This window comes from Osmerus eperlanus, chromosome 19 (assembly GCF_963692335.1).
Source record: "Osmerus eperlanus chromosome 19, fOsmEpe2.1, whole genome shotgun sequence".
NCBI lineage: Eukaryota > Metazoa > Chordata > Actinopteri > Osmeriformes > Osmeridae > Osmerus > Osmerus eperlanus.
Window position 1 is genome coordinate 5,683,707 of NC_085036.1, and position 140,755 is coordinate 5,824,461.

General features: G+C 45.0%; 10 protein-coding genes and 7 non-coding genes across 20 annotated transcripts in view; 15 read left to right on the top strand and 2 right to left on the bottom strand.

Annotated features, from left to right (window-relative positions):
* LOC134039188 (uncharacterized) overlaps positions 1-423 on the top strand; it is a 3,687-nt gene extending 3,264 nt beyond the window's left edge. Inside the window, exon 5 of the mRNA XM_062484896.1 lies at positions 1-423. This exon is cut by the window's left edge and continues 1,108 nt beyond it. The gene's annotated coding sequence lies outside the window, so the exon portion shown is untranslated.
* Positions 424-17,280: 16,857 nt separating this feature from the next.
* Positions 17,281-19,636, top strand: LOC134039183 (uncharacterized). Its single transcript, XM_062484890.1, has one exon. It carries the CDS (start codon positions 17,714-17,716, stop codon positions 18,851-18,853), a length of 1,140 nt encoding a protein of 379 aa, XP_062340874.1. The 5' UTR covers positions 17,281-17,713; the 3' UTR covers positions 18,854-19,636.
* Positions 19,637-20,833: 1,197 nt separating this feature from the next.
* On the top strand, positions 20,834-30,530 carry LOC134039251 (glutamine--fructose-6-phosphate aminotransferase [isomerizing] 2-like). The gene is made up of 19 exons (XM_062484966.1): positions 20,834-20,977; positions 21,492-21,599; positions 21,832-21,927; positions 22,081-22,206; positions 22,757-22,815; positions 23,247-23,381; positions 24,096-24,157; positions 25,438-25,517; positions 26,002-26,113; positions 26,495-26,658; positions 26,834-26,929; positions 27,080-27,177; positions 27,569-27,689; positions 27,806-27,963; positions 28,055-28,169; positions 28,759-28,886; positions 29,552-29,719; positions 30,098-30,259; positions 30,464-30,530. The coding sequence occupies exons 1-19, from the start codon at positions 20,971-20,973 to the stop codon at positions 30,506-30,508; spliced, it is 2,040 nt and encodes a 679-aa protein (XP_062340950.1). The 5' UTR covers positions 20,834-20,970; the 3' UTR covers positions 30,509-30,530.
* A 1,837-nt stretch (positions 30,531-32,367) lies between these two features.
* LOC134039252 (rho GTPase-activating protein 24-like) lies at positions 32,368-38,083 on the bottom strand. Of its 2 annotated transcripts, none has more exons than XM_062484968.1 (7): positions 36,927-38,083; positions 36,434-36,641; positions 36,077-36,206; positions 35,858-35,931; positions 35,550-35,671; positions 34,012-35,062; positions 32,368-33,663 (listed from the first exon to the last, which is right to left on the bottom strand). In XM_062484968.1, exons 1-7 carry the CDS (start codon positions 37,018-37,020, stop codon positions 33,426-33,428), a joined length of 1,917 nt encoding a protein of 638 aa, XP_062340952.1. In that variant the 5' UTR covers positions 37,021-38,083; the 3' UTR covers positions 32,368-33,425. The 2 variants fall into 2 exon arrangements, with proteins under 2 accessions (XP_062340952.1, XP_062340951.1); XM_062484967.1 differs by having other exon boundaries at positions 36,077-36,209.
* Positions 38,084-47,989: 9,906 nt separating this feature from the next.
* Positions 47,990-55,226, top strand: clk4b (CDC-like kinase 4b). Of its 3 annotated transcripts, none has more exons than XM_062485258.1 (13): positions 47,990-48,146; positions 48,961-49,121; positions 50,466-50,727; positions 51,442-51,532; positions 51,929-51,995; positions 52,144-52,260; positions 52,790-52,989; positions 53,433-53,527; positions 53,630-53,759; positions 53,958-54,040; positions 54,153-54,232; positions 54,497-54,587; positions 54,822-55,226. In XM_062485258.1, exons 2-13 carry the CDS (start codon positions 48,961-48,963, stop codon positions 54,969-54,971), a joined length of 1,527 nt encoding a protein of 508 aa, XP_062341242.1. In that variant the 5' UTR covers positions 47,990-48,146; the 3' UTR covers positions 54,972-55,226. The 3 variants fall into 3 exon arrangements, with proteins under 3 accessions (XP_062341242.1, XP_062341243.1, XP_062341244.1); XM_062485259.1 differs by having other exon boundaries at positions 47,991-48,146; positions 52,823-52,989; XM_062485260.1 differs by lacking the exons at positions 47,990-48,146; positions 48,961-49,121; positions 51,442-51,532 and having other exon boundaries at positions 50,709-50,727.
* Positions 55,227-55,537: 311 nt separating this feature from the next.
* LOC134039559 (collagen alpha-1(XXV) chain-like) lies at positions 55,538-80,787 on the top strand. Its single transcript, XM_062485485.1, has 4 exons — positions 55,538-56,237; positions 56,511-56,580; positions 77,460-77,504; positions 80,683-80,787. Exons 1-4 carry the CDS (start codon positions 55,953-55,955, stop codon positions 80,718-80,720), a joined length of 438 nt encoding a protein of 145 aa, XP_062341469.1. The 5' UTR covers positions 55,538-55,952; the 3' UTR covers positions 80,721-80,787.
* A 6-nt stretch (positions 80,788-80,793) lies between these two features.
* On the top strand, positions 80,794-97,573 carry LOC134040010 (collagen alpha-1(XXIII) chain-like). Its single transcript, XM_062486230.1, has 25 exons — positions 80,794-80,802; positions 80,971-80,997; positions 81,684-81,710; positions 81,881-81,907; positions 82,039-82,065; positions 82,158-82,184; positions 82,704-82,763; positions 83,295-83,411; positions 84,245-84,280; positions 84,381-84,572; positions 84,672-84,716; positions 84,911-84,976; positions 85,077-85,121; positions 85,335-85,370; positions 85,468-85,557; positions 86,495-86,548; positions 86,647-86,703; positions 86,821-86,847; positions 86,983-87,051; positions 87,241-87,294; positions 87,561-87,587; positions 87,685-87,738; positions 87,935-88,021; positions 89,686-89,724; positions 97,415-97,573. Exons 1-25 carry the CDS (start codon positions 80,794-80,796, stop codon positions 97,415-97,417), a joined length of 1,302 nt encoding a protein of 433 aa, XP_062342214.1. The 3' UTR covers positions 97,418-97,573.
* Positions 88,915-88,987, top strand: trnav-cac (transfer RNA valine (anticodon CAC)). The gene has a single exon. It is a non-coding gene; the product is annotated as a tRNA-Val (tRNA).
* On the top strand, positions 89,831-89,903 carry trnav-aac (transfer RNA valine (anticodon AAC)). The gene has a single exon. It is a non-coding gene; the product is annotated as a tRNA-Val (tRNA).
* On the top strand, positions 90,689-90,761 carry trnav-cac (transfer RNA valine (anticodon CAC)). Its single transcript has one exon. It is a non-coding gene; the product is annotated as a tRNA-Val (tRNA).
* Positions 96,028-96,100, top strand: trnav-aac (transfer RNA valine (anticodon AAC)). Its single transcript has one exon. It is a non-coding gene; the product is annotated as a tRNA-Val (tRNA).
* trnav-aac (transfer RNA valine (anticodon AAC)) lies at positions 96,791-96,863 on the top strand. Its single transcript has one exon. It is a non-coding gene; the product is annotated as a tRNA-Val (tRNA).
* On the top strand, positions 97,009-97,081 carry trnav-cac (transfer RNA valine (anticodon CAC)). The gene has a single exon. It is a non-coding gene; the product is annotated as a tRNA-Val (tRNA).
* A 1,329-nt stretch (positions 97,574-98,902) lies between the features above and the next one.
* trnav-aac (transfer RNA valine (anticodon AAC)) lies at positions 98,903-98,975 on the top strand. Its single transcript has one exon. It is a non-coding gene; the product is annotated as a tRNA-Val (tRNA).
* A 74-nt stretch (positions 98,976-99,049) lies between these two features.
* Positions 99,050-101,045, bottom strand: LOC134040011 (protein MIS12 homolog; the record flags this gene model as incomplete). The annotated part of the gene is made up of 2 exons (XM_062486231.1): positions 99,050-100,307; positions 100,850-101,045. Coding segments are annotated over 2 exons (825 nt in total), but the record flags the coding sequence as incomplete, so codon positions are not given.
* Positions 101,046-101,503: 458 nt separating this feature from the next.
* On the top strand, positions 101,504-106,275 carry derl2 (derlin 2). Its single transcript, XM_062485584.1, has 7 exons — positions 101,504-101,660; positions 102,314-102,379; positions 103,227-103,300; positions 103,531-103,624; positions 103,973-104,168; positions 104,296-104,386; positions 104,615-106,275. The coding sequence occupies exons 1-7, from the start codon at positions 101,568-101,570 to the stop codon at positions 104,718-104,720; spliced, it is 720 nt and encodes a 239-aa protein (XP_062341568.1). The 5' UTR covers positions 101,504-101,567; the 3' UTR covers positions 104,721-106,275.
* A 21,921-nt stretch (positions 106,276-128,196) lies between these two features.
* Positions 128,197-140,755, top strand: part of rabep1 (rabaptin, RAB GTPase binding effector protein 1) — a 13,354-nt gene continuing 795 nt past the window's right edge. The window contains exons 1-18 of the mRNA XM_062484949.1: positions 128,197-128,341; positions 130,015-130,143; positions 130,557-130,760; positions 131,152-131,312; positions 131,543-131,662; positions 131,842-131,977; positions 132,378-132,556; positions 132,889-132,996; positions 134,447-134,917; positions 135,276-135,380; positions 135,753-135,869; positions 136,060-136,158; positions 137,192-137,332; positions 137,651-137,840; positions 139,134-139,189; positions 139,512-139,610; positions 139,802-139,918; positions 140,565-140,755. The exon at positions 140,565-140,755 is cut by the window's right edge and continues 795 nt beyond it. Of these exons, the coding sequence (XP_062340933.1) occupies positions 128,296-128,341; positions 130,015-130,143; positions 130,557-130,760; positions 131,152-131,312; positions 131,543-131,662; positions 131,842-131,977; positions 132,378-132,556; positions 132,889-132,996; positions 134,447-134,917; positions 135,276-135,380; positions 135,753-135,869; positions 136,060-136,158; positions 137,192-137,332; positions 137,651-137,840; positions 139,134-139,189; positions 139,512-139,610; positions 139,802-139,918; positions 140,565-140,666 (2,580 nt within the window). The 5' untranslated portion in view covers positions 128,197-128,295 and the 3' untranslated portion in view covers positions 140,667-140,755. The remainder of the gene's footprint in view (positions 128,342-130,014; positions 130,144-130,556; positions 130,761-131,151; positions 131,313-131,542; positions 131,663-131,841; positions 131,978-132,377; positions 132,557-132,888; positions 132,997-134,446; positions 134,918-135,275; positions 135,381-135,752; positions 135,870-136,059; positions 136,159-137,191; positions 137,333-137,650; positions 137,841-139,133; positions 139,190-139,511; positions 139,611-139,801; positions 139,919-140,564) is intronic.

Here is a 140,755-nt window from a genome sequence, read left to right on the forward strand (position 1 = left end):
CCACACACATACACACAACACACACGGACAACACCCACACACATACACACAAGGACAACACCCACACACAACACAGACATGGACAACACACACATACACACACATACGGACAACACACACACTGACAACACCCACACGGACAACACACACAACAGAGACACGGACAACACACACAACACAGACACGGAAAACAGCCACACGGACACAGACAACACCCACACACACACACAACACAGACACGGACAACACACAAACACATACAACACCCACACACATAATTGTTTTTTAATTTATTTGAAATTACCTTTTTCAGATGAATCATTTCAGGGTGGATGTGTTAATGTTGACCTGATGTTAAGTTTGTCATAAGAAGATTGGCTGTGTTTGGCCATTTTTCTAAAAAATAAAATGCATTGGAGCATTTAGAGGTGTTTTTTGTTTTCATCCAATTAATTGAAACAATGTTTTATAACATACTTAAAAACAAATCAAAAGCTAATTAAATTAGAGGAAAATACAATAATTGTGTTAAATGATGAGTAGCAATAACAAGTCATAATAGCTAGTTTTATCTAATGATTTTGAATACACACTACTAATAAATATAAATACTAAACTTAAGGTTCCACGTTAATACAGCTCAACATGTTTAGTTTCAGCTTGTGTAAAAGCTTAAGGTTCCATGCTAATACAACGCAACATGTTTAGTTTCAGCTTGTGTAAAAGCTTAAGGTTCCATGCTAATACAACGCAACATGTTTAGTTTCAGCTTGTGTAAAAGCTTAAGGTTCCATGCTAATACAACGCAACATGTTTAGTTTCAGCTTGTGTAAAAACTTAAGGTTCCATGCTAATACAACGCAACATGTTTAGTATCAGCTTGTGTAAAAACTTAAGGTTCCATGCTAATACAACGCAACATGTTTAGTATCAGCTTCTGTAAAAACTAAAGTGGGATAGGGCAACGGGTTTCCACGCGATTTGCGAGTAAAGTCAACTAATTCGGGTTTACAGTGTAGGAGCAGATACTGTATAATTTTTTGGGGGGATTGCCTGGAAGCCTAACAATATTGCCTGCATAATAACTGTTACAATGCTATTATAATAACACAGGTTTAAACTAGGGCTGTGAAAGTTGACACAAATTAGCTTTGAAAGCACACCCGTTGCAAAAATAAACTTGACATTTCGAACAAAGTTGTGTTGACCTAATACTTTAACTAAGATGGCAACTAGCAAGCAATGGATAAGGAAAAGGGTATTGGGAATGGAAAGTTCAGATACAAAGCCCTGCCAGATGGATCGGTTGACAAGAACAGTTATAGTTGCAGTTACTGTCAATGTAAAGTGACTTACCACCTTAGTCCTACATCTAGTCTTAAGCTCCATTTGCTGGCCAAGAACACAGCTTATACAGCCAGACCCATTAGCCCCAAAACATGGTTCATAGTGTGTGAGGGAAATCCATTTGCAAACCTACCATTTGTAAGCTTTCAACGGCAACAGCTAGATGGGTAGCTACAGCTGGCAGGCCAATTAACATTGTGGAGGATGCAGGCCTGGTGAAATAATTTGATTTGTATCCAACAACTGCACTTACAAATGACCTTCTAGAATGCTTAAGTGCGATCGATCTTTGATCTATACTGGTCTAATGTAGCTGACCATTTTACCTGTTGTACTACAAGCTTGTTTGTTTGTGATGCATCCTTTTTTGGGCTTGAGTTCCCCATGAAAAGTCATTTGAGCTCAATGCTTCACCTGTGTGGGTCCCTGGATTGTTTCAGTCCATTGGTTTGTGTTCATTCTTAAAGGTTGGACACACTACATCGTGTGATGTATAAAAAATATGAAATATGTCCCTGTACGTAAAAATTAAAAAAACGAATTTAAGATTAACTATGGACAATATTGCAATAAAAAACTAGAGAGGGTACAATTTCTGGGGAAATTGTAGGGTGTGCTTGCTTGCTTCGGTTGCAGAGGGGTCCGTTTTTTATTATTATTTATAAAGATTACCATCCATCCATCATCTTCCGCTTGTTTTTTTTCTGGCTGCGCCTAGAAATTCTGTCCATATAAGTTATGAACAGAATCGATGACAAAGGGCAGCCCTGGCGGAGTCCAACCCTCACCGGGAACAAGCCGGTAGTAAGTCGAACTATAAAGATTACATAGATTTAAAAGCATATTTTTTTCTGCTCATTTACAACTCAAAATACTAAGAGTGAAGAGTAGAATGAAATAATTGTCTTCTCATTTCCCCTGCAAGAGGGAATGGTGATCAGCAGCCTCATAGTTGAATCAAAACGAATACATTTGGCAGCCCGGTGTAAAAATGGACCTAATCTCTATGACTTAAACGTAATTTTAAGTTTTTCCCTTCTCGTGATATTTTCAGGCATTTAGCCTACTCATATTGCATTCATTCATTAATAAAGAACCCTTATTGAAGCTTATTCTAACAACGACGTTACCCGGCAGTAGCTATCTCAGATGGAATCTCGATTCAAATAGTGCCATCTGCTAACTGAAAATATGCCCCCTAAAACGTAAATAAGCTTGACATTCATTTAGGGGAAAATCCCTAATTCATAAAAATATCAGTGGTAGCAATCATTGTTAGTAACAAGGCAAAATGCGATATAGTAGTGTGGAGAAGCTGCCCCGGTAAATTGTACTACTAGAGTACAGTACTAGACTGTGTTCGTCTTGGTAGCGATTGCGTTGGTTGAATTCGATTTAACTTTCCGTTGTACGGTTTAGGCTGAAATGAATCATTTTCGTGAACAGATTGACAAAGTTTAGGCTGTGGTAATGGAGTTCAGGTTAGTAGTCACTAGTCAGATAGTTTCACCTATTGAAAGACTTTTGATTTAAGTAAGGGTAGTGCCAAACATGTGCCGCCGTTTGACTTCATACTGTAAACAGCTGTGGAGATGTTTTGGTCGCTACTAGACTAGGCTACAGCGTTGCAGTGAGCTACAGTAGCCTACACTGGTTTGACACCACAGATAATGATAATTTAATCCACAAATCATTTACTTGTAATCTAATGTCATAATAAATCGTACAACGAAAATGTATTTGTGAGGAAAGTTTATTTTAACGATTGAAAACAGATGCATCATAGACCGCTGTAGTATGTGTTGCCCGGGCAATAGAGGCTAATGTCATGATGCTAATGCTTCAGTGAAATAGTAGACTACTGTTTCCGAAAGTAGATGTACTTCCTTAATAATATCAGCTTATATTGTACATTACACATCACAATTGTGTGTCATATCACAGTAAAACAGTTAGCCTAGCTATCTCCCAGAAGTTAACGAGCTGCTAAACTAATATTCTGCTAGAGATAGTGACGCCTGGGACACACTGCCTGCGATCGGCTGCGACGCGCCTGGAAGCGCCTCCTTTTTTCTTTCGGCGCCCATGTTATCAAATGGGACCGACCACATTGGCTGCGAAGCGCCGCGATTGCCTGCGATCGCCTGCGATCTGCAGCGATCGTTTCGGCAGCTGGTCGAATTTTTTCGCGAGACGCTTGCGAAATCGGCTGTAGGATGATGAAATACACCATATTAGTTGATATATTTGAATAAAAAACATGTTATTAAGATTTTACTCCATTAATTGTAGACTACGGTGAACATTTGTAAAGTTGTAGACTTTATAATTACACAATGTTGGTAACGAACGTCCTTTACATGTGGTTACCCTGATGAAAACGAATGAAAATAAACGGATTGATCCGTTGAGCTAGCATGCCAGTTGTTTTGTTTGTTTGAGAGAAACGAGTTGTCATGCGTTGCACACAACACACACGCAGACATAGCCTACCGAGAGAGAACCCCCAAGTCGATTTCTAAAATCAGCATCAAATGAATTCTCGAAGTTGAAAAGCACAGGGAGTTGTTGTATGTCAGCAACAATTTTACAAGGACAACATAGATAAGGATCAATGATGGGATATAGCCAATGCCATGTTTATGTACCATGTCAGCGTAAAGGAAAGCTCAGAGTAGCTGAAAGGCTTGGTGACCGGCGCGGAGAAATGCGCGTCTGGTGTGAACAGCTTTTGCTCAGTCGTAGCCGATCGTAGCCGATCGTGGCGCTGCGCGGCGCGTCCAGGCGCTTTGCAGCCAGTGTGTCCCAGGCATCACGCAAGTTTTTGTGATTTTAGTAGCGTCAGTGACTGTGGCTAGCAAGTTAGCCACCGTTAGCTTCACTTTTCACCACAAAAACTTAATTTCTACTTAAACCGTGCAACGGAACGTAAATACAAATACAAGCAACTCAATCGCTACCAAGACGCAACTTTTGACACCTAGGTTGTCTATGTAGTCCACATATTGACTGAGGCTAGGGGGGCAAAAATAAACTAGAAACGGCTGTTCCTGCGAAACAACAGTGAGAATGCTAAAAACCTGAATGGGGATAGCTGACCATGCTAAAAAGGCAGAAAATTGTGAAAATGTATTGACAGCGCAAAGGGGCTAGAGCTGGACGAAGGTATAAAACTACAGAAAAGAGAAGAAAAATACAAAAAGATAAATAATTCTGAAGAATTTGAAAATTTTGCAGAAAATTATTTGCTGGAGTTTCAAAAGGCCTGAAATGTATGTTATAAAGGACTAGAAAGCAAGATGAAGGCAGCAAAGTACAGAAAAGAGAAGAAAAATGCAAAAGTACTGGCAGTTGGAAGGTACTGCTGTGAAAGGTATTTTTGAAAGGACCTGGAGCAAGATGAAGGCAGAAAACAGAAGAAAAGAAGAAGAAAAATGAAAAACAATAAGGGCAAAAATTCAGAAAGATGAGCTGCAGGAAAATGTGAAAATTTAGCAGTTGCTGAAGTCTGGGTTGAACGAATTTGAAGGTAAAAGGACAACACTGGAATGACTTGAACTTGCTGGAAAAACGTAGCAACCGTTGGTCATTGGCAACAGACTGGCAACATTTCTAACCTAGAATCTAGGTTTCAGGTTCAAGACGGAGGAGAAACTAATCATGTGTGCCTGCACACCCAGTCCTGTTCAGACACTTATGTCTGAACAACACTTATGAATTATGACATCAACATAATAATTCATAGTGCAGGGTTGCCAATGTTGTCGTTGTCCCTGGTGAGTTTTTTATACTTAAATAATAAGATCATGCTGCATCTAACCAGCGGATCATTCTTGCAAGTGTGTCAAAGTGGTATTTTTACAGACTGTATTAACACCGTAGGCTTGAATAATAACCGAAGGGGTGAAGCTAGAGATAGGATGCAATGGAAAATTTCCTACATAAGCTAGATCTACTGCTTCAAATTGAAAACGGAGACCATCTTTTGATTAAAGACAAGTTCCTTAACCTATGTTGTCAATATCGCCAATAAAAAGTAAATACTCTTCAGTTACGAAGCATTTGTTTGTAGCTAGGTACCGAAAACATAGATATCATTTATGTGTCTGTGCGGTCAGAAATACAACTCCTTTGGCAGTTTCAAAAACGTTCATGGTGCGTGTCTGTTTGGTTGTCACGGTGATGGCGCAGCTGTGATAGCTAACAAGCTAGGCAGAGAGAAAAACGAACATTTACCTACTAGCATCCACACCTCAAACAAGTTGACCTAGACGCAAAACTACACGTCCAATCAATAAAATGAGGATATTTTCCGAGACCCAAGACTCGAAACTAGAGATGTCCTTTATATGTCTGTGCGGTCAGAAATATGTCTCTACCGGCAGTTTCGAAATCGTCTTCCTTCTTGCTTTCTCTGACGGATTTTACACACCTCTCCATTGAAGTTAGTGAGAGAATTTGAAAGGCTGCTCTCGCTTCAAGGCTCATAGCTGAACATCTGTAAATGTGAGCTCTCACATTGGCTGAAAGAGGACAATTTTTCCTACATTTTAAGGTATAACTTGTTTCTGTAAGTAAATAATATATTGTGCTTATTAAAGTTATGCATTGTGCTTATTAAAGTTATGAACTTAGAAGTGTGCTCAGGCTTAAACATTGGGTCTCACACTGAGTGTGGGAAGCAGGCTGTTCTTTGTGTCTCTATCTCTTCATTTTCAGAAACAACCTTGAAACTGGGTGGAGATGGCACCCGCGCAGGTGGGACGCGTAGGCAAGAACAACTCCCTGACGCACGAGAGAACAAGCTGAACCCTTTTTTTAAACTTGTTTCAATTGCACTGTATAAATATATGCTGGGGAGGGACAGATAGCCAGTTGGACTTCGTGAACCAGCCCAAACTCTGTTGCGGGTAGGGAAACATAGACAACCCCAGAGCTCTGTACTTGTTGATTTCCAACTGCTGCATTAAAGCTGATATTATCGGACCTCTGCGACTCCAGACCACTCTTTCTAGAACACAGATTTGTGTCATTGAATACCATCATTACATATTGGAATAGACACATAGATTTTCAATCCCTCAACTGGTGACCCCGACGCTGAAAAGAGGGATTCCAGAGGGTTCCGGCCCGACCGACGGATCGGGGGAGAGACCCATACACCGGTACGAGGAGGCAGACGTAATCGTCAGAGGCCTCAACATAAAGAAAAGGTAAGCAGACACCTGTTAATTCAAAGTACTGCTATTCGGAACTGAGAACCAAATTTAGACGATTACTATGTTTCATCGTACCTAATCAAACCAACAGTGGTGGGAAATCAACCGTGTTTAAGTTTTGTCTTTGTCAAGAGGGAGGTTAGAGTCCTCTCCAAGGTTGGTTATGGGGCAGTTCTATGGGTGTATGTGAAGCCCTCTGTGACATGCTTGCGTGTAAAAAGGGCTATACAAATAAATTTGATTTGATTTGATCCAAGGGTTAGAGTCCCTGAACACGTTGTCTTTGTCAAGAGGGAGGTTAGAGTCCTCTCCAAGGGTTAGAGTCCCTGAACACGTTGTCTTTGTCAAGAGGGAGGTTAGAGTCCTCTCCAAGGGTTAGAGTTCCTGAACATGTCAAGAGGGAGGTTAGAGTCCTCTCCAAGGGTTAGAGTCCCTGAACACGTCAAGAGGGAGGTTAGAGACCTCTCCAAGGGTTAGAGTCCCTGAACACGTTGTCTTTGTCAAGAGGGAGGTTAGAGTCCTCTCCAAGGGTTAGAGTCCCTGAACACGTTGTCTTTGTCAAGATGGAGGTTAGAGTCCTCTCCAAGGGTTAGAGTCCCTGAACACGTTGTCTTTGTCAAGAGGGAGGTTAGAGTCCTCTCCAAGGGTTAGAGTCCCTGAACACTGTCTATTTGTGTGGAGTCAGATTGAGTTGAATAAAAATAGAGAGGAGTGTGGTGTGGGTTTTTTCTTTGACCAAGAAGTTACAGAAATCCCGAGGAGAGATGGAGAAAGGTGGGGGCTAAAAGAGTCCCGTTACTTGAGATCTTACAAAGGTGATCCCAGAGGGTATAGTTCTGCATAATTATGTGAGTATTAATGCTGATAGATGTGTTCGTTTAGATGAATCCCAAGTTTGGTGGTTAACAAATGCGTGATCAACATTTGTTATAATTCCTAGCCAAACAGGGAGTTTTTTTGAAGCCTTTCCGACCAGAACTTGGATTTATAGGCGGAAAATCTGTGATGTGTGATGGTATTCAGTAAACATGCAGAAATTGAACCCCTGGTTTATAAATTGGTTCTAATACAACTTTAAGAGATATACTAGAGCAAACCAGCTGTGTTGGTCAAAGAATGGTTTGAGGAAATGTATGTGAAAAATTATGAGGAAGCAATTGGAAAGTTACATAAAGGATTGGTTTAGAGAGGATCATGGAAGGTTATGAAATGAAACAAGAGAACGTTTTGTGGATGTGAAGAGATGATTGGTTTAAAAACTGATGTTTTGAAGAGGAAACTATGAATATACTTTGAGGGTATATGGGATAACATTTTAAGTCAAAATAGTAAAATCTATGGTTTTTAAGAGTTTTGATAAAGGTATTAGATGTAATTTGGCTAAAAATGAGCGAGAGAAAAAACTAAATGTATTTTTATTTGGAGTTTAATTGTAATTTGGTTTTAAGTTTTATTTGAGAGTTTTATCAGAGCCTGGCATACTGTTTGGGATAAACAGTTAGGCTGTGATAATGTTGTATTAATAAATGGTATTAGTGCATGAAGAGGGTTATTATAACATTCAGTTCTGTATTAATTTGGGAAGACTCATCAAGTCTGATAAATTGTGGTTATGATGGTTTGAGCTAATTGGCTCGTTTTGAACTGCAGCAAAACGAGTTATGAAGTTCTACCTATCTGACCTTTATAGAAAATATAGTTGGGAAAAATGTTTGGTTAATAGCTACATTAAGAACATTATTTGGTTTATATTTCATTTAAGAAGCATACGGATTCTGGTTTGGCATAATGAAAATTGCTTTTATCATATCTTTGATAAAAAGAAGTGTGATTTGGTAAAATAGAGAATCTAAAACAATATTGGTCTTAAACTTAACTGTTTTAAAAGACAGAAAAGGTTTTTTGGAGTGAAAGAAATTAGACTAACAGTTGATTTTCTAAAGAAGGGAACAAAGAAACAGATTGTCATTTCTAGGCATGACTAATAGGAGTTGAATATCAAATGATGATGTATTGTCTTATTATATGCTGTTACATGTGTTTGCTCAACAATAAGAAAACTGAAGGGTCAATACTGCCTGGTAATTATAGATATTTTTACAGTGGATTGAAATCTTTCCCAGTCCTGTACCAGATGCATTAACAACATTTGAATTGAATTATAGAAGATCATAATTACACAACTTAAACCAAATGCTCACAAGAAAAGAGATGTCTTCTGCTAAATTCTGTTCCAGGTGAAGCAGTAAACCAAAGAGTGGAGTCAAACGAGGAGATTGGGTATTGATTAAAGTTATCAATGAAAGGAGGGATCTTATGAAAACTTTAAAATATCCTGTCTAATTTCTGGTTTTTCTATTTGTTTCGAATTTATTTTATTTTATTACAATTCTAAAAGCTTGGCTAAAGTTGTATGTATGTGGTGAAGGGGGCCTGTGAGTATGTCCAGGTCTGCCGTGGATACATGGATGTTGAATGTCCACTCTGTGGAGTGACGGTGGGTTTTCCCCTATAACATCATTAGGGTTTTCCCACTGTGTCCAGTGTGTCCACACCACTTGGCCATAACGCTGTATAGTCTCATCATTATTGTTGATTTGTATGTCAACATTGTGTAATCGGTAATGGGATATTTTTTAAATTTGGGTTTGTTGTCACACCTTATAAGGGTGTGAAAGGAGGGATTTATTTGAAAATATCCACTTTAAATCCTCAAATGGGTTCTTGATTTCAATATCTGTGTTTAATCATTGGTGTTCGACTGTTCGCATCTCATTTGACTCAGTTACTGCTTGATCATGGGAGATAAGGTGATGCTGGGACTGTAACTCTTTTCTGCTTCAGGACGAGTCAGACCGGCGGGTCTGACTACCTAACCCCTGTTCTAAGGCCCCATTCCCCTGGAGACCATGTCCCCCCCCTTTCTCACTGGATGATCTACCCCTTCCCCTTGGAGACCCTGCCCCATCTGCCCCTATGCCTCATCAGACCTATGAGTGGTCTACCCCCCGCCCCTTCCCCTTGAAGACCCTGTCCCACCTGCCCCAATACATCATCAGATGTTCGGGGAAGCCTGTTGTACATTTATGGACAGGACCATTCAAGGTCATCGAGAGAACCTTGCACGCCCTAAGGCTGCTGGGGAAAGGAAGTACGTGGTACCACTGGAGCATGTGTTGTGCTGCTCCAGAATCCAGTCGTACGTTGCAGGAGTTGGTGGAGAAGGGCCAGTGAACCTTTTGCTATTGCTACGAATGTGAGAGTCCGGAAAAGAGGGTTACGACTAGGTCAAGAGTGATACTGCTTGACCACACTAGAATTGTACTGGACTAAGAAGGTTTCCGCTATTTTACTTAAGAGTGTGCTATATAAATATCAACATGATTGTTGCTGTATCCCATGTATCAGGTCCTTGTGTAACAGGATCATTGTCTTGGCTGTGGAGAACCCAAAGATGGGGTTCCAAATGCTGTTGCTGGGGCTGGCTGACCAGGACGAGGAGGCGGTGGTTGGTCCGGGCTATGTTGATTGATCTCTGGTGTTTTCAGAGATCAAAAGAGGGATTAAAGAATATATTGTGCTTATTAAAGTTATGTATTGTGCTTATTAAAGTTATGAACTTAGAAGTGTGCTCAGGCTTAAACATTGGGTCTCACACTGAGTGTGGGAAGCAAGCATCTCTTCATTTTCAGAAACAACCTTGAAACTGGGTGGAGATGGCACCCGAGCAGGTGGGACGCGCGTAGGCAAGAACAACTCCCTGACGCACGAGAGAACAAGCTGAACCCTTTTTTTAAACTTGTTTTTCAATTGCACTGTATAAATATATGCTGGGGAGGGACAGATAGCCAGTTGGACTTTGTGAACCAGCCCAAACTCTGTTGCAGATAGGGAAACGTAGACAACCCCAGAGCTCTGTACTTGTTGATTTCCAACTGCTGCATTAAAGCTGATATTATCGGACCTCTGCGACTCCAGACCACTCTTTCTAGAACACAGATTTGTGTCATTGAATACCATCATTACATATTGGAATAGACACAGATTTTCAATCCTTCATAAGTTAAACTATATGAAAGTTAGAGGAATTTGTTTGACAATTTGAATATCAGAAAAAGAACAGCCAGCTGCTCATTCATTAAAATCAAGAAGGAGCAAAAATGCTCATGTATTTGAAACTGTCATAATTCAAAATTGGCTGAATATTTGAAAAAGCTGAATCATTTGGGAATAGCTGAATGTCTTGTGAACATTTAAAAGGTTGAATGGTGTCTCTAGCTGAAAGTATGCTGAAGTAGTTAAGTTTGAAAGAGGAGGAAGCTTTTTTAATGATTTGAAAGGATTTACCATTACTTTTAAAGGGAGAATCATTCGCACAAAAACCTTAATATCTTAAAAAGTATAAAAGTGAGAAATACCAAAAGACATAGCACACATCTCCTGAAGGAGCTGAACGTTTTGATACAAAAATTGTAGGAATCGGTGAAAGTATGCAGGACTAGTTAAAGGACAAAAAACGGCGGAAGAACTAAGAAGTTGGAAAAACAATAGTGAGAATGCTGAACAGCATTCTCACAATAATATATATGTGAGATAACAAAGGTTGTGCCCTTGCCGAAGGCAAAGCACACCCAAATATATATGTGAGAGAACAAAGGTTGTGCCCTTGCCGAAGGCAAAGCACACCCAAATATATATATATCGCTTGCCTGCCCTAGTTTAAACATTATTATACATGTATTAACCAGTTGTGATGTTTTTGTGTGTGCAGTAAGGTGAAGCATCAGCTGCAGAAGAGGCCTCCCAAGAGGAGCACCATCCGCACCAAGCTAAGCTTTCTTCTAAGGAAGGGAGAGAGACAAGGAGAGAAGGCCCAGACAAAGAAAGGAGGACATCAGCAGAAGAAACAAGGTCAGAGAATCAAAGAAAAAGTAAAGATGGGTGATGGACAGAAAAAAGGAAAGATAGTGCCGAAAAATGGAGGAGCAGGGGGAAACCCAGTCGGCAAAAAGCTGAAAAACAGCTGGCGCCCTCTGCTGGAGTCAAGGAGAAGAGGTTTGTTTAAGAGCGTAGAACACTGAGATGCAGCAGTCTTGGGTTACTGCATCCCTAAAAATGAGACTTTTAATAAGACTAATATTTCGAAATTTGATTGTTTTCTGTTTTGTGTTTGATTGTTTTGTGTTTCTGTATTGTAAGGCTGTTCAAGCATCTTACAGACACTTTCTGTATTTCCTCACAGGAAAAAGGTGAAGAAAGCCACGGCAGAGAATGGACAAGCTGCTTGAGAGCATGGACCTAGCATTTTGCAGGTCGTGGGCAGCTGAGACGGACGGACTTGTATATGAGGACACTGTTGTTTCCTTTGCAACCAATGTTGAAGCCTTTTCAAATATACTTTGTGGACTTTTTATGAAGAACTCAATAAATCTTTGTAAATTGTTTAAGGTACATATTTTCATCTTTTTATTTGATGTAAAAATGCATCCTCTGGTTTTGTGGGTGATAACTACATGAAAAAAATATATAAAGTATATATAAAATATTTTAAAAAAAACAAGTATAATGTGAAATATGTCATATTTATATGTCAGGGTTTCTAAATATATATATGAAAGCTCTACATTGTAGGGTTTCATAACACAGAGTATTAGATTTAATTTTTGAATGATGCATTGAGACAAGCAGCTGTCCCTGGTCCCTGCTGACCCAGAAGGCCAAGGTGACCTAGCCTGGGCTTAACCAGACTCTTGTACATTTCATTTGTACAGAGTCTGGGATCGCTCCATTGACAAGCATTAACTTCCTTGAATGCAGGTACTTTAAAACTATTGGATCTGCCCAGAGCCACTCTGGATTTGCCATAACCAATCACTAGTGTTCAAGTTCAAGTCTTTTATTTTCAGATGCACAGAACAACACAGGATCAGACTGGGCACTGAAATTACAACACAAAGCAACCTGGCATAACATGCAAGTACACAGAACATAGATTACATCTATGATAAGCAAAAATATAGTAAACCTCCTAATATACAATATTCAATACAGTATACTAAACCTCTAAATACATATAATACACATAATAACTTATAGTTCATAGGTCCTATACTAACCTTATAAACCTATACTAACCTAAGACAAGTGAAGTACAATATTGCTGATAGTGCAACCAGTAGCTGAAATAACCTATACTAACCTTATAAACCTATGCTAACCTAAGACAAGTGAAGTACAGTGTGTAAAGTGACTAGTGAGAAGTGTATCAGTGTCCATATCAATGTTCATTGTTACCCCTTTTCCACCAACGCATTTTGGGGGCCGGTTCGGAGCCGGTGCTTAATCGCGAACCAGTTCTTTCTCTTTTGACAGACTGAGAACCGGAAAAGTGGTTCGTACGTGGTTCGCAAAAAGCACCACTTCGGAGCTGGGCTAGACTGGGGTTACCGTGACCAACAAACAGAATCCTTTGACCGCCATTGCTCTACGTTTTTACAATTCATATTTCAGCTAAACGGTACTTGTAAATCAGCATCTGAATTAAAATGCAACGAGAAGTGGGCAGTGTAGTTGCTGAAAATGTGCTTATTTTATTGATGAAACTGCTAATTTGTAAATTTGCTCCGACTTTTCGATAAGCTAGCATCGCAGTGCAGTGCAGACACTAGTTGCTGCGTTTTATCCTATCAAATGAGTGAAATGACAAACACAAATGTTATGAGCTATTGAGCCTATATTTAACACAAATGTAATACACAAGTACTATACAGCAAAAGTTTATAAAATGTTGCGCTGGCTGAATGCCAGTGTTGTCATAATTAGGGATGGGACGTATGGCAGTGACGCATCGATGCTTGTGTCGCAAAACCAATACGCACAGTTTCGAAAAAGTGTTTTGGAGCTTGTATCAAATTACGAAACCACGTGATAGATGACGTTCAATGCTTCCAACGTCACGAACTGGTTCGAAGTTTTGCCGCTCTTCTGAACCAGAGCCATAGAAGGAACGAAGCCACCGCTTCTTGTTAAAGACAAATCTCACATTGCCAGAGAAGCAGCACCAGGCATCGCTCGAGTTTCTTCCATCAGTCATTATTATTTAGCCAAATCCGTATTGTAATAATTATAAATCCGTGCACTTGAGTGTTGTTATTTTATTGAAATGAAACGTAACATGATAGGACTAGGTAGGTCTATACAGTGCCCAGAAAACAAATGTTGATGATTCGTCAACAGTAATAATAATTAGTAAAAATAAAGTCCCTCCAGTTCACAATAGGCCTACATATCACAAATGTTAAGAATAAGAAAACATCTGTGTAATCTAGTTTAATTGATATAAAAACCGTATCGTATAAAGTCCGTCCACCCACCCGCATAAACAGGTAACGGCTTTTTCGGTGGTGTAGCTGGTTAAAGCGTTGTACGACAACGTATTGACAATGCGAGTCTGGTTACCCGAGTTCGCGCCCCAGTGCAGGGAACCTCGGATGATATTCTTTAATTTTTACTGTGAGAAAATTATATAATTCTAACGGCCTTCAGATGTATCACAACATTTTAATGTGTGAGCACTAATATCAGATAAAAATGAACACATGTAGCCTTAATTAAAATATTAAATAACGTAGGGTAGTCTACCGTCGGAGACAACCACTATGCCTATATGACGCTGTTCATTTTCAATGCGCCGATAGTTCGGCTCTTTGGGCCGGCACAATCCGGAAGAAACCACCAAAGCTTCACAAGGCATCGTTCGCCCATCCCTAGTCATAATGCTGCGACTCCAGGGTATTGCGCAATAGCCAAGAAAACACATTCTTCGGATTAATAAACAGGCCACAGACGGGCTCTGTGGCCTGTTCCATAAAGCGAGTTTAGCGAATAAGCCAGACTTATGTCAGTTAGTCGGACTCATTTCTAGTTCATTCGGTTCCATAAAACTAGCTCAACGTAGTTCGAACTCGGTTACTATGGCAACTTAGGCTGCCAAACTAGTCTGGTCCGGGGCAGGCTAACTGTCAGGCTTAGCGTGACTTGGTGCTTAACCAGACCTTCCTGTAACACTGACCCAACGGGAAAACGATGATTTACCACGGATATTCTCATTTTCTTATTCTCATCAGTTCAATATGTTCAACATTGATAGAAAATCAACTTAAACTCGGCTACGGCTAGCCATAGGCTAGCCATAGCTGTGATTTCAAATGTTTCGGCATCAGGCATAGGCCTATCTCAATCTCAATTATCCGAGTATAATAGTTGTTAAGCTGAAATGCAACAAGTGTGAAAGTGAGGAACACTGCACAACCATGCATCCAGACACCACCCTATCACCAGCAGCGTTTCCTGTGGTAGAGCCATTCACAAAACAGCAACACAGCTTTCCATCAGAGGTGACTTCCAGGTGTACAGAGGTCTGCGGTGATGGTCTCCCAGCTCGATCCTGTGCAAAGATATGCCTGGTGCAGGTCTTCCCACGAGGCGAAAGAGAACGTGCTGTGAAGATGTACGCCATCATTGATGACCAGAGCAACCGCTCGCTGGCCAGGTCTGAGTTCTTCCAGCTCTTCGGCATCCGCAGTAACCCTGCACCTTACCTGCTGAGGACCTGCGCTGGCACCACTGAAATGGCTGGGAGGAAAGCCGTCGGTTTCCAAATAGAAGCAGCCGACGACCCAGTGTGTCTGGATTTGCCCCCACTCATTGAGTGCAATGAGATCATGAGCAACAGGTCAGAAATCCCCACAGCAGAGGTTGCTCTTTCCCACACTCACCTGAGGTCTGTGGCTCCTCATATCCCAAAGCTTGACCCTAAAGCACAGATTCTCATTTTATTAGGGAGAGACCTTATCCGGGTTCATAAAGTGAGACAACAGATTAATGGCCCTAACAATGCGCCTTTTGCCCAACGCTTGGACTTGGAGTGGGTCATAGTTGGGGAGGTTTGCATTGACAGTGCCCGCAAGCCCACTGTTGCTGTCTTCAAGACAAATGTCCTGCAGAATGGACGTCCATTGTACCTGACAGCGTGTCAAAATCACATACACGTCAAAGACAAGGCAAGCTACGGCGGGGAGCAAAGACATGACCTTTCTAGCCACTCTCTCGTCAACGTGCGCCCTGAGGACAAGCTTGGACTTGACGTGTTCATGAGAACAGCAAATGACAACAAACACGCTCTGTCTTTTGAAGATGAGACATTCTTGAATGTCATGCACACAGAATTCAAAAGAGATGAACAAAACAGCTGGATTGTTCCCCTGCCATTCAGGTCACCCAGGCCACGCCTCCCAAACAACCGTGCTCAGGCCCTCTCTCGTCTACACTCCTTGCGGCGCACACTGAACAAAAAACCTGAAATGAAAGAACAGTTTGTTAGTTTTATGGAAAAACTCTTTGCAAACAAACACGCAGAACAAGCAGCCCCCCTCCAGGTGAATGCAGAGTGTTGGTACTTACCCATTTTCGGGGTGTACCACCCCCAAAAGCCGGGTCAGATTAGAGTTGTGTTTGACTCGAGTGCACAAGAAGACGGCCTCTCTCTCAATAGTGTCCTGCTCTCTGGCCCTGATTTGAACAACTCCCTCCTCGGAGTACTGATCAGATTCAGAAAAGAACTCATTGCACTGACAGCTGACATCCAACAAATGTTCTATGGGTTCTTTGTGAGAGAAGATCACAGAGACTACTTAAGATTTCTCTGGCATAAGGATAACGACTTGACGAAGGAGGTGGTGGAGTACCGCATGCGAGTGCATGTGTTCGGCAACAGCCCGTCGCCCGCGGTGGCTATATATGGACTTTGAAAAGCGGCCCAGGAAGGCGAACAGAGGTATGGATCCGACTCACGCCACTTTGTGGAGAGACACTTTTATGTAGATGACGGGCTCGTCTCACTGCCGTCTGAGTCTGAGGCCATTGATCTACTCAGGCGCACTCAAGCATCGCTGGCAGAGTCAAACCTCAAACTGCATAAGATAGCCTCAAACAGTGTCACAGTAATGCAAGCCTTCCCACCCGAAGACCTGGCTGCAGGCCTGAAAGACTTGGGCCTTGAAGATGGATCTTTGCCAATGCAAAGAAGCCTGGGGTTGTGCTGGGACATTGACTCTGATACCTTTACATTCAAGGTCCCTGTCAGCGGCAAACCGTTTACCCGCCGTGGAGTCCTATCCACAGTCAACAGTCTTTTTGACCCGCTGGGTTTCGCCGCACCTGTGACCATCAAGGGACGTGCACTGCTGCGAGAACTCTCCACAGAGGTCCACGACTGGGACGCTAAACTTCCTGCAGACAAGCTGAACAAGTGGGAAACATGGAGAAAATCACTGCAAGATCTGAGCAGCCTCCATATCCCCCGCTCATACACACAGCAGTCCTTCTCTAACACCATACACACTGAACTGTGTCTTTTCTCAGATGCTTCTTGCTGGGCCATCGGCGCGGTGGCTTACCTGAGAGTCATCACAACAGATGGGCAGTGTAGCGTGGGCTTTGTGCTTGGAAAAGCAAAGCTGGCTCCTCAACCAGAACCAACCATCCCTCACCTTGAGCTGTGTGGCGCTGTGCTGGCAGTAGAAATGGCTGAACTGATCCTGGAGGAGCTCGACCACAAGCCAGATGCAGTGAAGTTTTTCTGTGACAGCAAGGTTGTTTTAGGATATATACACAACGAGTCTAAGCGGTTCTTTGTGTATGTACATAACCGCGTTCACCGCATCCGACAAACCACATCCCCTCAGCAGTGACACTATGTACCTACGGATCAAAATCCAGCTGATCTGGCAACTAGGTCAGTGCCTGCGTCACAACTCACCAACACCACGTGGTTTACAGGACCAGAGTTCCTATACAAGCCACACCAGCCTGAAACTCATGACCCCTTTCAGTTAGTAGATCCTGAAACAGACGCAGACTTGAGGCCTCAGCTGACAGCACTCGCCACTCACCTAAGTGAAGGTAAACTCTCCTCAGAGCGGTTCCAGCGCTTCTCCACTTGGGAGTCATTGCTGAGAGCTGTCTCTTGCTTAATCCATCAAGCCACATCATTCAGATCAGACTGTCTGAATGTTTGTAAAAGATGGCACCTGTGCAAAAAACCACGCACTCCAGAGGAGCTAGATGCGGCAAAACGAGTCATACTCATGTCTGTCCAAAGGGATGCTTATCCAGAAGAGTATGCAGCACTACAAGAAAAAAGAACAATTTCCAAGTCAAGCACAATCCTGAACCTCGATCCTGTCATGTGCGATGGCCTGTTGAGAATTGGCGGCCGTCTGAAACATGCGTCTGTTGAGTCTGAGGTGAGAAACCCCATCATTCTCCCAAAATGTCATGTGACAAAGTTAATGGTGAGCCACCACCACACAAAAGTGCAGCACCAAGGGCGACACTTCACAGAAGGTGCTGTGAGGGCTGCCGGCCTGTGGGTCGTTGCAGGCAAGAGACTGATAGGCTCAGTCATCCACCACTGCGTCACCTGCCGCAAGTTAAGAGGGAAGTTCGAGGTCCAGAAGATGGCTGACCTCCCCCCGGAACGTCTGAGCTCATCTCCGCCATTCACATACGTAGGGCTGGATGTGTTTGGCCCCTGGAATGTGGTCACCCGACGCACCAGAGGTGGTGCAGCTCACAGTAAGCGGTGGGCTATACTCTTCACATGTATGTGCACCAGGGCTGTGCATATAGAGCTCATTGAAAACATGGACTCACCCAGCTGCATCAATGCCTTGAGAAGGTTTTTTGCCCTGAGAGGGCCAGCAAAGCAGCTGAGATCAGATCGAGGTACGAACTTTATCGGGGCCAGTGCTGAACTGGGCATGAGACCGGACAACCCAAACCAGGTCAGCACTCTGAAACACCTTCACGAGAACGGCTGTGCGTGGGAGTTTAACCCGCCACATGCATCTCACATGGGGGGCGTGTGGGAGCGCATGATCGGCGTAGCCCGCAGGATACTTGACTCCATGCTCCTGGAAAGAAAGCAAAATGACCTGACTCACGAAGTGCTGTGCACCTTGATGGCAGAGGTGTGTGCCATAATGAACGCAAGGCCATTAGTTCCAGTCTCCTCTGACCCCTTGTCATCAGTGCTGCTGACTCCTGCTATGCCGTTGACTCAAAAGCCAGGGGTGTCTGCTCCAGCCGGCACTTTTACCGAAAAGGACTTGTTCAAGTGTCAGTGGAGACAGGTGCAGGCCCTGGCAAATGAGTTCTGGAAGCGATGGAGGAAAGAATACCTCCACACTCTTCAGCCAAGGCGCAAATGGCACACAGCAACATGAAATCTGCAGCCCGGGGACGTTGTGTTGCTGAAAGAGAGTCAGTCCCCCCGCAATGAGTGGCCTATGGGTCTGGTCACTGCCGTCTTTCCAAGCAGTGACAAAAAGGTCAGAAAAGTTGAAATAAAGACTGCATCTCAAGATAAAGTAAAGACATTCTTCAGGCCCATTACTGAGGTTGTCCTGCTTCTGCCTAAGGAAGGTCAAAGGTCAAGCGAGGACTGTTGAATCTTTAGTGGCATTAAATGCCAGACGGGGAGTGTTCTGCCCATAATATGTTTTTGTTCTGTCTATAATATGTTTTATGTATTGGGTTACTCTTAAAACTTTTGTATGTTCACGTGATTTAATGTGTTTGATATGAGTGTACAGGAAGCAAAGCATGTTTGGAATGTAAACAAACCAGGCATCGTTCACATAGCAACTATCAACTGTCACATAGCAAAATATCCATTTTATGTATTTTCAATCTGTTGTGTGAATCTTAAAGAAAGCAATGACTGTAAGTTTTACACGATCATAATATGTACATTACCTAAATACAATGTGTTATATTGTAACTTTGATGATGATTTTGGATGTTGTAAATAGTCAAACGCAATCGCTGCATATCAGTTATGTATGTATTTTAAAATTACTGTAAGCATTTTTCTACTTTCTCTTTTTATTTCGTAGTTTCACTCCGTTTCAATGTTGTCAGCTTGACTAATAGTCAATAAAGGAGCAAGAAGGCTCATTTTCCTGGCTCTTGAAAAAGGAGTTTGGCTCGCTGTTGAATCTACGTTGACGCTACTAGTAGGAAGCACAACACGTAGAGAGAACAGTACAGCCGGTCTTGGGCCTGAAACTCCCGGGCTGAAAAGTGGCCCCACTCCGGCCCTGATTGTGAGTACACGAACCCAAGTCTGCACGCTTGGTCATGACTACAACAGTGACCTTACGCCTGGGACACACTGCCTGCGATCGGCTGCGATCTGCTGCGACGCGCCTGGAAGCGCCTCCTTTTTCTTTCGGCGCCCATGTTATCAAATGGGACCGACCACACTGGCTGCGAAGCGCTGCGATCGCCTGTGATCGTTTCGGCAGCTGGTCGAATTTTTTCGCCAGACGCTTGCGATATCGGCTGCAGGATGATGAAATACACCATATTAGTTGATATATTTGAATAAAAAACATGTTATTAAGATTTTACTCCATTAATTGTAGACTACGGTGAACATTTGTAAAGTTGTAGACTTTATAATTACACAATGTTGGTAACGAACGTCCTTTACATGTGGTTACCCTGATGAAAACGAATGAAAATAAACGGATAGATCCGTTGAGCTAGCATGCCCATAGTTGTTTTGTTTGTTTGAGAGAAAGAGTTGTCACGCGTTGCACACAACACACAAGCAGACATAGCCTACCGAGAGAGAACCCCCAAGTCGATTTCTAAAATCAGCATCAAATGAATTCTCGAAGTGGAAAAGCACAGGGAGTTGTTGTATGTCAGCAACAATTTTACAAGGACAACGTAGATGAGGATCAATGCTGGGATATAGCCAGTGCTCAGAGTAGCTGAAAGGCTTGGTGACCCGGCGCGGAGAAATGCGCGTCTGGTGTGAACAGCTTTTGCTCAGTCGTAGCCGATCGTGGCGCTGCGCTGCGCGTCCATGCGCTTCGCAGCCAGTGTGTCCCAGGCGTTAGAGAACTACAACGCTGTATTAACTTTTCTAACACGCCCCGGAGCGTGGTGTACTGTCGGAAGGCAAGCAGTGCAGAGCGTTAAAAAACGCTGCAGTGTGAACGCACCGTTAGTCTACCTCGTTTTTATTAAGTGAGAAGCTCTACAAAACCTTTAAACTAACAAAAGGTCCCAGAGATAAAGCTGTGGAAAATGTGCCGGTGGAATACTCAACTCCCCGGCCCAAGTCAAGCCCTGTTGTGTTTGAGCAGAGCGAGGTGATGCGAGTGGGAGGTCCTACGGAAGAGCTAGTTGGCATGGGGACACGCAGTGGGAGGAGGAAATGATAGCGCCTCGTTTCTTTTCTCCAGACCGGAGGCTGATGACGGCTCATTTTCCATTTGGCTCTTAGCTGCGAGGAACTTTCTCCATTTTGAATACAAGAAAACTAGATATGTGTGGTAAGTTACACTGCGTCTGTATCTCCTTGTTATTGCTGAATGACTTGACTCGCTAACGAAGGCATTATTAGCATCTGTAGGTTAGCCAGACGAGCAGGCATGCCTTGCTGGCTTGAGAGACGTACTTGACCCTGTAGCCTACTGTCGACCATAACTGGTGCACTGCAGGCACAAGGATGTATTTTCTGTAAAACTGTTCTTTAGATTGCGTTTACGGTCACTGCAAAAGCTTGTAAAATGCAGCTGGGCCAGCTATATCACCACAAGCATTCCGCTATACACCACCTCCCCTACATCTGGTTGTGACTGCGCTCTCACACTGCTGAGCTGTCAAACTATCAAACCAGCTGCAATGTCACACAAACGTTGGGAAATTGTAGTATTCATCTTCTATTCTGGGACACTCAGTAGGCTAGGCTGCAATGAAAGTGTAACGTACGATTATGTCTCACTTTCTGCGTAGTCATCTCTGATATCCTTTCGATTCAATAAAACGTGTTTTTGTGTGTTGTAGGAATTTTTGCCTACTTGAACTACAGAGTCCCACGGACCAGAAAGGAGATTTTTGAGACTTTGGTCAAAGGACTTCAGAGACTGGAGTACAGGGGATATGACTCCGCAGGTAAATACTGTATATATAACCTTGTGTTAAACTGCTTTGTGTTGTGTCTGGCTTTTAAGTTAAATCAAAGGAAGTTTCTTAGAATATTAAACCAATCTTCGCCAGAACTCTAAAGATATGTTAATTGAACAATGTTAGTGTATTTGACACAGTAATGACAGTCTAGTAAATAGGAAACCAGACTTGTATGTTTTGTCAAGTCTCATGTCTGACTTGACATTGTCTCTGCCAGGCATTGGAGTTGATGGTCCCAGAAAAAACGACAATGGCAGCATCTGCCTGTTCAAGAAGAAAGGGAAGGTGAAAGCTCTGGATGAAGAACTACATAGTAAGTGTGACTACCTAAAGAGTATTTCTTGAGAGTAACAACTTGCATGTTATTCTAGTCTCTGGCTTAGCCCACAACAGCTCATCTCAATGAAATTCACACTTTTGACGCTCATTTCTATTGGTGTGTGTGTGTGTGTGTGTGTGTGAACAGAGAGCGATTCTATTGACCTGGACACAGAACTGGATACCCATTTTGGGATTGCCCACACTCGCTGGGCTACCCATGGGGAACCCAGCGCTCTCAACAGCCACCCACAACGCTCCGACAAGAACAATGGTAAGGACACACACAGACATGTTGCACTTGTGGTTACTAATGTACCGTGCATGTTCTTCCCTGCATTCATGGGTGTTTTATTACTTATAGTATCGTATCAGCCCATTTGTAATAACAGTAAAACAGTCTTATACCTTCACTAATAAAGACCGCAAGCTCAAACCTTTGTGTGTCCAGGTTTGGCAATGAAGTGTTTTTTCTAAGAGACACTTTAAACATCTGTTTTCGACCCCCCTCCCCCATCCAATCTCCCCCATAATGGGCCCCACTCTCCTGGAAGTGAACTGGAGGGGGTGTGGGTGGGGGCACAGTGAAGGCTAAAATGGCAACATGAAAGAGATAGGGTCGTAGGTCAACGGTGACAGGTAATGACAGGGTGTAAGTCTACATCTGTGCTGATGGAGAAGAACCACCTGGAGACCCACCAGAGACGCTGAGCTCCCCATCTGGACCTCAGGGGCTTACTCATCCCAAGAGTTCTCCTTCTGTTGTTCTTCTGACCTCAAACGTCAAAGATACCCTCTTCACCCTTCTGTCTGCTCTTCCCCAGAGTTCATCGTGATCCACAACGGCATCATCACAAACTACAAGGAGTTGAGGAAGTACCTGGTGAGTGAGAAGGTCTGAGAAGGTCTGCTCTGAGTTGCAGCGGAGGACCCGTCGAACGCGGTCACCCCCCAGGTGTAGCTGCGGGGTTGACACAGTGGGTCGAGGGCTCTCTTGTTTTCTGATTTACGACAAGGTCGCGACAAGGTCGTTACGCTGCGTTTCTGACCGCTAACTTCGGAAGGAAGGCCCTTGTACGAGAGAAAGGCATTCCAAGGCCCTCTAACAAACGCACCCATCTCCTGTCGCCGCTGTACCTCCGAGCGTTGTGGACGTTTAATTCAAGTGACTCAAGTCATTGGGCGGTGACTGACCAGTATAGTTAAACGTTTGGTTTTGTCTTAAGGGTGACTGTTGTACATTTTTCAGAAGAAAATCACTTTATTTGGCTTTTGCCCAGTCTGTGACTAAGCAGTGATGTTTCCTCCGGTCAGAACTCCAAGGGCTACGAGTTTGAATCGGAGACGGACACAGAGGTGATCCCCAAGCTCATCAAGTACGTCTACGACAACCGAGAGAACGACTATGTCTCCTTCTCCACCCTGGTGGAGCGAGTCATCCAGCAACTGGTGAGCCTGTGTGTGTGTGTCTGGGTGGGCAGGGGGTGATTCGGGGTTTGGAAGTCTGGTGTGGTTGTTTGTGCAAGGGTGAGGATCGGAGAGGGAGGATGTTGGTGTGTGTGTGTCATGGGTCTGAAATCGATTCCCTCCCTTCTCCTTTGACCACAGTTGACAGCCCCCACCCAGGCTTTGACGCATGAGATGACGTGGGGGCTTGTTTATGGTCCGGTTCGTTTTCCACCGCGGAGAGCGCCACTCCCCTCGTCTCTGACATCATCAAGTTTTTGACCGAGATATTGTTTTTGCCCTGTTACCCCGGTTACACAATAAAAAGCGGCGCTCTTAGTGTTGCAGCTAGCTAACCTTCTGGCCCCGTAACTTAGACATCAGGGAGTGTTGAGCAATAAAGGTTGTGTTTTTTGTTGTTGTTGTGTGGGGAGGGTCTGGCGCAGGTCCTAGGTGATGACATCATTTCCCATAACCCACCCCTCCCCTCTTCTCCACCCAAGAAAACCTCAGAGGAGGAAAGCCTAGACACTTGATTCAAACCAGACCTGATTTTCTTTTTTTTTGTTTAAATGGATTGTTCTTTTTTTTTTTTTTTATTGCGGCCGATGTGTGTGGTTTTTGACGGTGACCATACTAGAACGTATGGATCAGTTCTGTGCTTCAATTGGTGACGGTTACTTTTTTCACGCCTCCCCTGTCTGCTTTCTCTCCTAGGAAGGGTCTTTTGCTCTCGTTTTCAAAAGCAGCCATTTCCCAGGCGAAGGCATAGCCACCAGGTTTGTACAACATCTCTTTCTGTTTGCACGCGTGCGCAAACACACGTACACACGGTTCTGAAGCTCAAACCTCATTTATGGCCTCCACCTCACCCCTCACGATGACCTATAAAACTGTCAGAGGTCAGGCTTGTCGTAGTGTGGAAGGAAACCTGATCTAAGTTCTAAAGAAGCAGGTCATCATCTTAACAGAATAACAGCCAGCAACTGTGGCACACACACATTCACCACCATATCCCAGGTCTGAGAAGGTCTTCTAGAATCTGTATAGCGCTTAGATGGGTCCGTGTCTTGGACACAGGACAATGGGGGTTAGTCTTCATTTTATGAATATTCAGTCTGGAGTCCAAGTCCATGTTTTTATGCTTTTGAAACTCCCCCACAGTAGAATGGAAGTCCAGACATATACTTTTCATCCTAGTCCGGCTAGCTAGTAACATCTCGACCAGTGAGGGTAAGCGAGGCATGGTAAAGATTGTTCTAGATCATCTGAGGACAGCAGGGGTAGGTTGGGGTGTACGTGTGTGTGTGTGTGTGTGTGTGTGGGGGGGGGGGGGTATAATCATTGACACATGCTATCCACAAACACAAACACACACACACACACACAGAGACACTTAAGCATTATCCATGATGTAAGTTGCTTTCCAGGAAAGTGAGTGCTGGACAATGAAGTGGCTGGCTGCGGGGCCTGCTTGTGCATGTGTGCGTTTGTCTTCCTGGGTCATCCTGTTCTCCCCCCCCCCCCTCCCCCCATACAGAACAATGGTGTCCTTCATTGCTTCGGTGGTTGTGTGTGGGGGTCCTTCGCAGAGGCTAAGCAGGGCCAGAGAAAACAGTTCTCACCGCAAGCACGCACACGTACACATACACACGGTTTTTGCGCTGTCATGAAGAAAACAGGGGTTCTTGAGAAGGTGGCCTCACTCCAGACTGGTTATTTAGGTGAAAAGGCACCATTGTGATTCTGAGAAATGCCACATCCCAGGAAGTGTTGTGCTGTGCTGTGCTGTGCTGTGTGTGTGTGTGTGTGTGTGTGTGTGTGTGTGTGTGTGTGTGTGTGTGTGTGTGTGTGTGTGTGTGTGTGTGTGTGTGTGTGTGTGTGTGTGTGTGTGTGTGTGTGTGTGTGTGTGTGCGTGTGTGGACTCACAGCCTTTCTCAACAGTTCTCAGTTTCAATTCTTGTCTCACAGTCTCTCTATTTTATCTCCCCATCTCTCCATCCCCTGATCCCTCTTTTTCCCCCTCATCCCTCCTGTCCTCATCCTCTCCCCCTCGTAGGAGAGGCAGTCCTCTACTGATTGGTGTGAGGAGCATGTATGAGCTGTCAATGGAAGAAATCCCTATACAGTATAACACTGGTGAGTAGCCGGGAGACTCATGAACTCATTTACTTACTAAATGACTAGACAGGATACAAATTATCGCTTGAAATCCCTTCCTAGCACATTTTTACATTTTACATTTATGCATTTAGCAGATGCTTTTATCCAAAGCGACTTCCAAGAGAGAGCAGTTGTTGGTCAAAACAAACTGCTTTGTGGAGTTTGCTCACTTGATACTTGTGCAATGTGGGGTCAGGGTCACTCAGTAATAAACACACACACACACACCTCAATGTAATAACAAAGATATTCCGTTTCCCATAGACAAACAGCTCGGCCTCTCTGGAATGTCAACACTGTGTTGATAACGGGTTCTATGTCACTGTCACCTAACCCTGCTGTTTACACTGTCGCCACCACAAACCAGTTTATGATCATAGCATTGTCTCTGTAAGGGCTGCGTGTGTGTAATGCTTACTCGCTGATAAGCATTCACGTGATGTTTATGTATTGTGTCCAGGTCATCTGGGCGTTCAGCAGAGAAACTTCCGGAACAGGGTGGACAGTTGTACCGCCCTGCATTCTGTCAACGACAGAAAGGCAGTGGAGTTCTACTTTGCCTCGGACGCCAGGTAAGGGCGCCAGGATAGCCTTAATCCCCCAACTCTGTGGAAGTTAGAAACCGTCAGTTCCACTTCTTGGGGGTTTCAGACACATACATGGCGAGTGGACATAGAGTCGACCTGGCAACCAAGTATTCTAAATCCTAAATCTTAAAGGAGTGAATACACACATTTTGCATTGTGAAAACAAGACAAGTATCACATTTAGAAACGATATTCTCCCCTTCTCTCTGTGTCTCCCTCACTCTTTTTCCTTCTCCCTCTACCCCTCCACTCCCCCCCCTCCTTGTTTTTTTCTCCCTCCCACCCTATCCCTCCTCTCTTCTCCCACTTCCTCCCCCGCCCTCCCTTCTTCTCACCCCTCACCTCCCCCCCCCCCCCCCCCTCCAGTGCCATCATTGAGCACACCAAGAAGGTGGTGTACCTGGAGGACGATGACATTGCGGCGGTGGCCGAGGGGAAGCTGTCGCTGCACCGCGGGAGGGGCGTGGCCGGGGACTACCCCCCCAGGGCCATCCAGACGCTGCAGATGGAGCTGCAGGAGATCATGAAAGGTCAGGGGGAAGACCCTCTAGCCTCTCAGCTGAGCGTCATGCTTTAAACGGCAGATGCGATTGGGTGTCTCGTTTTCTAGGCAGGAAATAAGTGACCAATACCAATAATTATCTCTTGTGTTTATGTGTGTGTGTGTTTATGTGTGTGTGTGTTGTATGTGTGTGTGTTGCTCAGGGAACTTCAAGGCCTTCATGCAGAAGGAGATCTTTGAGCAGCCAGAGTCTGTTTTCAACACCATGAGAGGACGAATCTGTTTTGACACCAACACAGGTAATAGTCACAACCACCCATTGATAGGGGTCTGAAGTAGGTGGCTGGGTAGGTGTGTGTCTTTGTGTGTTTAGATCTCAGTTTTTGTTTGTGTGCATGGTGTTTAGGTGCAATAATAAATGTGTGTGTGTCTGTGCGCTTTCAACCCAGTGGTCCTAGGGGGGCTGAAGGACCACCTTAAGGAGATCCGCCGCTGCAGGCGCCTCATTGTGATTGGTTGCGGCACCAGTTTCCACGCCGGACTGGCGGTATGTTGCCTGGAGATGAAATGACTACTTCCCTTCTAGCTAAACCCCTCCCATCTCCTGGCTAACCCCTCCCGTGTCCTTATAAGGACGAATATGGGCGGAATGTATGTTGTGTTGGCTTGGTTGATTGGATGACCATCCTAAAAAGATGTATAAAATTCAATGTATCTATTTATTTTGTATTATATACGCTTTAAGAGTTTCTACCTCATCTTCTGCTATACCTTCACACTCCTTATCTTATAACTGTTACAAATAATATTGACTTTGATTTTATAGCCCTAAACTGATACTTGACATTGGAAATAAAATGTGAATGTGGAATTGAACATGTCTTTTGTGGGAGGAGCTAAAACGGCATAACTGAAATGTTGTCGCTTCGTGTTCCCAGACCAGGCAGATCCTGGAGGAGCTGACGGAACTTCCTGTCATGGTGGAGCTGGCCAGCGACTTCCTGGACCGCAACACGCCTGTCTTCAGAGACGACGTCTGCTTCTTCATCAGCCAATCAGGTAAGAGGGAGGGTTGACAGGCCCCGCCCAGGCACCCCTACCCCCACACCCCCATCAGAGTAGTTCCTGGTCGTGTGTGCGTGTGTTTTGAGTGAAATGTCCCTTTACGGCCGCAGGCGAGACGGCCGACACTCTGATGGCGTTGCGGTACTGCCGGGAGCGTGGCGCCCTGACTGTGGGCGTGACCAATACTGTGGGCAGCTCCATCTCCAGGGAGACGGACTGTGGCGTCCACATCAACGCCGGGCCGGAGATCGGCGTGGCCAGCACCAAGGTAGGCTGCACTAGTGTCAAGAAGTGTTTTGTGTGTGGTTGTGGCTGTGTCCGTTGTCATACTGTGTTTGTGTGTGTGTGTGTGTGTCCAGGCATACACCAGTCAGTTTGTGTCTCTCATCATGTTTGGTCTGATGATGAGTGAGGACAGACTGTCCCTGCAGAAAAGGAGGCTGGAGATCATCAACGGTCTCAGGACACTGCCAGGTCAGTCATACCTCCACCTCTCCTGTCCTGTCCCCTCCTCTCTTCTCCATTCCTCTCCCCTTCCCTCTTCACCTCTCCCCTCCTTTCCTTTCCTCGCTTCTCGTCCTTCCATTCCCTCCCCTCTTCTTCTTGCCTCTTTTCTCCTCTAGCTCCTCACCTCCCCCTCCCATCCCCTCTTTCCCCCCCTCTCCTCCTCTCCTCTCTAACCTCCCACCCCTCTCCTCCTCTCCTCTCTAACCTCCCACCCTCTCCTCCTCTCTAACCTCCCACCCTCTCCTCCTCTCCTCTCTAACCTCCCACCCTCTCCTCCTCTCCTCTCTAACCTCCCACCCTTTCCTCCTCTCCTCTCTAACCTCCCACCCCTCTCCTCTTCTCTAACCTCCCACCCTCTCCTCCTCTCCTCTCTAACCTCCCACCCTCTCCTCCTCTCTAACCTCCCACCCTCTCCTCTCCTCTCTAACCTCCCACCCTCTCCTCTCTAACCTCCCACCCCTCTCCTCCTCTCCTCTCTAACCTCCCACCCCTCTCCTCCTCTCCTGGGTGTGAGGTGCTCCCGTCCTCACACCCTGTTTTCTGCTTTCCTCTGCAGACCTGATCCAGGAGGTTCTGAGTGTGGATGAGCAAATCAGGTCCATAGCAGACGAGCTGTACCAGCAGAGGTCTCTGCTGGTCATGGGCCGAGGCTACAACTACGCCACCTGTCTGGAGGGGGCACTGGTGAGCTATAAGCGATATATGCACATGCATACACACACATTCAGCCACGGCCAAAAGTATTGGGAGCGACATACATTTTGTGTTTGCAAAGCTTGCTGGGCCTTGGCATAAAATAACATAATTTCAGTAAGTCATATCATCAGCACAGGGGAAAGTGTGAACAAGTTCTAGCCAGGTGAAACCACTCACATTCTGATTGGATTTTAAGAGCAGATTGACTGCTGTATAAGAGGGGACTGTTTGCATATATTGAAAATGTTCGCCGCAAAAAAGCTTTAAAAATATTAAATGTGCCTTATTGTGATTCCAGTATTCTATATAAACGTGAAAAATTTTTCCTCAAATATTGAACCAGCAAACTTTGCAAAACACAACATTTGTCATTGCCAAAACACACCCACACACATGGGATCTGATACGTGATTGGTGCTGTGTGTCTGATACATGATTGGTGCTGTGTGTCTGATACATGATTGGTGCTGTGTGTCTGATACATGATTGGTGCTGTGTGTCTGATACATGATTGGTGTGTGTCTGATACATGATTGGTGCTGTGTGTCTGATACATGATTGGTGCTGTGTGTCTGATACATGATTGGTGTGTGTCTGATACATGATTGGTGCTGTGTGTCTGATACATGATTGGTACTGTCTTCCTTCTGCAGAAGATCAAGGAGATCACCTACATGCACTCGGAGGGGATCCTGGCGGGGGAGCTGAAACACGGCCCTCTGGCCCTCATAGACAAACACATGCCCGTCATCATGATCATCATGAGGGACGCCTGCTACACCAAGTGTCACAACGCCCTGCAGCAGGTCACCGCCAGACAGGTGACACCTCACCGTCCCCCTCCCTCCCTCTGTCTCTCCCTCCCTCTGTCTCTCTCTCCCTCTCTCTGACTCACTCTCTCACTCTGTCTCTCCCTCCCTCTGTCTGTCTCTCTCCCTCCCTCTGTCTCCCTCTCTCACTCTGTCTCCCTATGTCTCCCTCCCTCTCTCACTCTGTCTCTCTGTCTCCCTCTGTCTCCCTCTCTCTCTCTCTCTCTCTCTCTCTCTCTCTCACTCTGTCTCTCTCTCTCTCTCTCTCTCTCTCTCTCTCAGTCTTCATCTCTCCCTCTGTGCTGTCCTCTCTCTTTGACTCGTCTATGTCTCTCATCCCTCGTTTTCACACCCATGTCCACCCCCCCACCCCAATTCCTCTCCTCCCAGGGGCGTCCCATCATCCTGTGTAGCCGTGGCGACCCGGAGGTGAGCAGGAAGGCGTACCAGACCATCCAGCTGCCCCAGACGGTGGACTGTCTCCAGGGCGTCCTCAGCGTCATACCCCTGCAGCTGCTCTCCTTCCACCTGGCCGTGCTTCGCGGCTACGACGTAAGGAGACCCGGGGGGGGGGGGGGGGGGGGGCTTCTTTGATGCATGTAAACACCTACACACAATGTATGTGTTTGCATGGCAATGTGTGTTTGTGTTTCCTCATCTGTGTGGCAGACAGACAGACAGACAGACAGACAGACAGACAGAGAGAGAGAGAGTTGGGAAAGTTGTTGATTGTTTTACTCTCGCTCCATACCCCAGGTGGACTGTCCTAGGAACCTGGCCAAATCTGTAACTGTGGAGTAACCACTGGATCGTCCGACGACAACAACAACTGTTCAATCAGTGTCATTTTGTGTGTGACTGTGCTTGTTTGTGTGTGTGTGTGTGCGCGCGCGCGCGCGTGTGTACAATGTCAAGACCCCTTCTGTTTACCAGCAGGTGCTGAGCCAAAGAGACTCGTAAGAGTCTTCTTATTTCACTTCTAACGTAGAACAGTGAACAGGTGTGCAATACATAGAGGAACCGAACCACGAGGGCTCCTTTGTGTCTGTGAACGATAGATCGTATCGCCTCGGTGATACCGGAACACACGAGAGCGCACGCCGAACGAGTCTCGATGAAGGTGCGGCCTAGTCCCACAGGTACTAGAACAGCCAACAGCGTCCCCTTAGACAACGGTTCACTCGTACGTCTCTGGTTGATGTGCCGGGATCTGTGTTCACTCCTCGTGTTTGAGCCAAATACTTAGAGGGGAGGAACAGTCTGTGACAGGCAGTGCAGTCGAGCTCTGATTTGTGGAGTTTTTAAAGAAAGACATCGGTTCCCTGCGTTACACTAGCTGTGCTCTACTTCTCTCAGTGCTGGGAAGGTCTGAACCGTGTTTTCTATGAAATAATTTTACGTTTGATAGACAAACTTTTTTCTAGAGATCTATTTTAGTTCAACCTATTTTCTATACCAAACATATGCATTCCAAATATATATATATATATATTCTAAATGTAGAGAAGTTCTTTGTCTTTTATATCAAATTATTTAAGATTTTCGTGTCATTTTCAAGGCCAGAGAGAATCTGTTCCTTAATGTTTGTAATGTGTCATGAAAATGTGATGAGTTGTTGAGTTGCCTGTTAAGTACAATGCTGTCTGCATGCAGGTAATGAAAATGTATTGGATTTTGATGTTGATGTGTCTGTCAATATACGTATAGTATATTAAGTGCGATAAAATAACTGTCTTTCAGTGTTCAAAGAAAGAAAAAGTCCCAACAATAGTTATTGTTCTGTAGATCTGTTCAGGTCTTATCTTTTTACCTCAGCTCTTGAGGTCGAAAAATTGTCGTCTGAACAAGGTGTGTATGGGTTCCCTGTAGTGGAGATTTCATTAAAAATCCCACAGCATCTGACTAAAGCCCCTAGGCTAACTCTGAAGGTGATGGGTGTTCATGAACAATTAATTCTTATGTCTTTTGACTGGATTACGAATCACGATTCACCTCAATGTGAGTGATTTGTTTGTTTTCCACCCCAGTGCTTGGCTTGCACTGCACTCACTATGCGGGTAAACAAATCACTCAAAGGATCCGTGAAGGATATGGAGATCTCAATCTTTCCCATTCAAAACAAGAAAACAGCTCCATGTTCTGACAAGCGAGTAAAAGAAAAATCATTCTAAGGACTCTAGGAAGATAAGACCATAGATCTTTAGTCTTTTGAACAATACTGTAGATAGAATGAATTGTTGCACTGCAAACCTGTGCAACAGGGAGTGGGTCATTTGGTTTTATTTTGGAGGTACTGATATCAAGGCAAATTTGTGTTATCTGATGATGTTCATCATTGAACATTTGTCGTTTAGAGCAGGGCAAGAGTGCCATAGTCACTCAAATGAACAAAAAGATCCGGAAAAATATTTGTTCATTTTATTGAACAAGATTCAAAGATCCTAGTCCTTAAAAATGTGTGGACTTCCCTCTCAAGGACAACATAAAAGGGATTGTTTAAAAGTGGCATTACTGTTTCTTTACTGGTGCACAAACCCAAATACTGTCATCAGGACAGCAAAAATTTCATTGAGAAATGCAGGCAGAATACGAATATAAATTGCTTAAATACTAGGGTGGTTAAGTCTTTGGTAGTTTTATTTTATACAAATGACTGTGTGTGTGTGTGTGTGTGTGTGTGTGTGTGTGTGTGTGTGTGTGTGTGTGTGTGTGTGAGAGAGAGAGAGAGAGAGAGAGAGAGAGAGAGAGAGAGAGAGAGAGAGAGGACAAAAGAGAGACTCATATCTCATGGAAAACTGGAATAATGTTGCTTGTGTGTAGTTAGCACACTGAACAATACTAATGCAGCATACACACGTTGGACTACACTCACTGGTACATCAGACTCAGTCTTTCTCTACAACGCACACGTCACCTTGCTCTTCAATGAGAAGGTGACCGGGTCTTTCAACCGTTCCAGAATTATCCATATCTATATTTCCATCGTCAGGAAAAGACTTGATGATTAAAGACCCCCTTTCTGTTACTAAACACTCCTAATAGAAAATGACCTCAACACTCAGGGGTAATGAATCCTATTTCTGACATGACAAGAGTATTAACCATGTCAACCTTTGGACGTCAACCTTTGTTTGTCACCAACATGCGGCTGGGTCATTGAGTCCACAATGCCAGGCCCACACTGTCCTTGCTGTGGTGCTCTCTCTATCTGGCATCTGATATTTTATTGCTATGGTCTGGATCCCCTTCCTGGTCCACTCTGTTTTTGTGTAGTCTGGTCTGAAGTGAGCTGAGAGCTATGGGTGAGACAAAACAAATCCTGGCTTCTCTGTTTCAACCAGAGGTTGCATCTATCTCAAAGTTGCCAGGAAGATTCCAGTTCTGTCAAGCAAGGCCGTCAAGATTTACCACCATCAGCCAACTCTTGGTAAAAGTATTTTTTCGTTTAGGTCCTCTCCTCGAATAATTGTCTTGTTTCTCTTCCTTGCAAGCTGGTGCATTAGTGAGAATGTTCTCACTAACCGTTAAGGTGTTGAGAAAGGGTCTGAATGATGACCCCTGAATCAGCGTTTTAAACCCTCCGTGTCTGTTTTGTAACCACGTCTTGGGGATACAAAAGGCTCCTTCACGATGCCGCACGGATAAAAGCCGTACATATCTCCGTCCATCTCTCTGTCAATCTCTCTGTCCATCTCTCTGTCCTCCCTAGCGCCGGTCTTCAGAAGCTCTGGACGATGCGTTCCGCCTTCCTGGCCTCGGCGCTCAGGTCCCCGAAGGTCTCGAAGAACTGCTCCATCTCGCGCTGCAGAGTGGCGTTGCGCCGGTCGGCGTCGGAGCGGGCGCGCTCCACGTTGCGAATCTTGATCTCGGCCACGCTGTGCCAGCGTCGCTGCTGCGTCAGGTTGGCCCGCAGTACCGCCATCTCCCCCTGGAGGGCTTCGTTGCGCTGCTCCAACCTGAGGCGAGGAGAGGGGGAGAGAAGAAGGGGGAGGGGAGGAACGCGAGGAGGGGGGTCAAGAGAGAGAGAGAGCGATGTTGAAAGAGAACGTGTTGTCCCTTCACGGTGGACTGCTTTGGTGTCATTGTTTATCCTGAACACTCCAACATGCCAATAAAACATATTGAATTGAATTGAAAGAGAACTTTCGGAGCTGCACGCACTGGTACACTGAAAGTGCATGGCGGGAAGTCGAATTTTGCTCAAGGTTTGTAATCGCATGCCTAAACCTCTTTGCTGAAAAACAGCAATGGAGAAATCAGCTGAGGATGGCATTGCAAAGTTAAGTTAGCAGACCTCCACCCACCTCTGGATCTTAGTCTCGTACTCGGCCCTTTGCCGGGCCATCTGCTGTCTCAGGCCAGCCAGCAGGCAGTGGATAGCCTGGACGTGAGGGGCCGGTTCCAGGGGCCCGGAGGGCAGGAACACCTCTGAGCTCCCCGTGCTCAGCGGGGGGTCGGTGGGGACGGAGGAGGAGGCGGGGGAATTGGGGTGGGGGTCCTCGTCATCTTCCGTGTTGGATCTGAAGGAGGTGAACCTGGCTAGGCGCTGTTCCGGACTGACTCCGCCTTCAGCGCCCACAGCGCCGCCGCCGTCCAATGGCAGGCCTTCACAGGACGACCAGGAACTGGTGGAGTCTGCTTCCGGTTCGGGCTCCGCCTCTTGCTTGGTGACAGCGAGGCCACCGGCATGGTCTTCCCCCCTCTCCCGCACCTCGCCCTTAAGCTCAACCGACCCAATATCCAGGTTGTCGTAGACCGAGAGAGTGCTGTCCTCCTGAGTCTCGCTGCTGCCGCTCGTGTTGCCAGCCAGGCCCCCCTCGCTGGCTCTCTCTGCCCCCCAGTGAGGGCCCTCCAGGCCTGGCCAGCCCCCGAGCCCGGTGCTCCTACTGGGGCCTGGTGCCGGCTCCAGGTCGGCCTGGAGAGTGACGGTAGAGGCTGAGGTGTGGATGGTGGAGGCTGGGTGGCCGGGCTGGAGGTGGTAGTCTGTGTGGGAGGGGGGGTATCTGTGGCACAGAGCTCCAGCAGGGCTGACAGGGGAGAGAGCCTCACAATGTGGCGGGTCTGCGTTGGAGGGGAGGGGGAAGGGGAACATGGGGCTCAGACCGGAGCCCCTTCTCTCGGCAATGAGAGGGAGGGAGAGCTGGCGTGAGCAGGGGGAGGACTGTGGGGCTCGCTGCTGGTGGGTGGCAGGACAGGGCTGGGGGGGCCAGGATTCCCCTGTACCCCTCCTCCGGCAGGGGTAGGAGTCTGGGCGCGAGGGGCCAGGCGGGGTCCCGGACGCACCCCCTTCCCTGGAGAAAAGACACTGGTGTTCCCTGATCAGCTCCAACATCAGCTGCTGCACTACAGCCGCACCTGATCGAAGACACACACGTGGTAAAACACACACTATTAGAGCAACAGTATCACGTTCCATAGAACACACACTGTTTAAAGACACACACACACCTGTGCGACAACAGCAGAAGGCACACACCTAGTTACAAAAGTCTGTTGACAGAAAACAAAATAATACAGTGGCAGACTATATCTGTCTATATCTGTGTCCGTCCTTGCAGTATCCTATGTTATATCTGGCCTGTTCTGTCTGGAAACTTCTCTAAATCGGTCTCTCTGACCAGGTGTTTGGCTCTGTCTTCTTTTCACCATCTGACTGACTGAATAACACACACACACACAGCAAGGTTTCAAACTCCTCTTTACTCACCCTCCTGTTTTAATGTTCAATACCTAAAGAAGACATCAACAAAGTCCTGAGCAACACAAAATTCAAACCTGAAGCTGACCTCTCAGAAACAGCCACTTGGTTTTCACAGAACTCGTGCTACGCACACACACACACCTCCTATGATACTCTCTGGGTCCTCAGCTTTAGGCCGGAGGATGTTTGGTCCAAATACGGTGGCCAGGTTCTGGGTGCTCATCTTGTTGCTGCAGGAGAAGGTCTGGACCTCGTTCAAGAACCTGTGGAGAACCAGAAGAACCTTCTAGATCACCCTGGGACAGTGGGGAACCAGCTTCCGTGGCTGTATTGCATAAAACACGATAAGGGCTGTTCCCACTGAATTACTATGTATTCCACACCAACAATGACAGAGGGATGTTTTTCGGTATGAGATGGAAGTTCCAGGTGACAAGTTGGTGACTTACTGGCAGATGTAGTGGAGCAGGTTGAAGTTGGCCACTGGAAGTTCATGAAGAAGACACCTGAGCTCGAACAACCCCTGGATGGCAGCGAGAAGAAGGGAGGGAACGTGGAGGATGAGAATGGTCAGGGAGGGAGGAAGGGATCAGCGGTTAATCACCTCATAAAATCACTTTTATCGCCATCCCTCCCATCATCCCGGATGGGATATGTATATTCCGTACCTGTGTCCTCTCGGAGGATAGCTTCTTGCCACACAGGAGGAAGTCCTGGTAGCGGGAGAAAGGCACCAGTGGCTCAGGTAGCTCTCTAAGGTAGAGCTTTAGGAGGGATGCTACGGTATGGACGTCTGTACTGCTAGGATGGAAAAAACACAATTACACACACAGCAGGAATACACACACATCCCCTGGAGTCTGACACTTGACATGACAATAGTTATTCTCCACTTAAAACGCTTTATCGTCCAAACGCTCTTCTGCAGGGAAGCCAGTCATCGACCAACACCCATTATACCTCGGTCTTCAGTGCATCTTAGTCTGGTAAACCACAGATTACAGCCAGTAGTGCAGGTGACCTACCTGTCGAAGGAGGGCTTCTCGCCCGCGTCAAAGGCTTCCTGCAGCTCCCTGACCAGCGTGGCCTGGCCCGGCTGCCGAAACAAGCCCACCTCCAGCAGCCCCCGCTGCCGGATGAAGTCGACACACTGCTCCACCACCAGGGGCGCCATGTGAACGCCGTAGCGCCGCTCGTACAGCACTGTCTCCTCCAGACGCTGGCCGAACACCCCTGGAGAGGAGAGGGGGAGTGGGGAGGGGTAGGGGAGTCAGTGAGGAGGAGGTGAAAAAGGCCAGGATGGAGAAGGGATAGAAGTATGACCCCTGCCTTGGAGATGTTTGAGTACACTCAAACATCTCCCACAATCCAGCCTGGTGTCCTTTTGCCCTTCCGGAGACTTGAGACGTTTGGAGAGAGATGGATGAATGGATGGGGGCCTCTCAAAATGGCCGACATCTAAATCCGACATGGGTTGCAGGTGTGCGGCGTGTGTAGTCTTCTCTGGGGGATACTCACTGTGTCTGAAGCTCAGCACCCTCTTGATCTTCCTGTAGGCAGAGTGGGACAGGTAGCTGCCCGTCCGACCGACGCTCGACTTAATCTCAGGCATCCTCTCCTGTCTTCCCCTCTCCTGTCCTCCCCCTTTCCTCTTCTCCCCTCTCCTGTCCTCCCCTTTCCTCCTGTCCTCCCCTCTCTTCTCCTGCTCGTACACCTCTCAGGAAAGGCTCAAGGTCCCCGTTTCTGGTCTTCTACTTGTTCCGTGCTTGTTTTGTTGACTCTTTTTGTTTTCTCTCTCTTTTCTTCTTGCGTGGTCTCTCACCCCACGGACCAGTCTGGTGGTGCTGAGGTCGTCGCCGAGTTCAAATGGTGTGTGTGACAGCTCAACGCTCCGGGCTGTCTTTTTTTTTTTGGAGCCCAGTCACAGGATTATGTGTGTGTGCGTGCATGCGTGTGTGTGCTCACTGTAGGTCTCTCCCCCCCCACCCCCCCACCCCTGTCTACCTCTGTTTAGGGAACTCTCTAGCGGTCTGAGACTCTGTGTTCTCCCTCCTCTTCTCTCGTCCTCTCGCCAGGTGAACAGATGAGTTGTCTTCTTGCTCCGATGACTGGAAATGAGGTGAGGCTGTCTCCCTCTCAATCACCCTCTCTCTCTCTCTCCCCCCCTCCCTTCCCTCTTTCTCTGGGCTGTCAATGTGACCTAATCTGATGAAGGAACATTCCTATGGGAGGGTTCATCCTACAAGAGGCAGCATAGTGGAATGCTCGAGCTATCACACATCCTCTCTCACAGTCAGGCATACCACGAAGCAATTATATCGGCGCAGACCATCATGGAAATGTGAGCTCTGCCGATAAAGTTACTCCAAAGGTTGAAATATCCACGTTGAAATTCTTTTGATGGTTCGGTCAAGGGAAGAAATGAACTGGTTCTTATTATAGCGATGCAAAAGATGTAGTCAGTCTATCTTATCCAAGATGAGCAGGGCAATGCCTGAGAAGGCTTGTCCTGTGTGATGCAGCTGATTTCTGATATGGGGTTTAGAGTGGGTGCTGTCTGCTCGGCTCCTTCGACTGTTTAAAAAAAGGCTTGCCGGGGACGCTTGTGTGTGCCTGCGCCTGCCAGCTGAACTCACGCCCAGGGGGGGAACGAACAAGTGAAACGTCCAGGGGGGGGGGGGCTCCGGGCTCCCTACTGCTCCTGTGGTTCTCCGGAAGGGTGGGACTCGTGTTTGAGGTGGTTATGGTGTTGATGAGGGCAGCTGAGATCCACAGGGAAAGTGTTTATCACTCTGTCTCTCCTTCTCTCTGTCTCTCTCTGTCTCCCTCGCCCTCTCTCTTTCTCGCTCTCTCTCTCTGAGGAGGAGGAGGAGGAGGTTGTTTACGTTCCCTTGCTGCCCTGTGATAATGGTCCGCTGTTGTCGTCAGTTGGGTGTCCCGAGGGGCGAGGGCTGTCCGTCTCTCTGCTACGTGTCGTCTCCAGCTCCCTCTCTCAGGGCCTCTTCACATCGCCTCGTCTCAGGAATGTGCCCATTGTTTTCCTCTGCCAGTGTCACATATCTCCCACACTCTCTCTCTCTCTCTCTCTCTCTCTCACACACACACACACGGCCTCCAGTCAAGTGTTCGCTTCTCGGCGCTCGCGGTTTGCCGCCTCCCTCCGTCCTCCCTCTCTTCCGCGCTTCCGTTCTTTTTTCCCAAACTTCGGTTTGTTATTCCTGACCGCCGGCTAACCTGCCGTGAAAGCAGCGGAGCGTGGTGTTCTGCACTCTTTCTCCCTCTCGCCCTTCGAGTCACACCCCCCCTCCCACTCTTTTTTCCCTTCTTTCCCTTCGGCCACTTCTCCCTTTCACCTCTTCTCAACAAACCTACCCCCCCACCTCGGATACCGCTCACTGGAGCATGTCCAAGTTGTTGCCACACTTTGCCACACTGCATGTGTGCTTGTGTGCTTTTGTGTGTGTGTGTGTGTTACACCCCCCCCTAACTCATGATACTCCTGATAATCATTACCATGCCAGAACAGTGTAACAGATTGACCAAAAATAAAATGTGTTGAGACTCCCGCTTGTGTCCTCACACACATTCCGACCCTGGCACCTGTCTGGACCCCATGACTGTAGCAGAGGTGGTTTGGAACCACACCTGCTCATGATTAGGACTTCCCCTTGTCTGATATCCATTCAGCCTTAATATCTCCCAATGACCACACGGATATCCTCTTGGTCTAGTGGCAGAAATGTTGTGTGTTGTGAGCAGGGCGACCCAGGTTCAACGCCAGTTCGTAACCCCACACTCCAGTTCCACAGCTTTACCCTCTAATCTGGCAATAAAATAACTCCATGACATGTTTCTGCCATGTTCTAGAAGAGTGCTAAGTGTGTGAGCGAGTGGAGAAAGGCGGGGAGAAACCCCTAAGGTGGGAACAGGAGTTACTGACTTGTTAACCGAACGAGGCGTTTTGGAGAATTCACTTGGAATGTTAATCTCACTGTGAAACGTTCGGCCCGGTATTCACCATGCTCACAAGTCAGATGCTTATCTCAGGGACCAGTGACTTAACGCAACAGTTGTGAGTCTTGTGTGTGTGTACCAGTGTGTGTTTGTGTCTGCCGATGTGAGTCTACATTCATACACCTTAAGACCAATAGAATGTGGACCCGTCTCAGTGTACAGACACCTACTTGTTGAACCTCTCAATCCAAACTTGTGGGCATTAATATGGAGTTAGTTCCCACTTTGTTTCTATAACTGCTTTCGTTTTTCTAGGATGGCTTTTACAGACGTTGGAACACTGATGGGGATTTGCTTCCATGACTGGGCAGAAAGTACCACAGACACACTCCATAACCCTATGGGCAGCCTTCCCAGAAGAGTGGCAGCTGTTAAAGTCACAAAAATGGGACCAACTCCATTTGAATGCCATTGGTTTTGGAATGGGATGTCCAATAAGCTCATATAGTTATGATGGTCAAGCATTCACATACTTCTAGCCATGTAATGTCTGTGGGACTGTTTGTATTGAAAACATAGGATGAGGCAACGTGCGTGTGTGCACGTCAGTGAAAACGTGTTTGTGTAGGTTTTGATGTGAGCGAACATTTGTGTGTCAGAGTGTACGTCTATGGGAGAGTGTCGTGGCTGGTGTTACCTGTGAAAGGTATCCAGACCCCCTTGTTGAGGGTCTTCAGCCACTCCTCCCCCTGGCCACAGCTGTTGGACAAGAAGAAGTAGGATCCAGGACTGACCAGAACATCCCTGTTTCCACCTAGGGAAGGGAGGGAGGGAGAGAAAGGGGAGAGTGGTCAGGGAGAGTTGGGGAAGGGGAGACAGAGCGGGAGAAAGGTGGAGGGAGGGAGGGAGGGAGGGAGAGAGGGAGGGAGGGAGGGAGGGAGGGAGGGAGGGAGGGAGAGAGAGAGAGAGAGAGAGAGAGAGAGAGAGAGAGAGAGAGAGAGAGAGAGAGAGAGAGAGAGAGAGAGAGAGAGAGAGAGAGAGAGAGAGAGATAGAGAGAGAGAGAGAGAGAGAGAGGGGAGTGAAAGAGAAAGGGAGGGAGAGAGAAAGGGAGGGAGAGAGAAAGGGAGGGAGAGAGGGAAAGGGGGGTTATGGAGGGTACGGGAAGAAGATGGAGAGAGGGGGAGGGAGAGCAGGAGAGTGAGAGAGAGTGAGAGAAGTATCCTCAGCAATAAGAGTAAATATACATATGGCTCTAGACTCTATGATAGAGAACCAAACAAGGTCTGCATGCATTGGTATGGTTCAAAGACTTGATTAGCCTGGAGATATATCTGTGCCTGTCATAGCAGCCAGGAGGTATTTGTGGTTCTGTGTGTGTGTGCGCACGCACGTGTGAGTTATCAGAAATTCAGAGGGAGTCCAGACTCCCTCTGCTGGGCAAAACAGCCCGATATGACTGACACACAAACGTACACACAAACGTACACACACACTTACATGGAATACACACACATGCATGCACATACACACAACCACACCCACAAACAATCACACGTGGACACAAACACACATCTCTCTGAACGTGCTCGCTCTCTCTCTTTCCTCCTCACAAACACACCCGGACACAAACACCTGTCAATCTTAAAGCCCAGGCCCGTTTACGGGGCCTCATGTAAGTCCGTGGAAACATCAAGGAACAGTGAGGAAGACAGGGAACTCCACAACTGATGTTAATCTAGTATAACTTCTCTGTCATGTGAGGGAGGCTGGTCACGGTCATGTCCTCCTACGTGTGTGTGTGTGTGTGCATGTGTGTGTGTGTCTGTAAAGCATCGGCTGGACACCAGCCCAGTGGGAATCTGAGCCCCATCTCATCTCCAAGCACTTTCAGGGTCCACCAAGGGGGAGACAACCTCATCGATTTTCATAATTTAATTAAAAAAGACACTCGCGTCTGAGCCTTTTTTCCCTCCATTTTTTTCTCCCCTGCGGGGTTATTAATCATGTTATGGCTCACTTCCTGCAGCAATTAAACTATGCTCTCCACTCTCTTCCTCACAGTCCCCACAAGAGGAAGAGAGAGAGAGAAAGGTCATTAATAATTTGAGTAGAGGCATTTTTGTCAGCACCTGCCAGAGTTGTAAAAACAGTCTAGATAATTAGCTTATCTGTAGCTACACTCTGTCAGTGTCCAGTCTGTACAATAGGGACAGTGCTGTAGGCCGCTTCTGTTGCTGTTCTCCACTGTGGTCTCGGGCCCGTACAGGAGAACAGCCTTCTTAACCGACAGAATCTGCTGCAGCCTGTCAACCCAACTGGATGAAACAGTGTCTGTCCGACTGGTTCTCCGACCACCTCATTCTCATTTTTTCCCTCTCCTGTCCTCTCCTCTGCTCTCTTTTTTTCTGTGTTCATTATTTTGAGTGCCCCCACCCCCACCCCCTGTCCGACATCCGTCAAGTTGCCGGTGTAAATCACATGATTCGTTAGCACAGCCTTTGATCTCCTCACCCTCTCTCCCTTTATCCCTCCCCTGCCCCCTTCCCTATCGCTCATTCCAATCCCCCCCTCACCCTACCTACAAACCCTGGTTGACCCGTCACATCGTAACAAGACGCTCGTCTCCATCCTGACCCGTTTCCCCCCCAAACGCATCCCCTACACCCCTCACACCCTCCTGTCACCCCTCTTATATAGTCATCATGCACTGATGTCATTCAAGGGCACCATGACGCATCCTAATCCATTACACTACGTCCTAATCCCCCGGGGACCCCTCAAATCATGTTCTGTACGTGTTGGGGAGGGAACGGGCGGTGCATGAATACATGTGTGTGTCTGTCTGCATGCACATGACAGGTCTGCTGATATATGTGTGTGTGTGTGTGTGTGTGTGTGTGTGAGAGAGAGAGAGAGAGAGAGAGAGAGAGAGAGAGAGAGAGAGAGAGAGAGAGAGAGAGAGAGAGAGAGAGAGGAGAGAGAGAGAGAGAGAGAGAGAGAGAGAGAGAGAGAGAGAGAGAGAGAGAGAGAGAGAGAGACATTTTCGCATGGCCCACTAATCCCGAGGGGATGTGATCTAACTCTTTTGTGTTGCCTTCTTTGTGTCCCACCAGCCCATACAGTCACAGGATCAGTCCAGCACAGTCCTCAATGTTCTGCATGCACAGTAAACTTCCCTTACACTCGTGTAGGGAACTCTGAACAGTATCTTCTATCCGGAGGTCCACGGGAAACACTAGTACACAATGCATCTGGTTCATCTCTCATGATTGAAATGAGGTTGGAGATGTTGGAGATGGTTCTAAAGTTTCAGTAGCCACTGCCACTAACTTGTTCTACAAGCGATTAATAAACGCTTATAGTCCCTTGGTGGACAATGAAATTGACGTTGACTGATGCTGGGGTTGCTGGAACATGTCCATGGTTGAGTCTGTCTAAAGATGCCGGTGGTATTGGAGAAGAGGAGGAGGATGATGATGATGATGATGATGATGATGATGATGATGATGAGAATCATCACTACGATCATGAAGATCATGATAACGAGGGAATTGCTGATGAGTCATTGCTGATGAGGCTGAGGATGAAGGTTCCGCCGCAGATGAGGAAGATGGCTGGTTGGTCAAGCTGGCCCCAGCACTCACCTTTCTGTGCTGCTCCGTCGTACTTCCAGGACTTGAAGCAGGTGAGTCCCATACTGCAGGTGTGTGGGTCCAGCTCCAGAGATCTCCCCTACCAACCCAGCCTAGCCTAGCCAACGCTCTCCTCCAGTAGCCACACTCAGATCGTCCATGGTAGCCATCCAAGTGGGAATTGGCGTGGATTCACACTCCTCTACTTCCTGTTGACGGACCTCCTCCCCCCTGCTCCTACCATCCCGTTGCCGTCGACTCCCTGGGTGAAGACGTCCTTGTGGAGCCAACGCCGGCTGTCCCGCTCATTCTCCTTCTCCACTCTTTCGCTCTCTCACTTTAACCGTTCCCCCCCCCCTCTCTTTCTCTCTCTTTCTCTCTCTCTCTTTCTCTGTCTCTCGCTCTCTGCCTCTCGCTCAGTTTTTGAATCTTGTCCCCCCCCTTTCCCATTCTCCTCACCTTCCTCACTCTGCCATCTCCCACTCCTTCTGTCTCCTTCCCTCATTCATGTCCGTCGCTCCCAACCCCCCTCCTCCCCCCGCCGCCTCATTAAAACCCCCCGTCCCGTTAGAGTTGTGTGTATGTGTGTGTATGTATGGGGGGGGGGGGGAGTTGGACACACAGTTGAGGGGGGGGGGATGTAGGGAAGGGGGGCTCTGCAGCAGACGAGATCCTGCTCGGCCGCACACATACGGAGCCAAAACGTGGCCTCAGCATCCCTTCCTCCTCCCCCCCTCGCCTCTCCTCATCCGTCTCTCTCCCTTCTCCTCCGCCAGCTGTGATTACTTCTGCACCGAGTCGCTGGGCAGAGGCAATTTCCCTAATGTACCTTCCCACCCCCCCCACCCCACTCCCCTCGACCTCCCCCAGACCCCCCCCACCCCCCCCCCCTCTCCACTCCTTGCATTTAGTATAATAGCCATCGACGTGAGTCTCCCTCACATACACACACATGCGCGTGCATGACTGAGGAGGCAGTAAAAAGGAGAACGGACGGCCAGCGCGTTCAACTTTTGAACCGTCGTCCATTATGTTATAAGGAGTCTCTCTCCCTTTCTCTCTCTCTCTCTCCCCCCCCCCCTTACCCCCTTTCCACCCTCCATCCCCACCCCCCGTCCCACCACACACACACTCCACCATCGCGGTAGATTTACAGTCCTTGCCTGGCAGATTCTCAGGGAATTATCGATCCTGAGAAGGGGAGAAGAGAGCTTGACTTGGATTTTGGTGACGGGCGTGGCGAGTGCTTCTGCCGAGTGGAGGCAGGCAGGCTCCTCCTCGTGCTCCTCTGCCTGTGGCTAGTCCTGGGCCAGAGGGAGGGACGTGGGCCCACACCAGACTGGGCATGTCATTAGATGAGGGTGGCACCAGGACTCCACCATTTTAGACGGTGATGACACCTGTGTTTGACTGGGTAGTAGGATTATTTTTTTTCTGGGTTCATGCAATATGACTGGACCGCACATGATCCCAGTTATCAGGCAGGATGTGTTCCTTCTCTGTAGGTCTAGGCCTGGTACAAACCTCTACTGAGGGAGAGCCTTTTGTCTCTCCCATGCTTCTGGGTGATCTAAGAGCGATTCCGGTTTCTGCTTTGGTTACAACATGGGACAATTCCAATTACCACTGAGAGCTTTCACCCCCTGCTGTGTCAATAAACCCAAGACAACCCGATACACTCTTCATTAAGGGGCTTTGTGTGTGCGTGTGTGTGTGTGAGGATGCTCTTCAGAAAATGAAACCAGTCAATCTACCCTGACCCCCTCACTCCCGCCCCACTCCAAAACCACCTACTCTTTCAGTGTCACACATACTCGCACAAGCACACACACACATTCTTCATTCTCTCTGTGTTTTGCCGCTCGACCTTTCACTATAATAAACTAGCAGCACCTACTGGTTTCATTTTCATTTTTCATCAGCCTGCATTAAGGTCTTAATCCCTAATCTCCCTGCGGTCCAGTTTAGTCCAGTCCATCTCACCACGCTTGGAGAGTTAGTGGTCAACTGGTGGATTTACTTTATGACAGATGCATTGATTGGATTTAGCTTACTGTCTGATGTACTTACCGTCAAATGTTAAAAACTCAATATATCCTCTGGATGAGTGTATCAGTTTTTCACCATCTCATATTTCTTGATCTTTGAGATTTGTCTGATTGCGACGTGGTCCATTTGTTTTCCCGCAATTTTACTCTAGAGGGCAGCATCACACTTTTCTGGCTGAACCTTGGTGTACTGTGTACTAGGCTGAAGTGGCTCATGCTGGTTGTGGTCGTTTTTATCCAGTTGGTATTTCTTTCTTTGGTCAGGATTAGGCTGATACTGGATGTGTGCTTTGTGGAATCAAATGACTGTCCATGTTGTGTTTTTGAAGCTCTGTTATCTGTTCTGTCTGGTATTCTACCTCCTGCTGACTGACAAGACAAGTCAGTTGATGGAAGTTTATGGTCCAATTCATCATTACTGACTCTGAAAAGTGAATACGTATGCTGAGTTTGGGAATCAGACAGGTCTCCCTCAATAAAGAAACAACAATTTGTCAATTAAAAACCTAATTTAATTTGTGATAGACTGGAAACATTAAGAGCAGTTTAAAGAGCACTGTAAAGTACAATTTGAACACCCCCAACACCACCTAGCCCCTACCTTACCACCACCCACTGTGGTTAGGTGGGGGTGGTTAGGTGGGGGCTAGGTGGGTGGTGGTTGTATGTTAACCCACGCAACAACACAATAAAAGCACTGCTTAAAGAGGCAGTCCTTACCACAAGGCTGTCGGAGAGAAATCTAACAAATCATTTAAACGTTCCTTGCCTTCGAATAATGACACCTTGTTTACGTTAAACCAGCTTTGTTGACAGACTTTGTATCTTTCTTCTCAAAGGCCACATTTAATGGCAAACTTATTTATAAAATAGAGGGCTAATGTTAGCTAACGCAGTGGTCATAAACATTGGAGTCTTGCATGTCAGAGAATTGACTATGCCTTCAGCAGGGTCGGGTCAGGGCAGGGCATTAGTTTGTGTCAACACCATCTGGAGAGTCTTAAACTCTTCACAACAACAACTAAAAAGTTAGATGATTTTTTTTGCAATTCTAATACCCATATGTCACCATGGGTCATGTGTATGGGTGAACAATATTCAATATTCTCCAGTTTCATACATGTACGTATGTTCATACGATATGCAAACGGAATTGTTCACATACTGCACTGCTCACTTAACATCTAAATAGACATTCAGAAAGCAATGTCCACTAGGAGTCAGGTCAGTGAGCAGGTGTTTACGGGTGGTTTAAAGGACGGGGGAAGGATGGGCGCAGGCGTGTGGATACCAGAATTTGGGGCATGCATTCTGGTGAGGCTGATTGATTGTGTAACAGCTTACACAGCAGAGATGGTGGACATTATCGTGAGGTTGAGGTGGGTGGAGGAGGAGGTGAGGCCCCTCTGGGGGGTGATGTGTCCAGAATCGGCTGCTGCCCTTAGTAGTACAAAGATGGGTAAGTCAGACAGAAGTGACCTGTTGGTGGAGTTGATGGTGGTGTTGTTGATTTTGGAGAGGGTAGAGGTGGTAGTGCAGTTTTGCTGGGTGCCTGTTCCCACAGGTGTGGTGGGGAAAGAAAGATGAGATGAGGCAGATGAGGTTTGCGAAGGAGGCCAGGACAAAAGAGAATGAGGATATGAAGGTACCATTGGTAGGGCATCGATAAATGTGGTGTGTTGGTAGCTGGAAAGAAAGGTTATTCCATCATCGAACAGGTGTGTTAGGAGTGTGTAATGGAGAGCAGGAGTGAGGATGTGGTGTGGAATAGGCTGAATTTTGGGAACACAGCGTTGAATGCAAATGTCATGGGAGAGGTCATGATGGCTTGTGATTGGTGGAGGACATTAGAACATGTATTGTTGCACTGCGAGCTGTTTGATTTAGACAAGGAGAGGTTGGTTGAGAGGGTCAGGGTGGTGGAAGAGGGACGGGGTGTGATTTGGGTGGTGGTTGGGGGTGGAGGGAGGAGCGAGGTGGGTAGATTTCTTAAAAACACTGAGTATACGAATATGGTGTACTGTACGGTGTTTGCCCTGACTGACCACACACTCCTGCATAGTATGTTGGTGGTGTATGTGTAACGGGGGTGTAACAGACATGGTCTTGCTCCGTCAGAAGGCTTCCTGGACCGATGTTCGGGCTCAAACACGCCACCTCTGACTGCCAAGCGCAACCACTACCAGCTACGCCAAAGAAAAGCTAGCTCTTCGTTGACGCGGGTGGCCTGTTACATACATGAGGAGTGAATTTCAACGATTCACAGCGGTTACATTATGCACCTTTAAGTTGGCTGTGATGCATCAATCAAAGAAGAAGAAAATGAATGCAAGATATGTGCGATGCTGATGTTCTTGTGGCTCAAATATATGAGGTCATACACACACACACACACTGTATGTACTATACTAAATAATCTGCATATGGTCTACTGTTATAGTCAAAGATTGACACTGAAATCCCACTGGCAGTAACTGGTATTTGAGTGGAACGGTGAAAATGGGCTTCAAGAACCTCCAACTTCACGAAGGTGCTTCAAGGTGATTAATTTCAATGGACTTTTGTTTAGATGTTACTGCTGATAAGACCCCCTATGTTCTGTCAAACACAGTAATTAACACACAAAAATTGAGATATAAGATCAGCAACGAGTCAAAGCAAGTATTACCCCCCCCCACCCCCCCCCCCCCCCCACACACACACACACACACAAACATACACTCAATTTTGACCTTTGGCCAGTGAGTGACTGCCCTTTGACTGGGAGGGGCAGAATGGTCTCAGATTCAGTGTTGGAAACCAAAAATTTATATTTATAAATATTTTTCTGTATCAATAAAACTAAATTGTGTTATATTCGTATTATTGTAATCTTTCACATTGGCTAAAAGACAACTTACTTATAAACTCAACTTTCCGTGCATCTGCCAACAGTGTCGTGAAGACACATTTTGCCTTTGTTCCTGAACGACAGTCGCCATTTTGCTCGTTGGCGTCGTAAACATAACGAGCTAGCAATCTAGCAGAGCAAGCTGACTTCAAATATCATCTATCTGGAGAGTACAGTGTGTCATTACAGAACCTGAAATAACCGGTTGTTAAGGTGGGGATATTTTTATATTTAAGAGAGAAATGTACCGCTCTACGTTACGTCAAACTCGCTCGCTGCCTTAACAACACACCGTACAGTAACATAGCCCAGCTAGCCTAGATTTGACGTCGCCATTGACATTGTATTGGCTACAGCTTCGCTACTGTATGTAGCTAGCCAGCCCTATGATGCTAGCTCAGAAGGCTAGACAGTACTTACTAGCAAGTCAGCTAACAATAACCAGCGACTCAAGTGTTTTGTCTATTTGCATTTTGCCACACTATAGCATTATCTACTCCAACCTCCCAATACCACGGAAGCGACAGCTTGGCTACTAGCTACACACTAGTAGCCAATGTGACTTCTTATCTTAACTAAATGTTTGCAACATCACGTAATTTAGCTAACTAGACTTGGGGCTAGATTGTTTTGTCAGTAGTTCAGGCAGGGACACACCTTAAGACAAGCTATTGATTTACTGGAGCGACCCGGCGGTGACTAGCTTTTCCAGGGGTCAACATTTATTGAGTATACGTTGCTAAAATGTACTCTATTAAATTCAATCACACGTAATCAAATAACCTTTTGGCTGTGTCCACAGCGGTGTTTACGCTCACATCTAAGAGGGTGTCAATCTATGATAGAAGAGCCATCTTCTCACTAAGGAAATAGGAACTCCTCTATCCGAGGCTTGGGGCACGGCCACCTTTCATTGCAGCTGGCTTCGTATCAACAGCGTAGCTATATCAATAGGAATGCTTGGGGATAAGCTTTCTGCATCGTAACATTTTATTGCATTCAATGTGTGGGACTCCTTGTTTGGCAGATGCGGCGGTCGAAGCGGCTACGCTCGCCCGATGGCTGGGTCCAGGAATACAGCTGGGAGGAGAAGGTGGAGGTTCGCAAACGTCTGCGGCGAAGCTCCCAAAGCGGTGACAGGGACAAGAAACCCCTCAGGCAGTATCACCACTTCAAAACTTACGAAAGGTAAAGTGTGTTTTGCTCAACAAGCCATTATCATGTTTTTGTGATGTTATTCTGTGTGGTGTACAGGCTGGTGAAGTGGACAGGAAAAAAATGTGTTCCTACGTTACATCAATGTTCAACTCAACATAGAATGTCTGGTGGACATTGTCAAAGTCTGTGAATGAATCGTGTCGTGAAGGAACATTGCGTTTATCATTTAGCAGATACTTTTGTCCCCAGTGAAGTATAAGTAGTTCCAGTAGAAAGTACTGCAATGTAACTGCATCTCAGCGACTAAATTATATAAGAAGTGATTGGTGCCTCTATGTTTATGTTTCAATCTTTCAAATGTTTGGCAAACGTTTATTTGAAGCTTCTTTCCAGCTGTGTGCACGAACGGGCCTTTGTAAGGTCCCAATATTGTGTGATCCCCAGGATTGTGTCATTTTCCAAGTCATCCACAAATGCAACAAGATACATTTAAAACGCACAGCAACCACATCATAATTCCTGCTATAATTGTTTGCTGCCTCAGGACATATGGAGCACGATGTCATCTCCACTGCTTTCCTGTGAAGGATTGAATCTTAACCCTCGTGCTGCCTTCGGGTCACATGACCCAAAGGTTCATAACGAACCATTGTTGTGTTTACCCAATTTTACCCAATACAAAAACAAATAAAAATTATTTTCTTTTAACCATTCCAATGTGGGGGGTCTGAGACAGCCCGACAGTTAAAAGAAAATGCTTCACTTTGTTTTTGTATGAGGTAAATTTGTCGCAATACGACGGTGGGTCACAATGACTGATGGGTCAGAATGACCCGAAGATAACACAAGGGTTAAGTGAGTGGCAAGAGTGCGCTGTGAGGTCGTGGGATATTCTGTGGATGGATTTACAACTAAAACATTGACAGGTGCAGGCATCCCAGTCAGGCATGTTGTGAGAGGAGAGGGTCGACCAGGCATAGCCTAGGCCCCAGCACGAAGGGAGACCCCTTCTGGAAGACACCCGATGCCCATGGTGCCTCAGAGGTGAACACACAAAGTGCCACCCGGCGTTCGTGCTGAAAGGGGCCGATGGGGAATTGAGTAACTTCTGCCACCAGCGTGTCACCACCCCCCGACCCCGTCTTGATCCTGCATCCTCTGGGTTCACCCTAGCGGCGCTCTCCTAGTCAGTACTGGCGCCTGCAGTGGGTGGCTGGGTCACAGCATGTCTGTTTGCAGGGTGATATGGTAGAGTTATGTAGAGCAGACTCTGATCCTTGTCTCGATTACCCGTGGTTATTTAAAAGCTGTGATATCGAGCCACGGTTCTGCGCGCGCGCGCGCTCACCAGCCCCTCCTCCCCCGTGTCCGCAGGTGTCGTGTGGACCCCGGGAGGCTGGAGGGCAGGGACCAGCGGGCCAGGGAGCCCAACGGGGCCCCCACAAGCCAGGGGGCCCACAGCGACCCCCAGGGGGAGCCGGCCAGGGCCGAACCGGCCAGGGACGAGAAGAACAGGGACGAGAAGAACAGGGAGTGGCATCATTACAGCAAGTCGTCAGCGCGCAGCGGCCGGAGCCACAGGAGCAGCCACACTCGCCACCGGTCCAGACGCCATAGCCGGACTCAGTCGGACTCGGTATGCCCCCACCCCCCCCACCCCCCTCCCTCCTCCTCCTGCTACCTCTCCAGCTGCACTGCCTGCTCCGTCCCTAGGTGCTAGGATGTAGGCCTGCTCTAGGCAGTAGGACAACTATTATCTTCGGTTGTTGGCGTATTCCGAACGGTTTCATTATTTAATTTGTAACCTTACAAAAGAACATATCATCTCATCTCAAATAGCTTTATAGTTTGACCCAAAGTAAGAATTGGGCTTTTCTTGATCAAATGGACAGGTTTTGGACCTGTGTCATTTAGCTGAGCCATCAGGACCCAGGATGATGTAACTGTCACTCTAATATAATGTCACTACTTCTTCTCTCGTAAAAAAAAAAAAAAAAAAAAACTTCCTGTATTGTTTCATGTCTGAAAATGTTGTCGCCATGTTTTTCTTCTGTAACACACACCATGTGGTGCCACCTGTGCGTTTCTCGGGATGCGTTTGAATTGTCTGCTGCTGCCGCCGCCGCTGTGGCCCTGCCCTTCCCTGGGGGGCGTCCCAACTGCACGCCGACGAAAACCCTCCTCCCCCTCTCCGCCGACGAACCCTCCCGGGCCGACGAACGCCTCCTCTTCCTGTCCCTGGTCCCGGCGGCTTGTTGATGACGATGACGGTGCCCGTTGCCACCCCCCCTCCTCCACGCCTGCCCCGTTCGGCGCCCCCCCCTTCTCGCTGCCACCCCCCCTACTTCAGAGGAACCAGAGAAGGAAAAAGTCCCGGAGTTTTGAGGATGACGAGGAGGGTCACCTGATCTATCACAATGGACTCGTACTGAAAGCAAGATGTACAGCACACCCACCTCTTTTCCTCTCTTGTCTCTGTATATAACCCTTCTCGTTTCATGTTTCACCAGAGTGTAGGCTAGCTTTGGGGCGTTTCGGGGGGAGAGGCAAAATTGGCCCTCCCCCCCTCTTTAGTGAACTGTATGTTGTCAAACGGTTGAGTTTTCAACACTCTTTGTTTGACTCCATCTGTTTCGTTTCTTAAACGAGGCCAGGTTAGAAAGATCAGCTAGTTTAGCTCGCAAGATCAGCTAGTTGTCTAGTTTCAGAATTGACTAAAACCAACGTTAACCTGTGTGTGTGTATCTTGCTACATCGAGGCGACAGCTAGTCTAGTCAGGTTGTATGTTCAGCAGCTCCATTCTGCCGTGCTGACTGTGTGCTCTCACCCTCCGCAGACGAGATTGTGTCCACGCTAGGAGAAGGAGCCTTTGGGAAGGTGGTGGAGTGCAAAGACATGATGAAGTAAGCGGCAACACCTGTGCCCGCACCTTTTATAATTCATATTATTTTTCACTGACCCTGAAAATGGGATTATTGTGATCATAAAATGCCTCCCTGTCCCTGTGTTGTCCCTGTCTCCTTGTTCGTTGACAACCACCCCCTCTTCCAGAGACGAGTACCGTGTGGCGCTGAAAATCATAAAGAACATTGACCGCTACCGTGAGGCGGCCATGTCGGAAGTGGAAGTCCTGGAGGAGATGAACTCCCTGGACAACGAAGGCAGATTGTGAGTCGACCGAGGCTTCACCAAACCGACACTTAATAATAATAAGTGACATTTTTATAGTGCCTTTCCCGAGCTCAAGGACACTTTTCAATGCTAATACAGTACAAAAACATGGACAAACACGAAATGTAAAAAGCATCAAGCAATCAAACACAGAAAACACTCGAGAGACGAGATCTAGGGACAGAGGAGTCCGAGCCCAGAGGACCTGAGAGAGCGAGTCTGGTTGTAGGGGAGAAGCCATTCACTGAGGTAGAAAGGTGACAAACCGCGTAGTGATTTAAATGTTGGGTCAGATGGCTGAGCGGTTAGGGAATCGGACCCTACTTGCCTCGGGGGGAATGTCCCTGTACTTACTGTAAGTCGCTCTGGATTAGAGCGTCTGCTAAATGACTAAATGTAATGTTTGCTAAATGTAAATGTTAGCCAGTGTAGTTCAGACATGATGGGAGTAATGTGAGCTGACATCCAGCGCTCACCTGAGAGCAACAAGCTCTGGTTCAATCCAGGAGAGGCTGGATTGAACCAGCCTCTCCTCTCTCTTCCTCTCCTCTTCCCCCAGTGCGTGCGTGCGTATGCTGGACTGGTTCGACTACCACGGTCACATCTGCATCGTGTTCGAGCTGCTCGGCTTGAGCACCTTCGACTTCATCAAGGAGAACGGATTCCTGCCCTTCTCCGTCCACCAGATCCGTCACATGGCCTACCAGATCATCCGAGCCGTCTGCTGTGAGCTCTGCCCCCTTTTCTTATCGCACATGCTGCCTTGTGGACAGACGATTAGATTTTATCTGTGTTATTTTTATATTTATCTTGCTCAGTCTACTTGCCGTTGTTCTTTTCTAACTTGTCTGTTTCTGTGCGAGTACCAAAGCCAAATTCCTTGAATGTGTGTATACTTTGCCAATAAAGCTGGTTCTGGTTCTGATGCTAACGTCACCACACAGAACTACAAAGCCCCAGATAAATACCTGATGTCTATCCAGGAAACAAGTGGCTGATTTTCTCGTAGAAACGTTCTCTCAAAATACTTCATATGGTTACATATCTATGTATGTTCTGTTGTCTCTTTAGCTATTTGGGGGAGTTGGAAGTCTAGGTTAGTTCTGGCAGCAAATGTAGTGTACTTGACAAGCTGAAAGTCACACTGCGTTTCATTGGGTGTGTTCCAGTCCTTCATAGGAACAAGCTGACCCACACTGACCTGAAGCCCGAGAATATCCTGTTTGTCAGGTCGGACTACGACATTAAATACAACTCCAAAATGGTAAGTTGTATTGCGACATGTACACCAAAGATTGTGCGCTATGTGGTGGTGTGTGTTCCTAACCTGTTACCCATGGCACGTGTGTGTGTGTGTGCGTTCCAGAAGCGCGACGAGAGGACGCTGAAGTGTTTGGACGTGAAGGTGGTGGACTTCGGCAACGCCACGTTCGACCACGAGCACCACACCTCGGTGGTCTCCACGAGGCACTACCGCGCGCCAGAGGTCATCCTGGGTGTGTAGACACACACACACACACACACACACTCTCAATCTCTCACACACACAAACTATTCTAAGGTGGGTCTAAAGGTATACAGTACCAGTCAAAAGTTCATGGGAAAATGTGGCCAAACCTTTGACTGGCACTGTATATATATTTTATTTTACACCTGTGTATATCTGTTGAAGTGTTTTGTGTTCCCCTGCTCAGAGCTGGGCTGGAACCAGGCGTGCGACGTGTGGAGTCTGGGCTGCATCCTGACAGAGTACTACCTGGGCCTCACCCTCTTCCAGGTAGCCAGGGGACGATAGAGAGACCACAGCCGACCTCTCACCTCACAATTGTACGCGTAGCAACACCCTTTCGGTCCAATGTGGACTGACCCTTCTCTCTGCTGTGTTTCAGACCCATGACAGCAAGGAGCACCTGGCCATGATGGAAAGGGTTCTGGGCCCCATACCAGCCCACCTGCTACAGAAAACCAAGTAGGTCCTCACTTCCTGGACCCGTGTATAAACGGTGGTCAATGATCATGCAGGGGGAGCGTTCGGGTTTATCTGTCTGAAATAGCCTCGTCATGCTTCCCACGTAATCTGTTCTGTTCCAAGACTGCTAAATGGAAACTTGGAGGTGTTGAATTCCCCCAATGAGAGTCATAGACTCGCCGGTAGTTGCTGTTTGGTTGGCGCTCTGCTTTCGAAGCCTTTGGGAGAGCCGGTTTGAATGACTTTTTAATTTGACCTCTCTAGAAAGCGCCGCTACGTGCATCACGAGCGTCTGGACTGGGACGAACACAGCTCCTCAGGACGATACGTCCGGAAGCACTGCAAACCCCTCAAGGTACAAACCATGTCTTTTTCTCTTTAGAGCGCTCCTCAGAAATGGGAATCCTGCCGTTTAAATCAAGTCAATTTGAAATGAGTCAAGTGGGAAATGGCCCTCTTCGCCGCATGCGAAAGCCAAACCAGGTTTAGCGAGCCAACCGGCTCAGCCTTTGTCTGCTGTGTAGACCCACAAAAATTGTACTGGTGTTAACCCCCGCTCCCGATTCCCCCCCCCCCCCCCCCTCCCCAGCAATACATGTTGTCTAAGAGCTGGGACGACGAGCAGCTGTTCGACCTCATCCACGGGATGATGGAGTACGACGTGTCCAGGCGTCTCACCCTGGAGGAGGCCATCTGGCACCCCTTCTTCGATCCTCTTAGGAAAGACCGTCGGAAATGACCCTGGCCTGCGCGCCCACGCTGTACAGAGGGGAACCAAGGCGTACACGCGTACGCAGACACTGCAATTTCTGCTCTCCAAAGGAGATTCGTACAGACTGCATCAGTCCTCCTACGAGATTACCTGTCTGTTGACTTGCGGCTGTATGTGTGACTGTTTTCTAAGCTTCTATTTATGTACTTATTTTCTTTTTGATGATCGCTGTTTTGATGATTTGTGATTGTTTAATAAACCTGTTCATGTTCTCAAACTTGATCCAAGAAGTGGCATGCTTTCTATTCATGACAAAACCCTATAACAACCATGAAGTCGGCATAAAAATAAATATCTGGTTGATACAAGCCAATTTGCTTGGGTAGCTTCATTTTATTAAGTTTGGTAAACAATTCATAATGTTTGAGGATGTAGATAAGTGATTGTAATGGTATTTTTCAGCCAGGTGATGGCAATATTGACCCAAACTGACTAGATTCAGACAAAGATTTCAGGGCATAGAGATTGACCTATCCATGTCTTAGTGATCGATTGGCGAATCATTGGCTTGACAGTGATAATGTGTTAATGTACTTCGTATGGAAGTATGCGAAGGCCAAAATTATTTTCTCTCCGTAAGTCCAACGCTTAGAATATCAGTCACGTTTACAAGAAGGGAAAGCGGTGCTTGATTTAACGTTAAGTATATTACTCTTGCACCGTAAATTAACTGGGGAGGATACTTTCTCTTTGGAAGTGTATATTATCTCCATCCTATGTGGGACTGGCTGGACGGTCCTGACTGCGCGTAACCAATCACCACAGTCGCGCAGCTGTTGCAAGCCAGCTTGTGGATGTATTTCGAAGATGCTCGGCTATGAAACGGTCATTCTACTGATGACTCGACTACTTTAACAAAGTCGGTATCTGACATCAGCACCTCTAACCGCGGGAAAGCAGCAACATAAATAATATTAAAAGTGTTTAAACCATTTTGCCGTCTTCAAAATGGGAAGTCCATCAAACTCAGAGGAAAAAACGACGAAGTCTAACACAGATAAATTTAAAACTAAACACTGTAAGGGCAGTTTGCCCACGGTGTTGTTTATTGTGTTGTGGTTATGTTCCGTGGTATTTTGTTTACTGGTTAACTTCAAAACGTCTCACCTGGAATACAGAGTGCGCAAGCTGGAAACTGAGAAAACGTATCCGCAGCATCCCGACTCAACTGTGCTGGATGAGAACGGGACTGTACCTCATCTTCAAGTTATGATTGAAAAGCTTGTGCAAGAGGTAATGTTTTTTTCATGTCTAAATGCTCTGGGCCACATGCATGTCTTCTTAATACAAGCACAGTGATATAAAGTATTGAGGAGCACGATTTTCACACCAATGTGGAACAGAAAGTGCTTCACGCAGATAAATAATTCGTTTGGAGATGGTTTGTGTTGCTCTTCTCTTGTCAGCTGATTCGTAATACATCTTTAATGATACAATTGATAACAACATACCATTTAATCATCTACATCGCACATTGAAGCCTTTCCCACCTTTATCCTCTGCCAGAGGCTGAATCTACTGCTTCCCAAACTTCGCCTGGCCAGGGAAGTTGTTCCAGAGTGCACCTGTCCCCCAGGTAAATCTCTCCTCTACTCCGGCTGATGGCTCCCACCACCGTCATGGATGCTGATAGAATGTTAAAGTGTTTATATAATATACAGAATAGAATGCACCAGATGAATAATGTGCGTCACTGGTGGAACCAAGGTGTGGAAGCTGCAAAAAAGCAATATTATAGTACATGTTATTCAATAATGTTAGTTGTATTATTATTAGCATTATTTAAACTACAATATGATTATAATTTATGGTGGCGCCGGGTCAGACTGTTCCTCCATGCCTTCATGCCACCCTACAACTGCCTCCTGCCACTCCAGGTGAAAATGTCTTGATCCGTCCCTGCTGTGCATGATAAGTGTTCGAGTAGCCCATTTATCAGAGCTTGTGTGTTTGTGTGTGGAGACTAGCAGAACAATAGCAACCTGGACTGAGTGACACCGAGGTCCAGTCTGGCCCAGAGGCACAACGCTGTTTATACAGTTGATGCAGCAAAAAAAGAAAGAAAGAAAAAATGCCTCTCTCATATCCCACATGTGGAAGTTATAAAGACTCCAAAATGTGGTCTCTCACATCCATGGAGATTGCTGCTTGACAGAATGGATTTATTGTGCAACCTCAAACGTAGAACATTCAGATTTACAACCTCCTTCTGAACGAAAACGGAGCACATAGACGTGTGCTTAACCATGTCTGAATTGGTACACTTTCCGATACGCTCTCATGTTTTCACTCTTGTTTTAACGCCATTTGGTATTTTATGTCAGAGATAAGCTGTGGGAGGCAGAGTTACTGCCTGGACGTGCACTTGGGTGCTATCAGGCATTTAGCCATGCACTACGCATGAGCCCACAGTGACACAGCTCACCTCTGTGTTTTGGTCCCGTGCTACCTCACTTCTTCTTGAGCGCATCTGGTCTTCCACCTTTCACGCTGCTGGTGGTTGGGGGGTGGTGAATAAATTCATGGTCACGGTTGCTGATCGTCGGAGATGATGGTTTTATTTCCTGGGGTTCCTGAGCTAGAAGATGGAGCTGAACCAGAGAAGTTCTTGAACCTTTTCAGGGTTCTTGTGAGCAATCTAAAAGTTCTGGAACATGGATTGGTGAATTGCCTTGGGAAATTCAGGAGTGTCCAGTTAGACTCAGTCCATATGAGCCTCCAAACCTAAAAACATGATAGAAGAGACCGGAACATAATCTAATAACGATAACAAAGCTTGTTAATATGCCCCTGCGGCACACACTCAAAGGCCCTGCAATTTAGTTGTTAATGACAGCTGTTTCTTAAGAGGGCTCTTGCCCTGCATCACCACATACACTACATTCCTACGTAAAGGGATTGTTGACTCAAACAACCAAAATCACATTGGTTTCCTCCAGCGAAATAACTTCTATGGCTGGCGATATCCCTTTAAGCTGTTTGTGGGACGGAAGCTTTGTAACGCAGCCTCTGCTCCTCATGCGCCAGTGTCTCCCAGCGATGCAGGTGGTCCCCGGGCCAATCTCTCTGGTCTCCACCTTGGGATTTATGAAGCCATTCACCCCCAAGGAGCCCTGGGACTTAGCTTGTCTCAGCTCAAGCATCTCCATTGTGCTTAGTCAAAGAGACATAAGGAGGGTTTCAATGGAGCAGAGTGCTCCAGGGGGGTGTGACCGGACAGGCCTCCTCCGATGCTTGCTTTTTTGGTGCACCAACAGCCTTCTGTGGCAAAGTAAATAGATGAACCACTCTGGGTTTTGGGTCTGTGTCGTGTAGTGTTGAGTAATGGAGTTTAATGCTCCATCGGTACTCACTGGCAGCAGGCTGACCCCTTAAGTATATTGAAGGGTAGTTTCCAGTTTCTAGCCTAAAGAAAACATCATGTTTTAGTGTACTTAATGCTTAAGCCAATGTGTCACAATATATCACTTCTGTAACTGTTGAACTTTCCAGAATCCGGTCTTTTTTCTGGCTCCGCCATGTTTACGTTGAAAATACATGAATCTATCATGATACGGCTGCTGGAGAATCGCTGTCTAAATCACTGAACATTAGCTCACGTGTGAACAGTGAACACTGTATGAGCAATGCACACAAAGTGGACCACAGTCAGGGTATTATAAACACCTCTGGCATGCTCCAATCGTACATATCATGTCTAGACCAGAGGTCAGGTATCCTTCATCTGGCTGTGTTTGGCTCTTCAAAGCCCGCAGCCGCACAGGCCCTGAAATGACTAGAAACCCATTCCATATCGCGCAACATGCTCTCTCGGGCCTCTTGTATTTCATAGCTGGAGCTTGATATTACCTTCTGGAGGTAGAGGGAAGGGGAGGGGAGGGAGAGAGAGAATCTGAAAGAGAGAGAAGGTGAAGGTGGAGAGAGACAGAGAGACGTTTGGCAGCATGGAAGCTGTGGGACCTGCCTCAAGGCTTCATGGGACGGATGTTAAAGTGTTTAGTGGTGCACATCCTGTGAGCTGTAGAGATGGCCGAAGCAGACAAGCTGGAGAGTTGTGTGTGTGTGTGTGTGTGTGTTAACACCGCATGCATTTGACCCAAAAGAGTGCAGCTCGTTGGGGGTCAGATGGCTGAGCGGTTAGGGAGTCGGGCTATTAATCAGAAGGTTGTTGGTTCGATTCCAGGCCGTGCAAAATGACGTTGTGTCCTTGGGCAAGGCACTTCACCCTACTTGCCTCGGGGAGAATGTCCCTGTACTTACTGTAAGTCGCTCTGGATAAGAGCGTCTGCTAAATGACTAAATGTAAATGTAAATGTAAATCCTATGAAAAAAGTATTGTAGAAGGAATGACAACATAGATAGCAGGGAGGGGGAGAAAGTGATGCAAAATGATAGAGGAACTGTACAATCTTCTTTTAGAGACAGAAAGATCAACTTTGGTATTTTGAGTCTCATTGAATACAACTACAGGTTTAGGCAAATCTACAGTACGTCTGCATTTTGTGCTGAACTTTGTGGTTGAGATTAGAGACAGGGGTCCAAATGTTTATTTAAATTACCAGTCTGTACGTACTTGGTCCAACATATGAGCTAAAAAGCAACAATGAAAGTTTCGTCCTGAAATGCCATTTATTGGAAGCATCTGTCCTTGGGTCTGTGGGAGGGCATGTTGGCTGGTGTTCAGCTTTGCTGTGAAAAAGTCTCTCCCCTCCTCTCGCTCCTCTCTCTCTCTCTCTTCTCTCTCTCTCTCTCTCTCTCTCTCTCTCTCTCTCTCTCTCTCTCTCTCTCTCTCTCTCTCTCTCTCTCCTCTCTCTCTCTCTCTCTCTCTCTCTCTCTCTCTCTCTCTCTCTCTCTCTCTCTCTCTCTCTCTCTCTCTCTCTCTCTCTCTCTCTCTCTCTCTCTCTCTCCTCTCTCTCTCCTCTCCTCTCATCTCCCCTCCTCTCGCTCCTCTCTCTCTCTTCTCCTCTTCTCTCTCCTCTCATCTCCCCTCCTCTCGCTCCTCTCCTCTCATCTCCCTTCCTCTTTCTCCTCTCATCTCCCTTCCTCTTTCTCCTCTCATCTCCCCTCCTTTCTCTCCTCCCTCTCCTCTCCTTTGTCTCTTCTCTGTCCTCTCCCTCTCCTCATCGCTTCTCCTTCCACTATACTCTACCCTCCGTTACTTGCCTCTCCTCTGCACACCTTGGAGTTCTTTGCCACACCTCGCATCTCCTCTTCTCATATCCCCGCCTCTCACTCTTCCCCTCCCACCCCTCTCTCCTGTCGGCATTTCACAATTCCAGTGAATAAACGTGAGGCCTCTTAACTCCCGAGATGGAAGCGGGGGTATGGAAACCATTATGGCATGTTGAGTTTAATTACCCAGAATCTGAGGTGATTGGAGTGGAAGATGGTGAAAGTGAGAGATAGAGAGGGAGAGAATGAGAGAGAGAGAGAGAGAGAGAGAGTGAGAGAGAGAGAGAGAGAGAGAGAGAGTGAGAGGGAGGGAGGGCTTCTCATAATGCACCACCCTCGATTGCCGCTGATGCGTGGATGTTTCTACCGTTTGACTGAAACAACTCTGACTTTCTTGAACGGGACCTCATGTAGAAGAGGGTGTTTTTGGCCTTAAGCGGTGTGTGTATTTGTGTTCTGCCTGTGTGTCCGCGCTTGCGTGCTGCATCTCTCTATTATGTCTACGACGGCTCTCCCCTTTTGAAAATAATCTGTTCTTGTTCTCGGCCGTCAACACAGACACTCCTCATGCCACATGTCCCGCCCAACAAAAATATCACCCAGACCGAGTCTTAGGGTCATTTGGGGATGGTATCTCTGTGTTCTCTGATCTATGGGCATGTGTGTGTGTGAGGGCGTGCATTTGAATACGTTGAACGCATCAAACAAGAGCCCTTAACGAACGCTCACACCCTCAGCTCCCTCACCTTTCTTTTAAGTGTTGCATAACCCCTTGACAGCTATTCACCGACTGACGACAGACTGGGACTTAGTTGGATCTTCCACGCCCCGTTTGTCTTAAAGGGAGTCTCGTTTTCAGGCTAGGGTATCTTGTTCTCTCCCTAATCCCAACGCCCAGCTCCAAATCAGCCTCCTTACACCCCCCACACACACACCCTGTAGAGATCTGATGTTGTAAAACTAGGTGTTTGGAGTGTGGTAACAATTGCTAGACGTCTTCGTAGGTCAGGCTTGATTTGGTACTGGTTCTGGCTACATTCTGGTTCTCCAGACAGGGAAGTATTTAAAGTATTTGAGGAGGAAAATAGGTTAACTGGCATTTGACCCACATCGACCCAGTTTAGGTTGGGTTTGGTATTGTAGATGTGTGTGTGTGCATGCGTGCCGGCATGTGATTGTGTGTGTGTGTATGTGTGTGTATGTGTGTGTGTGAGAGAGACAGAAAGAAGGTAGCTGACCTGACCCTGTTTTCACAGCCAGAGCCAATCTTAATAGCTGATCTCTCCAGTAACTCCAGTGAGCCAGAGAAGCCAGGACTGCTTTCACCCTGTGTGTGTGTGCATGCCTGTGTGTGTGTGTGTGCTTTCTCACATACTTCCATATCAAGGTCGTGTGTGTCCCCTGAGGACTAGGGGGAAGTGGATCTTTGACTGTGGTATTAGGTCCATGTATTGGTTGAACTGTAAATGTTCTGCAGGGAATGTTCTGGAAAAGGGCAAGCTGATCTGAACTTCCTTGTCACAACAGAAGTAGCCTACATGGCTGCACACCATCAAATCATGACATGTATAATACTATCATGTCACATGTTACAAACGCTCATAATGTTGGGAAACTTCACCCAGTTTCTGGACCTAGCCTATTAAATGAACGTAACATTTGTTCAGCTGGAAAGAAGAAGCAGTCCCACTGATATCCAGCTTGTTTGTTGTTTCTGTCAATTCTGGCACAGCCTAGAAGTGAATCAGACAGTATGGACTGTTGAGCCTGCTTTGCGTGCAGCGCTTGTTCCTTGATGACAATCTGCTAATGAGCCCTACTGTTGTCGGCTGTGATTGGGAGATACAGTGGTTGGGCAGTAATCCCCCTTCTTCCCGCTCCCTAACTCCATTGAAGGGCCTCTTCGCTCGCTTGCGCACATATTTACTTGCTTTTCTATCACACACGCGCAAACACACAGACACACGGAGATATGCACCAGCATGTTGTGCACACCCTCCTCAAACACCCACTGTTGCTCATCAAGGGTTTGCTGGTGGTGTTGACTCTAAACGCTTGACTGAGACGTCGTGTCTCCAGTGTTTACTCTCTAGTCATCTTCTCTACGCGGAGCTAGGCTAGGTGTGCGTGTGTTACATAATGACCTCGCTGATGGAGCTGCCAACCTGAGCGAGGCACGGTACACACACGCACACTCTCTGTCTGCACATACACACACTCAATCCACACAGGAAGCACACATGTCCATCCCTCCCTCGCCTGGTACGGATGAGCTGATGTGATTTGTCTGTTGATTCTTTGCCCCTGTTGATCCTTCAACTTCAAATTGAGTTTTTCACCCTCTCACCCTCTCTCCTCCCCCTCCCTTCCCAACCCCCTCGACTCGTTGAAGCAGGTTTTCCGTCAAACCTTTTTACATGCAGCTCCTTGGGACAGTGTTGTTGGCGAGTTGGAGTTGACAGAATCAAGTGAATCAACAGCAGCGCAGCTGTGTAGAGTGCTCAAGAATGGGACCCAACTCTCAACAGATTTCGCCTCTGTCATGCGCAAGTGGGTCCGACACATCCACATGTCCTCGTCGCTGTGAATAAATAGCGTCTGAACTAGAAGCACAGCTGTGATGGGATTCTACATGCTCTTCTACGTCCCCGTCATTGTTTTTTTTTTCTCCATCAGCCACCAAACCACGTCAGCATTACATTTGCCGTGTAGGGCGCGGTAAATGGATTTTGACCAAATCCTCAAATAGTTGTGATGAAAATGTGCACAATACCTTCACACAGATTACACTTGTAGTTTCAGCCCTTTAAAAATGTTTCTGGGCGCTACCTGACGCCTGGTGGGATCTTAGGCTGTGTTTCTCATCATCCCAGCATGGCGCCTGGTCATTGGCTTTATGGGCTGAATAAGTCAGGACCGTGTCGAAACGCCCCAGCAAAGGATCCAGTCTACGCACTGACCTTTTAGCTGGACAGGAACTACTTCTGCCACCACGCTCTTCACCTCAGACGATTTTGTCGCTGTCTGACGTGTGTGTCCAACCTTAAGCACTCGAACCGGACTGTCAGTCTTCACAGTAGCCATTGTCTACGACCTTCTTGATCACTACGGCATTGCCACTCGAAACTATCGTTGATGTCTTTGGAACAATAAATGGTTTTACAGATTGTCCATTTTAAGCCCAAGGAAAAGGAAGCAGTACTAATGTGCAGCTCCATCTGGTTCTACCAAACAGGTGGCTGGGACACCCTAAAACGGATCTTCCATTAGAAACTCTGGATGCCGTAAACCCATCCAGTGAACTAAGTGTAAAACCGGATCCTTCCTGTGTGTGCGTGACCTGCAACCTTTGTTAACTTCCCCCCTTGGTCATGGGAATAACACCTCCCTGTCTTTGTCACCCAGGCAACCTCATAAAGCAGCCCATAATAATCTAGCCCTCAGAGGGAGAAGAGGTCGAGTCTTAGTACTGAGTACAGAGATTGTGTGTGTGGTCTGATGTCTTTTAACAGGCTAATAAAATAACTTAATAGATTCGGATTTTCATATACAATATCACCCTACCCCTGTCAGTTTGGAGACACCATATTTATTCATGGTTGGGTTTTGTGACTTCCCCACTGTCATATTACTTAAGGGTCTGGGGTCGGCAGTATGACTTATGAGGAAATTCCTGACCTGGCGTCACCGTGGTAAAATGGTCACCCTGCTAGACTCATTACTAGACTCATTGACGATGTGCCTATGTGTGACAATGTGTGAGTGCATGAATGTGTGTGCATGGCAAAGTGGGATTTACACTGAATTTTCACCTCCATGGAGTAGAGTCATGGCATAGACGGTGTGTGTGTGTGTGTGTGTTTGCACATGCGTGTGAAATAGTTAGGATTATCACCCCTCTGGAGTTGAGTCACGGATGTACTGTATGTGTGTGTGTGTGTGTGTGTGTGTGTGAGCCAGCTGTGTGTAGTAGGTTATAGTAGACGTTCTTGCGTGCTGTGTTAAGCCCTAGATAGCCTCTGACACTCAAAGGAACAGGTGGTGACAGGAGAGGGGCGACAGTTAGACCAGGAACTCTGTGATAGACCGTATGTTGTCGTTGGAATTCTCACCCCTTTAGAGCGGAGTCACAGATGTGTGTTTGTGTGTGTGTGTGTGTGTGAGGGCCAGTATACTAAAGAGCCTGCATACAGGCTCATGACTGTATGCAGGCTGTGTGACTATGTGTGACTATGACAGTCATGACTGTGTACAGTCTTCACACAGCCTATCCATTCCCCATCTACCAACCTCGCTATCTCAAATAGGGATCTGATTCCAATTATATAATGTGAGCTGGAGATGGTTATGTTAACTAGAAATGGTTGTGCTAGCTGGAGATGGTTGTGTTTACTACAGATGGTTATGGCCGATAATCCCTTTATGATGATGGTCCCCGCTGCATCTCTCAGGTGTCTCCAGCATTCAGCAGACTGGAGGACCAGGAACACCCTCCTGGGTTGTGGGGTGAGGATGGAGGGCAGGACAGGACAGGGCTTGTTATCCCAGATCCCTCCTTCATTATTCCCAGGGACGGCTTCAGGTCGGGACGCAGGGGGGTGGGGAGAGGTGGAGCTGATCGGAGGGACTGCGTCGTCGGCCTCGGCAGAATGTCTGGAATGTTCCCCGCGCCCCGGACAGACGTCTCGTCTGCTCACGTTCACCGCCGTCACCGGAGGCGGTTACCATGGCGCAGTCAAATGTGTCATTACAGGGCATGGGTGTGTTTTCTCTACAATAACTTCTTGGAATCCACCAAAAGTGTATTTATTGTAGCAATGCTGCAATAAAAAAATGAATAGGCTTTTTTTCTTTAAGCATAATAATTCTTGACCTCCGAACTCAAATGTAAAACTTTCCACTCTGGGTACTGTATGGTGGTTTTCACTTTTAATATGAAGGTTTTCAGGTTTTGAGGGACACACACATGTGCGCGCACACACACACACAGCCTCTGGCATCATAATGTTAAGAATAACTGGAGATGGAGCGGTCAGCAAAGCAACACCTGCTTTTGATTGGCCTAATGTTTGTGGTTAAAATATCATGAAGCGCTTTATTGGATTGTGGAGTGCCTCAGGGGTGTGTGTTTGGACCCTTGCACGGGCCAATGAAATTAGCCACAGCTAAGGAGTCATGGCTGGCCATTTCTATAGCTCTGCTGGAGAAAGGCTAAAGAGCATGTGATCAAAGCAATACACCATAAACGTACCTAGGGGCATTTGTTCCCGTCTAATTTCCCTCTAATTCACCCCGGTATTCTGATTCAAAGGATTGTCTGTAAAAAAATGCATGCACTACGTTTCTGTCTTGAGTGCTTTTAAATATGAAAAAGTTGAGAGCGCAAGATAAACGGAGGCCGAAAGACGTTGGGCGAAAAGAAAAACGTCTGTCAAAATAATTAGGAGTACGATAGCAGCGACTAACAGAAATCCTATCCAGGCGCTCGCACGTGCAGCGTAAATGTAGAGTTGGGTGATGAAATGCAGAGCTCCCCTTTTATGCCCGCACTCCCCTCACACACCCCGAACGCATGATTAACGAGTGTTTATATTCACAGCTCCTAAACACAAAGCAAACAGAGGGAGATTAGACGATGCGGCGTCATTACCTCCCTCCACCGTGCATACAGCTGCAGAGCATTGTCGCGCATTAAAGCGCTGCAGATGCGGCCCAGCCGATTAGAGGAGTGGTGCCTGAGCGCTAAAATAGGCTAACGGGTGGAGGGGGGAGGTTAGACCAAGCGTTTCCTCCTTGTCTGATAGGATTGTAATGGCCTAGGGGGAGGGGGGAGCTGAGGCGGATGGTGTGTTGCCATTGTTAGGGTCTGTTGGTGTAAAAGTTGCTGTTTGCGGGGGGGAGGGGGGTGGCTGTGTGTGTCTCTGTCTGAGTATTTTTCTGTGTTTGTGTGAGTGTTTGTGTGTGTCCTGACTGTTGTTATTGCTCTGCATGCTGGTGTTTATTTGTCTCGCTGCTGGAGGTTGTGGTGGTAGCGCTCCACCGCAACACTTAGTCATCTTGATGGTGGTCTCAAAGTAGGTCGCCAAAACACTGGCAAAGTACATACAGCATCACAAAATGCTGACCCGCTAATAATTGTGATTCCACTGGAAGCCAAAGACATAATTTGCCCTCTGTCAAAACCGACGATCCATTTGAATGTGGATTTGGATTTCATATCCTGTTCTGCAACATTTTATTAGTGGATTCATGTCTTCGCTGGATTCAATTAGGTTGTGCGTTACATTGTGCCTGTTTGGCTGCCTGCCTGCTCGCCTGTCTGTGACTGTCCCTGCCTGTCTGTATGTCTGTTTGCCGATATGCCGGTCCACCGCCTGTCTCACTCTCCTCACCATACCTTCACCCGCCACCTCACTCTCAAAGCCTCAAAGTTCTTTTGCGGCACACTTTTCAATTTCTCTCACCCTGCAGACGTGACAGGAGGAGACGAGAAGAAAGAGTTTGAAAGCGAAAGAGAGGAGGTAGAGAGAGCGAGCGGTCGAGAACCTACTCTAATCTGTCTGTATGGCATGTACGGGCCTCACAGCCGCAGCGACCTCAGAAGAAGCTTCAAGCGTGTTCTCAGGAGAACTGAAGCAGAGTAAACACTAACACCAACCATGCTGTTCCTACCAGGCAAGAGCAAGAGAGTTGGAGAGGTAGTGAGCTAACCCAACAGCTAACCAAGCCCATATGTGGCCTGCACTTCCCTTAGCTCTAACCCTCTCTCCCTCATTCAGTTTGAACATTGTCAGCCTTGTGGGACAAAACAGAGGTCTCCGGCACAAACAGATTGTTCTAATCTAGGCTTCATTGTTTGTGTTTTGCACTGGTTGCTGGTGGGTCGCACTCGCACATATCGGAAGATAGTATCCGTAAGTGTCAGGAGTTTGAGGAAGAGGGGACACAGGATCCGAGGTCGAACACTCACTGAGGAATTACCCTCACCGAGGGAGTAAGTGTACATGGTGTGTGTGTGGGTGGGTGTCGTGTCAAGGGTGACAGCCGACGTTGTCAAATTGCCGTGAACTTGACCCTGGACCCTTAGCGAGAGGACGCGTGGTTTGGGATTGAGTTTTATCTGGGTCACGCATGTTTCTCCTCACCTCCGTGTGTGTTTGTGAGTGTGTGCGTGCGTGCATGCGTGCACAGGGACCCCCAAGCGTCAGACTGCCAGGTGAATCTGTCGGATCAAAGCCAATTGTCGTGGAGTCACCGAACATGACCATTTTGGTCACAACCTTTCATTGACCCCGTCAACACGACACGCCTCTGCGACCCGATCCTCGCTGTCTCCAGCCTTCACCTCTCCAGGACACCCCACACACACTCCTCCTGGGAATTTGTGTGCTTGTGTAGGAGTAAGAGGGTGTGTGTGTGTGAGTGAGTGTGGGATAACCAGAGTGTGGGATAACCAGAGTGTGGGATAACCAGAGTGTGGGATAACCAGTGTCTGACGTATATCAGCAGACACTGAGATGCAACACATGTAGACTGTTTGTCTGCATTAGTGCGGGCTGATTTACGACCCGTCTTTCTGACCTGTTCCACCGCAAGAATCAAACCACATCTATCACAAATGTGTAAAACTCTTTGAGGATCACCCAAGCTAAGCAGCTGCGAGTCAATCTCTGTAAACAGCAGCTAAACAAGCTGTAACTTTGTGGCGTTAGCATGCCAGTAGGCTCATGTAAACCCATAAACATGTCAGCATGCAGCACACAACGAGATCAGCGCTCTCAATCCCCCCGCCCGACTGATGTGTTTTGACACGGCCGTCAACCGAGCGCCGTTAATCACGCCTCGAGTGAGCCTCGCCGCTGTGCCACGATGGCGGCGTTCGCAAAGGGCTTTTGGTGTCCCCCTGATATGTGTCGAAACACGACCATGCCAAAATAGAAACAGGATGCCACTGGCTAACAGCCTCTTCTGACAAAACACCATTGCTTTTTGGTACCAAGCAAACATTGTCAAAAAGGACACTCATTGTTGTGAAATGCTCAGTGGAGACAGAGTAATTGGCTGTATGAGTCGTATAAAAAGACGGGGAGAGGCGAGAACAGAAAGAGAGGTGGGAGGTCAGACAAGGTAGAGCTGACATAGAGCAGTCAAGTGGAAACATAGTTTGACAGACAATATAGAGAAGAATATATGAGGTCTAGCAGGAACATTCACCAGGAGAGCTGGAGTTGATGAGAGACATACAACATAATTGGGAAAGTCTGGTAGGGGCAATAAAGTGTTAAACGTGTGTATGTGTGTGCGTGTATGTGTGTGCATAGGGGGGCAAGAGGGCAGTAGGGCCCTACAGAGATAAACCAGAGAGCACCAAGATGGCATCGAGATCAGTAATCTACTAAGTTGTTGATCATAGCTTGTTTTCACGTCTCATGTGTTTCTCCACTATTTTACAATAGTTTTGAATGAAACACGCAAACGTTCACACACACGTGCTTCAGATCAGCAAGGACCCAGCCCTAGGATTGGCCCGATGCCACCCAGTAACACCCTAACAAGACCCAGGACCCAGGAAGTGGTTGGGCCCATGTTTCTCTCCCTGCCTCTCTATATTTCTCTCTTTCGGTCTCTTTCTTTTTCCCTCTTTCCTTTCTGCTTCCTTTAATTCTGCCTGGACCAACCACACAGAGTACTCTCCCCAACAGGTTTCATTCATTAAACGACTTCAAAAACCTTTGCGCAAATAAGAACAAGGCCAAATCACTTTGTGTCCCGCATTTGAATTAAATTGAGACCAGACCAAATGTCGTTTAGCGGTTTGTTTGAGCTGATAATCTGCCAAGTGTCTCTCACTTGTATACAGCGTATCACCGTATTGGTTTCCCACAGAAAATTCAGGAAACTGTCCCGTCTACACTGGCAAAACCCACACGGAACCAATGACATTGTTTTGATGGACGCTAGAGACTTCAGTGGACCATTGTCCTTGACGGAGGGCAGGGTGCGATCTTCTGTCGAGTGGGTCAGATGGGAGGTTTCACTCTTGCTGGCGTGAGGGGTGAAAGGTCAAATGAGACCGATAAACACACCCAGTGGTCATAAGGGGATTACTCTTTCTGGCACTCAGGTTTGGGCAAGCGGAGAGGATTGGGAACTCCGAACCCCTTGCACTTTGTGTCTGCCCAGGTGTCTTCTCAGTCTTTGCTTTTCAACAGAATCTCTCACAGATGAGTGACTGCCGCTGCCTGCCTACCTCCTACCTAAAGCGCTATGCCCATCCTTCAACACGACACGCGTTATTAGGACCTGTCTTCGCTGACCCTGTCTCCGTGTTCTGTACGTACGTCCGTATGCACACACGTGTGCATTCATCAATCGTAGAGGTCTGGTTCGCGTTTGCCGATCTTCTCCAAAGATGATAGATATGGTGTGGAAAGACTCACCATTAACATCTGCGCGTCAGTGTCGACTTAGTCATCGGGTCAAGAAGACAGAGGTCCCCAACCACCTTGACTCAGGGTATCGTTCATCTACATTAATGGAGTTTTGAACGTCAACAGATCTATGTCGAACTATCATGGTGGTGTTTGTTCAATGTGTGTGGGGTAACATGCTATCTCTCTGCATGACCCAGAACCCCAACTGCGTTGTTTTGACAATCCAGCGAACCAAACGTTCCGTAGAACTCTCTGTTGTCCATGCCAGAGGCTATCCAGACAGTCTAAAGTTCTAGAAAACGACTGAATAGTACCGGACCGTTCTGATCCTGTGTGACTGGAGAAAATGGGTCCCATCTGTTCTCATTGTATCAGTGTCTCTCTGAGTAAACCTCACAGAGAGCCCTCTTCTCTCGCAGCCTTCCATCGTTCTTCTGATGTCGATGTCACCCGTAGGCCTGGCGCGTGGTGGTGGAGCTGACAGTGCCCATCAATAAGGAAACAAAGCACACTCTCTTTACATGATGCTGTAATGCTGTAAAGATTGATGCTGTAAAGAACAAGAAATATTCTGGCCTGTCAGCCATGAGAGTAGTCTTACTTCTTCTCCCACAGCTCACTAGTGCATGCTTGTTTGAGCTAACCTTGCAAGACAGCTGGATTTACGAGATCACGACCACATGAGAATCAAGTTTACTAAGTTATTAGTTTGTGTCCGAACCACAGTGGTTCGGACCAATCAGCATCCTATGAGGAACTACTGGCAGCTTCAGGTGTGGTTGAAGTTAGCCTGTGACGGACGATGACAGACAGATGGTTTATCCAATCACCTGCCAAGTATTTTTGAAAGTGCCTGCCCTTTTTCAAACAGGTTCCAAGCACGACTTCCCAGATGGATGTTTAACAAACCCTCTGGCGAGTCAGGTTATGTTTGAGCACCATTATTTGGTGAAAATACACATAATTTTTCTTTCTCAGATGTCTGATCCTTTAGGTTATAAACTTGAGGGCATACTAGACTGTTTCAGTGTGCTGCTTTGTCCAGCCACTGCCAGGCAAATTTGGATTCTGAAGGGAGTTACACCAAATGTTCTGTTGTCTTGGACCAGGCTTGATACAAAAAAATATCCAATCTATAGACACACACTACACAGACATACACTAAATTGAAATGAATAATACAAAGTTAGAAAATATTAATCCATATGTTACACCAGTCAGTGTAAACTACTCTTTCAGTATACTGACTGCAGATTATCCATGCCCTGGGATTATGCTGTAGAAGTGGTTTGGTGACAATGACCCTCCCTTGGTCAGTGATTCGTTCTTCCCTGGCCCCCTGTGGGCACACTTTGGCTTTTACAGGGAAGATAACCGTGGTTTGAATCACTTCTCAAGTCATGGTTGATTCTACCCGATCTCCCACAGACCATGTCAAGACACTGGGGTGCATCAGACCAAACCTGAAGCAGGAACCCACCTCCACTCTCACAGAACCCATTTTATTGTCCAGGAAAATTACCAATGAGGAAAACATATATCCGCTCTTAGTTACAGAGGAAATCCCTTATATGCTTAGCATTTGACCCCACACACATACACTCACACACACACATACCCGCCCCTTTGTCCTCGTTCATAACAAGGGTGGTTCACCATGTCTCAAACCAACTTTTTCCCCCTCAGGCACAAAGTGTGATATTGATACTTCCTCCCACCAAAGTGTGTGTGTGTGTGTGTGTATGTGGACCCAGAGCAGATAGGTCAGGTAGGTCTGTCATTCAGGACTGTCCTGCTTGATAGTAGGAGGTTCTAGTAGATTCTGTCCCACTCAGGTCTACTGATGCCCTGGCTGTGCATTTCACATGACTTTGACTTTTGGTATTCTTTTATTGAGTCCGCCAATCCCTTTCCCAATCATGTTTATTACTAGTAAGTAATTGGGTGTGCTTTGCCTTCGGCAAGGGCACAACCTTTGTTCTCTCACATATATATTATTCTTTTTATTATTCTTTTTTCCCCCCTAAAACTCAGTCAATATTTGGCCTACATAGACAACCTAGGTGTCAAAAGTTTCGTCTTGGTACCGATTGAGTTGCTTGTATTGGGATTTACGTTCCGTTGCATGGTTTAGGCTTAGGTTAAGTTTTTGTGGCGAAAAGTGAAGCTAACGGTGGCTAATTTGCTAGCCACAGTCACTGACGTTACTAACGTCACTACGTCACTAACATCACGAAAACTCGCGTGACTACCTCTAGCAGAACATTAGTTTAGCAGCTCGTTAACTTCTGGGAGATAGCTAAGCTAACTACTTTACTGCAAGGCAGCTGCAGAAACGCCACAAGCAAAGAGACCAGGGTGATAACTATTTACAAATTTTACTTTGTGATATGACACACAATTGTGATGTGTAATGTACAATATAAGCTGATATTATTAAGGAAGTACATCTACTTTCGGAAACAGTAGTTTACTATTTCACTGAAGTATTAGCATCATGACATTAGCCTCTGTTGCCCGGGCAACACATAACAGTGGTCTATGATGCATCTGTTTTCAATCGTTAAAATAAACATTCCTCACAAATACGTTTTCGTTGTAGGATTTATTATGACATTAGATTACAAGTAAACGATTTGTGGGTGAAATTATCATTACCTGTCGTTTCAAACCAGTGTAGCTCACTGCAACGCTGTAGCCTACGCGAGACACTACAAAAACATCTACACAGCTGTTTAGAAAGTCAAACGGCAACAGAACATGTTCGGCACTCCCCTTACTTAAATCAAAAGTCTATCTAACTACTAACCTGAACTTCATTGCCACAGCCTAAACGTTGTCCATCTGTTCATGAAAATAATTAATTTCAGCCTAAACCGTACAACGGAACGTTAAATCCAATTCAACCAACGCAATCGCTACCAAGACGAACACAGCAGTAGTCTAGTACTGTACTGTAGTAGTACAATTTACCGGGGCAGCTTCTCCACACAGGGCTATATCGCACTTGGCGTTGTTACTGACAATGATCGCTACCAGTGAGCTTTTTATGAATGAGCGATTTTCCACTAAATAAATGTCAAGCTTATTTATGTTTTGGGGGGCATATTTTCAGTTAGCAGATGGTACTGTTTGAATCGCGATTCCATCTTCTACTGCCGGGTAACGTCGTAGAATAATCTTCAAAGGGGGTTCTTTATTAATGAATGAATGCAATGAGTAGGCTAAATGCCTGAAAATATCATGAGAAGGGAAAAACTTAAAATGACGTTTAAGTCATAGAGATTAGGTCAATTTTTAGACCGGTCTTCCATATTTATTCGTTTTGATTCAACGATGAGGCTGCCTCTTGCAGGGGAAATGAGAAGACATCTATTTCATTCTACACTTCACTCGTATTTTCAGTTGTAAATGAGCAGCAAAAAATAAGCTTTTAAATCTATGTAATCTTTATAAATAATAAGTATGCATTTTTATATAAAATATACAGAAATATCAGTTGTAAAAATGTCATTCAAAAACGGACCCCTGTGCAACCGACGAAAGCAAGCACACCCTACAATTTCCCCAGAAATTGTACCCTCTCTAGTTATTTAATGTTAGGATTGTAAAGGATGTGTTATAGAGTTTTCCAAATCAACTGAATCTCTGTATTGAGAAGAAAATGTGCTGTGCTCTCTGACACACATATCCCTTGACATTCTTGTTTGACGGCCATCTTTGATGATAGTCTTCAATCCTCCCTCTTATAATGTTTATCAAACTGGTTCAATCTAAGGATTTCAGAAAATGTTCTAAGTGTAGTTTTGCTGATCAGGCTAATCTCTGAAACACAGAATTCCACCTTGCAGATATTTCATCTCTGATCACTATCTAGACTGCTTCTCTGACCTGCTGTATGAAAAAAAACAGACCGGCACAAATACTTCTTCTAGCTTCTAGTCAAGGAAAAGTCATATTATGTGCACACACAGGTGGTGCACAGCAGCTTTCACATTTATCTATTTGTTAACCACACGGTGTACAATGTATTTTGTCAATCTGTAAGGCTTTGAAAGCCACAGTGCCTTCGGTTAATACGATCATTCACATCACTCAACAAAACATACAGTACGTCCTGACAGACTTCCTGGATGTGCCGGGGCCAGCATGTGATTGGAGGGCTCCCTTTCTTAGGTCACTCCATTGGAAATTGGAAATTGGAAAGGAAAACAAAAACAAACGGGTGAAATGGATTGGTCTAACCCCGGTAACCAAAGCCGTTGTTTAGGGTAGCGTTCGCCGCAGTGGGGGACATGAAAGAGTGCGAGACGCCGTTCTGGTTTCTCCTGCGAGACCATCTGGTCCACAGCGAGGGAGGGAGACGGCCAGGCGAGGCTACCGTTCTACACAGACTACTTGTACAAGTAGGGTGACAGGAACACTGACAGCAACACTGTACCTCGCTCCATAAGAAGTGCTTATAATACCTATCGATCAGGTCATGAAGGAGATATTTAAAAAAAATCCCCTTACAGCCTTCGAGTTACTTGAATAAGGTTAAACATGTTTACTTTGTGAAAATAACTTTTTTAGAACTCAGACACACACTGAAAAAGGCTGTTCTGGTGAAGCCAGCAGGAAAAATGTTCCTGATTAAGAAGCCACAGATCATTTATGAAAGGAAGTATTTGGGTAGTACACCTTTCTTCAAACATTTAATTAATCCAGTCCACATTGCCTGGGGGGGGGCAGTGTAGGATTTGGGGAAAGTGAGGATTACTGGGTGGTTTAGGACTTGAGCTAAGCAAAAACCTTGACACCTTGGAACAGGGTTATACAATATTTTCATATATGAGATCAAATGATAACGACATCTTTATAATCCTCTGATTGAAATGGTCACAACGTAGTTCAAACATCTATTACCCACACCGCACACGCTCTGAAGCACACACACACTCCAAATCCCAGGTCCATGTCATAATGTTCTCCAGTTCATGCAATGACAACTTCATCTGCAGTTTAACCTTTTGACATGCTTAACCCCCTTCCCTCCCTCCTCTCCCTATGTCCTCTAGGAAGGAGGTGTAATAAGTCACATCCTCCTCCTCTCCACCACTTCTCTCTAGTCATAACACAATATCACATTTCCCCCACACCGTGGCCCTGTGTCAACACTCCCAGCGACTGTCACCTGGAGCTGTCAGTTACAGTAGAGGGATGAAAAGCAGTTTTGCCTCACCGCCTGATTCATTGTAGTACACGTGCAGTTTAATATTCCCACACCATAGAAAATCAGGAGAGCGTTTGTCACACTGGATCGGTGGAGGAATGGGAAAGATGGAGGCCTGTTTATGTTGCCGCTTAATTGCGCTGACGTTCCTTCCCCAGTTTTCACGTTGTATTTGGTGTCAGGTCTGTGTTTCATCAGAAACACTTAGAGATGCAGCGGTTGGCTGAGAACAGGAATTGGAGGAAAAGAAAGACAGGTTTGACTGTGGTGGACACATTGATGATCTGCTCCACAGAGCAGCATTCAATCAGTCACCACGCGAGGTATTAAAAAGAGTGATTGCTACGAGATGTAAAAAGATAATGAGAGATATTTATAGGGGAAGAAAATAGTTCACATCAAGGCAATACACAATGGAGGTACTCAAAAATGTCATTTAAATTTTCAAGTACTCTACTGTGCCCACACAGAATGCATGATCATTCCATCCCTCAACTGTGTGGATGCTCATCCTGGTCACAAATAAAACAACATAGCTTTCACAGTGTAGTGATGTAAGGGATGTCTCCTGTTTTATCTCTGTGGACTATCCTACTAGATTTAGGTCTAGCAGAGTACGATTCTCCATTCAACCTTACTATGTGGTTGAGTGGATTTGACTCAATTCACGTATTAAGGTGTTAAATTAAGGTACTAAACTAGGCCTAAAATAGGCAATCTGAGGTCTACGCTAGGCCTTCATTGTGTCTATTAACAACAGCTCTGCTATGTGAAAATCAGCATAACTGATCTGGCATGAATTTGACACGGAGGCAGTCATTTCTTACTGTTTTCACACTCTCAGCACAAAGGCGTCTTTTTTTCACAGTGCAACAAATTAAAACGAGCTAACCAGAACCACCTGTAGGATTATTGAGAAGTCAATGGCTTTCATTATAGGATTGATACCCTTTCCAGGAGAAAAATCCTTCTCTGTTGATCCTCTTAATCCTATTCAGACTTTGGTTGTATTTTAAGGGTTGGCTGTTGGGCTGGGTCTTAGGCACACCTGATGATACCTGGTGCAAGAGCCAAATTCATTGTATATCATTATTTTAATGGTAATAGTTGGTGTAGCCTATAGTTAAAATCAAAATTATTGGTAATAACCAATAATTGGTGTCGGTTATTGGTTACGGCACATAAGCATTGTTTATGATGAGAACATTTTTAGTAACGTTTTTTTGGGAACGAAGGAAGCAAAATGTTTTTTGACCGTCATTCGGTTGATAAATAAAAGCATTGAAGCAAGGATTTTATGTTTAGGATTGTTTTGGACGTAATTTTTCCTTTGGATTAAGACTTGTACTGGAAAATAAATGTGGAAATCAATCAACTGCCACGTACCGTTCACCTGTGTTGGAGTCGTGAGTAGCCTGCTGCTAACTACTCATAACAATATAGAAAATACATGAGAGTATTATTCGGACAGGCGCGTCAAAACGAACAAACTATTCAGCTACCTAAGTGGTTTAAAAAGATATATGTGCCACTATACCTGGCTTGTGTGTGTCTCAGTATAAATAACCAGCATTTAGAACCATTCTATTCTTGCTTCTCCTTCAGAGCACCATCCTCTTCTTTCTCTCTCTCTCGCTCTCTCTTTATCTAGCGTTATCTATCTTTCTCTCTCTTTCTCACTCACTACCGTTCACACTCTACCAGTCTTTCAGTCTTCAAAGTTTGTGCACACACTCATTCACTCTCTTATCTATCTCTCTGAATGTTCTTCATAACCTGAAGAAGCTTCAGAATCAGCGTGTGTCCACCTCAAAGGAAATGGAATGCATCTTGGATGCTGTCAGGGATAGCCTTTTTCCCAGAATCCTTATCTTCAGTCTGGACGCCCCCAGGGGTATGTCTCCGGATTGGACGGCGAAGGCAGGCTGACCGCAGTGGGAAACGGACAGGCCATATTTCTCACGCCGCGCGTCTGATAGCGATAGAGCCCCTGGTCTAGATCCTTCCTTTCCGACCCCCAGCTTCTCTGGCCCAGCCCAGCCGGCCGCAGTGACACGGCTGGTGCCCCTCCCCTTCGCCCCCTCCCTCGCCTGCTTGCCCTCCTCTATCTACTCCTCGCCATAGCGAGGGTTTTCGCTCAGCGGCGGAGAAATCTTATCGTCTGTCCAAACACACGACTTCCCATGCAGGGTTCCTATTGGAGCCGTAAGTAGGTCCTCCCCTGGCTGTCAGCTGTCTGCTAAGCAGTGTGAAGTTGGGGCTGATTGAAGTTGGTCCCCCAAACTCATAATAGAAAGGAACTATACTGGCTGCTTTTCAGTCAGATAAAAAGTCAGACAGTCCTGTTTAGGATTAAATCATATTATAAACTTTAAAGAGAGCATATTTCTAGGACTAGTCTGGGATTGCTTAATCTTGTAAAGGTCAGGGAAACCGCTCATTTCTGTTCGTAGAATGTCATTCCATTGTCTGAAGAACAAGGTTGTGACCAATCAAGCACCCTTTTGAGAAACTGCATGATTGTGATTTTAAGATATCAGAAGATAAAGGATGGGAGCCTCATTGATAAATAGATTATAACCTACCTATGTTATATATAATAATATTTCTCTCTTTTTCTGTCTTTCCATCCAGGCGCCCCAGGAAAACGAGGAAGGATGGGCAGAAAAGGCGACCCTGGTAACTGCTCCAATCGCTCTCTTTCTAAAGTGTTTGTCAGTGGCTCTGTGGAAGTGGGTTTGTGTGTATTAGCGAGCTGACCTCCCCTCATTATTCTTTTCACTTCCCATCCAAGGTATGTGTGATATTTTTTGCTTGTGTGTGTGTGTGTGTGCGTGTGTTTGTGTGTAAGTGTGTAACCCTGTCCAACATACATATGTCAAAGATGCACAAAACAGGTTGGCCATTAAAAAACAGAAGATATTTTTATTGTGTGCATTTATCAATTAAGTTCTTATTTTTCCAATATTATGGTGAAATGTGTTTACAGTTTAAACCCGCCCACCAGAAACACATAATTCAAGCCCATTATTTTAGCATCACAGAGCACAGTTATTAGTCTCATTGCACACTCTACAATTTTTCATATTTATACTTTTAAAAAAAATATTATTTTTTTTGCACTGCTAGCAGGTCATTTGTTAGTCTTCCTAACATCCGGTAGAGGATTTAAAAGGACTTAGCAGTCTCTAGAGTTTGGAAAAGGAGTTGGAAATATTTAGGAAAGAATAGAAAAATGTTAGAAAACGTTTTTCTTCAAGCCATCCTGTATTTGTTGACTAATACAGACTCTGAGAGGGAGTCAAGTCGGCACGTGGCCAGAGTTCAAGTCAATGGTTGAGTCCTTTATCAGAAAACTCTCTCATTTCTCTGACCCCCAGGGGCCATTTTGTCCTCTGTTTAAATGTTAAGAACGTACTCTGATAAATAGTAAATTTCCTTGATAATAGCTTTGCTATTGCAAAAGCGTTAGGTTCTTTGGGTCAACGTGATCACCATGTCAATCACAGAAACAAGACTCTCATGTTCCAAGGTCCCCTGTATCGTCTCCTCCTATCCCGTCGTGTCTTTGCCGTCCAGAGATACTAAATATCCAGAGTATAGAAGCCTGGCCTTATGAGAGCCCTGGTCTTTCATCTGTACAGTAGCCTTTAAGCTGTGTCTGGGGGCCAAATGTTACAGGGCCGAACACTGATTTATGTATAGGGGGCTGATGCTGGTGCTAAATCACTGTGTGTGTGTGTGTGTGTGTGTGCACAACTGTGTGTGCAGTTAGTGAACTCCCAGGTGGTCCGGTCAGGGTAAAAACATTAGTTTCGTCCACTGTGTCCGTAGCCAAAAGTCCTCCCTGACACACTATTGCCCTTTTCATCACTTCCTCTTTCCTTCTATTCTCTTTTTTGCCTCTCTTCTTTCTCTTCACTCTCCTCGACTTTATTCTGCTGTGTAATGTATGATATGTTAATAGATGAGTGTGTCTGTGGGAAGGATTTAGGCTTCCCTGTTGGGGGTGGTGGGGGAGGGGAACTGGTTTGGTTCAGTGTACCCCTCCCTGACTCCAAAAAGATGTGGACATTAAAAGCAGCCCCCTCTGGTTTGTGTCAGTCATCCTGACCCGACTTGACCCAGGTCCCCCTTCCCCTTAATATGGGCACATCCCCCCTCTATCTCTGTCTCTCGGTCATTCTTTCTTTTTCTTGTTTTCCCTCTCTCTGACTCACTCTTTATCTCTATATCTTCTCTTTGTGGTTTTCTCCCTTCACTCGCCCTGTGACAAAAAAAAAGGGAGGAGGAATTCTACCTTTGACAGTTTCTGTGACAGAAGACCTGGGAAGGTCATCCTAATCCATCTCTCTCTTCAATTTGTTCCCCCTCCTCTTGTCCCCCCTACAAATCTCTCCTCGGAAACGCATCATCTGTTTACATGCAGGTCGATTTGACACTGTACAGGGGCCAGGCTGGGCTAGAATGGGCCAGGGTTTGTCTCTCTAAGCTGCTGTAGCTCTTCCTTCTGGATCCTTCCACATGCTGTGTCACATTCCATTAGCGCTAGAAAATCTCTTAAGAGCATCACCACTGGCTGGAGTGTCCCTGATAGCAGGCTTCCTAGTGAGCCGTGTCACCGAGGTCAGGGCTGTGGACAGCGTCAAGCACAGCAGAGTGCTGTGCGAGTAGGAGGAAAGTCGAACAGCTGGCTGACAGGGCTCAGGCGGATATCCTTTCCTCGTAATCACTGAGCGTAGAAACAAATCTAGCGTATGTTCGCAATATACTGTACTCGTTTCTGCACCGAGAGATTTCCTTCCCTGCTAGTGCAAAAGAAAGAGCATCAAAGAGAGAAACAGACAGAGACTGACAGATTTGAACTTTTCCCCTCTTAATGCTGGCCTCATCTATTGCAACAAAAGGATAACTAAAACATGTGTAAGCTACAAGTTCCATGATACCACCAAAAGGTTAGATGAGGGATTTTAGTATGTTTGTTTAACAGTTTTGCATCACTTTGCACCCCCTCCAATCCTCTTGGATTGCTACATCCAACCCCTCAATGCTACATCCAATCCGACCTCTCCAGGAGGGGTCGTTCAGGTTCTATACTCTCCTGGAGAGGTCAGGTTCTAAACTTTCTCTCTCCTGGAGAGGTCAGGTTCTAAACTCTCTCTCTCCTGGAGGGGTCAGGTTCTAAACGCTCTCTCTCCTGGAGGGGTCAGGTTCTAAACTCTCTCTCTCCTGGAGGGGTCAGGTTCTAAACTCTTTCTCTCCTGGAGGGGTCAGGTTCTAAACTCTTTCTCTCCTGGAGGGGTCAGGTTCTAAACTCTCTCTCTCCTGGAGGGGTCATGTTCTAAACACTCTCTCCTGCTGGTCATTTGTTTCTGAAGGCTCTTCTAGCTATAGTAGTACTAGGATTAATGAACAGAACATGCAACAACGCCTTGATTGAGTGCCTAGAACTTTCTGTAATCAAACCATTAATGCCTCCTGATTGAATGATCAATGCCACAAACAAAGCATCATAGTGGAAATGTAGTTGTGTTACGACAACAGCTGCTGAAGCGTAAGCCGCAGATGATAGAAGGAGCCCATAAGAAGCCTTTGTTGGACTTGGAACATATTACCAGGTTATTTTGTTTACATCTGTCGGCATCCCTCTGTAGATCATCTCTGAGATTACTCAGAAGAGCAACCAGACCAGACTAAACCAAACCCGACCAGATCAAACCAGAACAAACCAGACAAGATCAAACCAGATCTGATCAAACCAGAGCATGCCAGACCAGATACGATCAAACCCGATCCAACCAGACCAGATCTTAACACAAGTGTCTTTCTCCCTATCTGTTGTCTGTCTCTCTTGTAGGTTCTCCTGTAAGTATCTCCATGAGGGTGTTGTGGTAGGTGGTGCTGAATAGTTACAGGTGCTGAGTCTATGGTATTGTGGACTGGGAGGAGGTAGGTTAACATTCAGTGGATGTTTAAGGCAATGGACACTTGAGAAGAATCAAGTAAATTTCTAGTTGGCCCAACAATATATTGTTTTCTGTTTTCACTGTGGCTCAAGATAGTGAGCTTTTGGTGGTTTAAAGGATCTCTGAAATGTATCCTAATTTTAATCCTAATCCTCATTTTTGTTGGTTAATCCCTACAGGGCACGCCTGGACGGGATGGTTACCCGGTACGTGTCACTGTAACTCTGCTCTGTCACTGACTACAATACTACCCAACTGAATATGTTGTCCATAAAATAAGTGCTCTCCATATTTCCAATCGATCTACGTGTACTGACATACAGAATATATAAACTATAGGTATGTTACACCTACAGTAACTAGCCTACACAGCTATCTTGGTATACACAGCTATTTGGTTGAACCTGTGTCCCATTCATGTTCTTCACAAATATAATGTCACCTAGTGGACTCAGCTCTCATGAAAAGATTACACATTTAGACGCTGACAAAGGATGTTTCTGTATTTTTGGCACCAAGATGCCATGTACTGTTGTTGTTGAGGTCTTCGTGTGTTACTTTTATGAACTTACCTCATACAAAAAACTGTGCTTGAGTGAGTCTGTCTGTTCTGCTTGATGCTTTGGGATGTATTGAGGCTGGTTGTGTGTGTGTGTGTGTGTGTGTGTGTGTGTTTTGGCAGCTAGCATTTGGGGTTCAGGGCCAACTGGCCAACAGGGAAACATACACAGGTCTGTGAAGCTGTTCCAGTCAAAACAAAACAGAGATGTTAGTCTATACTGTCAGTGGACAGATCAGCCACATGTGTGCTCTAACACATGCACACAAACACAAGATTTTCCCCACAAAAGCCCCAATGTTAACTTTGAGCGTATTCTGTCTTGTGTTCCAGGGTCCTCTCGGTTTGGATGGACTGCCTGTAAGTATGGCAGCCATCTTGAAAGTTTCTCTGTAACATACAGTTTGAAACAACAGTCAGACCATCTCTAAGATTCCCAGTACTCTTGTCTACTAGAATATGTTGGGTTTATTTATGTGTATACATTTGTTCATGGTTTAAAATCAACAAATCAGTGTCACCATTTACAGGGTCTTCCTGGTCAGAAGGGAAGTGAGGTAGGTCTCCATCCTCATCATATGACCCCATGATGTGGGGTGTGTCATGTCTTCTGATGGCACCACACTTGAGAAGGAAAGAGAGTAAATTGATGGCATGATGACCTTCAATCTTTTTTTCCTTTTCACAGGGATTGGCTGGCCCCAAAGGAGACAAGGTAGAAAAGCATCTTATACCCACACAAACATACCATCAGTTGACCATGAATAAAGTTATTCTGATGTCTTTTGTTGTTTGCAATATCTTCAGGGGGATCAAGGAGACATGGGACCCAGGGTGAGACATACACACAAACACACACACACATACACACACTCCGGTGACTTAGTTAAAAGAATGAATGAACAGGCTATGATCAATTAGATTCACCTGGCAGTCCGACCTTTGCTGGATACAATGCACACGTGCACACACAGACACACTCGCACACTTTACATAAAATCTTCTGTCCAAGTCCATTGTTTGTCTCTGCAACTTTCTGCAACAGTAGGAAGACTTACGGCCTGTAAATAATCCGGAATGTGGAAGAGAAGGATGTTTGATTCTCTCTAACGCTTGTCTCCTCCTCACAAGTCCATCCATCACCTTAGACTACTCCCTTAGCACCTAGACTAGCCTGGCCTGGCTTGATCTGGCTTGGCCCGGCTGCATCAGAAACAGATGGCCTGGGTCAGACTTCGGCAGAAGCCTTTGTGAATGATTACCAGCGTGTTATTGTGCATCGCTTAAGAGGTCTACTAGCCCCCCTCATCCTCTCCTCCTCCTGTCTCCCTGTGTCTCTCCCTTCTCCCCCAGGGTCCCCCTGCATTACATGGGTCAGCAGGTTTACTAAGTAATCAGATTCTCACTGTCAAGGTTTGTCCTCCTTTCTACCATCTCTCGTGCTCTCTTTTTAACGGTCCATCTCCCTTTCAGCTCCGCCATGTCGCTCCATCCCTCCCCCTGTCCTAGACCTTTTCCCTTTTTCCTTCAAGGGGCAAGAGAGACAACTTGTCCCTGAAGCTTTTTTTTAAATCTATCTCTCTGTTCGTGTTTCTCTATGCCTGTGTCTGCCCGGTCCTTTCTTCTGGACTGGAGATGGTCTTCCCTCGTTTTGATCACAGCTTTCTGTCCGGCGACCAGCACACCTTCCACAGACGGCTCGTCAAGGTACAGACGGGCTGAACTGTGCTTTCCCTCCCTTCCTCAACTAAGCACTGACCTGATCTTTCATACCTGCATGTGTCCTGTCTAAAAGCCTGAGAAGAATCGTCTTCTCAACCTCTCTCTCATCTTCTGTCCTTTAGAGCGTTTGTTCTTGATCTGCTCTTCTCCTGTGTCACTTCGGTTTTACAAAATGGTGCTCGTCATTCACATGTTGCCTCTCCTGTGTCTCTGTTTTTGCAGGGTGACCAGGGCCAGGCTGGGCCCCCTGGCCCGCCCGGTCCTCCGGGACCTCATGGCCCCAGGGGCCCTCCAGGGAACACGGGGAGGGATGGGCCCCGCGGAGAAGCGGGTGTGCTGGTAAGATGCTCCTCCGGCCTTTCTTTGACCAAACGTCCGTCCAATCTTTACAGTCTCCTCTTCCCTTTCCTCTCTCCTCCTTCAAAACCATCCATTGTTTCTGTCCCTGACACTAAGCCCAAACTACACCTCCTCCACTGTCCTCTCCTCCCCCCCTCTGCTCTCTCCATCTCCCTCCCTATGTTCTGTTCTTCCCTGTGCAGGTGAAATGTGCCCCAATACAATGATTAGTCCATAGCGAGTGTGGGGTCGTCCTTGGTAGAGTAGGCTCACAGCCTCCATCTTGCCAACAGATGTATCTCTGAGGCGCCTCTCCGCTCCTCGTCGCTGTCTCTCTCTCAACAATGTTTACCTTTGCTTCCTGTAACTGCAGCGGTTTGGCGGGGGGGCAGGAGGGTTGGCGGATTCTGGTTCCCCTTCTCACTTGTCCTCCTCGCCACATGGGGTGGCTGTCATCATGATAGCCTTAACGCCAACACCAAATCAGTTCGCTAATGAGACCGCCAAGGTTGTTCACTAACCATGACTCATCAGTATATACACCCTACCTTCCACAAGTCTGAAAGTTTGGTAGCCAATCTCTTGTCAGCACCAGAAGTGTTTTGAGAGCCCTGATGACTTCATAATTTCCTGTGGTAGAAGATGTCATCAAGACTGTGAATCTGGAACACCAGATGTTTAATCTCTCACTAATCAGACAGCAGAGACTGGATTGTAATGAAATGCTGCTCCCCTAGTGGAAAACCAGTAGAATTTAATCTGAGTGAATTATTTTTTCTTTTATCGGATTCTAATTTAACCTGTGTTGTGTTTACCTCCACTATCATTTACAGGGCCCACCTGGTCTAAATGGATTGGATGGAAAGGAGGTAGTCTATGCTTTATGCTCTGTTTTTTAAAGTATAAATTATTGTTATTTTTATAATAGATACTTTTTATTTATCTTACTCCTGGTTTTTAATGTGTTTATTATCTGTCTACTCACAGGGGCCAAAAGGACCACAGGTAAAGGTTCTTATGCACACAAAGACAAACACACACACACAAACACACAGGTACACACACAAGCAGTCTCCAGCTGACTGTATCCTCTGTTGTTTTGTGCAGGGGGAGAATGGACAGCAAGGCATGTCAGGGCCAGAGGGGCCTTCGGGATCGAAGGTGAGGGTTTTTAGTTTGTTTGAACGACAAACTCACTGGTTTTCTGTTATGAAATGTGGGACTCAGTCAAGGCTGACGTTCTGTCCTGTCCTTGGTCAGGGGGAGAAGGGGGAGGTGGGAAAGACTGGACCTCGTGGGGTCATGGTGAGTGAATAACCTTTCCTTGCTGGCATCTCACAAAAGTTACGGATGCATTGTGTATTTTGAACACGACTTTGAATATGTGACTCGACATTGAATACCCTTTGAAGCTGAAGAGATACATCCACTGATGGAAGTTGTGCCATTACCTAGTTCATTACTCTTCTCTGTCTCTCCCTATCTCTCTATTTATACAGGGTTTCCCAGGAGAGAAGGGCATCCCAGGGTCCTTTGACACTGCTCTCAGCCAGACATATATTCAGGTAAGCCCTGAGCAAACATTTGCAGTCTCACACACTGACTGAAAAATGTAATGTAGAAAGCTCTTGCCTGATTGAGTTTGATCCTTTTCTGTTTCCTCAGGGCCTCGCCGGACCACCGGGGCCCCCTGGGGAGCCCGGGCTGAAGGTCAGAGCAGTCCCAAATACAATACTGGCATACATCAACTAAATTAAGTTGTCCTTAACTAGAGAATCATTAATTATTTCCTGAACTCCCAGGCCCCTCTCTTGTCCACTGTCTTTTAGCTGTGCTGACAGCAACACTGGACTGTTAGAGTGAATGTCCCTGCCAGAAAGACACTTAAGACTTGATCTTGTATTTTGGTTTGTGTCTCAACAGGGAGACGCTGGCTTACCTGGTACTGATGGGGAAAAGGTAGCTACAGAAAAGAATGATCAAGAATTCCGAGTGGGACAGTCACCTGAGTATATTGGGTTCTGTAGTGTTCAAGTGTTCTCTCCTGTGTTTGTAGGGTCATAAAGGAGAAAGGGGTGAACCAGGGACCCCAGGAGCGGCAGGCGAGAAGGGGGATAAAGGACAGTATGGCCATCCTGGTCTTCAGGTAGATTGCGGCAACTAGTTCTGTCAAACTGAGTCAAACCGTTACATTAAAGCAGGGGTACTCAATTAGAAACCCAAAAGGTCCACTCACCAAATTTCCATTCAGTCCAGGGTCCGGAACAGTGATGGTTTATGTTTCTGGCCTCAGAGTTCTGGGGATAATTTTGTTCAAAGTGTCCATGCTTTGTGTCATAGTGACGTTTCACATTACCACTTTTGACAAGGGCAACCGTCTCATTGCAGATTAAACACATCAGTTTTGTGCTCCCACCGGCAGCACAAATGCATACTTGTGAGCCAACTCTATCTGAAATTTGCGATTTTCGGGAATCAACTTTTCGCTTTTTGTCGGGTTTAGAGCACGCCATCTTCGCTAAGGAAGAAACAGGTACCGTTAGCAAATCGATTAGCCTGCGTTGCTGTGAATGACACACACAACCTGCGTGACCCACAGAGGTTGCGTCCAACGTTGAGTGAGTGAGTTGTCATGGTGATTACAGTTATTACAGCTCCTGATTGGACCTTTGGATTGGACACAGAAGATAGAAACCACATCTAGTAGGAACAAAATATAGCCTATATATAGCTTGAAATCACGCACCAATGAAAACTCGCTTAGATCATGACTAAATTAGAATGTTAATTTTGGCTTCGGTCCAAATTGTATTGCGTCCGGGTACGGATCCGGACCGGAGTCCGTCTACTGAGTACCCCCGCACTAAAAGAACGAATAGCAGCAACTGTAATCAAGCTGGTATTGCTGAGACAGTGCTGATAAAGATTATTAATGCAAAGCAGAGAAATTTGAAAAGGATCATGTATCAATCATAAGACAGGATACATGATATCTCTTATCTCATAACACTGCTGTTCTGAGGGTGATACAGTATAACCTCTCATACAGTGTCTGTTCTCTTTGTTGTGCATTACGTTATCAGGGGGCAGCGGGACAAAAAGGAGAGGGAAGAGACTTTCGCTTTGAGGAGAATCTGGTCAGTGATGGTTTACCTGAATGGTCCCATCATGATGTTGCATGTTAAGTGATTGTGTCCCCAGGATCCTCTGACCAGCGACTCTCTCCCTCCCCCAGGCTCAGCTGATCTCCATACCCGGCCCTCCAGGGCCCCCCGGACCCCCAGGGTTCACGGTGGGTGACCTGACGGCCGCACCCCTTTCAGAACAGCACAACCACAGCCTCACATTTTTCCCATTTTCAGTGCTTTAATGAGGAAACCAATCTCATATTTTATCTGCCGTTTCGCAGGGACCTCACGGATTACCTGGGTCCAAGGTGAGATGAATCCAGATCTCCTGCTCTTGAATAGGATCACGAACACTAATTACGTCATTCTCCGATTCGGAGCAAACATTTTAGAATAGAAAAGCTTTGTGGAGGATTCTAGGTTGTGTGTTTTGTATCAAATAGGGTGAACCTGGGGAGATGGTAAAAGGAGAGAAGGGGGATGCTGGAAACATAGGACCCCCTGGTTTGAGGGTGAGTCTTTCCCTTATAGTTACTATCTGTTTCCAGAAAAAGACCGACAATGGCTTTGTGTGGTGTTAGCTGAACAGCAGTTACGGGCACACAAAGTCTTGCTCGGCTGACTGTCGTGAATGTGGGTGGTGGTACATGTGTGCTAGCACATACCTCAAGTGCCTTATTACACACCGCTCCCTCGCACAGGGAGTTCCTGGTTCAACTGGATTGGTTGGTCTCCCTGGTACCAAAGGTGGAAAGGTCAGACACATTTTACATACAGTACATGAACCTATCAGAGCTATAGGTGCAGGTTTTAAAAGACCTCAGACCACCTTTTACCAAATGAATGCACAACAACACACTGTGATTAGACATTGGAAATAGCTTCTTTTTGACTTTATTTGCATACCAAAAAAATCCTGTTGTATCATACAGCATGCCGCACAACATTACACAGTACCAAGAAGTATTAAATACAACAGACTTTAGTGTAAATTTGAGATTCTGTGTAATTTCCTTGTCAGGGAGAACAAGGACAGCCAGGGTTAGATGTAAGTACTTTCATTCACAGGCGGATTTTAATTGCAAGCCTTAAATTAATCTTAACTGTAAATTCTGCAGGTCTTAACCTCCCTCTATCCTTGACAGGGCTTCCCTGGACTGATGGGTGAGAAGGGGGTCAGAGGAGATAGAGGAGAGAAGGTAAGTGACAACACCTTCCGCTTACCAAATCATAGCCTCGGCACATTCCATGTTCTCCACCAAGATCATTAGAATTCACATACCCTCTACAGCAATCTATCTTTAATTATACATTTCTGATGTCCTCATTGGCTTCAGAAATACCATCCAGTTACATATAATGAGTTGTTTGTGGCCCTTTTCGGGTCTATCCCAGGGTGACCGGGGCCTGGGGGGTAAGAGGGCTATGAAGGGCCAGAAGGGCGAGCAGGGACCCCCAGGATTGGACCAACCTTGTCCTGTGGTATGTGATGTCGCCTTTACAACTTCACTTCCCTTCTTTTACCACACCAAAGTCCCCTTTGTCCTGAGATAGGCTAATTCCATGAACCGTCCTTTAACTGAATGGAGCTTGTTTGATGGGGGATGAATAAGCCAAGGAAGATGTTTTATACACCAAAGTGTGTGTGTGTGTATTCTTAAATGTGTGTCTATGTGAAACTGATGCTGTGTGTTAGGACTGTGCAATTAATCACCTTTCTTCTATGATCTATCACAGGTAGGGGGTTGCGTATGTTCTTGTATAATTTCCAGCGTTTGATAAAGCCTCACAATTTTTTCTTTTTTGGGGTGTGTAGTTAGTCCCACAGCCAATGAAAAGTAAATTAAGTTTAAACGTAATTTATCTTTTTCAATAGCTCTGGTTAGTGGTTATGATCTTGAGAGCGTGCGTCAGATGTCAACCAATCAGATGGCGGCATGGGTACAGGTACTAACTGAGTGTAGAGCGGGCAGCGACTAAAGAGAAAAGATCGGGAGAGAATGGTAGGATCCCACGCAGGACACCTTTCCTTCTGGCGGTGTTGATCAACTCCAGGTCCAGGTGGCTCTTATGTCCATAGAAGATCAGGAGCAGGGGGCCTCCATCACGGCATGCTTTAAGAAGTGGTCCTGGAACCAACGGCTGAATAATTTTAACAATTTTAATCATTATTGCCAAATAAGGTCCGGGGTACTCCTGTGGTGTAGGACAGCCGTGTTCAGGCACACCAGTACCGTGATGTGGTCCCTGGTGCAGGTGCCTGTTTGTAGAGTAGTTTGCACCCCTTCTTCACCAGCACCGTGTCCCTGCTCTTGTCCATTTGAAACCCCAACTCATCACAGTTGTAAAGCTGTCGGACATCATCAGAGTCATCAGTTTCCGTAGTGTAGTGGTTATCACGTTCGCCTCACACGCGAAAGGTCCCCGGTTCGAAACCGGGCGGAAACATGTTTTTTGTATTTCATGACTTTCCATTTCCTCGAAAGGCATCTCGACATGGAACACGGAATGGGGCAGGGTTGGATATATAGGAGGGGTCGGATGTCCAACCCCGCGCTGTAACACTTCTGATTGGACTGCCTTTCCTTTCACTATAACCATTGTTGCTGTCTTTTTTGTACAAGTTTGTGTCGACAAAGAATATTTTGTAGGTAGCTCTAGCAAGCCATTTTAGCCATTCCCATCCCAGTCCTAGTTTGTGTGCTTGATTATAAGTGTACGTTGATTGATTTTAAATAGAAGTGACTCAAAACCACTTGGAATGGTTTTCAGGAAACCAGTGGAGGTAAAGAGCTCCTTGGGGAGGCGGGGCCACCCTCTGGCACCCCTTGCCCATTGGTATAGTATTACTGCTTCCTGACTTTCTGCCCCTCCCTCACTCCTGTGTTAACCCTGCCTGGCCTGGATAAATTGTGCAATAATGATAGACAACAACCTTGTTTGTGATTTTGTCAGTGACAGTGGTATTTAAACTGTGTTGTGTGTGTTTTGTATGTTTTTATTTTTGCTAAACTTGTATGACTTTTTGTTTTAGTGCTCCGGTTGTACTACCCTCCTTACTTTTCTCGTAACTTGATGGTTATGAATATTAATATGTTATTAGTTAGGTAAGTTAATTTGCTAACACTTATTTTCTGTCTCCACAGGGTCGGGATGGGTTACCAATACCAGGATGCTGGCACAAGGTATGTACAGCTAAATAATTAAAATCTAGTTGTGTTAAAATAGATCTAATCTGTAATATAGTCAATTACCTATTAAAATAGTAATATCGACCTATCTGGATCATCAGTTTCCGTAGTGTAGTGGTTATCACGTTCGCCTAACACGCGAAAGGTCCCCGGTTCGAGACCGGGCGGAAACATGTATTTTCCGTTTCACCCACGCCTCCCTCCTGAGTCTTAGACAAGATAAGACCACTATTGACATGCACTAAATGGTATTGTCATAGATACATATTTGAAGAGAGAAATATTGACCAATTCATATCATCAGTTTCCGTAGTGTAGTGGTTATCACGCTCATGTAGCTAATTAATTAAAATCTAGTTGCGTCAAAATTGATCTAATCTTACTATGTGATATTTGGGAATCATACAGCTCGTTGGAAAAGTCATACCCAACTGTAATGGGTTATTTAGTTATATTGTTTTTTTTGTAGTACATGTAGTACAGATGCTGACCCTTATTGAGTGGGTATCAAAAGGCCCTGTCCAGATTAGAATTCTTGAAGATTTTTTATTATTATATTGAAATTAATTATGTTATTTAAAAACAAAAGAATAAACATTTAAATATGTTAATAAATGTACAAGTTAATTAATCCTTTTATTAACAAGTTAATTAACACATTTATAACATAAATTGATAGTATCACATATATTAAATCAAGTCCTTTTATTGACACTCAACCATATAAATAAGTGCAACAGAGGGTGAAGGTCATTTAAATGAATCAATATGTAGTTAAAAGAGTGAGAAATATATCTGTTAACTGTTTCCCCATAGATATTTGTATCCAGCATAGTCGAAATATGTCACTTATAATGTCATAAACTGTGTAACTTGATATACTAATGTTGATATCTAAAAGTATTGTTAATAAATTAAAATAACTATTCAGACACTAATATCAACCTATTAGTCATCAGTTTCCGTAGTGTAGTGGTTATCACGTTCGCCTCACACGCGAAAGGTCCCCGGTTCGAAACCGGGCGGAAACAATTTTTTCGTATTTCATCGTTTTCCTCGAGAGGCACCTCGACACGGACCACGGAATGGGTCGGGGATTGTATATATAGGAGGGGTCGGATCTGAGGAATCGGGGATATTCGCTCTTCTAGGGGTCGCTTTCGCTCGAGTGAGATAAACTGACTGACGACACAGTGCCTGTTTCTTTTTCAATGGGTGTCTATGGGAAAGTCGGAACAGCGCCACCAGAGGCCGTTTGAATATTACATCCATAGAGTTAAGGACTACCATAGAGCAGTGGTTCTCAACTTTTTTTTCTGTGATGTACCCCCTGGGAAATATTTTTTCAACCAAGTACCCCCTAACCAGCGCAGAGCATTTGTGGTTGAAAATAATATGTCATACACCGTTCTATGCCATTGTAACGGATGTATTCAGGGCATGAACAGGCACAATGGGTGGGTTTTCAGATTTATTTGTTTCCTACGGAAGCTTAGCAGGCACAGAAGAGACCGAGTGCAGTTAGGCTCACTTACACGTGAAAGAAATGATAAAAATTACGGTGAATACAATACATTCACAAATACAAATTGGAACTAGAGAGGGTACAATTTCTGGGGAAATTGTAGAGTGTGCTTGCTTTCGTCGGTTGCACAGGGGTCCGTTTTTGAATGACATTTTTACAACTGATATTTCTGTATATTTTATATAAAAATGCATACTTATTATTTATAAAGATTACATAGATTTAAAAGCTTCTTTTTTGCTGCTCATTTACAACTGAAAATACGAGTGAAGTGTAGAATGAAATAGATGTCTTCTCATTTCCCCTGCAAGAGGCAGCCTCATCTTTGAATCAAAACGAATAAATATGGCAGACCGGTGTAAAAATTGACCTAATCTCTATGACTTCAACGTCATTTTAAGTTTTTCCCTTCTCATGATATTTTCAGGCATTTAGCCTACTCATTGCATTCATTCATTAATAAAGAACCCCCTTTGAAGATTATTCTACGACGTTACCCAGCAGTAGAAGATGGAATCGCGATTCAAACAGTACCATCTGCTAACTGAAAATATGCCCCCCAAAACGTAAATAAGCTTGACATTTATTTCGTGGAAAATCGCTCATTCATAAAAAGCTCACTGGTAGCGATCATTGTCAGTAACAACGCCAAGTGCGATATAGCCCTGTGTGGAGAAGCTGCCCCGGTAAATTGTACTATTACAGTACAGTACTAGACTACTGCTGTGTTCGTCTTGGTAGCGATTGCGTTGGTTGAATTGGATTTAACGTTCCGTTGTACGGTTTAGGCTGAAATTAATTATTTTCATGAACAGATGGACAACGTTTAGGCTGTGGCAATGAAGTTCAGGTTAGTAGTTAGATAGACTTTTGATTTAAGTAAGGGGAGTGCCGAACATGTTCTGTTGCCGTTTGACTTTCTAAACAGCTGTGTAGATGTTTTTGTAGTGTCTCGCCTAGGCTACAGCGTTGCAGTGAGCTACACTGGTTTGAAACGACAGGTAATGATAATTTCACCCACAAATCGTTTACTTGTAATCTAATGTCATAATAAATCCTACAACGAAAGCGTATTTGTGAGGAATGTTTATTTTAACGATTGAAAACAGATGCATTATAGACCACTGTTATGTGTTGCCCGGGCAACAGAGGCTAATGTCATGATGCTAATACTTCAGTGAAATAGTAAACTACTGTTTCCGAAAGTAGATGTACTTCCTTAATAATATCAGCTTATATTGTACATTACACATCACAATTGTGTGTCATATCACAAAGTAAAATTACTAAATAGTTATCACCCTGGCCTCTTTGCTTGTGGCGTTTCTGCAGCTGCCTTGCAGTAAAGCAGTTAGCTTAGCTATCTCCCAGAAGTTAACGAGCTGCTAAACTAATGTTCTGCTAGAGGTAGTCACGCGAGTTTTCGTGACGTTAGTGACGTAGTGACGTTAGTAACGTCAGTGACTGTGGCTAGCAAATTAGCCACCGTTAGCTTCACTTTTCGCCACAAAAACTTAACCTAAGCCTAAACCATGCAACGGAACGTAAATCCCAATAGAAGCAACTCAATCGGTACCAAGACGAAACTTTTGACACCTAGGTTGTCTATGTAGGCCAAATATTGACTGAGTTTTAGGGGGGCAAAAAGAATAATAAAAATAATAATATATATGTGAGAGAACAAAGGTTGTGCCCTTGCCGAAGGCAAAGCACACCCAATTACAAATTAACAAAGTGCATTTTTAACTCTGTTACACTATCATTGTTTGATTTATTAAACTGTCAACACTGAACATTGTTGCATTGAACTGAGTTTTAGTGAGAAACTTGTGCTTGTGCTTCACTGAGAAGCTTTGTCAGTCTTGGTGGCAGGGAGGCAACTGCTGTGATCAAGCTTTTCTCCAGGCACAGTCTGTTTCTCAGCTTTGTTTTTATCACGGTCATTGCAGAGAAGGAGGCCTCACATAAATACGTGGAGGCAAAGGGTAGTAGCTGCTCCAAAGCTTTCTGTCCCAGGTCAGGGTGCTCCTGCTTCACACACACCCAAAACTGTGTGAGTGTGGATGTGGCAAACTTCATCTGGAGGCCATGGTCAGATGACACTTCCAGGAGTGTTTCCTGATAGTGACAGGTAGATTGCTTCCGTTTGTTTCTGACAAGTGAAATGGGTTTCTCACCCAATCCAGCTGTTTAGATTTCTCCTCCATGTCAGGAAAGTAGGAATGGAAATTGTCAATCAAGTTAGTCAAATGTCCCACGATGAGCAACTTGACTGAAGCTCTGTCCACATTCCCACTAGAGAGGAAATCATCCACCTGAAGAAAGCAGGTGAAATCCCCCTGTTCAGAGGCTCTTCTCCACAGCTCTGCTTTCTTCAGGAAGCCACCCACCTTGTCATACAGTTTTAAAATGCTGGTGTCTTTTCCCTGCAGAGACATATTCAGTTCGTTCAGTTTGCTGAATATATATGCCAGGTAGCACACCTTTGCACCTTGCCAGTCTGTGTCCTGGAATAAGGTGGCATGGGGAAATCTGTGCTCAATCAGAAATGTGTGTACTTCAGATTGTAATTCCAACAGCCGGTTGAGTATTTTCCCTGGAGAGAGAGCCAGCGCACTTCTGTGTGCAGCAGTTCAATCAGGAGAGACCTGGGATGAGTGAAAGATGTTTATTACAGACTAATAAATGTACTAAGGTGTTTGGAGCTTGAACCCCACGGGGAATTATATGGATCAACGGGCGCCTGCCCAACGCCCGAAGAAGAATCCCCCACGGAGTCCAGACACTGGTGGCGGTGGCGGCAGCCGACGACCAATCGAGCCGAAGACTGAGACAGGAACCGGGCGGCGACGGGGTGGTGGAGGGTCGCGCACTTGATAGCATGGACAAACTACAGAGGGAGAGAATCATATTTAAAGGCACGGATCATGTGACACCATTAATTGATAGCGGGAGCGCTAATCGACCTGAACCCTAGTGACCGCCCGTCCAGGGAAACGGAGGAAAGGTAGGGCGTTCTTAGCGGGGGGAGTGAGAAGTGTACACTACGATTAAACCCGAGTGCAGAGATCGGTCTTGCCTGACTGAACTTGCGCAAGCTTCATCAGTTGTGTGTGTTCAGCCCCCATGTTTTCACAGAGGCGTCGAAACAGGCGTGCGTTACGTGGCCTTGACTTTATGAAGTTGATCACTTTGATGCAGTTGTTCAAAACGTCATGTAACACAGGGCTCATTCTCTTTGACGCCAATGCTTCCCTGTGTATGACACAGTGAGTCCACTTTACGTCAGGGTTCTCTTTTTTAATAGGCGCTATGAGTCCTCGCATGCTACCCGTAATTGATGCTGCTGCGTCCGTGCAGATGCTGCTGCAGGATTTTCAGCTCATGCCGTTTTCACAGAAGAAGGTGTTGACAACATCAAAAATGTCCTCTCCTGTTGTTTTCCCCTCCAATGCTTTGCAGAATAGAACATGCTCATAAATGTCGTCAATATCGATGTATCTTACAAAAGCAACAAGTTGAGCATTCCCACTGACATCTGTGGATTCATCCAGCTGAAGAGAAAAAGAGTCGCTAAGTTTTCCCACAACTTGCTCGACAATGTCTGTTCCCATTTGATCTATTCTGCGGCACACAGAGTCATTTGACAAAGGCACAGTCTTTAATTTCTCCGCTGCGGTTGTGTCCAGCATGGTCTCAGCCAGTACAACGGCGGCGGGAAGGAGAAGGTCTTCGGCTATAGTGAACGGTTTCTTGGCTTTAGCTATCAGCAAAGACACCGCAAATGAGGCCTCCAGGGCTTTGGCTGATGTCGTGGACGTGGAGGCTTTCCGTATCGTGTCTTGAGATGACCTGAACTCAAAAAGCTTCCTCTTAAAAAACTCAGGTGTCTTACCAACATGACCTGCATGTTTTGTGTTGAGATGCCGCTGAAGATGTGCTGGCTTCATGCTGCTGTTGGCTAATCTCTCCCCACAGAAGAAACACAAAGTTTTGGATGGATGGCAACTCGTTGACGTAAATCCCATTAAAACATATTCTTCTGAATACTGACGGGATTTTTCTGGCTCTAGTTTGGCTTTCTTTGGCGCGACTCCCTTCGTGTTTTCAGCAGCATTGCTGCTACGCTTCAACCACGACTTCATTTCTGCCGGACCATTCAAATACGGGAATTAAAATTCCCATGGTTCCCACCTTAATATTTTTGCTGTCCAATCACCGATTTATTTCTGAAAACTGCTAGATACGTATGACAACTTAAGCTCAAAGCACACTGGTTAAGGGGTCACTGGCAGAAATTACAGACCTGCGAACGTACCCATTTAACCCACATATGGCCCATACAAATCAACAGAACTTTTTGGAACATTCTGAAGAGCCGTATAATAACTATTTTTAAAGGATTTTTGAATGGATGCAAATTTTAAATATATCTTAAAAAAATCTCACGTACCCCCTGGACTGCCTTCACGTACCCCCAGGGGTACGCATATCGCCGGTTGAGAACCACTGCCATAGAGAATGTATTGGAAAAGGTAAGGAAAGTTGAGACAAACCAAATTTGGCTCCCGCGCGGAAGGTCCCTGGCTCGAAACCAGGCAGAAACATGTTTTTCTTATTTCATCCCTCCGTCTTCAGTTGTTACTTGTTACTTCTCCCACTTTCCTCTTCAGTGCTATGTAAGATATTAGAGAGTATAACAAATTAAACTAACTTACCTAAACAATATTTATTGATATTTGAACAAAATTATTGACCTCCTATTTCCATCAGTTTCCGTAGTGTAGTGGTTATCACGTTCGCCTAACACGCGAAAGGTCCCCGGTTCGAGACCGGGCGGAAACATGCTTTTAATTTTTGCTTTCCCCTTCAGAGAAAAAACTCAAACCGTTTTTATTTCAACTTTTAGAGCCTCTGTTATGATAACTTTTACGATTCTGTAGTGTTGTGGAAATGAATACACGTGGGTGAATATATCTCAACTGTATCTTTGTCTGTATCAGATATGATTTAACATGTTTTTTTCAGGTCACCACTGCCCCTTTCCACTTCAGTCCTGGGCATGGTACTAATTAAAACTAGGGTTTTCTAATTATTGCCAAATTGTTTTAAAGTACAAAGATTATGATCTCAAATTTCACAGTATTGTTAGATCTCTAATACAGCTATCATCTAAGAATGTCAAATCGTGTTTTGATGACAGAACAGGTCATAAGGAACATTACACACGTACTGTGTATTTAACAGTATAATGTGAACTGCATTCAAAAATGTAAACTATACATGCTTATCATGGCTTTATATAATTGTAATTAACCATACAGTGAAGCTACTGTATTGATACAGCATATGGTCTATAATGTTAGTAGTAATATTCTAACATATGTCTTATTCAAAGCACTAATTTCTTAAATATTGATAACAAATGGGTACTATCCAAAACATTTCATTTTCAGATTTTAAAATGTGTTGTTTAGCTGTGTTTGTTTAGCCTACACCTTTGCGAACAGGAATATTGACCATTGGGTTTCAGCAGTTTCCGTAGTGTAGTGGTTATCACGTTCGCCTAACACGCGAAAGGTCCCCGGTTCGAGACCGGGCGGAAACATGTTTTTTCCATTTTACCCACCCCTCACTCTTTCCTGAGTCTTATGCAAGATAAGAGAGTGTTGAAAAGTCTACTATCAAAATCAAGTAAATGGTTTTGTTCATATATATCTAACATTATAAATATCGACTAATGGAAATCATCAGTTTCCGTAGTGTAGTGGTTATCACGTTCGCCTCACACGCGAAAGGTCCCCGGTTCGAAACCGGGCGGAAACATGTTTTCTTCTGGAAGAAAGCATTCACTTATTGGCATTTTTGTCTATGTTAAGATAGACAAAAAGTTAATACTCCACTACAGTGTTGGGGGGGGGGGGGGGGGGGGGTTTGCGACCATGTAGAGACAGAAACGACATGCCGTTGTGTAAATAAGATAAATAACAGAAGGCCATTTAGTCTGTATAAAAAAGCAAGCTATAGACCTGTTTTGTAGGAAAAAAAATTACTTGACCTTCCCGGGGCACCCCCCTAATATGATGGTAGGGGAAACACTGCACTAGTTCTTCTTAACATTTGGTCAATGTGCATCTAACCTTTCTCATCTTCTTTCAGTGATGATGAACAACCCAGAAGAGAAGAGGAATTTGTATATATTGATATATATTTTTTCAACTACAAAATTGTAGTTTTTTTTGTTAATTCCTATTTAATATATTGAGTTTTTTTGTTGTTGACATTTTTATGCTTAAAACATTTGCATATGGGAAGGAGTACCAAGAATAAGAACGATAGTAAACGGAAACTTATTTGACAGCGGTAAACTCCAGAACTCATGAACATAATAAATGGGATGGGAAATATGTTTTGGCTCAAAATATCACGGACAGGAGTCACATGTTCAATCCCCATGGTCCAAAGTTTCCTGAGTATCAGATAATCTAGAAAGTCCGGGAGTATTGATGAGGTTGATAATCATGATTGTCATGGTTAGGGGGGTCTCAAGCGCATTCATTTACCAGAATCATTCAAGTTCATTAAATGTTGAGTAAATTAAATGTCTTAACCCTCGTGCTGCCTTCGGGTCACATGACCCAAAGGTTCATAACGAACCATCGTTGTGTTTACCCAATTTTACCCAATACAAAAACAAATTAAAATAATTTTCTTTTAACCTTTGCAATGTGGGGGGTCTGAGACAGCCTAGCTGTTACAAGAAAATGCTTCACTTTGTCTTTGTATGCGGTAAATCTGTCGCAATACGACGGTGGGTCACAATGACTGATGGGTCAGAATGACCCGAAGATAACACAAGGGTTAACAAGGAGCTGCTTTAGTTATAATTGATCTGTCATTAAATGGATCCCATGACTTTTAATAGCAACAGAGATTAACTAGTTCCATTAACAGTTTCACCAATATAGGCTATTTTGGTAATACTTTGGAAATGGCACTTTTCTCAACAAACATCTTGGGAAACTAGCATTGTACCATTATCAAAGGATTTTTACTTTCAACGAATTGTTTGCATTGAATCAAATGTGATTAGATGTGAAGGTACTTAAAATGTGGAAGGATATTTACATTTGTTTTGGTTGACAGATTAATGTATGCTCCATATTTACATTAACAAGCTGTAGGTTATTGTAATACAGTTAGTTCATCAAGTACTGTTGTTAATGTTTGGTAGTAAATATGAAGCACTAAAACAGAAACATAGACAGTAGCATAATCTATCTGGCTTTCCTTCATGCTACTTTTAATATGAGAAATAACTGTACTGTATACATGGGCAGGAATATTTGTAATAATTTTTAGTAGTATAATACCAATATATGTTTTTTTGTCTTTATATCCTGATATATATATATATATATATATATATATATATATATATATATATGATTTATTGTTCAGTTGGATGTTATTTCAAGTGTAAGCATTTCAATACAATAACAGCATTTACAGACATATTCATGAAATGTATTAGTATGTTTTTTAATGTTACCATTTTATGTATCCACTACACTATAGAAACTGTAAAAGTTTTAAATCTACATAGTTGTACAAGTATACTTTGTAGTATATTTCCTTTCTCTCACAGTTTCCGTAGTGTAGTGGTTATCACGTTCGCCTAACACGCGAAAGGTCCCCGGTTCGAGACCGGGCGGAAACAAGTTTTTCACTTTCGCTCTTTCCCCATAAAAGAAAATACAGAATGTTTTTCTTTCAACTTTTAGAGCCTCGGTAATAATTCTGTAGTGTTATGGAAATGAATACACCGGTGAATACATCTCAACTGTATCTTTGTCTGTATCAGATATTATTTAGGAAGAGGCTTGTTTTGTGTGAAATGTATAAAAGCTGTAAACATACTACAGAAGCACTGTACATGTTTGAAACATGCTTTTAAATATATAACATAATATACTTAAAACATTTTTTAATAAAATATTTTAAATGATAACACTTATTTACTTAAAGAAAGGTTTAATGAATATTACTGCAAATATATACGTTCAATGTAGTATAGAAAATATTATGGAAGAATAAAATATATATCAAAGGACATGTTTAATTACAAATGCAAAGTGGTCCAACAGCACAGACAGGCTGCCTTTATTTTCAATTATAATACAATGCTTCCCCCTTGTGGTGATTAGATCCAGTCCGTAAATTTATACAAAGCATCTTTAAAAATGTACACATCCATGGCCTACTCATGCCTTACCAACAAAAATCAGGTCAGTGTGTTTTTCCATTAATTATGTTACAAGCCCCAATTCAATTTTACCAGAACAATTGTTACTACCATACAGATTTGAGAAGGACCTGACAATAATTGTTTTCTTTATGCCAAAGAGGTCCCATCCCATGTATTAGTCTTCATCCAATTCTCTGCTTTTCTTACTTATCTCTCCAATGACATCCTGCAGTTTCTTGACCGACTGCACCATCACCCGGAAACTGTCATGGAAGCTGCCCATTCCCTCCTTCAGCCAAGTAGCCTGCAGCTCCCCAATCCACCTCAGTATTCCATCCAGCTGCTCCTGAACCTCCCTCTGCTCCTCCAGCTCAGTTAACAAGGCCTGCTGGGCACAAACCTCTGCTTGATATGAATGGTGCAGTTCAGCCAGGCATGACTCTAGCTTCAGAACCTCTGGCAAACCTTCAGTGAATCTTTGATGTGGCTTGTCATCTGGTAACAACACATTAGGTGGAACTGAAAAGACGTTATTGAGCAATTGAGTTTCCATGCGGCCTGATAAGCTTTCGAAACGCTTTTGGAGGAACAGTTGCAGCTTTTGGGTGCATTTCCTCGCCCTTAAACGAAGATCTTCATTGGGTTCAGTTCCACTTACATTTCTTACACACACTTCCTCAACGACAAGCAGCACTTCGTATAGGCAGTCTCGAAATGCACTGTAGATTCTGAACATGCAGGTTTGAGGGGTGAATCCAAAGAACTGTGCTTCATACAGACGAAGAGATGGAGACACAACCCCCTCTGAAAAAAAACAGATGCAAAATGTTACATTTTCTTGTTAAATGCATCAATATGAATATATTACAATCTACATAAGTATAAATATTTGTCAACTATTGAAAAGTCAACAAGATTACTAAATTGATGGACAGCTGGCCATGCAAACTTCACTTCAGCTAACTTAGAGCTACTGTTCCGATAGCTAGCATTCTACTGTAGTCCCTGCTGTTAATAGTTATTATTTTACAAAGAGCTGTAGTATTGTGTACTAGCTAGTTAACTAGAGACTACTTAGCCGGCCAGCCAGCCAACTTTAATTTTTTGCTATACCAACTTGTTTTGAGTGCAATGATGCTGATGCGGTATCCACAGTAGTTGACTAGCTAGTATTGCAATCTTGGCATGACTAGTAGTAGGAGCCCCGGCTCCAGGCAGGAACGATTCATGAATGGGTTAGGGAGTGTTAAATACTGCTACATACGAGGTAATATGGAAACATTCAACATATATACACATTTTCTTTTTTTAATGGTTCTTGAAAATCTATGAACACGCGCCTTTACCTTCACCAACTCGGTTCTCGTCCATCATCAACTCAAAATTCAGAGGGTCGCAGCTACTGAAATTCCCGCGCCATGTTTTATTGTATTGCTGTAAAAGTAATTTAATTGCGACTCTACGCGCTTGCGCCACCAACTGTTCAGGAAGACGTAGGCAAAGGAAAAAAGTAACAAAGCAAATAATAAAACTGCAAGCATATTAATTAAGACAACAATTCTCAATGAACAATTATACTAAAAATAACCCATGCAAAAGACATGCACCTGGTGGAGTTTCTTGCCTGAGAAGGAACACATCTGAAACTGAGAAGGCTATGAAGGATTGGTTGGAATATAAACGTCTGGGATTTAAAATACATTGCAATTTTTAAAGAAACCTGTTTATTTCTGTTAGTTATCTATAAATTATAGTTACACGTTTAAAACAAACAAAAAAGAAGATACTAAAACCAAGGTCCACTACAGTAGACAAAAATGAATAGTCATAGTAGAAGAAACAGATGGCCCGCCCCTTATTATTATTCGCTGAAAATATTGACGCGTACCAATCGAATTCTGACATCCTTTCACAGTCAGTTTGGGCCTTTGAGTGACATATATCTGGTTTGCTCACTAAACATAAACAAAAGTGATCTAGCCAATACCAGATCACTCTATGCTACTCCATTGCTCTTGTGGTGACGTGTCAAGCAAGTGCCGGAAGCGTCTGAGTTGTTCCAAGATGGCTTACCAGACATTTCAGCAGGAATATTTACAGATTCCTGTTGTTACTAGGGCATACACTACCGCATGTGTTCTCACAACCGCTGCAGTGGTAAGAAACAATTTGTAGAATATATTTATCTCACTAGTCATGTTTATGTCACTGATGACAAGCCGCTAGTGTCAGTTTCCTTCATGTTAGTTTGCTAGTAGCTGTCAGCTCAGCAAAACAGCACAGCAGCTAAGGTATTGCTAGTTAGGCTAATGGTTTGCTAGTCTATCTTAACAGCTAGCTCTACTTAAATCGGCGAACCGATTTCGAATCATTCATGGAGACAACTAGCTAGTCAGGTTAATTAATGCTGAGCTGTCACAACCTCATAGTGCATCACATTTGCGTCTTGATTGATAGACTTGCTAGTTAGCCAAGTCTCTTGGTTGTTGGTGCTTGTTATTTAGAGTCTCACCCAGCAGCAGTTCAGCAAGTTATTAAGCTAGAACTAGCTACGTACTGTACAAATGTTGTGCAGATGATAGTTTCTGTTTTATTCGAAAAGGAAAAGACTGTAACAATTTTTCGAATACGGACAAAAATATATCTTGCGTTGTTTTGTTTATTATTTTAAGACACCGTCTTACTGCGGTCTAGCCTTACTGCGAATAAGAACTCATATTTACAGAGGGAATAATCATGGAATTTGTGTGGAATGGAATTTGATGAATTTCATGGAATCTTATTTTGATGAGCTGCTCTTTCTCCCGTAGCAACTAGAACTCATCACACCTTTTCAACTATACTTCAATCCAGATTTGATACTAAGGAATTATCAGGTGAGTAAGCAATACTCAAATTAGTGACACAAACGAGTTGAATCGTTTTAAGGAAATGAAAAGCTTTTTCGAAAACTTAAAATTCCATGAAAGTCCCAAGATATTATACATTTCATAGGCAGTTTCTTCAGAGGTAATGTTGTCATTAGTCTGAATTATAGTATTCCCCTGTTGCTGGGATATTTGAAACAGGGATGCAATTAATCTCTATCATGACATAATGAGTCTAAAAGTACTATTTTATGTAATCAAAAATCTCATGCACTGCAAATGGCAAGAAAACATCTGCATATAATTCATGGCCTTCAGTGACATTCTGCTTTAGTTATCTTAGTTTTAGGAAATAATGAATATAGCCCACGTAGTAATGTGTTTTTTATTTTATTGGTACACATTATAATTATAGTATCATCAGCAAATGGCAACATGTATTAAAGTTTGTTAAAGTATGAATACACTTCTTGTTAATATTTATTGGGCCACTTTATAATGATTAATTGAAAAAATATGTTGTTGGAGTAAGTTGTCTGTTTTGATGTATAGAATATCTTGTGGTTTCAGTTTGGACAAATGTGCTCAAGATGAATTTAATGTCATTTTGACATATTAGTAGCTCCTTATTTTTTTTATTATTTTTTCAACAAGGTCCATAGACATGACTAATCATTAACATGACTAATTTTGTGCCCCAAAACAGAACCAACTTAATGAAGTATAGCCTACATTTTGTATATAATACTTGATCTCTACTCCCTCCTTCACTATACGTCTTCAGATGTTAGGCTAGGTTTACAGATTTTCTACATGCAGTTCCAAGACTTGACTTCATGTTGCTTCTCTCTCCAAGGTATGGAGAATCATAACCAACTTTCTATTTTTCGGCCCAGTTGGCTTCAACTTCCTTTTCAATATGATATTTTTGTATCCTTTCAGTCACATGCCTCTTTGAAATTTGCATTTGCATATGTTGTGTTTGTTTTGTGGTATTAGTAGACATGTATACAAAGTTATCCACACAGACTTGCTGTCACAGGTCCTCCAATTTCACAAGGAAATGGTATACTGTATTTGCTTTGAATTGGGCCCCTGTTTTGGTAGATGAACTACCAGTTGCTTTATGGTGGAGAGATGTCCTTAAGCATGACTTTCAGATATCGATACTGTCGTATGCTGGAGGAGGGTTCTTTCAGGGGTCGCACTGCTGACTTCGTCTTCATGTTCCTCTTTGGTGGCCTTCTGATGACTGTATCCTTTTACCCTAATCTTGTTTCAATATAATTAATTGTCACTGTAAGTGAATTCAATTAAATTCAGTTAGATAGGCTTTCTATAGATTGACAGATGGGTTTATGTTTATATACTGGGTTTAGGCTATTTAATTAATTTATTGATTTTAAAAGGAGAAATTTAAACTTGTATTTCCTGTTTTAATACAAATATGACTAAAACGTGATTACCTGCTGTAGTTTTGGTAGTGATCCTTATATGTGTTTTCATTTGTTGTATAATTTACTCATTACATTAAGACAGCCAATATAGCCTTTTTCTACACATCATAATCAATTCACTTTAATCTTCTTAATATCATCACAGATATTTGGCACTTTTGTGAGTCTAGTGTTCTTGGGCCAAGCCTTTACCATCATGCTAGTGTACGTGTGGAGCAGACGTAACCCCAATGTCCGCATGAACTTCTTTGGCCTGCTGAACTTCCAGGCACCTTTCCTCCCCTGGGTTCTGATGGGATTCTCTCTGTTACTGGGCAACTCCATCATTGTGGATCTACTAGGTACCGGTTGCAATTAACGTCACTCCAATTGGCCTCGCATCATTGCAAACCAATTTTACTGTCTATTCAATTAAATGCCTCTGTCTTTGTTGAGGATGGTTGACTGTTGTTTACCCTCCTCCTCAAGGTATTGCTGTAGGTCATGTATACTTCTTCCTGGAAGATGTGTTCCCTAACCAACCAGGCGGTGGCAGATGGCTCAAGACTCCTTCATTTCTGTGAGTTTGTGTTCTCCTCTGTTGCAGTCTATCCATTTGTGCTGATGGAAAAATAGAAGTGATTTTAATTGTCATATTTGTAGTTCAATCTTTTTCACCAAGAAACATTTGATTTTTTTTGTAATGTGTTGCTTATAGCCTAGGAATCATATAACCTAGCATACAACCTTTCACATTTTATTGGGATATGAATGTATGTCTTCCTTCTGTATTTTGTCCTCCACACAGTAAGATGCTGTTTGACACGCCAGAAGACGACGCCAACTACAACCCTCTCCCAGAGGAACGCCCTGGAGGGTTTGGATGGGGCGAGGGCCAGCGCCTCGGGGGTTAACATGGCACCTCTTATCATTACAGGATCACTTTCATGGACATTCCCTCAATGGAAGGCTAGGGGGACAAATTATGTGGTCTTTATTCAACTTGTTTCACTATAGTTCTGGATGAAGAAGGCCAATCTCCTACCTGAGCTTTCCGGAGATTCGTCGGTTGTCTGTGTACTGTATGTGGCTTACACCCCCCTCAAAGACTGTTCTAAAAGCCGGACTGTTGCCATAAGACCATCTGTGACGAGGCAACAACAGGGAGAGGGGACTTTGAAGGGCAAACATTTGGCTGTATTGTTGGCGTATGTCTTTATCTCAGAAAATATAATCAGATGAGCAGAAACAAGAGGACAAGGATATCTGATTGAATTGATGAATTCCGGTCAGATCTCGTGTTTTTCCATTTTACTTTTTTCTTCTTTTTTTTTTTAAGAATAAATGTGTGGCAAGCAAGAATAATTGTTGAGTATATTTTTTGTATTATTTTAATTGGTCTAATTTAGCATATCAATTGTGGAAATTACATCAAAGATGCACAGTTATTAATTGAATTCTCAATCACTTAATACTTGTGAACCTATATTCCTTCTGGCGCTGTCAAACACGCATGTGTTTTAAGTGTTAAACATTTTGCTTGTGTATGTTTGTAGCAAAAATAACACTGGGTGAAGTACAGTGTCTATATTTTTAAAACAAAAAAAAACTGAATTGTCACAGGGCACATTACAAGCTTTTATTCTAAAATAGATTATTTCTTTTATTTATCCTTTCAACCTACACACTCACAAACATAATGACAAAGCAAAAGCAAAACAGGGTTTTAGACATTTTTGAACATCCACTCCATCATACACCAACATGCTCCTAGTACTAATGACATCAGGTTGATGGACTCATTCTGCTTACGCTGACTTCAACATGACCAACAGCATATCTGAAGAGGAACAGCGCCTCTTTTGACTTGACAGTGTTATCCACAAATGTCAGTGATCGGTTGCCCACTGGTGCCACTCCCTCTTGTTTGTATCTCAAAATTTGTATTGAGTCATTAAAACAAAATAACATTTTCAATGTTATGTTATTGGCTAAAGACTAAGCAGTAACAGTTATATATATATGTATATTTGACAGTATATTTTTTAGAAAAAGAAAGGGTATGGAAGAATGTCACTATTACAGTATTTTGAGTTTTTATAACATTTATTACTTTAAAAAATGAAAGATACAATATGTCCAGGTAATTAATTGTACAGTTACACTGGTCCTTTATGTAACCATCCACTCAATTATCAAATTAATGTTTAATATATGTTCCACTCACGCACACAGAAAAATTGTAAGACAACAACCTTAGTGTCACTTAAATCTTATAAGTATGGTTTCCATAATGGTATGTATGGCTAAGCCAAGAAAAAAAACAATATTCAAGGAAAATATATTCCTGCTGTTGTCATTTCTTGGAAACTGGTTTTAAGCAGAAGCACAACATGCTTAAAAGGGTACAGCACTATGAGTAGACAGTAATTTCCTCCTGCCGTTCTGTGCTGCTTCCAAGTTTTGTTGAAACAGCTACAGTGCAACTACATCATTAGACCAAATGAATGTAATTTTCCACTATCTACAGGAAACATTTTGTGCTGATGTGTATTACTACGTATACAGTTAGCTTACAGTTTTACTGAGTTATGGTGACAGTAGGCTGATCTGCCAACTGTAGCTGATGTGCAGTGCCTCAACAAAGAACCAATATAACTAACTGCATCTTTAACTGATAGGACTTCACATATCCCAAACATTGAGGAAATACTGAAAACAAGGCAATCAATACTATATGATGAACAGATCATACAAAATATTATTCTTACACTATAGGCTCACAACATATTATAATAATAAGTATAGCTAACTATTAAGTATAGCTAATATTAACTATTAAGTTAACCCTTGTGTTATCTTCGGGTCATTCTGACCCATCAGTCATTGTGACCCACCGTCGTATTGCGACAACTTTACCGCATACAAAAACAAAGTGAAGCATTTTCTTTTAACCGTTGGGCTGTCTCAGACCCCCCACATTGCAAAGGTTAAAAGAAAATTATTTTTATTTGTTTTTGTATTGGGTAAAATTGGGTAAACACAATGATGGTTCATTATGAACCTTTGGGTCATGTGACCCGAAGGCAGCACAAGGGTTAAGCAGATGATGGATATAATAATGTTAGCATCCCTTTTTTCCCTCAATTCCTAGAAATAAATATGTCTTTAAATGACTTTGAATTTGGACTGTTGCCTACACTAAACCCTTTCCATTTTAATTGGGAAAAGAAAACTGTAGACATCTATACCTGTATCAGGACACTTCTCTGGTTTCTGGGTTTAGCCTGGCTATTAGGTCCACCAAGGTTTATCCCACATCATCATAGTCTTCCTCACTCTGTCTACCCTCAGTACAATCGTTCTTCCCAATGTCATCGTAGTCCTCTGAGGACACGCTGTGTTTGTCATAGCAACACTCCTGACTCACGGCGGTAAATTGTTCTATGTACGGAGGAGGCACAATCTGGTCATCCAAGGACACATAATCAGGTGGCTCAGCGAGGTTCTCGTAGCTGTCTGCTTCTGTGGAGCACAGAGACACATCAACAACAAAAATACTTGGGTTGGTGTTTGCAATTGTGGTACTGGAAATATGTTGGCAGTTAATAGTTGTATTTGATTCAGGCCTTGGTCATGTAGTGGACATTGCACAATATAACCCTTTTGTATTTTTTCTTGCAAACTACACTAAATACATTTCCTGTATTTAGAATGCTTACCAGGACATGTTTCAAACTGTGTTCTTGGTGGTAAAGGAGGCAGATCCTCTTCAATGTCTTTTGGGTGATACGAGTTGTTTCTGACCAGGGAAGGAGAGAGAAGAAAGGAGAGAAATATTTCTCTAACTGTGCTGCAGCTCATTCTACATTCATGCTATGTAGGCGACATGTAAGATTAGCCATTTTTGGAAAAAGGAAATGGATACTGAAGAGCTGTGTCACTTTCTCTAGGCCTACAGTCTTTGTACTAAGGCACCATAAGCATTTTGTTACATGGAAAGCCCCTAAACCAACATCATAAAAGTGGCTGGACTAGTGTTTTTGTGTAAGCTAAGAATTAAAAATCTGTACCATTTGAATACACTGTGTTTTATTCTACATTTTATTTTATTACTTCTATGTGTTAACTGATGAAGAAAGTATTTTTGATTACTTACTGGACATAGAATTTGGGTGAATTTGAAGTATGATCTGGAGGTGAATTTGTTTGGAACACATCAGCTGTAAAGAGGAGCAACACTGTGTGTTAATACAACTAATACAACAGTCAAGTATATAACTAAGGTGTTGATTGAAAGTAACATTGACTTTAAAGGCAGAGTAGGTAATGATGTTGAGAAACACTTTTTGTCATATTTGCTGAAATAAACTTTGCATCTAAAGGTTTGACAGTAAATTAATCCTACATCTGTGGGCATCGCAGGACTGTAATAAACACAACCAATCATTAAGGTCGTACCAGCGCTAATGATTGGAAGGCATTTGGACCAAATGCAATGAATGGACGGGCTCCTTGTCTGTCTACTTACCTACTGTACCTCAGCAGTTTCATGTGTTTTTGAGAAATGGGTTTTAAGGGAGGGGTGGGATATTTTGGTTTGAATCCTTTCAAACTCAAGCTAAAATAGCTAGGTTCGCAAAACTTACCTATCCTGCCTTTAAAGTATCTGCAGTATTTTTTTAAATATGGATATAATGTTTAAATACCTTTTTTGGAGATCCACATATTGATAAAGTAAAACGTGAGCCCAATCACCACAGAGACAATAACCATTCCAATGATTATCCATAGCCAGAAGTATTCTCGTAATTGATCCATCAATGCTTTAGTCTACACAAACCAAACAAGAACCACAAGTCATGAAAGATTTTATATGCAGTGTACTTGGATATTTAATACTGTACATGCATGTGTGAACCAAGCTTCACAGTCACACTGGCTTAAATATTTGTAACATACTTAGACATTGGTACATACACTTTCTGATTTTCAACAGAAGGAATGGAAAACTGTAGAAAAAAAGAAGTAGTTTGTGGTGGACCACAAACCAGTTCTGTAGTATCATGTGCTAGGTTGTACTGTTACTGTAAACTGACAAGTTTCTCACGAGCGACAGTCTCACATTCTTGTGCTTTTTTATTCATAACTGCTGATAGTCTTACCCCTCATGAACTTTAATCAGAATTTTTCTCATGAACTCACTGTTACCATTGTGACAGAACAACTCTTATTTCTTTAAGCAGAGTTTTGTGCAAATGCTAATTGTTTGTTTATTGAGGACACTGCATCCTCTCACAGCTGCAGCTCTTATTTTAGAAGTGTCAAGTTAATCACTTCCTGACATGTACATGTTCTTACAGTCATCCAGCACAAAGTAAGACAGGCACCAGTCAATGCCCCAAATCTAGATTGCATAGGTGCTTATCTGTTCTACCCCAAGCCTTTTTCGCAAAAAAAAAAAAGAAAGAAATGGCAGAAATTATGTTGGCATTACTGAACCTGGATGACAAAAAAAAATATATATTATGACATCAAACACAAAATGTATTCCGTTGTCACAACAATGTATTTCCATTACAACATTACAATGCTTGCTTGTCCTTTACAGTGTTCTCTTCACTAAACACAAGGGACCTCACACTGACAGAAGCTTTCTTACCGTACTGAATCCAACGAAAAACTGAGGATGTGTTGATATTGCTGTTAAAAGCTAAATGTAGATGACAGGAAGCTTCTTCTTGAGGTCATGATGAGTCTCGAGGTCTTGTCTGTTTGAGCCAACTCATTTCCCTTTAGTCTTTTTTAAGGAAATCCAAATGACTACCATAACCCCTGCCCCCACCCGGCTATTTGCTTCACTGATTCAGACTGACAGTTTTCAGTGTTCACACCCTATTTGGGCCTAGGCATAGGCAGGATGGACAAATTGTACAATTTGCTGTGTTAGCTCACAATTAGGAGTACATTTACATTTACATTTATTCATTTAGCAGACGCTTTTATCCAAAGCGACTTCCAAGAGAGAGCTTTACAAAGTGCATAGGTCACTGATCATAACAACGAGATAGCCACAAAACATTGCGAGTAGCCAAAACATGAAGCACACATTGTGAACAACCAAAATAAGTGCCAAAGAGAAGAACCATAAGAGCATGTAGTTAAACAAGTTACAATTAAACAACATGAACTGCTATAAGTGCAAGTGTACCTGTGGAAAAAAAGCAAGCAACAATAATAAAACAATATATCACAGCGAGTACAAAAATTTAGGTCAGTTACCACTAACCACAAGAGCAACAAGTCTCTAAGCAAGAGTCATTGTGATCCTTGAGGAAACTAACATCGGGTCAAGCGAACCATTCCTAAGTACCGTTGTACTCCCGGAACAAGTGCGTCTTGAGCCTTTTCTTGAAGGTGGAGAGACAGTCAGTGTCTCTGATGGAAGTGGGGAGTTGATTCCACCACTGGGGGGCCAGACAGGAGAAGAGCTTGTGTTGGGACCGGGCGGTCTTGAGCGGTGGGACCACCAGGCGGTTGTCTGAAGAAGACCGTAGGTGACGGGTGGGGGTGTAGGGCTGCAGGAGAGACTTGATGTAGACGGGTGCAGTCCCGTTCACTGCTCGGAAGGTCAATACCAGGGTCTTGAATCTGATACGGGCCATGATAGGTAGCCAGTGGAGAGAGATGAGGAGCGGGGTAACATGGGAGCGTCTGGGTAGATTGTAGACCAGGCGGGTTGCTGCGTTCTGAATCCTCTGAAGAGGGCGGGTTGCACATGCTGGGAGACCAGCGAGCAGCGAGTTGCAATAGTCCAACTTGGAGAGGACAAGTGCTTGGACTAGCAGCTGGGTGGAGTGCTCAGACAGGTATCTCCTGATCTTCCGGATGTTGTAGAGGGTGAATCTACACGACCGGGAGACCGCAGCAATGTGGGCCGTGAGGGAGAGCTCGTCGTCCATGGTAACCCCAAGGTTCCTGGCAGAGGATGAAGGGGTCACCGTCGCAGATCCCAGGGTGATTGAGAGATCGTGGGAGATGGAGGGTTTAGCCGGGATGATGAGAAGTTCTGTTTTGGCGAGGTTCAGCTGGAGGTGGTGCTCGGTCATCCAGGCGGAGATGTCTGTGAGGCAGGCCTCAATCCTAGCTGAGATCCCCGGATCTGTCAGGGGGAACGACAGGTACAGCTGCGTGTCGTCAGCGTAGCAGTGGTAGGAGAAGCCATGGGAGGTGATGATTGGTCCAAGTGAGGTTGTGTACAGAGAGAAGAGGAGGGGTCCAAGGACGGAGCCCTGTGGGACACCAGTGGAGAGCTGGCGAGGGCCTGACAGTTTGCCTCCCCAGGAAACCTGGTAGGATCTTCCCGACAGGTAGGATGAGATCCACTGGAGTGCAGTGCCAGTGATGCCCATCTCAGAAAGTCTGGAGAGCAGGATCTGGTGGTTAACCGTATCAAACGCTGCAGAAAGGTCCAGCAGAATGATGACGGATGACCTGGAAGCCGCTCTGGCAGACTGGAGGGCAGTGGTGACTGAAAGGAAGGCAGTCTCTGTGGAGTGGCCAGTCTTGAAGCCCGATTGGTTGGGGTCAAGCAGGTTGTTCTGAGAGAGAAAGTTAGACAGTTGGTTAGATACAGCACGTTCAATTGTTTTTGAAAGGAAGGGTAACAGTGATACCGGTCTGTAGTTCTGGAGAACGGCAGGGTTAAGGGAGGGTTTTTTGAGTAGAGGGGTAACTCTAGCCTGTTTGAAGGCAGAGGGGAAGGTGCCAGAGGTAAGAGAGGAGTTTAGGACATGGAGAAGAAAAGTTATGATGGAGGAGGAGATGGTTTGAAAGAGAGGGGAGGGTATGGGATCAAGGGGACAGGAGGTGGGGCGATGAGAGAGAATGAGGTCAGAGATGTCTGCCTCAGACAGGGGAGAAAAAGAGTTTAGACATTTAGTCGGGTCAGTCATGGAGGGTGAGAGGGTAGGACAGGTGGGCTTAGGGAACCGACTGCTAATGTCGGCGACTTTTTTCTCAAAGAAGGAGGAGAAGTCGTCTGCTGTCAGGGTGGAGGGAGGGGGTGGGGGAGGTGGGTTAAGAAACGTGGAGAAGGTAGAAAAAAGTTTGTGGGGGTTTGAAGCAGAGTTAATTTTGTTCAGAAAGTAGAGGGTTTTTAGCACCAGTTATGTGAGAAGAGAAGGATTTGAGGAGGGAGTGATACTTATCAAGGTCCGGACCGCCTTTGGACTTGCGCCATCTCCTCTCAGCTGCCCGAAGGGTGGACCGTTCTTCACGGATAACATCTGTAAGCCACGGGCAGGAGGGAGAAGATCGTGCAGGCCTGGTTGACAGGGGACAGAGAGAGTCAAGTGATGCAGTTAAAGTGGTTAACAAGGTGTCAGTGGCAGTGTTAGTGGGGTGGGACGAGAACTCGTCAATGGGGGGGAGGGAGGATGTTACAATAGAGGAGAAATGGGAGGGGGATAGGGAGCGGAAGTTGCGCCGGAAAGTTACAAGGGGAGGGGAGGTAGAAGGAGTTGGAGGGAGAGAGATAGAGAATTGGATAAAGTAGTGATCAGAAATATGCAGTGGGGTTACAGAGGTTAAGTCAGTGATACAGTTACGTGTCAGGATGAGGTCTAGCTGTTTGCCTGCTTTGTGGGTCGCCGGTGTGCTCAGCAACGTCAGGTCGAAGGAGGTCAGGAGAGACAAGAAGTCGACGGCCTGAGTTCCTTGGAGGTGGATGTTGAAGTCCCCAAGGACTATCAGGGGGGTTCCGTCATCCGGGAGGACGCTGAGGAGCATGTCCAGCTCCTCCACAAAGTCGGCTAGCGGGCCTGGTGGGCGATAAAGAACAATTAAGCATGCTTTGATAGGATCAGTTAGCATCGCACAATGGTGTTCAAATGATTTGGCAGTAACAGGGAGTGGTGTGGATGTGTATTTAATATGTGGGGAAAGAAGCAACCCTGTCCCACCACCCCGCCCGGTTGAGCGTGGTGAGTGAGTGAAGGAGTGGTTGACGGAGAGAGCAGCTGGAGTTGCAGTGTTCTCAGGGCGGATCCATGTCTCTGTCAGCGCAAGGGCATGAAGAGAAGCATGAGATGCAAACGCTGGGATGAAGTCTGCCTTGTTCACAGCAGACTGGCAGTTCCAGAGCCCTATAGAAAGAGAGAGGGCAGGTGGAGAAGATCTGGATAGGTAGTGAAGGTTAGAAGTTGACCGTATATACTTTGTGATATATCTACGTCTACGGGTAGTGTAGTGAACGGGAATGCTGAAGAAACACATGCTAGCTATGAATATGTTCTAGGTGGATTAGAATACAAATAGGGTGATACTTGTCAGAAGAGGTGATCCACCACGTCGGCCATTCTCGGCGGACTCCTGCAGGTAGACTCCCTGTCTTTGTTCGACCGAGTCTTCGTGCGCCGAGGCTGCCAGACGAGGCTGCCTCTGCAGAGTACAAAAACAATGATACAATTATATTTACACTTACATAAAACATTAGTAATCATAACACCTTTTTTACAAGCAATGCCACAGAGCGCTTCACAAATGTCCACAGATCAGCAGCCACACCCAACCCAGGAGTGACTCAAATTACAGGTTTTTAATTTGGCCTCACACAGACACAATGTCAGCCTCTCTGATTGCAACAGGAAAAGTCTGTTCCAGAGGAGAAAAACTCTATATGAAAAAGTACTTCCCCCCGCCATTGTCTCCCTTGATTTTTGCACTGGTGTATGTTATCTGCAACAAAGGGGTATGAAGCCAGTTGATCTTGTGTAAGGCCTTGATTGCAGATATAACATTGATCAATGTTCTCTTGTTCCTCTGACATTGCCTCACTGAATGACGAGCTAATAGGTCCTTGTTTGCATTGTCTGTTTTAAAATATACAAATGAAAGGGTGGTGATGGCTTGGATGGTTTAGGCTTAGTTTTTGTTTAGGCTTAAGTCAAAGTAATCATACAACAAAATACAGCACTGGGAGAATTAGAGACAAGAATGTGGACACCACGTGTTAAATGTGGGGATGCACCATGAGAATGTTGTCCATGACTATGGCTGAAGTTGTAGTGTTTAGTTACATATATGGGCCCTGCACAGATCTGCACCCCCCGGATGAATTCCCTTGTGATGGAACAGCTCAGTGACAGAGACTTTCCCAAAGAAAAGCTACGCTAGGACAGCCACCATGCTATTTCATTGGACATACCGGTCATCATCACAAACAGAAAATGGCATGGTAAAATGCATGGTTACAAACCTGAAACTAGTGTTAGAAGTCACAGAACTATCCATATTCTTCCAACAGATTTATCTACCCCTGTTTTATCTGTTAATACCCCACAGATGAAACTGGCCCTTCTAAATGTTAGATCACTAAATAACAAAACATTTCTAGTTAATGATCTGGTCAAAGAAAACAACTTAGACTGCATCTGTCTAACAGAAACCTGGCTAAACAATGACACGGCAACAGCAACTTTGATAGAAGCGTGTCCGTCTGATTACAGCTTTCACCAAGTTTCAAGGACATCAAAAAAAGGTGGAGGAGTCGCAGCTATTTTCTCCTCTAAACTGTTGTTCAAAATCACTGAGCTAGGTGAATTCACATCATATGAATATCTTGCTATAGAGCTCAAAACCGAATCAATACTTTTTATTATTATATATCGGCCACCCAAACACTTGCCAATATTCATACAAGAATTCTCTGAACTATTATCACTATGTGTCACTAGATATGACAAAGTAGTTTTAAACGGAGACTTAAATATCCAAGTAAATAAAAAAGCAGACCCAAGAACTATTGAGCTCTTAAATCTCATACAGTTTCAATCTAACTCAACACATAACAGACCCAACACACCGGCACGGAAACACACTAGATCTAGTTATAACAACTGGACTAAATATCAATAATATTTCAATAACTGATCTACCCCTCTCAGACCATCATTATATACTTTTTAATGTGGAAATTATCCTAGCAAAAAACAAAAAAGAATTCTTAGTCCATAGAAGATATTTAGACGATACAGCTATGATGACATTTTCTGAACAATTTGCTCTATATGAGCCGACTAACCATGATTGCTCTCTGAATGAAATGGTAGAGAACCTCAATGATGCACTATTATCTGTGTTAGACTCTGTTGCACTACTGAAAACCAAAAAGAAGTGCACAAGCAGAACCTCCCCATGGCTGAGAAATAAAAATGTTAGTGAAACGAAAAGAAAATGCCGTGCAGCGGAGAGAAAATGGAGGAAAACAAAGATCACTATCCACTACAATATCTACAAAGATACACTAACCACCTATAACAAAACCATCCGTCTAGCAAGGAGAGAATATTTCTCCAACATTATTAAAGAAAATGCCAGAAATTCCAGAGTTCTTTTCTCCACCATTGACCAGCTGCTAAACACTGTCCCTGCCCCACCTCCATCCTCAGCAGTTAAATGTGAAGAGCTTGCTTTGTTCTTCAAGAACAAAATAACTTTGATCAGAGCGAGTATTATTAATAGTGGGGTCGAAACTGACATCAGTAGATTCTGCAACATAACCATGAGCACATTTACCTGTATCACACTTAGTGAACTTTCCAAAATTGTCAGCGAATCTAACTCCACAACCTCAGATATTGATCCTATACCCACAACATTCTTTAAGCGAGTGTTTGATAGTGTCTCAGGTCCGGTGCTAGAGATTATAAACACATCCCTTAGAACTGGCGTCTTCCCAGATGCCTTCAAAACAGCTGTTGTAAAGCCCCTATTACATTTACATTTAGTCATTTAGCAGACGCTCTTATCCAGAGCGACTTACAGTAAGTACAGGGACATTCCCCCGAGGCAAGTAGGGTGAAGTGCCTTGCCCAAGGACACAACTTCAGTTGGCATGACCGGGAATTGAACTGGCAACCTTCGGATTACTAGCCCGATTCCCTCACCGCTCAGCCACCTGACTCCCTATTACAGAAACCCAAATTGGATAACAGTCTACTTGCAAATTACAGACCAATATCAAACCTTCCATTTATTAGTAAAGTACTGGAAAAGATAGTTTTAGTCCAATTAAATTATTTTCTTGAAGAAAATAACATCCTGGAAGTCTCGCAGTCAGGTTTCAGGAAATATCACAGTACTGAAACTGCTCTCACCAAAATAATTTGTGACCTCAGACTAAACTCTGATGCAAATAAAGTCTCTATCCTTATCCTGTTAGATCTCAGTGCAGCATTTGATACAATTGATCACGACATCCTAATCAATAGACTGGAAAAGCTTATTGGGTTCACGGATAGTGTATTGAACTGGCTGAAATCATATATCACAGGAAGGAAGTTTTATGTTAGTTTAGGTGACCATAGGTCCAAGAAACATGAGAACTGCTACGGGGTTGCTCAAGGAAGCTGCTTAGGTCCATTACTTTTTTCTCTTTATATGTTACCACTCGGCGACATAATCAGAGAACATAACATAGATTTCCATAGCTATGCGGATGACACACAACTATATATATATCCACTGAACCCAACGATGCAACGGCCATCAATTCCATTACCAACTGCCTGTTGGCAATAAACAAATGGATGAATGATAACTTTCTTAAATTAAATGAAGACAAAACCGAAGTCCTACTATGTGGCCCCAAATCCAAAAGAGAGATGCTTATTAAGAATCTTGGAGGCTTAACCCCTGTCTTAAACCAGAGGTGACGAGTCTCGGTGTAATCCTGGACTCAGATTTGAATTTCAACTCTCACATTAATAAAGTGACCAAAACAGCTTTCTTTCACCTGAGGAATATAGCAAAGGTACGACCATTCATAAACCAAAATGATGCAGAGAAGTTAATTCATGCTTTTATATCCAGCCGGCTGGACTACTGTAACGCACTTTTCACTGGTCTTCCCAAGAAAACCACTGAAAGACTACAGCTCATTCAAAATTCTGCAGCTAGATTATTAACCAAAACTAAAAAGGAGAGAACACATTAGTCCTGTCCTAGCTACTTTACACTGGCTCCCTGTTACCTTCAGAATTGACTTTAAGGTCCTTTTCCTCACATACAAAGCTCTACACGGACAAGGACCTAGCTACATTGATAACTCCTTTATAAACTACACACCAGCTAGAACACTGCGATCATCAAATGCAGGCCTATTAGAGGTCACCAGAAGCAGTCATAAGAAGATTGTTGATTCGGCCTTTGTCAATTACGCCCCAAAACTATGGAACAAATTACCCATAAATATTAGGGAAGCAAACACTCTAGACATTTTTAAAAGACATCTTAAAACCTACCTTTTTACCGAAGCATTTAAGTAATTTTATCTCAAAAGGGTTTTCCTACTTTTATTAGGTTCCTCCGGTAGGAGGGAACCTATTGTTATTGTTGGTATTCTTATTATTAGGTTCCTCCGGTAGGAGGGAACCTATTGTTATTGTTGGTATTCTTATTATTGGGTGTGCTCAAGCCTTCGGCGAGAGCACAACCTTTCTTCTCTCACATATATATTATTATTATTATTATTATTATTTTTATTTCTTTTTGCCCCCCTAAAACTCAGTCAATATTTGGCCTACATAGACAACGTAGGTGTCAAAAGTTTCGTCTTGGTAGCGATTGAGTTGCTTCTATTGGAATTTACGTTCCGTTGCATGGTTTAGGCTGAAGTTAAGTTTTTGTGGCGAAAAGTGAAGCTAACGGTGGCTAATTTGCTAGCCACAGTCACTGACGTTACTAACGTCACTACGTCACTAACGTCACGAAAACACGCGTGACTACCTTTGGCAGAACATTCGTTTCGCATCTGTTAACTTGGGGGATAGCTAGGCTAACTATAGCTTTACTGCAAGGCAGCTGCAGAAACGCCACAAGCAAAGAGGCCAGGGTGATAACTATTTACTCATTTTACTTTGTGATATGACACACAATTGTCATGTGTAATGTACAGTATAAGCTGATATTATTAAGGAAGTACATCTACTTTCGGAAACAGTAGTCTACTATTTCACTGAAGTATTAGCATCATGACATTAGCCTGTGTTGCCCGGGCAACACATACTACAGTGGTCTATGATGTAGCGTTATCTGTTTTCAATCGTTAAAATAAACATTCCTCACATATACATTTTCGTTGTAGGATTTATTCTGACATTAGTAAACGATTTGTTGGTGAAATTACCATTACCTGTGGTTTCAAACCAGTGTAGCTCACTGCAACGCTGTAGCTTACGCGAGACACACGACAAAAACATCTAACTTACACAGCTGTTTAGGAAGTCAAACGGCGACAGAACATGTTCGGCACTCCCCTTACTTAAATCAAAAGTCTATCTAACTACTTACCTGAACTTCATTGCCACAGCCTAAACGTTGTCAATCTGTTCATGAAAATAATTAATTTCAGCCTAAACCGTACAACGGAACGTTACATCCAATTCAACCAACGCAATCGCTACAGTACCAAGACGAACACAGCAGTAGTCTAGTACTGTACCGTAGTAGAATTTACCGGGGCAGCTTCTCCACACAGGGCTATATCGCATTTTGCGTTGTTACTGACAATGATCGCTACCAGTGAGCTTTTTATCAATGAGCGATTTTCCACTAAATAAATGTCAAGCTTATTTAAGTTTTTGGGGGCATATTGTCAGTTAGCAGATGGTACTGTTTGAATCGCGATTCCATCTTCTACTGCCGGTAACGTCGTAGAATAATCTTCAAAGGGGGTTCTTTATTAATGAATGAATGCAATGAGTAGGCTAAATGCCTGAAAATATCACGAGAAGGGAAAACTTAAAAGGACGTTTAAATCATAGAGATTAGGTCAATTTTTACACCGCTCTGCCAAATTTATTCGTTTTGATTCAGCTATGAGGCTGCCTCTTGCAGGGGAAATGAGAAGACATCTATTTCATTCTACACTTCACTTGTATTTTGAGTTGTAAATGAGCAGCAACAAATATATGCTTTTAAATCTATGTAATCTTTATAAATAATAAGTATGCATTTTTATATAAAATATACAGAAATACGGACCCCTGTGCAACCGATGCAAGCAAGCACACCCTACAATTTCCCCAGAAATTGTACCCTCTCTAGTTATTATTATTTTTCTTCTCCTTGCGCCCCAATATCTCAAAAAGTCCCTAGTCATAAATTTTCTAATTTGGCACATTGATACTACATCCAAGTGGGTACCCCCACACCAAATATGGGCCACATCGGACCATAGGGGGCGCCACAGGCCACGCCCAAAAGTCCGATTTTCAAAGTGATCGCATTTCCACCCCATTGCTCCAATTCTTCTGAAACTTGGTGTGCATGCCTCATTTTTCATGAGGAACAAAAAATCCTCAAGGACCCATAAGGTCCGCCATGATGGATTTTCCTGTACTGTGATAATTTGGGAAAACCTTCAAAATTCCTCTTCTCTTGAACCAAAGGTGAAATTGACTTGGGAATTGGTACAGATATGTATCATTGACGTATTTAAAAACGTTACTTAAGGCAATTGAATCAAGTACAAAATGGCTGAAATGGGTGTATTTATGTAAATGTCCACATTGCCTCAATATGTTTGTGTCACTAAATCAAATTTATTTTTGAAGGATGGTTCAAACTTAATAGGCTTTAAGGTGAGATGCCCCTGAAGTACCATGCAAAGTTTCACCTTGATATGTCGAAATATGACTGAATTACAGCTGTTTGAACTTCGACCAAATCTGACAATGCTCGCCATTGGAGAAACAGCTTTTTTTATTATCCAGTTTTGTGTAATCCATGTCTGGGAATGGCTCAATTGGCTGAGATGTTGTGCTGGTAAGCAAAGGGTTGTAGGTTCAAAACCAGTCAGAGGCATATTTGTAAAATTTTTATTCTGACAAAACGGTTTCTAGTCTTCCAATCAATCCTCTGGTTGTAAAAACATAGCAATGCGTGTTTATTTGAGCCCATCACAACACTGTGATCATCTGTTTAGCGAGACTGTGTAAACCACTGCAAAACAAGCCAGGTTCACCACAGTAGCTAGCTACTTGTAGTCTACGCATGGTAGAGATAACTCTAATGGTTATCTCTAATGAAGTAAATTGATTGTTCAGGTGGATCCCTTGCCTGTTGCACAAATTCATTTCAGTAACCTAAGCCAGGACACATTCCCACTGATGCTAGGCATGATTTAAAATTCCCTTCCATGACAAGTTATGGCACTCCAAACAACCTGTTTAAAAAAACGATGACAAAGTTATTCTTTACAGCAGCAATCCAGTCATCCCGCTGTCCCGTTTTTATAGGAAATGTACAAGCAGTTTCAACTTAGGCTGAATCTAACAACGCTTACCACAGGAGAAACAGTTTACTTTTTTATACAGTAACTGAACATGACAATATTCAACACTGAGAATAGCTCAATGGGCTGGCATGGTGACCTGTAAAGTATAAGGTAGTTGGTTGGAATCCAGCCATTATCTTTTGGCCTGTCATAATTTTGATTATCTGTTTAGTTAAACAGGATGACATCATTCTGAAATACCATGCACAATTTCATGCAACTTCACCTTGAAATGTCAACCGTTTCTTAACCTTTGTCCAAAAGCTGAACAAAGCTAATACTCTGCCCTTTCTATTCATACAATCTCAACAGTTGGTGTGTAGCAGAGAGGATAGAGAGACTGATTTGTAACCTTATGCTCATGAGTTCAAATCCCCATTCAGCCTGTTGTTGGCCAAACATGAAGTAGTTTTGCTCCCTTGTTGTCCAACTCTCGATGTTCTGCAGTGTACATGTTTATAATATTTTTCCATTTTGCGGAGGAACCCGCATCGCTGCTTGCAGCTATATTTAGTTATATTATTGTAGAATCTTGGTTTAGTAAATTTGGGTCATTATTTGACTTGCTATTTTTACTTTGTCTAGGTCAGAGTTGGCAAACTCTGATAGCGTACAAGAACTCTGGTCGTGTGAAGTATTTAAACAAATATGTAAAACAATCTGTATTCTTGATCTGAGGCAAAGGATCCGTTAACAGAGAATACGGCCCATACTCTTGACCTGGGGAAAGGATCTGTTAACAGAGTGTATGGTTTTATATATACAGACCAGGGGTGAACCAAATGTATGTGTGTTACTTGTAATTGTCACGTCTGTGTGTGTGTGTGTTCCGCTGTTTTGGTTGGCCCCGCCCCCTCCAGGTGTGTCTCGTCCTGTTTGCTCGTTCGTGGGGTATTTAGTCCGTTGGGTTATGTTTGTCATGTGCCAGTTCGTCTTGTGTGTTTCTACCGAGCGTTCCCGCGTACCTGTTACCTGTTCTGTTCCTGCCTGGTGCTCAGATTTCCTGTGCTTAGACCTCGATTGCCTGTCCACGACTACTCTACCTGATACCGGATTGTTCCTTCGCCGCCAGCCTGTGTACCGATCACCTGCCTGTTCCCGACTACTCTGTCTAAATAAACCCTGTTGTTCTTGGAAGCTACCTGCCGTGTCTGAGTCTGCATCTGGGTCTACCTCTGTGCGTGAGCCGTGACAGTACGAACTGGCCATGACAGACCCAGCAGACACAGAGCAGCTACGCCATGCTGTTCATCTCCAGGGAGCCGCCATCGGAAGACAAGAAGTACTCCTCCAGGAGGTAATGGGAGGAGTTCAGGCCATGTCTGATCGTCACGACCGGGCACTCAACCGGTTAATAGAACAAGTTCAGGCTTTGACCGCTGGACCGAACCCCGTTTCTCCTCCTGTTGATCCCAGCCCCCCTGCCCACCTGACTGCCCCGGCCTCCAGAGAACCCCGCTTACCCCCTCCGGAACGTTACAACGGTGATCCTGGGACTTGTCGCTCATTCCTCTCGCAGTGCTCCCTCATCTTCGAGCTCCAACCATCCACGTTTCCGACAGAACGCGCCAGGATAGCGTATCTTGTCACATTGATGTCGGTTAAGGCGAGGGCATGGGCCACTGCGATATGGGAGCAGCAATCCTCCATCTGCCACTGCTATGAGGACTTCACAGCTGAAATGAGACAGGTTTTCGATTCCCCTGTATCAGGCAGAGAAGCAGCTAGGACGCTCCTCCGGCTTCGCCAGGGCTCTCGTGGGGTAGCAGACTATGCCATTGATTTCCGTACACTAGCCGCAGAAAGTGCATGGAATTCCAGTTCACTTTTTGGACTATCCGATGTTATAAAGGACGAGCTTGCAGCGCGGGAACTCCCCGACTCTCTTGACTCCCTTATATCCCTTGCTGTCCGAATTGACAGCCGTCTGCGGGAACGGGACCGGGAGAGAAAGGATCTCCGTTCTGGTAAACAGCCGCCTTTCTACACGGTACCGAACCTGGACATTTCATCTCTACGTGTCCGTTAAAAGGACAGGCCCACCAGTAGGCAAGGGTATACTGGTGGGTCACGTTCAGACACCCTGGTCTCCCTCTGTCCATGCTCCTCTTCACGCCCTGTTATCCTGGAAGTCCCAATCCCGTTCCGTCAAAGTGGTCATCGACTCAGGGGCTGACGAAAGTTTTATCCTCCGGGATCTGGTCGACCTGCTTGGGATTCCCACGCACCCTCTCTCTACGCCTGTGGTGGCCAGGGCACTGGATGGGCGCTCCATCAGCCGCATCACCCAGATCACTTTTCCGGTGGAGCTACGAGTCTCTGGCAACCACTGTGAGCACCTCCAATTGCTCCCAGTGTTTTCTCCTGATGTGCCTGTTATTCTTGGCTTGTCATGGCTTCAACGTCACAATCCGACTGACTGGCCCACCGGTTCTATCACTGGTTGGAGCCCTCTGTGTCATGCCAAGTGCCTGAGGTCTGCGCAGCCTGCCCCTGCTGACGGGAACGGTAGTGTGCGATTGCTGACCTCTCTGATGTTCCGAAGGAATATATGGATTTACAGGAGGTGTTCAGCAAATCTCGGGCCTCTTCTCTTCCTCCTCACCGTCCCTATGACTGTGCTATCACCCTGCGTCCTGGAACCTCGCCCCCTAGAGGCCGCCTCTATTCCCTGTCTTCCCCTGAGACCAAGGCTATGGAGTCATACATCACCACTTCCCTTGCCGCAGGTCTCATCCGCCCCTCTTCCTCTCCGGCGGGTGCCGGATTCTTCTTTGTGGAGAAGGAGGGAACCCTTCGCCCCTGTGTTGATTACAGGGGCCTGAACGACATAACGGTGAAGAATCGATATCCGCTCCCTCTGGTCTCCTCTGCCTTTGAACTCCTCCAGGGGGCTGTTGTTTTCACCAAGCTGGATCTGCGCAACGCCTACCACCTGGTGCGCATTAAAGAAGGGGACGAGTGGAAGACCGCGTTCAACACGGCCAGCGGTCACTATGAATACCTGGTCATGCCGTTTGGTCTCACCAATGCCCCTGCGGTGTTTCAGGCTTTGGTGAACGATGTGCTCCGGGACATGTTGAACCGCTTTGTTTTTGTTTACTTGGACGACATCCTAATTTTTTCGGATTCTGTTTGCAACCATGTCTCCCATGTCCGCCAGGTTCTCCAGCGCCTCCTTGAAAACCAACTGTTCGTGAAAGCAGAGAAGTGTGAATTCCATCGTTCCACCATCTCCTTTCTGGGTTACATCATCGAGGCAGGCAACATTCGGATGGACCCCAAGAAGGTCGGTGCAGTGGTGGATTGGCCGCAACCAACATCCAGGGTCGAGCTGCAACGTTTCCTGGGGTTTGCTAACTTCTACCGCAAGTTCATCCGTGGATACAGCTCTGTTGCTGCCCCCCTCACGGCTCTGACCTCCACCAAGGTCCGCTTTGCCTGGACTCCCTGTGCTGATCGTGCCTTTGTTGGGCTGAAGCAGCGTTTTACCTCGGCCCCTATCTTGACTCACCCTGATCCGTCTCTGCAGTTCGTCGTGGAGGTAGACGCCTCGGATGTAGGGGTTGGGGCCGTTCTCTCCCAACGCTCTCCACAGGACCAGAAGTTGCACCCTTGTGCTTTCCTGTCACGTCGTCTCAGCCCTTCGGAGAGGAACTATGATATCGGGAACAGAGAGCTGCTGGCAGTCAAAGTGGCCCTAGAGGAATGGAGGCACTGGTTGGAGGGGGCCGAACAACCGTTTCTTGTATGGACGGACCACAAAAACCTAGAGTACCTGCATTCAGCCAAACGCTTGAACTCCCGCCAGGCGCGATGGGCTCTTCTGTTCTCCCGGTTCCACTTCACCTTGTCATATCGCCCTGGTTCCAAGAACCTGAAGCCTGACACCCTCTCTCGGATCTACAGTGCTGATCCCTTGGCCTCGGATCCTGACACCATCCTACCAGTCTCATGTCGGGTCAGTGCCATCACGTGGGGTGGCAAGAGACATCCCGGCCTTCGTAGCTGCCTGTGTGGTGTGCAATCAGAACAAGACACCACGGCAGGCGCCCTCTGGTCTTCAGCCGCTTCCCATACCTCATCATCCTTGGTCCCATGTTTCCCTGGACTTCGTCACCGGCCTTCCTCCCTCTGACGGCAACACCGTCATCCTCACAGTGGTGGACCGCTTCTCCAAGGCTGCCCATTTCATTCCGCTGCCCAAGCTCCCCTCAGCCAAAGAGACTGCAGAAATCATGGTACAGCATGTTTTTCGGTTACACGGTCTCCCGGTTAACATGGTGTCTGATCGTGGGCCTCAGTTCTCCTCCCAGTTCTGGCGGGCCTTCTGTACCCTCATCGGGGCCACCGCTAGTCTGTCATCGGGCTATCACCCGGAGTCCAATGGTCAGTCAGAACAGGCAAACCAGGACCTGGAAACCGTGCTCCGCTGCCTTGTCTCCTCCAACCCCAGTACCTGGAGCCGCAACCTGGTGTGGGTGGAGTATGCCCGCAACACCCTTCCTAGTGCTGCCACTGGCTTGTCCCCGTTCGAGTGCTCCCTGGGCTACCAGCCCCCTCTCTTCCCGGACCAGGAAGCTGAGGTTGCTGTTCCATCGGCCCAGCTGTATGTCCGTCGCTGTCGCCGGGCCTGGCGTAGGGCCCGTCAGTCACTCCTCCGGACTTCAGCCAGGTACCGACGGCAAGCTGATCGTCGCCGGAAACCGGCTCCCCGCTACCACACTGGGCAGAAGGTTTGGCTCTCCACCCGGGACCTGCCCCTGCGTGTTGAGTCGCGGAAGTTGTCTCCCCGTTTCATCGGCCCTTTCCCCATCACCCGGGTCGTCGGGCCCTCGGCAGTCCGCCTCCGCCTTCCATCCACCCTTAGGGTTCACCCCACCTTTCATGTTTCCCGTGTCCGTCCTGTTTCTAATTGTTCTCTGTCTCCTGCTTCTAGGCCTGCCCCTCTCCCTCGTCTGGTCGATGGCCTTCCTGCTTTCACGGTGCGGCGCCTCCTGGGGGTCCGTCCTCGGGGTCGGGGATTCCAGTACCTGGTTGACTGGGAGGGATACGGTCCTGAGGAGAGGAGCTGGGTCCCTGCCCGTGACATCCTGGATCCTGCTCTTATTGCAGATTTTCACCATCGCCACCCCGGTCAGCCAGGTGCGGCCCCCGGTGGGTCGCCAGGTGGCGCCCGCTAGGGGGGGGGGTTCTGTCACGTCTGTGTGTGTGTTCCGCTGTTTTGGTTGGCCCCGCCCCCTCCAGGTGTGTCTCGTCCTGTTTGCTCGTTCGTGGGGTATTTAGTCTGTTGGGTTATGTTTGTCCTGTGCCAGTTCGTCTTGTGTGTTTCTACCGAGCGTTCCCGCGTACCTGTTACCTGTTCTGTTCCTGCCTGGTGCTCAGATTTCCCGTGCTTAGACCTCGATTGCCTGTTCCCGACTACTCTGTCTAAATAAACCCTGTTGTTCTTGGAAGCTACCTGCCGTGTCTGAGTCTGCATCTGGGTCTACCTCTGTGCGTGAGCCGTGACAGTAATCCTACTTTTAATAGTTATTTTATTGTAGAATCTTGGTTTAGTAAATTTGGGTCATTATTTGACTTGCTAATTTTACTTTGTCTAGGTCAGAGTTGGCGAACTCTGATAGCGTACAAGAACTCTGGTCGCGTGAAGTATTTAAACAAATATGTAAAACAATCTGTATTCTTGATCTGAGGCAAGGGATCTGTTAACAGAGAATACGGCCCATACTCTTGACCTGGGGAAAGGATCTGTTAACAGAGTGTATGGTTTTATATATACAGACCAGGGGTGAACCAAATGTATATGTTACTTTTAAGATGCATGTTTAAAGTTGTTTTCTCTCTTGAACAGAGATCTTATTGGGATTTTTATTTTTGTTTGAATTGTTTATCACTTGTATTATTGTTTTTATTGATTTTATGTAAAGCACCTTGAGCTACAATTCTTGTATGAAATGTGCTATATAAATAAAGTCTTACTTACTTACATAATAAAATATGTGGGGTGAAAACGGTTATATAAATGTGTTCCAATCTATTGCAATGGTGCTGATTTTTTGAAGTTATGTTTCACTGCCACCCCAAAATAGTTCACTGGCCAGTGGCCACCAATGTCATGGTAGCAGTGTTTGTAGAATCAGAATTCGGTTTATTCACCATGTATGTTATACAAACACGGAATTTACTGTGGCAGGGAGGTGCAAAACACTAAACATATACAGATCTTAAATTAAGTAAAAGTACAAAAGTTTAACTATTTCTAAGAACTAAACAATCTAAGAATACAACAATTTAAATATAAAATAAAATATATATAAAAATAAGAATAATGAGCAGCGTGAATGGTCAACATAGTGCAATCGGATACTGAGATAAAGTGGCTTATGCATACTGAATTGCCATTAGATGGACTTATAATAGTTAAATAAGTGAATGAATGTCAATGGGAGTCCTTGGCCTTGTTGAAGAGGCCAGTAGCAGATGGAAAGAAACTGTTCTTATGGCGTGAGGTTTTGGTCCTGATGGACCGCAGCCTTCTGCCAGAGGGGAGTAGCTAGAACAGGGAGTGACCAGGGTGGGAGGGGTCGGCCACAATCTTCCTCGCACGCCTCAGGGTCCTCGAGGTGTGCAGGTCCTCGAGGGTAGGCAGATTGCAGCCGATCACCTTCTCAGCAGTGCGGATGATACGCTGCAGTCTGCTCTTGTCCTTGGCAGTGGCAGCAGCGTACCAGACGGTGATGGAAGAGGTGAGGATGGACTCAATGATGGATGTGTAGAAGTGCACCATCATTGTCTTTGGCAGGTTGAATTTCTTCAGCTGCCGTAGGAAGTACATCCTCTGTTGTGCTTTTTTGGTGAGGGAGCTAATGTTCAGTTCCCACTTGAGGTCCTGGGAGAGGATGGTGCCCAGGAAGCGGAAGGAAGCGGACAGTTGTGTACAGTTGTGGCCATAAGGCAATGATACATGTTGTGTTTTGCAAAATTTGCTGGTTCAGTATTTGAGGAAAACATTTTCACGTTTCTATAGAATACTGGAATCACAGTAAGGCACATTTCATATTTTATAGCTTTTTTGGGGCGAACATTTTCAATGTAAATTTTCCCCCTCTTTTACAGCAGTCAATCTGTCCTAAAATCCAATCGGAATGATAGAGTGATTTCACCTGGCTAGAACTAGTTCACACTTCCCCCTGTGCTGATGATATGACTTAGGCTACTGAAATTATGTTAGCAGTCATTTTATGCCAATTGGCCCAGCAAGTTTAGCAAACACAAAATGTATGTCGCTCCCAATACATTTGGCCACGGCTGTATGTGTGTTTGGGTGTGATTATCTGAGAGAAAGAAGAACGTTTCTTAGCTTAATTGGGTACCTGCCTACACTATTGTAATATCTTTATAATACATACAATCATCATCATTATCATCATCATCCCTCATCAGCACAATCCATGTTGCCCAACTCCTCCCTTATATTCCCGTTGGCACATGCGTGGTAGTGATGGGCATTCCGGCTCTTTTTCGTGAGCCGGCTCGTATGGCTCAGCTCACTAAAAAGAGCCGGCTCTTTTGGCTCCCGAACGGCTCTTTAAAAAATACATATTTTAACTATGAATTTGACTATGATAGGTGTGAAAACAATTTGAATTAAATTATTAAATGAAATCATACTCGACCGTAACCACATATCTTTAAAAATGCATTGATTTGTCATGGCTCTCCTCCGAGTTTTGACTACTCTGACTGTGTGTGAGTTGGCTCGGCCCTCCCTCATGCAGGATTGACAGGAACAGAATGTGAGGATGATCGTGTGCGCCTTTAAGCCTACAAGTATTTTTTTGTTGTTCTTTGAATTAGTCAATTATTTTAAATACAATTAAAATTCATTATTTCATAATCATTTAGTTTTTATAGGCTGTATTAATCTATTAAAAATAGAGTCGGCTCTTCAGATATGCGAGCCAGCTCCCGACGTTCACCTTCAAGAGCCGGCTCTTAGAGCCGGATCGTTCGCGAACGACCCATCACTAATGCGTGGTTGGCTCTGTGTCTCCAATGACGTTGCCTTCCATGTAGTTGCCTGTTTTCTTAGACACTCCTAGCTTTCTCCCACCCCGCCGGTTATTGCAATCCACCCCAAGGAAACCATGGCCGAGGAGGCCTCGGGATCCACCCGGCCGTCCCAGCATGACGGTAAACATAGTTCTCTTTTTGGAAGTATTAGTAATGTAGCTCGCGTGGTCTCGAGCTAATCCAGGTCTGCGGCCTGTGCATCCTCGAGCTAAATTAGCCCATTCGCAATGATACCTGAAAGGTGGTAGTGGTTATTCTTTTTATGTTCTCAGTGGACGAAATCATGCATTTTGAGGCCGCATACAATATGCGCATAGTGTACATATTAGCTACATATTATGGCGTGATTGCAGATCTGTCGTAACCTTTGGGTTGCTTGTTATCCGTTGGATAGCTAACCGCTAGCCAGAGAGCTACCTGTCATTGTCAAGTTCAAAACACAACAATGACAGTAGGGGAGTTTCTGTATGCAGTTGATGTGAAGAGAAACTCCAAAACGGGTATTCTCCAGCTTCTGATCGACCCTTTTTGACCACACGCACTACTGGGAAGTCTGATCAAATTGATCATCCTTGCTGTTTAGCTTCCTAGCAGGCAATGTCAGTCCAGATGCATTTAATTGTGTCTATCCATACGTTTAGTTTGATATACAGTGTGCTTGCATTGTGTGGGTGAATTGGTAATGTTGAACAGTTCATATAATTTCAGTATAACCGTATAATTGTTTCTGCATGTCATCACTCCAGTGAGCATATCATTCTTTCAATCCACTTTGCTCTATGCATTTTCTATGGGGATATTTTAGAAATGGCTCATTTGGATGCCCTATCCTCTTAAGATAGCTTGTCAAGGTAGTAATATTATTTTTTTCTTGACCTCATAATGTTCAACAATGTAAAGCATTTTTTTTTTATTATTAGTCCAGGTCAAGATCTCTATACGGGTGTAACATTATAACATTTATTGATTCAGTTGTGACAAGCTTTAGTCTAGGTTTTCACAATTTCTATATGGTCTGATTTGCTAGACTTCTTTAGAATAGATTCTGAATGGCATTGCATTTTACACAGGCAAAAAGACTGAGTAACGCATCAGAGGGATCTATTAGAAATCTGCTAGAAAAGGGCTTATAATAAAGAAGTGATTTTCAGACAGCAAAACTGTCTGACACAAGCTAATCTGGTCAAAGTTAAAGGTACAAGTTCCTAGACCAGTGTAGAAACCTGCTAGAATGTACTGATGGTCAACAACTAATTTATATATTTTGAGGTGATTTTTGTTGAGTTAGTTAATATGAAGATTAATGCTATAAGTGGTCAGGAGAGTTAAGTTTTTTTGTTGTTGTTGCAAAACGAGGTTGTCTTGTTGTCTTGTTTGATTGGCTGAATTGTTATATTGACAGCCTCAAACCAATTGTGTCTATTTCTCATACATGCTTAACTAAACTCAAGTATGCTGAACTGAAAAAACAATTAAACTGACAGCGAAATAAAATGCACTTCCCCTTTCCAAGGGGGGGACTAGTTAAAATAGTATCTGAGTAGTGACTGAAATAGACAGGTGGCTACTGTTTTTACATGAAGTACACTATTTCTAGTCACCTGAAACTTGGTCACATGAGTGAAGCATTGCCCTCACTCCTCAGCAATAAACCCTTCATTGCTTTTATTTAATCCTGGGTCAAAGTCAGCTACCGAAGTTAGCGACCATTTGCTAAGCTAGTCTTGTTAAGGAACATTGCTGAAAGGGGACCAAAACGGGTATCCTTAGTTGGGCTTTTTACCGTTTTTCAGGGGGGCTCCAGAAGCGTGTGGCAGCACTGGAGCAGGAGCGGGCCGAGTTCATCAAACTCAAACAGCAGCTGGAGTCGGAGTTCAACCAGAAACGGGCCAAGTTTAAGGAGCTCTACCTGTCAAAAGAAGGTAAGTCTTTAATACGGTTTTATTAGCTCATTTACTGGAATGGAACTGCCTTATAGATTCATACAGTTTTTCTCATACAGTGTTTAGAATGTATCTAGTTAAGAAGGCTTTTTATATTTCAGACAGCTGAAATGTGAAGCATTTTTTCTAAATGAATGAAAAATAGCTAAACCTTTGTTGCGTTTCAGAGTAGAGAAGTTCAAATTTGTTTACTTGTATTTGTTTGGACAATGTATCATGTCTGAATTCCTTTTCTGACAGGCCACTGAGTCAGTTCTCGGTTTTACTAAACACACTTCTCTTGTTCCATCCCATGCCTGCTTCCTCTTTCTCCCTCCCGACCTCCCTCTTTTCCACTTCTGTCTCCCCAACCTCCTCCCCTTTTTATTTTCTTCTTCCACACTCTCTCCCAGAGGAGCTGAAGAGGCAGGCGGCATCTCTGGAGGGTGCGCAGGCGGAGCTGGGTCGTGTTCAGACACAGCTCACTCAGGCCCAGGCTGAGATGGAGAACATCAAGGAGGTGGCGACCGTGTCAGAGAGCACTAAGCAGGAGGCTATCGACCAGGTCAAAGGCCAGTGGCAAGAGGAGGTGGCATCGCTGCAGGCCATCATGAAAGGTAGCCCAGCTAAGAAGCTAAGGCTGGTTATCCGTATTGCTGCATCCCACGTTGGGAATTGATTATGTTATGGACTGTTATGACTGAAGTTCGGTTGCTGTTATATTTTCCCATTGGGCCATAGGTAACTAAGCTCTCAAAGCCATAGTATCACCCATAAGGTTTGTAGAAGGAAGTTATTTGAACCAGGAATATCATCTCACGCATTACACCGAGTTAGACGATTGGCGGTTAACACAGCATCAGAGCTTGAGTTCTGGCATTCTAGCGAGCCAGCAATAAACCTGAAAAAACACTTGACCCCTCTCAAGCTGGACAGGCAGGGTGACATGACCAAACAGTGCTACCAACAACAAACAGTCCAGTCAAGGCTCTCTCCCTGTCCTGTCAGACACCGTGACCGAGTACGAGGTGCAGTTCCACCAGCGCTTGGAGCAGGAGAGGGCGCAGTGGGCCCAGTACAGGGAGGCCGTGGAGAGGGAGATGGCCGAGCTGAGACGCCGCCTCTCGGAGGGCCAGGAGGAGGAGAACCTGGAGAACGAGATGAAAAAAGTGCGTTGGCGGAGTTGCGGATGTTTCCGCTTTCTAAAATGGAGGTCTCTTTCTCCTTGAGACAGAAAGTACCACGTATCCCCTTCTCATGTTGTTTTTCTGCTGAAATGTCAATGTAGCTTTAGCATGCTAACTCAGGTCATAAGTCATGGCATAATGTTATCAACTCGGGTTGTTTCATAACTTTATTTTGTTAAAAGTTGTTAAAAGTCTTTAATTTCTCCTGTCAGGCCCAGGAGGATGCTGAGAAGCTGAGGTCAGTAGTGATGCCTATGGAGCAGGAGATAGCAGCTCTGAAAGCCAAGCTCACCACAACAGAGGACAGGGTGAAGGAACTGGAGGCTTCCAAGGTGCAAACACGTACATACATTTGTATACACATTGGTTATACTTTTCAGTGTGAATAATGTCATAAAAGCAGTAATAATTTCTGGTATATCTACCAAATCGCTGGAAGAGGACACTTAACAAGGCCATTGTTTTTGGACTGAAGACCTACCAGTTATTTGGGTGTGGTTTCTCTCTATAGGTGAAGGAGCTGAACCACGTTCTGGAGGCTGAGAAGTCGTGTCGCACAGATCTGGAGATGTACGTGGCCGTGCTCAACACACAGAAGTCTGTCCTGCAGGAGGACGCCGAGAAACTACGTAAAGAACTTCATGAAGGTGACTCATAATGCCCCGTTTTGTCCAATGACATTGAGGGAAGTTTAGGGCCTTTGACATTCTTACATATCAGAGTTAATCCTTTTTTTTGACACTTTTATCCAAAGTGATGAACAAATAGTGCTAAGCAGTGCAGCAGATAATTCGAGAACTAAAAGTTCACAGTTTTGTTCACCAAGACACAATAATTGAACCAAAATGCTTAACTAGCCTGCAATATTCATCCCCTTTCTAAAATTGTCTTTTTCTCCTCTCTCTCCCTCTCACTCCTTCCTTTCTGCCTTTTCTCTCTCCTCTCCCTCCTTTACTACTCTTTCTCCCCTCTTTCTCTCACCCCTCTCTCTCACACTCCCCCCTCCCCTCTCTCTCTCTCCTCCCTCTCTCTCCATCCGGGGGTCAGTGTGTCACCTGTTGGAGCTGGAGCGCCAGCAGCACAACCAGCTGAAGCACACCTGGCAGCGGGCCAACGACCAGTTCCTGGAGTCGCAGAGGCTGCTCATGAGGGACATGCAGCGCATCGAGAGTGTGCTCTCCTCGGAGCAGCTGCGCCAGGTGGAGGAGATGAAGAAGAGGGACCAGGTACCAATGCTGGCACGCTGCCGGTCGCAACTCTGGCCCTGGGCTCTGATTGTAGCATGCGGTTTGGTTTTGGGGAAGCCAATGCTGCCGTTGTGGTTGGGTGTAATGGGGTTAATTACATTTGTAGGGCTATAGGGGCACATTGAAATAGGGTGGCAGTTGTCTGAGGTCATTTGAGGTTCAGTGCATGTTTCACAGATCCAGACATGTTTTGTGGGTGTGTTGGTGTGTGGTTGTGAGTGTTTGTGTGTGTGTGCGCAGCTACGAAATACCAAGTCTGCTCCAGTTGTGTGTTTAACACATCGTGTGTCGTCATCCCCCCTCCCCCCCAGGAGGAGTACGAGAAGGAAATTATCAGCCAGACGAAGGAGAGGCAAGAGGAGGATGGCGACTTCACCGAGCCTTTAGACGACTCATTCCTCGGCCTCAGCATTGAAGAGGTGAGGCAGATAGGGTTCCCCGAATACACCGACCTTGCATACTCACCAGGGATGGAAATTAAATTTTTTGTCCACCGGCCACTGTGGCTGGTGGATTTCAAAATCTACCGGCCACTCAATGTTTTTACCAGCCACTTTCTTGTTTTTAACCGACAATGTGTAACTGCATGTGAAAATTAATACTACAAGATCTACAATACTTAAGCAGTTTATTTCATCTCAGTCTCAATGAAACACTGACACTTTCTCTTTTATACATGCACAAACCACGAACTGATATACATTTCATTAAATGAGTAGGGCAGATTAAACAACAAACTAACATTCCTCCACCCATCCTCCCCAATCCCAGTACAGTTTACTCCTGCTCAAGTTTCAGAGGTGCTTTCCTGAGCGTTCTTCTTCCACGACAGGGCGAACAGCACCCCGACGCGAAGCGGAGGGTTGTAGCTTCGCTCTGAAGGGGCTTATTTTCCCGATAATGACAACGGCGTTCTATACATTATCCCGCTTATTACACGGCTACTTGGCAAAAAAAAAAAACTTAACACAGTGTGTCTTATTACAATTTATATGTTACCATTCGTAGTGTTGATCAGCAGAGAAATAGTTCGCCAAAGACGTTGAACTTCATAGACTTTGAACATTCTTTAGGCTTCAAATCAGCTGACGTAGCTAAGCAACGGAGTACGCTGGAGTTGAAAAGTTACCGGACTACTTGCGGAGTGCTACGAAAGACGTGAATCCGAGGCAAAAAGCCCACTTCTCTTGACAGCGGTCAGTTATACATAGCAACGGTCTGTTATCGAAAAATAATTGACTGCAGAACGTTGGGAAGCCCCATTCAAGTGAATGGGGCATTCTACAGCATTAAGAACAGCCGTGTAATAATTTGATTTACCCGCCACGGTGGCCGGTAGGTGAAACGAGTTTACCCGCCACAACACAAAATCACCAGCATTTGGCTGGGTGCTAATTTCCATCCCTGATACTCACCCTCCCGATATGGGATCTTCCAGGACAGTAGATCTTCATTTTCTGACCTCTCTGATTTTTGAATGTAGAATAGGAGAGGGTCTTAAAATCACCTCAAGTGACACCACAAGGTTGCAATGACTAAACACACATGCTTAAAGGTTAACCCTGGCTAACCGTTCTACTGAAAACTTAGTAGTTAAATGCTGCAATGCCATAATCTCGAGTGCCTTTCTGCTGTAATTATGTTTTTAACCTCAACCACATCCATTGTTACAAGTGCCTCAAAAACTTTAAATTGATTCAGTTCAAAGAGCTACTTTGAAGTTAGACTGGCGCTCTTGTATTGCACTTCCCAACAGCATTGTTTTATCTCTCCCACTTCTTGAACAGACTGTTAAATTACACATAATCTCATGCAAATCACCACAGTTCTGAATATGTGACCCATTGTTCCGTCTCTCCTCTCCTCTAGCCCCACACCAACCACAGCGGACATGGCTCCATGTACTCCTTAGACACCGAGGTGGTGGCCGGGGGGCCCCTGGACCCCTATAAGGAAGGCCTCCGTCGGGCTCAGTCCACTGACAGCCTGGGTTCCTCCTCCGGGGCCCTCCAGGGCATGCAGCAGGGCCTCGGGGGCCACAACCACAAAGCCAAGTCGGCCAGCCACCTGGACGAGTCGGACTTTGGGCCCCTGGTGGGCGCGGACAGCGGGGCTATTGAGGGCTTCGGGGACACGGTTTCCGTCAGCTCCATTCAGCTGACGGCGGGTCACTTCCTGTTGACGAAGGACCAGGAGAAGGCCATCAAGGCCATGACGCCGGAGCAGGAAGAGACTGCTTCGCTGCTCTCCAGTATTTCCCATGCCCCCGACACGGCTTACCTGGCCCCCTCGGGATACCGGCTGGTCAGCGACAGCGAGTGGAACCTGCTCCAGCAAGAGGTCTGTCAGAAGGGTTTGGGGTTCTCTTGTGTGTTTTCATTCTTATGTTTTTTTGCACATCTGGTAGGGTGCCATTACCCAAGGATCCCATTGTCATATTCTTCTGGAAAAGTGCAGGATATGATGTGTAGGGCTCACAAATGTTTACCGTATGAGTACTGTTCATCTCCCCTGTCTACTACTGCCGTTTTTCCTATTTCATATATACTTAATAATTCTGTGTTTAGTATTGACATTTTCAAGCTAGCTAGCGGAACAACTTCTTTACTACCGTGAGTTGTTTATGGGTGTCGGTGCTCTTGTCGGCTTGATTTACTTTGTGGTATTCCTGAGTGCGTTCTTGGCCGTCTGTTGCTAGGTGAAGAACGCGGGCAGGAAACTGGGAAGACGCTGCGACATGTGCTCCAACTATGAGAAACAGCTGCAGGTCATTCAGGGCCAAGAGGCGGAGACAAGAGATCAGGTGACCTCTCCTGCCCCCTCTCTCTCCTACTCTCTCTTTCTGTCTCTCTCTTTCCCTCCCTCAGCTACAGTAGTATTTTGATTGCTGCTTTCAGCCTTCCGACTGTCTGAGGATGAAAGTGGCCGTTTGTGTCGGGGGAATAGTAGGAATCACCGTTGTTCCGAAATCATTTTGGGCCGATGAAACATCATGCCATCTGTTCACAGTCAAAACCATTTGTTGTCTGGGAAATTCCAGCAGCCTCAAATTTGCCGGAGTGGAATAGACTTGGCGCTGTTTACGGTTACTAACTTGGTGCCAGTTGGTCCCTGTGCCAGCCAGTCCTTGTGCCCGTCTGTTCCATTCACATAGCTTTGGTCTGGCGTCTGTCAGGTAAAGAAGCTACAGGTGATGCTGCGGCAGGCCAACGACCAGCTGGAGAGAACCATGGCTGAGAAACAGGAGCTGGAAGACTCCGTCAAACAGGGCAACGAGGAAACCACTGTCAAGGTCTGTTCCCCCTCGTGCAACAGACACACACGTGGTAGCTTGTGTCGTTTTTTAATGCTTACGCCTGTTATTTAGAATGAGTTGCTGGAAATCAAGCCAACAGGCTTTCTATGTTCAATTTTGGAGAAGAGACAAAGACATTGCATATAACTGTGATGATCCTCATTGCTGACTGGTTGTTGTGTTCCAGGTCTTGGCTCTCGTACAGAGAGTGCAGGAATCTGAGACGCTGCTAACCACACTACAACAGGCCTTTAGTCAAGCCAAGAGGCACACCCAGGAACAGATGGTGAGCACCTATCCCATAGCACAACCAGCCCCAATATAGGCTTTTACAATGTCTCTGAACAGTCCTATCCAGCCAGGGCGCATTTATCAGCCAAAAGCATTTGTACATTACATTTAGTCATTTATCCAAGACATCCCATCTTATGCATATGCATGGGATTTACTGATGCAAGAAACTTGAGTGAAAATTATGTCTCTCCTGCCAGAGAGAGAGAGAGAGAGACAGTCAAACACATATCAGGCCAGTCTATTGGCTCAAGCAGATGGTCATCCAAAAATATTTTTTTATAGAATTATGGGAAGAATAGGGATACAGTTAGGGTTAGAATACGGTTACAAAGAGGTTGAAAATGTCAGAAAAGTTTCCAGGAATTTCCTGGAAATTTTCTATGGGAATTTTCATTCGTAAAATGTTCCTTGAGAAAAAAAACGCTTGCATATTTCCCGTTGTACATTAACTCAATAGGCTAAATATACTATTTGACTAAATAATAATGAACACAAAAACGATGTTAACCTCCTTATTAAACTAAGTTGCACTATATACAGTATATACTGTGTGTGTGTGCGTATAAATACAGTATATACACACACACACACCCACACACACACCCACACCCACACACACACACACACACACATATATATATATATATATATATATACACATACTATATATATATTTTAATACCAGTACATGTGAAAGGTTAGTCTTTGACACGTGTAAACACCCCCATCTAGTACAAATTCAGTGGTATTGCAATTCACTGCTTGCCCTGTCCATGCTTACTTTACATGAGCAGTTAATTCTTACAACACATGTAGACACAGGTCTTAGTATCTCAAAAAAAATCCCCATTTTATTTTTATTTCTCAATATTCTCCAGTAAATCCCATGATTCTTATAAGTTTCTGAATAGTCCCTAATCATGAATATTCCCACAGAAAGTTTACACCTCCTGAAAATTCCAAAGACTTGACAACTGTAGAGAGAGTGACACGTGATTTGATGTTGTTTGTCTGCTGTGTCCCAGGCAGTGCTGATGCAGTCCAGAGAGCAGGTGGCTGAGGAGCTGAGCAGGCTGCAGAAAGACAACGAGAGCCTGCAGGGCAAACACAGTCTCCATTCATCCCTCCAGCAGCAAGAAGACTTTAAGCTACCCAACACCGTGCAAGTACGAGCTCTGTGTTGTCGGAGTGTGTGTGTGTGTTGCAGGGAGAGGGAGGGGTTTGAGAATGTAATGTAGAATGAATCATAGCCACGGCACTGTAAATAAAGGCTGAGGCTTAAGTCATGCAAAGATGTTTGAGGCAAAGGGCCAGCCACTCATCCAATCTTCTCTTTACTATCTCCCAGGAGTACTCTCTCTCTCTCTGTCTCTCTCTCTCTCTGTCTCTCTCTTGATAAAGATAACTGTCTATAGATAGATATATCATAATATTATCATATTTATGTGTCATGTATGGCATAAAATACCATCTTTTTTTACCAGGAGCTCCAGCCCCTGGTACTACAGCTGCGGGAGGACATTGTGGCGGTGCGCACGGCAGCAGACCACCTGGAGGAGAAACTGAAGGCGGAGATCCTGTTCCTGAAGGAGCAAATCCAGGCAGAGCAGGGTCTGAAGGACAACCTGGAGGACACGCTGCAGCTGGAGATAGAGGGCTGCAAGGAGGAGATAGGTGAGACGTCACGCCTTCATTCACTGGACTTGGCATGCCAGTGTTATATTGGGAGTAAAGCGCTGTTGGCCTATATGCAACTTGGGTTCTGCTGGTGCAGATGGGGGAGTATTGGGACTCGTAGCAAGGAATTGACAGATACAGTATTTACCTCCTTTTACATGTAACCTGTAAAATACAGGATAGGAATAGTGATCCTCAAGGCTATTCCCCCCCATGTCCCCCATGGCAACATGACGTGTGAGTGTTTTGGTTAAAATGGCGGACCTAATATGTGCCTGGGCACGTACGGCTGTTCAGATTCACAGTGACACACTTAATAATGTACCGTAAAAGTCCCTCTCTTGACCTTTTGAACTTGTTTCTGGGAGATGGGGTTCTTACACACTCTGAAGATTCTTTGTCCCCTCTCTTTCCTCCGCTCCTTTCTTCCCCATTGGTGACTGTTGTTCAGACATCCTGGAAGGTATGAAAACGCACTGTGAAAAAAAGCCCACTCTGGCTGTGTGTGTGTGTGTGTGTGCGCGTGTGTGTGTGCGCGCATTAGTACCTTCACATGATAGACTAATGATGGAAAGGAAATGAAACTCATTCACTGCTTTTCATGTTTGCTTTTGTACTTTGATGTTTGGACATGGCATGGGTATGAAGGGTGCATTGACCAAAAACTGTCATGGTACATAGCGGCATATGTGGTTTGTAAAATTGTGCCATTGATGTGCACGGCTAATAATACCACTAATAATACCACCTATAGGATGTAACATAGTGGCTTGATTAGTTATCTTTTCACAGGTAAATTAATTGACACTGCTTGTTAATAGTTTGTTGTTTCCGCTAAATAATAACACATGTAAACAAAACAAAAAACAACAACATTGGTGAGTTGGATATTTTTGCACATAGTGATTGCACTCGTGTTTGATGCCTTTACATTTGCCTCTAAGTTTACTTGTAGCTTCAAATATATACATACTTCATATTCACATCTACATATTTAATATCGTTTTGGAGGATGTTATTTGCACTAGAGTAATGGTGTATTTTTATACTTGTTGTCAAAAAACACTTTTAGGGCAGTTTTGTGTTATATTGCTTTGTAGATTACTAAGATACACACACCACTCCCCCTCCACCCTCAACACGCCTCTCCAATCAATTATTCATGAATTGCAGACTCAGTTTTCCAGGCACCTCATTAAAAAGCCTGAACGCATGTCTGGGGTCGACATTCACATTATATTTGTCATGGCTCTGTAGTAAGTCTGTATCACCGTCTCCTCTTTTACCCAGCGTCCTTTTCCAGCCTGAAGACTGAGCTGGAGCGAGTGAAGGCAGAGAAAGAGCAGGTACACTTTCCCAACATAGGGCAGAAGCTTACAGTTAGACTTACTCCCTTCAACTGTGGAACTGGGAGTGTACCACTGTGGATAAGATCCACTGTGATGTTGATGACTTCGGACAAAGGGGAATAAATGACAGTGTGTTGAATCAAGGCTAAATAGACAGACACATTTTGTAGAAGACATTTGAATGCATACCATAAAAAAAAATATCGGGAATGCTGTTAAATTGGCTCTAGCAGACTGTTTTAGTGATGATGCTTATTCATAAATACTGTGGACACTGATAAATGGATAGTTGCTGACAGTACGTTGACACTCCCCTCAGTTGGAGAGAAACCTTGCAGAGAGGAGCCGGACGTTGGAGAGCGTACACAGCCTAAAGACCAGCCTGGAGGAGCAGATCAAGGAGGTCACAACAGCCAAGGTCAGAGGTTAACACACACACAAAAACACACAGGTATTACCATCTTTCCCCCGCTGTCTCAAACGTTTGTTAACTCCTGACACGTGAGAGGGCGCCTGACTCCCCTGTGACAACGGTTGCCTGACCTCATCTCATATTGGTTTGCGTGTGTGTGGGTGTCTGGTACGTGTGGGTGTGTTGCTGGTGGACAGACCGCCCTGGAGAGCCAGGCACTGGATGAGAAGGACAAGGCTCAGCGGTTACAGACGGAACTGGACGTCAGTGAGCAGGTGCAGAGGGACTTTGTCAAGCTCTCCCAGACCCTGCAGGTAACAGCAATGTTAAAGTTAGCAAGGTTGCACGTTTGAAACCGAATGTCGTTTGTACCGGTGGGGTTTATAGCTGGAGGGTATTCTTCCGAAATGTGTTTTAATGTTGGGATTTAGTACGTCCTTTTATGAAGCTATTAGTGGACTGCTACTACCTTTGTGTCCAAGAAAAGGCAATTGTTTGTATTGTTAACTGTAGTTGAAATGGATTTATCTGTCAAGCCACAACTGTAATACACTGGTAAAAATAGTGTATCAAAAGGGATTGGAACACTGTGTGTGGCACTGTCTACTCCATTTCTAAACAAGAAACCACAGGTAAAAAAAGGATTGGGCATACATTTTTAAAATTCCAACATTATCAGTAATGTGGGCTAAAATGCAGAAATTGGTGATTAGATGAACATCCTAGTATTCATTCACTTAAAAACAAACATATATTGTGTACTTAGTGTCTTTCTTCAAAAGTTCCCAAAATAATGTTGGTAAGTGTGAACACTTTAAATGGTAGTCACTCATTGACAATATGAATATAGTGATTTACCACAGTAGTGGTAATTGGTGTAGTAGTTCTCAGTAGAGTTGTGTGTGTGTTTATATATTGACCAACAAAATAAGCCAATCGGTGTTCTCTTCATACTCTCAGGTCCAATTGGAGCGAATCAGGCAGGCCGACTCTCTGGATCGCATCAAAGCAATTCTTAATGACACCAACTTGACTGACATCAGTCATCTTCCAGAGACATGATACTATTGGTTGACACTGCATACCCCGACCGCCTTCCAGTCTCCACCTGTCTCATTGGCCCAATGACATTCTCCAATTCTCCCAAGCCC

Coding starts and splice junctions, on each gene's coding strand:
- LOC134039183 (XM_062484890.1), top strand. CDS start 17,714: ATGTCTGTCCAAAGGGATGCTTATCCAGAAGAGTATGCAGCACTACAA.
- LOC134039251 (XM_062484966.1), top strand. Junction 22,207..22,756: donor ACGCTCCGACAAGAACAATG/GTAAGGACACAC, acceptor GCTCTTCCCCAG/AGTTCATCGTGATCCACAAC. Junction 26,114..26,494: donor TACTTTGCCTCGGACGCCAG/GTAAGGGCGCCA, acceptor CCCCCCCTCCAG/TGCCATCATTGAGCACACCA.
- LOC134039252 (XM_062484967.1), bottom strand. CDS start 37,020: ATGCCTGAGATTAAGTCGAGCGTCGGTCGGACGGGCAGCTACCTGTCC. Junction 35,063..35,549: donor CCCAGAGAGTATCATAGGAG/GTGTGTGTGTGT, acceptor GTCTTCGATCAG/GTGCGGCTGTAGTGCAGCAG. Junction 33,664..34,011: donor TACGAGACTAAGATCCAGAG/GTGGGTGGAGGT, acceptor TCCTCGCCTCAG/GTTGGAGCAGCGCAACGAAG.
- clk4b (XM_062485258.1), top strand. CDS start 48,961: ATGCGGCGGTCGAAGCGGCTACGCTCGCCCGATGGCTGGGTCCAGGAA. Junction 51,533..51,928: donor ACTCGTACTGAAAGCAAGAT/GTACAGCACACC, acceptor CACCCTCCGCAG/ACGAGATTGTGTCCACGCTA. Junction 54,233..54,496: donor CACCTGCTACAGAAAACCAA/GTAGGTCCTCAC, acceptor TGACCTCTCTAG/AAAGCGCCGCTACGTGCATC.
- LOC134039559 (XM_062485485.1), top strand. CDS start 55,953: ATGGGAAGTCCATCAAACTCAGAGGAAAAAACGACGAAGTCTAACACA. Junction 56,238..56,510: donor TTGAAAAGCTTGTGCAAGAG/GTAATGTTTTTT, acceptor ATCCTCTGCCAG/AGGCTGAATCTACTGCTTCC. Junction 56,581..77,459: donor AGAGTGCACCTGTCCCCCAG/GTAAATCTCTCC, acceptor CTTTCCATCCAG/GCGCCCCAGGAAAACGAGGA.
- LOC134040010 (XM_062486230.1), top strand. Junction 84,573..84,671: donor AGGGGCCTTCGGGATCGAAG/GTGAGGGTTTTT, acceptor GTCCTTGGTCAG/GGGGAGAAGGGGGAGGTGGG. Junction 87,052..87,240: donor TAGGACCCCCTGGTTTGAGG/GTGAGTCTTTCC, acceptor TCCCTCGCACAG/GGAGTTCCTGGTTCAACTGG.
- derl2 (XM_062485584.1), top strand. CDS start 101,568: ATGGCTTACCAGACATTTCAGCAGGAATATTTACAGATTCCTGTTGTT. Junction 103,301..103,530: donor CTTTTCAATATGATATTTTT/GTATCCTTTCAG, acceptor CATGACTTTCAG/ATATCGATACTGTCGTATGC. Junction 104,169..104,295: donor CATCATTGTGGATCTACTAG/GTACCGGTTGCA, acceptor CTCCTCCTCAAG/GTATTGCTGTAGGTCATGTA.